Source organism: Ostrea edulis, chromosome 8, assembly GCF_947568905.1.
Source record: "Ostrea edulis chromosome 8, xbOstEdul1.1, whole genome shotgun sequence".
NCBI classification, from domain to species: Eukaryota; Metazoa; Mollusca; class Bivalvia; order Ostreida; family Ostreidae; genus Ostrea; species Ostrea edulis.
The window spans coordinates 53961580-54087088 of NC_079171.1; the positions used below are offsets into that span (position 1 = coordinate 53961580).

General features: G+C 34.7%; 3 protein-coding genes across 3 annotated transcripts; all 3 read left to right on the forward strand.

Moving 5' to 3' along the window:
* Positions 1-23978: 23978 nt before the first annotated feature.
* Positions 23979-64970, forward strand: LOC125661856 (transmembrane GTPase Marf-like). Its single transcript, XM_048893979.2, has 14 exons — positions 23979-24102; positions 31345-31411; positions 33506-33553; positions 40210-40269; positions 40359-40497; positions 44105-44163; positions 44346-44468; positions 51182-51381; positions 52590-52894; positions 52991-53131; positions 53593-53826; positions 56426-56547; positions 62813-62954; positions 63497-64970. The coding sequence occupies exons 2-14, from the start codon at positions 31359-31361 to the stop codon at positions 64262-64264; spliced, it is 2394 nt and encodes a 797-aa protein (XP_048749936.2). The 5' UTR covers positions 23979-24102; positions 31345-31358; the 3' UTR covers positions 64265-64970.
* An 8927-nt stretch (positions 64971-73897) lies between these two features.
* Positions 73898-100796, forward strand: LOC130049196 (transmembrane GTPase Marf-like). The gene is made up of 12 exons (XM_056146466.1): positions 73898-74020; positions 74353-76072; positions 76162-76300; positions 79907-79965; positions 80148-80270; positions 86984-87183; positions 88392-88696; positions 88793-88933; positions 89391-89624; positions 92224-92345; positions 98638-98779; positions 99322-100796. The coding sequence occupies exons 2-12, from the start codon at positions 76026-76028 to the stop codon at positions 99838-99840; spliced, it is 2031 nt and encodes a 676-aa protein (XP_056002441.1). The 5' UTR covers positions 73898-74020; positions 74353-76025; the 3' UTR covers positions 99841-100796.
* An 11504-nt stretch (positions 100797-112300) lies between these two features.
* On the forward strand, positions 112301-120253 carry LOC125662695 (uncharacterized). Its single transcript, XM_048895004.2, has 2 exons — positions 112301-112419; positions 117669-120253. The coding sequence occupies exon 2, from the start codon at positions 117676-117678 to the stop codon at positions 118564-118566; it is 891 nt and encodes a 296-aa protein (XP_048750961.1). The 5' UTR covers positions 112301-112419; positions 117669-117675; the 3' UTR covers positions 118567-120253.
* The last annotated feature ends 5256 nt before the right edge of the window (positions 120254-125509 follow it).

Consider the following 125509-nt stretch of genomic DNA (forward strand, 5'->3'; position numbering starts at 1 on the left):
AATACATCTTAGTAGTAGTAGTTAACATTGTGATGAGTAACACAGCTAGCATATTGGTAGAACATATACCAATGTCCATTTATTCACAATAGCAAAGACATTCTAAACATGATATATTACTTTGTTGTTCATTTTTGTAAGTTGAATAAGACAATTTGTATTTTATCCTATAGTTATTTGAAATGACAAATCCTTCGATCCGGGGTTAGTGTTGTGGCCTAGATCGAGTATTCAACGTTAGATTATGAAGTGCTGATTTATTTTTATCTTGCAAAAAGTGTTTGACGGCGTTATCAGCAAGACGTGTCTGGACGGAAAGAGAGGTTTAGAAGTAAGTAATATCTATGTAAAACTTATACGGTACAATCTATTGTATTAAAGTTCAGGAAGTAAGAAAGAAAAGAACTTTAGCAGATGGCGAGAATTTTAAGTAAAAGGAAAAACGTTCTTAGAAAAATTCGGCGTTCTAACATTCGAGAATTAACTGTATATGAATTATTGACTGTGTAAAGAATGTGTATGATAGGATTAACCCTTTCTCTACCGTATCGGTCAATATGACCGATAGCGCGTAAAAACAGGGCTACGCAAAAGGAGTGTCTATAAATCTTTGAAACTACGGACGTAATATATATGTTTTATATATCATATTTTTGGAAATTTTCTATATTTTTTAACTATGCAAAAATCAATTGAATAAATAAAGCCATTAAATTAAAAAAAGCATTTAAAATGAAAGATGACTTCGTCTAAATATGACGCAATGCTTTGTCGCAAGGCCATTTCCCCCCTCGCTATGATTTTTTTTATTTTCCCTATGAATGCAATATTTTTTATATTTTTGAGAAGCATATATTCCCTGCTTTCAGTACATATAAAAATTATTTTTAATGCCTGGCAAAGTTATAAGAAAATAGCAATTTTTTGTACATATACGTTGTTTTACGATTTTATTTCTCAATGTTTAAACAGATCGGCGTTTTATCTATATTTATATATGGAAATAGGGAAAAGTAAATACATCCTGTAAAAGTAGAGGAAATGTTCTTTTTGATGGACCCTTATTCATATTATAATTCTCGGTAGTTTTTATATTACGATAAAATGAAATTGGGACATGCTGCGCGGTTTTCTTAAAAATTAGCGACAAATCGACGTCGCTAACAGCAATCGACGCGTGTCGCACAATAAAGTGGTGAAAACTATTTGTATTGTCCTCTTTTAGTAAATTCAGTACCTGTTGATACACTAAAACACCATAAATACATGTATGAAATAATCAGCCAGGTATCTCTGCTTTTTTTAAAAAGCATAACACCAATATTGGTTTATAACAGTTACACAACCTACATGTAACTTCATAAAACACCTATTGAGAATGTTACATCGGCAGATTTAATTTTAAAAAAGATAAATAAAGTACTTCAAATTCAGATATAAACGTTATATTTGTTCGGAATAGTAATAATTTTTTTCTTTGCCAAAGAAAGAAAACAAAAAAGAAGTTCGCCTATTATATAGCCTGTATACTTTAATTTTTCCGTGATCCGGATCGCGGGCCTCGCGGGGTTTTCTGAAAGTGTGCACGGAGAACACACATGTTTTCGTTTCAACGAAAACAACACAGCTTCACCGTGACTGTCACAGCGAACGCTTGTATTTTACATCTTTAAAACGACCTGATGTCAGAAGAAGAAGATGCCCTGGATATCCTGTTGCAGGATGACCCAAACGATCATGCATTCAGTATAAATACGTACATGTAAGTTGATGTAGCCACATAGGCCGACTAAAAAGAAAAAAAAATGCGGTTTTGTCATGTTATGAAAAATTCACGATTAATTAACCGCGATTTGATGCCATGATTTGTCGTTTCATGAAAGAAAATATTTATATTTTATGATATCTAAACCAAGTGAATAACACTCTGTCCGGGTTCGGCAGTTTGATTAACACCCCCCCCTTTCCCCCCAAAATTATCTCCTTACCTGACGCGCGAGTGTAAGAAGGGGTGTATTTAGTGTATAATGGGATGGGGTGGTTTTAATCAGACTGGGCATTCACGACCGCTGGTGAGAAGGCTATATTCCAAGTTTTTTTCCATGTTTCTAAAAGAAATTATCTTTCTATGAAAAGAAAACACAATATGTTAGGAAAACACACTTTGCATTATTGTAATGATAGAATTTATTATCATAATTTGAATTATTTTCTTTATTCTGTAACAGAAATAAAAACAAAATGTGTGTTTGGGCCAAAATGGGGGTGGGTTAACATCAATCAAAGTCTGATTATGACAGGCTAATGAAAAATCATATTGATTTCTCTTTTATCCAAATGCATGTCTTTTATATACACTTAGTAGCTTATGACCATAAATTACATGTGATCCATACATGCTGGTACTTGTATGCTATGAGCTGATGAGCACGTGTCCCCTTCTTGCCGGCCTCCTCCGTGGCCGAGTGGACACGGCCTCTCACCTCTGTCGGCGCGGTTTCGAATCCCGTTCGCGCCGGTAAGTGAGAAAGTTTTCCCAGTTTACTTTCGAAAGATCGGTGGTCTCTCCCCAGGTATCTGGGTTCTCTCTTCCACCAATAAAAAAAAAAACTGGGTGCCACCAGATAACTGAAAAATTGTTGAGTTTGGCAGAAAACATCAATCAATCAATCCCCTTCTTGCCTAGATTTTCTCTAATTTCGACTAAATCCACAGCCCATCAAAGTACCATGCAAGGGGATTTAGACACTGGGTACCATTAAGAAGCAATTCAATTCAACTTTTATATCTAGGGTCATTCACTTTCCCTCAGAGTTTCAGTATTTTCGCTGGACCCTGTAGGTTTTAACCTGAATTTCTTCAGTATTTGCCCTCGTGTATAATATATGCTAGGCATAATGCAGATACCTACATGATACATATTTTTTTTTCATTACCCACTCTGCTACTCTCGCAATGTATAATAAAATATTCGATTCATTTCTAACACATGTATGCAATCCCTTACCTTATCTTTAAATAAATTTGAGTAAATAAATTTAAGTGCGAAACTGTTCCATGCTACCGTGAAACTTAGATTTTGCTTTTTAAACATAAACCAACAATTCTTAATTGTAATTTCTTTTCTTCTTTAAAAAGGGTATTGACATCCCAATATTTAGTGGGAAGTTCCCAGGTATCATCCGCTAGCGACAGTCTACTGACAAATCCAGACATGCATTGGAAGGATGCTGATGTGGAGGACACAGGAACACCTGATCCCAGAACTGTGGCATTTCATTCGGGGTGACAACCTGGCTTTCAGTTGGTATGACTCTTTGAGGTTGAATATAGGGTTAAATCAGTATAAATTTGATTAACATTCAAATAAATCCAGATAATACATTCACAATTGGAATCATGGCATTATGGTACACTGATATGTGTGTACCATTTTACTGGGTTTTTTTGGGTTTTTTTTTGCTGCATAACTAGGGATCGTATAAATACAAAATGAGACAAAACAATTTCTAATTAGTTTCTAATTATAAGGTATGACACGTTTTAAGGTATGGTGGCCAATACTGATTTTATTTGCAATTTTCTTTCAGATATGGGACCCTATTATTCGGAAAACTGCAGATTTTATGAAACTGTCTTTGACAGAAGATTTGGTTTTCTCCATCTGTTTTGCCACCAACCATTACGCTGAGATGGTCATATCTAGGGGGAAGGGTTGCCATATACTTCCCAAGGACGTTTGCAGCCTCTCACTGAAGAGGAACTGTACAGGTATTACTAGTTTTAAAAACCGATATTGTGGCAGTGATTTCCAGTTTAAAAAGAATAATAAAATGCATAGTAAAAAGATTACCTTTACCAAAATTAATCTGGCTGTGAATGTAACTCATTTATTAAATGTGTACTACAATTACCTCTGATAAAATTTCATAAGTAATTAAATGCATACTTTTCAGAGGGCCTTGATTATCGAAAACATTTACAGAGCCAATTTGAGTATTCAAAAGCTTTGACAATACATTAGTATTTAGGACTAAGTATTAAGAAATACCTTTTTTCCAGATTTTTGTGCATTATCTTATACACGCCTGCTGTGAAGTTCCAGTCGATAGACAGATATTGGTCAACGCATGCCCCTGTCGGAACATTTCATTATCAAGAATTATGTCTAGAAATAGGTTTCAAGAGGTTGAATATAAGAACATTTTTGTTAAATATGATGCAAGTACATTTAAATCTAGTGGTTGAAAGTAAGTACTTGAACATTCGTATATGTTGAACTTGGAGAGGAAAAATGGTTAGTACTTTTTGATAACATTTGATAAGGTGTTGTTGCTTAGCAACCAAATATAATTGAATAAAAAAATATATTATTTTAGATTAACAATAATTGAAAGATCTTTGTTTTAATGTTGCAATACTTATTCTATTTAATGGAACATAATGGCAAAACGTCATATTATTAGAAAATGATGGACAAGTATATAAAGTACGAAGTTTCCATTTAATGACCCTTGACCTTAATTCTCTTCATCATATTTTTTGTTAAAAACCTTTTAAAATGATTAAGATCTATTTAAAGATTATATTTTTAAAATAATGTGACATTTACTAATCATCATGGATTGTAATTACGTTTAAATTGTGTCGAATGGATGCAGAAAGGCACATTATGATCAAAATTGTACTATGAGTGTTGTTACTTAGCAACCAAAAATATTTGTTTGTCAATAAAATTGATTAGTTTGATTTTGTTCTTTTTGTAGTATATTAAAAGGCACATTAGCTCATACATTTAGAATTTCCTATTTTTGACTCTAATCTAGTGAGAGGGGTCGTAATATATATATATATATATATCAGAGAAAAAATATTGCAAAAATGTGCACTTATATGACCTTTGACCCCGTAGACCTATTTGAGGTCATGGGATACATTGACAAATTTTATAAGAAATTGTTCCCTGTCCAATTCCTAACAAAATTACATGTCATATGCCTACCCCAAATCGTGATCCATGCAGATTTAAATCGATTTAAAAATACTGTCATTTAGTCTTTAAAAACCTCTAAAATGTGCCGGTAGAGAAAGGGTTAATATGGAAAGATAATGATTTCCATGGATGTATTTATATTACAATAATGCATTTATCATTATAGTCTGAATTGTACAATTGATGAATAAACGACTATTAATTACTATGTCATAATAAGGGCGCCATTATAGTAGTTGAAATTTTAAAAACATGGAATTAATAAAAATTGAAATAAAAAGCAATGTAACTTTTAAGCTACATCTTCTATATATCAATATCACAATAAAATATGTAATGGAGATGCATTCCGTAAATACATCCCAGTACGACAACCCGCGTCCTCCACGCATTGAGATTAAAACAGTGTCGTAGTACACATCTAGACCTTTATCAGATCCTGTTGCTTATCTAAAAGGATTCTCTCATACCCAATCAATTATAACTGATCATATATACGAATATATTCTTGGTAGATAATATTTATTGGCACTTTGTCGCGTATACTTTTCAATTTATACTCCTAAATACACATGCAAATCTTCTACTTTAACTGATGACGAATCCCTGCAAATTAAGTTTCAATTTTCAATAAATGTAAAAGGTTAATCAAAAATTCTCTTTGAAAGGGCGGGTGTTGCATCCCAATTTTGTACTCTGCCTAAAAATTGGGGTTGCAGAGGCACAAATGGCAAAATAGAATTATTTTCTTTAAAAATTTCAACTAAAAAGGGTTGTTACCCCCTTATTCATGCAAGCCCCGTTGACCAATACAATGTTAAAATAGTGGGGCCGTTGTATATCAGCATGCCCATCAAGCTTCATCACATCATCTTTAGGTGTATCAGTCGCTGCCATCGAAATTGAGATTCCCCTTCATGAACACTTAGAAACACCTAGTAAATGTATTTCTCATTCCTCATTGACTTTAGTGTTCGACTAGCACCTTGAAAGTTCCGATAAAAAAGAAATAACACGTTGCTAAATTCACGTTGTTTTCTTCCGACCAAATAATAACTATGATTCAAAAGCCTATTGCAGGGATATTATCTCGTAAAGTAGCTTAGCAGTATGAGGAAAGAAATTTAAATATCGAAAGATGGCAGATATATCAATACAGACCGATAACTCTTGTCTAATATCCAGCAAAGAACGTCGGTCAACCTTAATAGCGGATAAATGACAATACCAGGAGATAGTCAAGCTGACATAGTACATCGTCAATGTCTTTTTAAACTAGTGGTTATCTCGTTTTGATAATATTTTCGATTTGTGTTCCCCCTTTACGTTACAAAGAAGTAAGAAACGATTAGATTATTTCAATTTGTACTGTCATTTCATATTCGACCCTTACATGTGTGTTTAAGATGCCAATGACTCTATACACGATTCTAAATGGTCGTCTTGTGCAGTAGTCACAATTCTAGAAATTAAGTCAAATCGATAAGAGGCGCATGTATTTCCGAATTTGTAATTGACAACAACAGGCAACCTTTGGTTACAGGCTGATATTTGCATTAAACTTCGAGACTACAACATTTCCTCACTTATGTTGAAATGCCTTCCATTTGTTCTTCACAAATATTTTCACAACATGTTGAACATGTACTTTAAGCAATTTAGAAAGAAGTACATGTACACACGCTAACTAAGCATTCCCGTCTACATGTTCAACTGGTATATTTTAAAAAGCTTTGCATTTATTGCTGATGACATTTTTACATTGCAAACTAGAATCTATTAGTAATTGATTATTAACTTTAATGCCAGTGTTGATTAATTAATTGTTCTTAATTCAAACTCTGTTTGATTACATTCAAACTCTGTTTGATTACGGGGTAGGAAAATATGTTCCTTGAAGCCGGTCTTTAAAACGTCATATATTTTAAATCCTTATTGATAAGAATAAATCACTATTTAATTTCTCAAATTACTTTATATTGCTTTGTTAAAATGGTTAATCTTCATTTCTCACACTTTAACCTCATTTGTAATTGATCATAGAGTGAACATTTCCGCTGTGTGTTTTGATCTGTAAAAATTTGCCCCCTCCCAGTGAAACATCAACAGTTTTGGTATTGATTTGCTAAATGACAGTTCATAATACCTGCGAAAAGGAATTAGCGTTCCAAAGGGGAAAAGGGTGTTTTAAAACATTTTCCTTTTTCCCATTGCTTTCTATAGTGAAAAACGTAATTTTAACCAAAATAAAACCATAATACCTGCGAAAATCCGTTGTTGTTATGTCAAATTAATCAACTTTAATGAAAATGCATACCGATATCTATATTGCATAAAACATCATTTAAATATGATAACTTTTAAATATTGACTAGAAGGTAGGCGGTGAACGAATACTATCGCTCGCAAATCTTGTAAAATGTTATGTTGAATATGTAAAACTTATACGGTACCAATTTTGATGCACCAGATGCGCATTTCGACAAATAATGTCTCTTCAGTGATGCTCAACCGAAATGTTTGAAATCCGAAATAACTATGAAGTTTTAGAGCTAAATGTAGCCAAAAACAGCGTGCCAAACAATATGTAATGAAACATCCCATGAATTAAAAAAATATCATCCTTTGATAGTTTAATTGATATTCATTTTTTTGCCATGATAACATTCACAATTATGTCACATGATTTTTAGTAAAATATAGTGGATTTTTTGCAATTCACAATGTAACAGGACTAAACATGCTTCCTAGGGTTTTCAGATTGTATGCAAGGTGAAGATAACGAACGATGATCAATCTCATAACTCCTACAAGAAATACAAAATAGATAGTTGGGCAAACACGGACCCCTGGACACACCAGAGGTGGGATCAGGTGCCTAGAAGGAGTAAGCATCCCCTGTTGACCGGTCACACCCGCCGTGAGCCCTATACCACGATCAGGTGTAAAACTTATACGGTACCAATTTTGATGCACCAGATGCGTATTTCGACAAATTATGTCTCTTCAGTGATGCTCAACCGAAATGTATGAAATCTGAAATAACAATGAAGGTATTTTAGGGAAAAACAGTGTGCAAAAAAAAAAAAAAAAAGTGGAGTCAAATTCGTCTAAGGATAAGAGCTATGTGTGAGGGAGATAATCCTTAATTTTGAAATTAATTTCTAAATTTTATAACAGCAATTAAGGTGGGTCCTTAGTCCTGGATTTTTAGGGTTTAGGTAGCATTTTTTTGTTTGGAATCAATAGATTAACATTCCGAGTAATGAGAAAAGGCAAATTAGTTAAGGATTTCCAGATTTATTTTCATTACAGACACTACTGAAGTAATGTACCCCTATGTAGATTTTTATGAAATTCATTGGAAACAGTTATCTGTTGTTATTTTAAAATAAAAACAACAACAAAAATTTTAAATTGCATTTATTTATCAGGAAACATGTCAAGAACTAAAACACATGTCATTTTCACTATGTTCATCAAGTTTTAGTATAATAAGTGCAAAATTATTGAATTAGCCTTACTCTCCAAAATGTTAAAAAACAAACAAATATGGACACAATTTCCTAAAAGCATGGTTTACATATCATTTTTTCTGGTTATATTAGTAGATGTACATCTGTTATAGTTATTTATGAAAAAAAATCCATACCTTTCCTTAATAATTTCAAATCTATAGCTTCCAGAGTATGTATACCCCCATAAAAACCCTAAGTCTGGCACCATACAACTGAGCTATTCAAAACCACTCATGGATTAAAATTTTATGTAATTTCATGAAAAGACACAGATAATAATTCCTTATCACCTTGGTAAAATGTTTGTGAAAAATATAGGAAATCTATTGCATAATGGACTTGATAAATAATTTAATGAAAACAGAGTTATTGTCCTTGGATTCAATATTTTGAAATGCATCATTGACTATTCAAATATAACTAGACTTTTGAAATATTTTATGGCTAACAAGATTTTTTACAATAACTATTGAAAAAGACTCCAACAAAATTTATGTTCCAGTCATTAAATTATTGACTTTGCACAATCTTATGACGTCACAGGAGTGTGGAACTACGTTAAGTATACATCCATATTTCAAGCTAATGACGAAGTACTTAGGTACTGGGCTGTGGTATAGTATTATATATTCATATTCTTATGGTCGACGCGGGTTTGAATCCCGCTCGCGCCGGTAAGTGAGAAAGTTTCCCAGTTTACTTTCGGAAGGTCGGTGGTCGCTTCCCAGGTACATTGTATCTGGGTTCTCACAATCCATGAAAAGTGAGAGACACGTATTTCTGTTTCGATGGTTTATGAGTTTAATCACAGTTCATTATATTCACTTTATCATGCTTTTACCAGGGAGGGCATCAGGGTAAAGAAGTTTGCTATTAAAAATGCTAAGTTAAAAAGGTGAAAATAACAGTGATCAATCTCATAAATCCTATAAACAATGCATATCTAAAAGAGAACGAACATTGACCCCCTTGAAACACCAGAATTGGGATATGTGAGAGGATTGAACATTCCTTATCATCCTGTCAAACACACCTTGTTAAATGATGTTGGTAGGTTGTATACTGTTTAAAGTCCCACTCAAGAATTTTCAGGCAGATGGAGACATCACCATTGCAATTCTGAGCAGTTTTTATTTCCACTGGTACTCTGTCATACTTATGCGTAAATACTAGTAACCAATAATCTCTAAATGACTCAGTTCTAATGACATCATTAATTTATTACTAGTAGCCAATAATCTCTAAATGATTCGGTTCTAACGATATCATTAATTTATTACTAGTAGCCAATAATCTCTAAATGATTCGGTTCTAACGATATCATTGATTTATTATTAGTAGCCAATAATCTCTAAATGACTCAGTTCTAATGATATAATTAATTTATTACTAATACCCAATAATCTCTAAATGATTCGGTTCTAATCATATCATTAATTCATTACTAGTAGCCCAATAATATCTTAATGATTTGGTTCTGATGATACTACATGTATTAACTTTTTTTCTCAATCAATTGAAAAGAACCAATAAGATAGGGTTTGACAATGTTATCTTTTACAGCATTACCATGATAAAAGAATGCCAACTGATGTTGACGGGGGTGATGTTTTCACTTTGTTATGCTGCTGATACTTATCAAGACAGCACATGCGCTTCGGAGATTCAGGGGAATGGAATGAGTTTGTTGAACAAGGGAATAAAGCTTATTGATCCAAGCATTGAAATAGCTGGGAGATTTCATGAAGCATTATGAGATCTTTACCAGAACGTCGACAAAGAGCACATCCTAAACATAACGAAAAAATATCTGAAAAATATCTCAAGGGAAGATGCAGGCAAAACGCATTATGCTGTTGATACATTTAATGAGGTGACTGGGTTTGAAGAAAGATACATTTATTTGTATACTACTTTTGCCATTTATAAAAAACTGAACTCTATTTTAAGAGAACATGACTGTACTACAAAAACGTTAACAAAGGAGGATCTCTACTATGCTCCGTACTCCGCTGTACTAATGAGTGTTCTCATGTACTGGTCAAAATTGACGGAGTTCAGAGGACTTACGTACAGACAGGCGAATTTGACAGAAACAGACATTAACAGATATACCGTCAATAAGATATTTGTCTGGACACAATTCACGTCCACGTCCACCAAAGAAAGCATGGCGTTTGATCGAAATGTTACATTCATCATCTACAACAATCAGTCCTCACCATACATGGCTCCCAAACCTGTCAATCGTTTTGCTTGGAAACCGGAACTGGATGAAGCATTCTATTGTCCCGGGGCAGAATTCCAGGTTTGAAAGTTGAAATTTTTTTCATAAATTCCGTTGGCAGGGCAACCATAACACTCAAAACCGTGACCAGCGCTACTAACTCAGTGGAGTGTAGGAGGACGGGATCCATGCTAAACATCATTGTTGTGGTTTTTTTCCTTTTATATATCTAACCTTTGAAATCGCTAACTTTTAACAAACGGATAGCTTACATTAGATCATCATTGTGACGTCATCTCTTTGTCTCTGAATCCACTGATGTGTTTGAGTGAGCTGTGTCCAACATTGTAGACAACTGTCGATTGTTTAGACATTGTTCAGAGTTAAAGCAAAAACATGACACGTTCGGAAATACACATGTTTATGTACTAATTACAAACAACTGATTATGAATCGATCCCCATGGACAATGCATAGCTATGTTTCAGAACACAACATGTCAATGACAATAGTAGGATTCGTGATGTGGATAAACGTAGATGAACAAATGAGTGGTTTCAGTGTATGAGTGTGAATTTAATCACTGACAAATGCAACAAATTATCTCAATACATCTGAGATATCTCTATTATCTAGAGGAAAATCGCCGTATTAATACTTCCTCTAAGTAATAAGGTTTGCACAGTTTTGCAACAACAGGTAATAAAATAGACAATTATGAAAGATGAAGATAACGAACAGTGATCAATCTCATAACTCCTATAAGCAATACAAATAAATAGTTGGGCAAACACGGACCCCTGGACACACCAGAGGTGGGATCAGGTGCCCAGGAGGAGTAAGCATCCCCTGTTGACCGGTCACACCCGCCGTGAGCCCTATATCCTGATCAGGCAATACTTCTTCTAAATAGTAAGGTTTGCACAGTATTGCTCTGGTCTGTCCAGGGGTCCGTGTTAGCCCAGCTATCTATTTTGTATTGTTTGTAGGAGTTATGAGATTGATCACTGTTCGTTATCTTCACCTTTCATTGCATTGGTTTCTCATATTACAAAATTTCTATTGGACGGAAAATGCATTGAAAATATTATTTCCCCTGAAAATTACTGTTATCATGCTGTTGGTGCTGATAAGTTCTGATAATTACTGATATTCTTACTATTGGTACTGATAATTTTTGTAGGTGCTCAGAATTGCTTATATTTACTGTGATTTATACTGTGGGTGCTGATTACTTAAGAAATAAGGTATCATTTTAAAATATTTATCGGGATATAAATACGGGTTGGTCACGTGATCAAATTCCATAAAGCCCGAAGGGCTTTATGGAAAATTTGATCATGTACCAACCCGTATTTATATCCCGATAAATATTTTAAAATGATACCTTATTACTTATATTTACATTTTTGGTCGGTAACATTACTGAATTGTGTTAACAACACGTTTCCATACATTTCAAATTGTTGACGTCCACAACGAAGCGTCATAGATGTTCAAAATGACGACAACACAAAACAAAGTTCTATAAAATGAAGAACTGTTTTAATTATTAAGACGCTAGAAAGCAAGTATATCAACATATACTTATACATTAACTCGGGAGTATATAATGGAAAACTCTTCCATATGTCTAATTTTAGGGGGTGGGGGAATTATGATTTAAACGGGGATGCGCAGTGTTACACTAGAGTTGTGATGCGCTTTGACTTTTGAAAAGTGAAGACGTTGAAGACCGACTTTGAAAGATATTCTGTGGATATTACGGAGTTAACAGAAGACTGAGATGGAGGAACATGAAGAACAGGGCGGCAGTCGTCAGGTGTAGGCAAATCATTTATAGACAGGACAGAGGACGCAGCTCAGATGAATCTCCGGAAAGAACTGACCATCGCAGAGAATGTGGAACTGCACGAAGGTAAGGGACGATTTGGATTTGGATATGTAATTGTTGATAAACATGAGCTCACTGAACGCTTCTTTTGACTCGATAATTTTTTGTAATAGGTTTTGAACGACGCCTCGCTTCGATGTCCCGACATAAACTTGGAAACCGACGACATCAAGCACCTATGGCTGCTGTGGCACGGAAGCAGTGTGGTGTGTAGGTCTTAAACTCTTAATGCACTTTGACGACTTATCGGCCATACATCCTGTGAATGACCTTTTTGCTAAAGCCTAATGTCATCGTCTAGCAGTAGGTACAATTCCGCATCACCGATGACCAGGGTGAAGTTGTAGCAGACGAAAGGCCTAGTAGGCTAGTAACTAAAGACATTGTTTACAGAAATGCTTTTATCAATTGTTGATGAAAGTCCACTGCTTGGAATACAAATAAAACCGTAAATACATTTTGTGATGTTGATTTCATCTATTGAAAGATTTCTGTACCAGTAAGTGAGAGCGATTGCTAGATGTGTATTGCCTTAGTAAAAGTAGTACCTGTTACCTACTTTTAACAAATGTTCATATGCACAGCCGTGACCTCTGTTGACCCCGTAGTAGATTTATCCAGAAATAAATACGTATTGCTCGTAATAGTGTTATGTAGGAGAAAACAGTTGCAAATGTAAATATTTACTGATAAGCACAGAGGAAAGCACTATCGGTACGACAAACTTTGAGTTAATTTTAGATTTCTTATATGTGGACAATTTGCAATTTGCATCCAAACTGTATCTTTGAACGCAGTATATTTTGCACAATTTTTCCATAGACCAAAAGATTAAACAGTTGGGGTGTTGGTTACAACAGTTGATGTTTTGAAATAAAATGTTATTTTTACATTTCGTGGGTTTCACTCCCGTCTCGGGCGGAAAAGACACAAACTTTGAATTTTTTTTGGATCCGTCACTGCTAAATCACTTATCCGGATCTATACTACTACATGTGTTGAATATTTCTTCAACAGCTTAACAGATACGTTTGTCTGAGATAAGCTAAGCAAAGGGCGATGGGATGGAACGCACACTGTGGTTCTCTTAGATAGAGGATCGTAACTTTTAATCCCAAATTGTGCACCAGAACAATGTCCTTTGGTAGACTATGGACTATTTAAGTGTGCTGGGATATGTGCTCTCATTATCAAACTGATTATCTCTATTGCACCAACACGGTCTTACATGCCCTGCCTGGAGGAGATTTAAATCTGCACTACCGTAAGAAAGGAAATGAATTATAAAATATAGAAATATTGTTTTACTCCAATTGAACTACCTTAAAAGTCAACAGATACACATTTCTTCATTTATCTTCTCTTACGATGCGTATCACATTTCAATTTGGAAAGAATGAATAAAGCGAATCAGTGATACATTGACGGGCTGGGTTAATATTGACAAGCTAACAATATAAAGTTACCACGTAAACAAATGTACATTTCTGATCAGGGAAATGATGGAATAACACTGACCGGATTTGCTTTGCGTACTTTTTATATGTTGCACATGTTCTTCGGTCAAGTTGCACAGAATGAATAATTATTGTTCTCGTAGGAAAGAAAGCTACCTCGAGGTATGTTTCCATGTCACTGCGCTTTGTACAGGAAATTTACAATTTGCTTTCAATCAAATTCTTTTATATAAAAAATGAACACACATTTTAAGTACATTATCAAAGGAAAATAGATATATTTTTATACACGATATGAATATATAAAGTGTTGATAAGGCGAAATTCAAATTAAGCTGGTGCGTGCGGTGGATTTCAAAAGATATAGAGTAATGATAAGGCGAAATCCAAATTAAGCTGGTGCTCAGAAAATAAAAATTAAAAAATAAAATCCTTCCACCCGCCCCATACTCTTTGGTGACCCTGGATAATAATCTACTAATTAAGTTGAATTGACCTAAGGCCCCAATACACTGCCTCCACCTGCCTCTGTCTCTGGCTACTGCCCTTGCTGACGCCCAGCTATTCCACCCCAGCTTTAACCTTAGTAGTTCTTCTCCACGTTGTTTTTGGCCGGCCTACTTTCCTCTGGGTGCCATGTCAGTGCGATGGTGCAAATCCTGTTGTTCTCCATCCTTAGTACGTGGTCAATCCAATTCCACTTCTTGATAGTTATTATTTCACTTGCTCTTCTTATGTTTAGCTCTTCTGAGCCGAAGGCTCAAAGAGCTAATCATATGGCCGTATGTGTGGCGTGCGGTGTGCGTCAACTTTTTGGAAAAAGGGCTATATCTCAAGAACCCCTTGGCCAAAAGTTGTCAAATTTGTCACAGGGTATCCTTGGGCCAAGGGCTTTTATTTGTACTAAAACTAGGGTTGTGACCCTTTAACAAGGGAAGATAATTAGGAAAATGCAAACAAAAATAGTGGTTGCTAAAAATCTTCTCAAGAACCACTGGGCAAATTATCACCAAACTTATGCATAAGGATGAGGATAGATTGTTGATAAAAAAAAAACGTTCAAGGCATCATCCTGGGGCAAAGGGTGTCGTCTCAAGGTCACTTTAAAGTTGACCTTAAATTTTGTTTTGTTAAAACTTTGATATTTTGCTTCATATAAGGACTAGGATCATCAAATTTTGTCAATTGATGCATCTTAGGACCTTATATCATGTTGTTTCAAAAGTAGGTCATGGTGGATTTCAACCATGACAAAAAGGAACCTCAGTATAAAATGACAGCGGTGTAGTTTACTGAGGTACACAGACTGTTAGAAATGAGGGTATGGATATGAACAGAGTTGTAAAAAACACATATTCCCTAATTTTTGTAGGTTGTGTGTGCATTTCAACCTCTGGCTAGGGGTGTCTCTAAAATAATATTGTAAATTGTTATATTTAGGGACAGTTCTTCAAGGCAAAAATTCATGCAAAAATAGTGAAAATTTTAGGCATCACAAATAACAATGAGTTAGGATCAAAATTTACTTTTGAAAAAAAATTAAATGCATGTATGAAAAAATTTGAAATTTGATATAACAATGCGAATATTTCCTGTAGAATTGTTTTCTCTTACAGGTCATTAGTTAGCACGCCATGAAAAATATGCTGGTGAGAAGTGTTGCTGTTCATAATCTCATATATCTTCAAAACTGAAATATATTTTGATATTCTTTATGTTTACATTTTACATTCATTTCAAATTCATGTCTGTTATCTTCGCTTCTCATCATCATCAATATCATCATCATAATCGTCGTCGTCATCATCATCATTGTTATTATCATTATTATTATTATCATAAAGTCTACATCAAGATATTTCTTGAAGTAGGTTTTGAATTAAGTATGTCTCATTAGAATTCAGGTGTAACTCAACAAGTCACGGTCCTCTTATTTCCATTAACAAGGACATTCAAAACCCAAACCAAGTATTGGTGATTCAATTACATTACTTTTTTAGCTGTTTATTTTTTTTCAAATTGGAATGAAATGTCAATCTTGCTTAGTTTTCTTTTTTTTTTTTTTTTTATACTTTAGCTGTTTGAAATGACAAATCCTTTGATCCCAGGTTAGAGATGTGGCCCAGTCCCAGGGTTTATTGTTCGATTATGAAGTGCTTAGATATTTTATCTTGTACAAAGTGTTTGTTGGCGGTATCGCCTCGAAGTGGCTAGACGGAAATAAACATGGGGAGTAACAGAAGTAAGTAGAATGTCAATATACTCTACTTTTCCTGCATCGACAGAACATTTATCTCAATTAATACTGAAGAAGTGAATTGTCAATGAAAAGAAAATCCGCTTTTTGGGGAAATGGAAATCATACCTAATATTAAACTGTGCTATATCAATTATTTACTGTGTAACGAATTTAAGTCATATGGTTTAATATTCAAGGATTCTAACGTTCAAGAATATGTATCTATTGCAATTACTCTGTCAAATCTGTGTGCAATCTAAAAAGAACCATATATGAATGAACGGTAATTTGAAATGAAAGGGACTTAAATTTCATACGATATCTTCATTTCATACGATATCTTCTTTATACATATATAGATATTAAAACAAAATATGCAGACGGAAACAGATTTTGTGATCCATCATCCCATTGAGGCAATAGAAGTCCTACACGCATTTAACTCGAAGAATTCACCATTGTAAGATACTTAGTCCAAAATGATATACTAATCAAATCGGTCTACTTTTCTAAAGAAATACCCTCAATACCCAGTCAATTCTGATTGATCACATATACGATCATATTTTTGATAGAGGAGAATATTTATTGGCTCTTCATCACGTACATTCCTTATTGAATAATACACACAAATCCAGAGGTAAATCTTCTATGATCATTTGTTATCTGATACCAAATCGATTTAACGATCGCAAACTTAATTTTACCGGCGTGGCATGCTTTAGCGCAACCAGTAAACCATGTTTTCGACAATTAAACCAACATTAACGGTTAAAGATGACAACTTTCAATTATAAGACAATTCATGAATTTGCTTGATTTTTACGTCTTATTTCGTTGAGTTTTACCTCTATTTGTATACGAAATATGGCACAAAAATTACTTTTGACGTTATTTTCTTATGTTTTGCGCTTTCTATTATGACATCACAGTAATAAACTTTCCATCTTCTTAATGCTAATTTAAGGTAACTCCATACTCGCAGATTTATCTTATACAAGTTTAAAAAGTGTATTTATTTCCATTTATTAAAGTTGAAATTAACAAATTACCAAATAGAATATATAGGTCATCACACTTTCTCAGATGTGAGAGATACATATACAGAATCATATATCATCGTCAGAAAATTACAATTTTCCTTAAAGAGCGTTATCAAAATTTCAAATTACTGGTTATGACAATATGATAACATTCATAACAATTTCATGAAACTGTTTCTTTACAAAAATATACAAAATGTCTGTAAAAAATAAAGGAAATATATGGTGTAATAGACTTGATAAAGAAATCAACGAAAACAGAGTTATTGCCCTTGGGTTCAATATTTTTAAACTTATCGTTGATTATTCATCCATAACTTAGACTTTTAAAGTAGTTTATTTTTAACAAGAATTTTTTACAATAGCTATTGGAAAAGACTCCAACAATATTTATGTTCCTATCATGCATAAATCTTAATAAATCATTGATTTTGCAAAATCTGATGATATCACAGGAGGGTGGAATTACTTTAATACCATCGTCAGTACATTAGCCAATCAAAATGTAGAATACCAAACAGTTGCATTAGAATTTCTATTAATACAGAGTTCAAAGGAGAAAGCGATGGTGACCCATATTTGTAGCTTTTCCAAAATATAAGTTTTGAAGAGGTCGAAATGTTACAAATGTACTTCTTCGGAAAAGAAGATATATCAGGGAAATTTCCGCGAGCAGGAAATGTTGACTTTTTGGTTGATAAACAATTTGCCAAAAAGTAAAAATATTAAATGAAGATGCACAATTTATTTTTAAACTTTACATAAATATACACTCATACATACATATCTATCTCGCTAAAATTGTCCTATATATCTCCGTAATCGATATAACTCCCGTAACTCCTTTAAAAACTGCGATGTTTAAATTGTTGTGGGTCAGAACAAACCCTTAATGCAAGGTGAAGATAACGAACAGTGATCAATGTCATAACTCCTACAAGCAATACAAAACAGATAGTTGGGCAAACACAGACCCCTGGACACACCAGAGGTGGGATCAGGTGCTTATGAGGAGTAAGCATCCCCTGTTGACCGGTCACACCCGCCGTGAGCCCTACATCCTGATCAGGTAAACGGAGTTATCCGCAGTCAAAATCAGTGTGCCAAGAACGGCTTAACAATCGGTATGAAACACGTCAGACAGCATTTGACCCAATGCGAGGTTGTATTGACGAACTAGATCGTTATAACGACCATAGAATTTGCGAAATGCTGACTTCAATCGAGACTGTTGAAATCCCTGTACCATCAACTTGTTTGTCAGTAGCTTACCTCGATTTAAAAACTGACTATACCCAGAACAAGCTCTTGCATATCGAATCAGTTGAGATATATAAACACCATATGCAGGTGATAATGGACTATTGCTACATAAATGTGGGAAGTTGACGATGGAGAAGCTGAAATCATCCCGTTTGTCATACAGTTGAGTTTTTAGTTTGCCGTTAATGTCTACTTTCAATAAAATATCTAAGTATGAAGCAGAAGTGGACGACTCTGTGGTGTCCTTTATTTCGAGCTCACAGGGATATATCAAATCGACATATGAATAATATAGCGCAACATAATTTACTAACAAAATGCAACTAAACAATAATATTTATCTACAATTAGTAACTGAAAAAATTGTAACTATATCAAAATACTAACTCACGGTAGTGGAACAATAAATCTAAATAGAATCTACACCCCAAAAAAATATTAGGTCTAATTCCGAAATCCTAGTTTTCAATGTAATCCAAAATGCATAGAAAATGTCTAACAAGAGTTTTCTTTCCAGTGTATTTATAATAAAAATAAATTTTCTAGTATATTCTTTAAAGACAATGATGCAACCATTACATCATCTTTCTACTAAAAATAACATGAGGTCTAGAACAATCTAGGTCCCATGTGTCAATTTACTTCAAATAGTAAAAAAAAAAACACAACACTACAATAGAGTCGTTACCAACATGTTTCATTAAATCTCTAGGCTTTTCACTTGTACCCGACAATCAATAAAATTACAACTGCTTTCTCTCCAACTGTGGGGTATGTCCCCTTAATGAATACCTAGTGAATATTGTGACATACATATAGCATAATTGTTCGTTAAGTTGACTAGCATTCTCAAAACAGAAAAAGATTATCTAATGCTAAAGGAACATAGCTATCTTCCTTTCATATAAAACAAATACATTTAAAAACCTAGTACGGGTATATCATAGGGCTAGGACGATTCAGGGTTAGCTCGGTTCGGTTCGAATTTGATTCAGAACAGCACGATTCGGTTCATTTTGGGTCCAATTTATCTAATGACAGCACAAAAATTAACAATTTTAATGAAAAGCATACTTGATTTAATTTTATTCAAGTTGTATAACTATATGTTGTCATTTGTAAACATCAGATCTATTTATAACGTCATTCTATAACTTTGATAGAATAAATAGAAAACATTGTTATATTAATGTGTTGCATAATTTTTGGATTATCAAGCAAATATATAGTCAATCTAAAATGTATATGATATTGTTTTCATTGATATGTAAAAATTCAACAATTTTATGAATTGAGTCTTTGAAAATCTCTCATTTATTCATTTACTTATCTCATATTCAAAATATTTAATCTGTGTCATTACCTAAGATGTTGATTTCACTCTAGCACTGTCATGTAAATATAAACTGCAATGATCATTTCGAGTTTCCTAATGTAACAATTATAGCAATTGAGAGTCTTTATAAATCTCTCCTTTATTGATTTACTTCTCTTTCGTATTGACTGTCAAAACATTCAATCTGTGTTATTATCTACAATCTTCATATCACCTAGCACTGACAGAAATGTTATGTCATTGTAAAGATCTGGCAATGATCTGGCGGACCATATCCTGTTGGTATCTGAGTGATGAAAATTCTAAATTTCAACACAGTAGTAATTTAAATCTCTGTTGCAGAAAAATTCACACGTTCTACACATCACTCGGATACGATATCTTCTATTTTTGGTGTATGTAAAATCTAAACCAAACCGAACCGAAATCCGGAATTTCTAATTGGTGCATCGAATCGAATGTAATAAATCGCAATGCACCGATATTTTCGGTGCACCGCATAGCCCTAGTACATTACCTAGTCAAGCGTGTTGAGTAAAGAAATTTTAGAGACTTAAACAAATGAAAAAACGTTCCTCTTTTTCAACTTGGCACACTGATTTGGATTTCAGGTCATTCCGTTTACCTGATCGAGACATAGGGATCACGGTGGGTGTGGCCGGTCGACACATGATATGCTTTATCCTCTTACACACCTGATCCCACTTCTGGTATGTTCAGGGGTCTGTAATAGTTGTATTAACTTTTCATATTTGATGTTTTCAATTAAATGAAATAGTTTTAAAAATATTTTAAGCCATCCTTTGATATTAAAACCTATCTTCAATTCATTAAACATATCCATAAAAAAATTCATCCATGTAAAATGTAAAGTTAACAGTTGTAGGGGTCATATCACAATTTTGACACATAGATATGCATTCAATAATTTTGAGTAAGAGACTACATGTCATGTTTTACTTTTGCTGAAAAATAGATTTACAAAACTTATCAAAATCTCTTAGTAAAATCCATTTTCGTCAATACAGAAAGTTAACTCAATACAAAATCACTTATTGAATTATTGAACTAGAATTTGAATAGATAATTCAGAATTCCGTCAAATGTCCAGATGACTGTACTTCCTCCCGTTAAAGGGACTGGTTCACGTTTTTCGAAAGAAATATTTTTCATTTGTGATGTTAAAAATAAAAAATATAGCTTCTTTAATGTTGACAACCAAAATTTGGACCGTCTGAATGTAAGGATAAGAGCAATATTTTAGCTTTGATTCTGTGTTATGTAAATAAAGACTGGAGTTTTTTTATGTTAACAAACAAACCAATAAAACGTTAATTTTGTAATTCAAAGCATCTTCATTTTGTACAATTACAAATTTTAACTTTTAAATAACACATTTTACCAAAAGCATACTTGCGATATGATATATATAATACACTTGGATCAATATCCATTTATTTTTGAAAACTCGTAAACAATAACACACCCCAATCTTTGCTTTCAAAACAAATAATAAACTCTCTGTGATGGGCTTCCGTCATGATGAATAACCTTAATTTTTTGTGAAACCTTCTAAAACATTTTAGACTGTAGATTTTGATTATTTAAAGTGAAAAACAAACATTTGAGGAAAATCGCTAAGGTTTATCCACAACTCCATTCTTGCATTCTGATACAGAATCTAGATTGCACGGATAAGATGACATCACAATTTTAGTGAAGCTAGCCACAGAGGCCATAATTTCATTATAGTTGACCATGTGCGTTGTGGAATGACTTACAAATGCACAACTATTTAAAAGATAAACTGAGTGTTTCAAATTCCGAATGAACAAAACTGGTCCACATTTTAACTATATATATATATATATATATATATATATATATATATATATATAGTGTTCGCTAGCATTCGTGTGACTCTATATAAACAAAACATTTCATCAAGCCCTTTCAATGTGGCCAGATCCACATTCGATTATAAAAATTAAATAGTATAATTTCGTTGGGTAATAGATGAAAAGAATAAAAACTTTGCTGTAAGATTAAACAAATGCCGGTAGCATGGCAACAAGCGGTAGCATGGCAACAAGCAGTAGCATGGCAACAAGTAGCACCTGTGCATGCATCGCACACACATGTTGTATACAGTGCGATTAATAATGACATTAACAATGATAATCATAATCATAATTTAAGAAAAACATCTAACCTCTTCCAGCCCCCATATAATTTCAAATCATAATGAAACATTGACCTATTTTGATCTAACCATCATTATGGTCAAAATCACAATTAAAAGTTTACAACGATGAAATATTTGAATATATATATATAATATTGTTTAAAATAATTTTTCCAGGCATTGAAAGTTTAATTTTTTCTTTTATATCTACTAAATTTAACTGACCAATTTCACTTTCCTTGGTATTTTCTGACATTCAGGACATCAAAAAGAAGTTACTCCTATCTAACAAGTTACATCCATAATTTTACTCGACAGCGTGTACACAGTAAACTGCGTTATTTTACTATTTTCGATATTCTCTTACCTTTTCGTGAAGCTAATGGTATTCAGAAACTAGTATAGTTAGCTGCAACCAGTACATCTTAGCATCAAACCTTCCGTTATGTCTTGAGGTTAAAACTATGAAATTATGACATAGTTCGACAAAAATGAGTAATTTTAAGAGAATGAAAGGTGATGATAACGAACAGTGATCAATATCATAACTCCTATAAGCAATACAAAATGGATAGTTGGTCAAACACGGACCGCTATCAGGTGTGGGATCAGATGCCTAGGAGGAGTAAGCATTCCCTGTCGACCGGTCACACCCGCCGTGAGCCCTATATCCTAATATTTTGGAATACTATTAGTAAAATACAATCCAGACAAGTTGTTACTTACCAGTGTCTATATATATAGACATAAATAATTGCGATTTGATTGTTATATCAATATATCTGATTGGTCGACCACGTTATCATCTCACATATACACTGTGATATAAGAATAAAATGTGAGAAATGCAAACTCTAAGCGAGATTGTATAAACCCCTGTAATATCAACTTTCATATCAATAGCCTGTTCGATTAAAACAAACCGATCACAAATATGCTCTAGCATATAGAATCAGTTTAGCGACATAAAAACTATTTGTAGTAGGCAATGGAATATTGGTATACAAATATGGGAAATTGACGATCGAGAAGCTGAAGTCATTCCATTTGTTATAAAGTTGAGTTGCTAGTTTGCTGTTAACATAGATGTTTCACGGCTGAAACGCTGATTGATTGATTGTTTTATGTCATGTTGAGAATGTTTCATTCATATTGAGACGTCACCAGTGGTAGGTGAAGTACCACAAATTTAGACATAGTGCCCAGGACCGTTGAAATGAAGGTTCTTTTTCATGCCAACGCCTGCCACGACCTGGGGTCTGTTTTTAAGGATATATCCGAAACACCCATGATTTTCACTTCTAAATGTCGAGCATTTGGCGACCTATTTTAATGTCTTAAGTTTGACGCAGCCATGGCACGAGCGCGGTTCGAACTCACGACCTCCCGGTTACAAAGCGAACGCTCTACCACTTACTTTATGGTGATCATTCATTCATCTTTAAGTTATTTTATTTCAGTCACTTTTCAGTTGTCACCCAGTCAGATTATAATTAGTGAAAAGTCACTGAAAAAAATGATAATACGGTAAAATGTTCAGTTAACTCAATCGTGATGGGAAAGTTTCGGAAATCTGGCTGAAAAGTGAGAATACAGGTATACTGCAATGATTCATTCACACTTCAGTTTACTGAATGGTGACATTTCAACTTGTGGTTTGTTTAGCATAGTAAAACAATCCTGTTAAGCAGCCTCTGTTGAGTCCATGCATGACATGCACCTTGTTTTTTTTTAAATGGACGTTATTAAATGGGTTACCTTGCCTAGGTATACCCGATCGTACCTTTTGCGCACGGTTCTAAATCTTATCCTATCAAAACATTGCAAATGCGTTACCTTGATCATGCATACTCCATGAATTCTTTTGCACACGATTCTAAATTCTATCAGATCAAAATATTGCATTGCATTGCAAGCGTGTCAAACAGTGGGTTCAATTTGCAAACTGTATGTATATTTACGTTATTTATATTATCTTATTACCGTGTGTGATATACTTAACATTATATGTATATGATGCCCCCTTACAAGCTACTGATAATGATATTCTACCTATCTGGTGTATAGTAGTATATGTAGAATGGTATTTTAGGGGCTTACTTCGCAACAATGAAGTCGGAGTTCCATTATCGTATTCAGCGATCTGTCAAAAGATAAAGATTATAAAGTTGTTGAATACTCTGCGTCCTAAAATCCTTTTCTTTGTAAGAAGGGGTGTCTTTATGCATTATATGCATTGCCAACTAAGACCCAGCTCTCTCTCTCTCTCTCTCTCTCTCTCTCTCTCTCTCTCTACGCTGCCTTCTGCAAGAACAACTATCTTCAACTTTGAAACACCTACGTACCAGCAGAGCAATTTCTAATCCCGGAGCTTTCTTTAAACAGGACATTCAATCACACTACGTTCTAGTAAATTGTGTTCGATCAATCATTAGCGGCAGCTGTTTTATAAATCAGAAGTGCATGTTTAACTGTTCTATCTAGATACATAATATGATTCTATGTTCAGATGTTGTCAGCATTGACGTTGAGTGGCGGAGTTTTGAAACTGAACAACGGGGCTACATTTTACTGTAATTGTTAATGTCCACCATGTTGATGTCCATATTCTTTCTTTTGAAGCCTTTACGAATATAGTGGACAATCACGTGACACGTAATGCATCCAATGTCTGTGCCACATTCTCGTCCAAAACAAAGTAGAATTCATAAAAAGTTGTTTCAATTTTTATATTTACTGCAAATTATACATATTGACTGTTCATTATTCATATTGGGTCTTTTTATTCACCCGTGCCTCATAATTGTTTCAAGGCGTCTTATTTATTGCGTACTTGTTGATACAAAATGATGATACCGAGCAGTTTCAGTCGTTCGTTATCCATTGAATCGATACGCTGTATGGACTTCACATGATTTGTTCAACATCTGTGGAAGATGGGTCTTTGCATGTTAATGTTATGATTAGAAAACATATATCGCAGATGTCAGACAAAAATATAATTTCAAAGTCTGCGTATTGCTTAAAACATATGACACATGGCAATGTGATGTCGTTCGAACGTTCGAACTATACTTTTTGCTAACAACCGGTACTGCAAATGATTTTTTTCTGCATGATTTCAAATTAAACTTTAATGTGTAAACCTTTCAAATTATGATGCTATGAAGTTATAAATGATGATGTGTATTTCGAGTTTTCTACTCTCAGGTTCAAGAGAAAAATTATGTCCTGTTGAGATCATATAACCAAAGTCACACATATACCTTCCTCTTTAAACAAATTTCAAAACCACTACCTTTAAACGAGTTTTTGTGCGATTTATGTTTATTTTGCTCTTTTTCTGCCTTTATTTTGTCCTAGATCTTATCCAGAGAATATATTTCAAAGCTGAATTTTTGAGATTTAGTTATTGAAGGCGTATCTTACAGTGGGTGTAGATTTGCAGTAGCTAAACGTATAGAGATTCTAACCAGATTGTGCAATCATCATGCTTCTTAAATTCAGAATTAATTTCTCTTTTGCAATCGTTTGTGTCAGTATTTAGGACATGTTTGGCTGGTGATATATATCCTGTTGGAGTCTTCTCCAATGGATATTGAACAAAATTGTGTTAAATGTATTTCAAAAGCCTAAATTTTCTATAAATAATCAATCAGATGTTTCAGAATATTGAATCGAAACCCAATAACTCTGTTTTCATTGAATCTTTTATCAAGTTCATTATGCGATAGATTTTCCTGGATACTATTATATCGTTTTAGGTAGTTTTTGTGAAATTTTAATAATGCAGATGAAGGAAAATTGCAATTTTACGATGTTGATTTATGATTTTGTATATCGTAGATTGACCAGTTTCGGTGACCTTAGTGATAAACCGCGATTCTCTCATTAATCACTTGGATTAAAAAAATAAATTACACACCTACCTTTAAAGTAATTAACTTCCTTTACTTTCATCCAAAAATTCCAAACTCATTGGTACGTTAATTGAATATATTTTCGTAACAAAAGACCTGGCACTTTGTGGTCCTAAAACGATGACATCACCTATTTTGGTGACCATGTTAATATAGGTTTGCCAACAGTTTGTAACTGTTAAAACGTATATACAGGAGGGATGTGCAACTAAACGTCAATGAATAAAATAACAGTGTAGAATTCTAGACTTTTGGTATACTTTATATTAATTTGAAAGTTTGCTTGAAAAAGTAATAAGTAAATGGGCTTATTTTTGTGGTGCTTGTGTTAATTTTTGGCATACGATCCTTCTAGTAGTTCATTTTCGGAAAAAAATTGAAGACGTACTCTATATATGTTTTCAAACACTACGGCGAAATTGATCACGAAATCAACACCCGGAAACGACAACGAGCACACGCAAACAAAAGGTCACCGATTCTGGACGGTCACCGAAATATGGTAGTCGACGATACGTATGTTCGCATCTTAAAAAGTGCGATGACCTAAGAAAGGTAAAGGTAACGAACAGTGATCAATCTCATAACTCCTATAAGCAGTACAAAATAAATAGTTGGGCGAACACGGACCCCTGGACACACCAGAGATGGGATCAGGTGCCTACACAGGCAAATGTGCCTCACGTGAATTTCACGTGAAATTCACATGAATTTCACTTGAAAATTTATATGTGAAATTCACGTTAAAAGAGCATCAAATGTGAATTCACACGAAAAAAAATCACGTGAAATTCACATAAAATTCACGTGCATTTCACGTGAAATCTTTAATATGAATTTCACATAAAATTCACGTGAATATCACATAAACTTTATAATGTTAAATCATACATGGATATTTTGATACCCTGAATCTCGGGTTCAGATGAACACAAAAAGGAGTACAAATCTGCTTCAATCTGCTGATAATTTAATTGATTGAATTTGTTTTTACATGGTTGTCTTCATTGTCTTTTTTTCTATCTTTTAATCTCTGAAAAAAAAATATTTATGTATTAGAAGGACTGTTCAATATACAAAAGGAGTCATCTTAAGCCTTATGTACACATACTGTACTATGAATGAAATTGCATGTAGATGTAGCAGAAACGAAGAAAAAAAAGTTGCAAAATTATCAATAACATTTTATATATCATCATACAGAATAGAATAGAATTATTATACAAGATACAGAAGGAAGTCATGGAATATGTTTTCAAATTGTCATGCTCTAGTCCAGAGGCGATTTGAAAATGACTTCGCATTCCTCATTATCTGGATTAAATCTATATAAATGCATTGCTTAAAATGAAATGATTGACATTGATAGAGCTTTCAAGCTTACATTCTTCTCATTTAAAACTATTGTTAAAGGGGGGAGCAACCAATATATATACATTTAATTGGCATTACGATATATATAACAATCGATGGACATTGTTACACATCACCCCCCCCCCCTTTAACGACGTGCCTGATCTTGATGATGCCTCTATGAAGGTAATAGAACGTTACTTAGCACCCCCTAATCAATATATAGATCGATTAAATTATAAGAATTATGTTCTGAATTACGATTACCATGTTCTCTGATGAATAAGGAAAGATTAACAAACCGTGTAGAGTTATGCGATTCTGCGAAACGTCCCCGAAGTGACTTCCGTATTTTCGCTGTCGTGCCTATTCGTTGACGTACCCCGTCTAAAGTACAGCCAACTGCCAAAAGTTTATAGACAAATGGCAGACGTCAATGTCTAAACGTCAACGTAATACGGATTTTCAGTGGCTATGAAATTACAAAGAGAATAAATCTTACCTCAGTATTTTGTTATATATCCCTCTGATCTGATCATTTTCAACATTCTGGAAGGTAGGGATCGATAGAGGTTCCGTATGTAAGTAACGGGTATGTTAATCCAGATGTCATTTATATTTCTCCCCAAGTCAGTGACATTGTTTATATTAGAAAGTCTGCGTTTAAGTTTATTTTTCCACAGAAACCAAATGTTTTCAATTATATTTGCATCAGGTGACTGTGCTGGCCAAAACATACCTGGAATTCTGTTTATTTGTTTATATTCTTGTACAATTCGGGCACGGTGAACCGGGGCATTGTCATCTTGAAATATGTAATCGTTAGTAGGAAAATTTGTCATTACAACCGGCCACAATTGTTCTTCAAGGATATCAATATATTTATTTGCATTAATGTTGCCATTAACCACCGTTAGTGTGCCAACTCCATTCCAGGTAATGCATCTCTACAACATTAAACTCATAGCAGGTTTCGGTGGTGCGCCGGGGCTGATGCACGCTGGTAACCATTCTTCGCCTGCCTTTCTCCAAATATAAACTCGATTGTTTTGTCCCAAAACAACTTTACATTCATCAGAGAAGATCACTTTTGACCAGTTATGGTCAACAGTTCACCGTCGTTTACCTCTCGCCCATGCCACACGGTTTTTCCTATTTTGTTCCCGAATCCTAATTTTCTTCCTGCATATACGTCGATGGTACTTATTTTTTGACAAATAACGATGAATTGATCTTTCAGACACGGGAACTTGCCTACCTTGATTAAATTGTCCTGTTATGTCTTTTAATGGAGTAGTACGGTTCAATTTACAAGCCGCAATAGTTGGCGCTCGTCTCTAACGTCCATTTTTCTGGGGCGTCCCGATTTTTTAGCATTTCCCGCAATTCCTCGAATTTCACACCGTTTTACAACAGCATACACGGTTTTCCGGTCCATTTTCAATACCCTAGCAGTTTCAGAATAATTTCCTCTTTGTCTGTAACTGTCTACGACAATTTGTTTCACAGCTGGCGATAAATTCTTAGACTTTCCCATAGCTACATTCAGAAGCTTGTATCAGACGATCATCAAATAAATACCAACATATGACGTCACATATGACGACACAAGACCCTGTACTTATATGTGGTATGCATATGGAATCCCCGTTATCTATATATAGAATTTACAAAAGAAAAAACAAGCCACTTCCGTGAAGTTGGAATTTAGATCCGCCATTTTGTGTATAAACTTTTGGCAGGTGGCTGTAATTCTCATCAGTCTGAAATAAGCGGTTGCATGAGTTCCTATGTACTTTCACATTCGCTGTCTTGCATACGTCAGACGCGTCAGACGGCTTACTCGAGTGTGACGTCACAGTCTTGTAAATATTACCGGAATCTGACTGTACATAGTGTAAAGCTTTATATATTTTTTAAAAAGCTATCTAAATATACATGGACAGTAATGTTAAGGATTATTTATGTTTTTCGCTTTCTTCCGAGTGCTAGAAATCTGTGTTTTCCTTTTGATTGACGATCTACAAATTCGGGATGGTGAATACGGCTGATAGAAAATTTTCATTTCTACATGCGTGTATCAGCAATTTCCAGTAGGTCTAACTTTATGTATACACCAGCTTCCAAGGTATCACACCGGTAATTATTCTCGATGTATCTAATAAGGAGGGGGGGTTAATTAAAATTGATGCCAAACTACCGACAGCGGAAAATAATATCATGGCATTTTTTCCCACCTGCACAATACTACCCTCAAATCACATGTATGTAAACAGCCCAAGTGCACCCCGAGAAGTAGCCTGTTACTAACATCATAAAGCAGCGAGATAAAACATTTAACTCATCTTCAGTAGTTTTACAAAACTGACCAAAACAACAATCTTTTGGAATGCATGGTTTTGAATATCTACCAGTTTGAATTTCTAAAGGGTGGGCAAATATTCTTTCTACTCTCACATGGAAATTTCAAATGGTCTTATTAGTTTTAATTCATAGTTCTTTCTGATTTTACTGTAAAATAGTAATTTTCCATGTGTTTTTGAAGTTGCATATTCTAACTCTATCAATATAGTGATTCTTCAAGTAGTTGGAAAATATACTTTCATTAATATCTATGATGATGGTAGATTTAATTATATTTTAATTCTTAAGAGAAAAAATAATGGGAAATGAGAGAAATCAGGTGTGGAAAGTACATGTAATCATACTGCGTACAGAACTACAATGCAAGTTAATAATTTCGCAAATAAACGAGGAGAAGGAGGCGTGAGCAAGATCTACTTTATTGGTCGTTTGCCAACATTTTATAAATGTACTCTAACTTTTAAATTGCCTAATCTCCATATCGTTTTATATTTTACCTTAATTTATTTATTTATTCGCTTGAATATATTAAGAAGTGTGAGTATTTCACTTTAATCGCTTTTCTTGTGAAATTTTTAACGTGAATAGCTTTTCACGTGAAATTCATGTGAAATTCACATGAAGAACTTTCACGTAAAATTCGTGTGAATCTTTTCACGTGAATCATCGTTCACATTATTTCCTTGCGAAAATCAAATCACATTAAAATTTTCGTAAGGAACTACATGTAATGTGAAAAGTTATATAATGCTTTTCACGTGAAATTCCTGTGAAAAATTTAACGTGAATTTCATGTGAATTGCTTATCACGTGAAATTCATGTGAATATTTTAACGTGAATTTCACGTGAAAAGTGATTCACGTGAAATTCATGTGGACATATTAACGTGAATTTCACGTGAATCACTTTTCACGTGAAATTCACATGAAATGTACGTGAATTTCACGTGAAAAGTTCATGTGAATTCCACGTGAACAGCATTTCACGTGAAATTCACGTGAGCCACATTTGCCTGTGTAGGAGGAGTAAGACTAGTGATCACAGCCGTTATGAGCCCTATATCTTGATAAGGTAAACAAGTTATCCATAGTCAAAATCAATGTGCCAAGAACGGTCTAGCAATCGGCATGAAACACACCAGACAGCATTTGAACCACTGATTGGTTGTAATGACGTACTAGATCGTTATAACGACCATAGAATTTGTGAAATGCTGACTTTAATAGGAAGTTAAGACTTTGGAAAAAAAAATCCCTCAACATTTCTAATTCAAGTACTTCTTCCGTTCTTACTGGCTCCATTGTTTACTTATGGATGATACTGAGTAATTTGGGATCAGGTCTAAGAGTCTGAAAATTACGATAACATTACCTTTTTGGTCGGTTGTGGTATTTTATTGCCATCAAAGTAATCCTGTTAGTTGTTATTTTCTTCGGAAACCAGTAGCTTTTAGTATCTGCATCCCCTGAATTCTATTTGAAACTTGATTTTCATCTGAATAATAGATGAGCTGAAAATGTACAGATATAACAATATCATTATCATTTATAGTAAACCTGTGCACAATGGAAGAAGACAAGCCAATGAAAGTCGGAGATATTATCAAAAAGTTTTCAAGGTTAGTGTTATTTCATTTATTGTCAATATCAAGGCGGATTCACATTTTACAGGTGAATGATCGCCAATGCATAGCGTAAAGCCACTCCGGGGAAGTGCTTGGGTTTAAGGAATCAATATGTCAGATTACAACCTACTTTGATTGCTAGTATTTAATAAGTTAGTAATATATATATGCATATATAATGAAAGTACCAAATTCAAAATCTCGCATCCCAAAGTTATCAATCAACGTACTTTTAATGTAGATTATGCCTTTTTGATTTTTCAACTTTCAATTATGCGTGAAGCATCCTCAAGCAATGTAGACTTACTTTTTCCTCAAAGCAATACATGTACTGTCTTGAAGATTTGCCAAGAAATACACAAACGTATTTGACAGCAATTCCAAGAATGGAACGATTCGGCAATTTTCATACCAACACTTGTTTCATATTGAAAAACACAGCTTACTTTACATCAACTGAAATGTCTTGAGAGTAAGTTATTCCATTACAGGGAATTTAAGATACCTTTTAATTTTCGAGAGTCTGCAATAAATTATCAGATGCGAATAGGGTCTCTTTTTTGTATCAGAAGTTCTCCCAACACTTTTCTGATAAATCAATGTAATAAGAATAAATATATAAATTTCAAAGACCACCATTCACTGTACCTCATTGAACTTTTACATTTACCGCAGCTGTTCGCAATAATTATGCACATTAAATGTAATGAGAATCGGAACCAGAAGACATAAGGGCAATTTCAAGGTAATAGTATGAATACCATATTCACGCAACCTGACCAGGATATATTTCTCACGGCGGGTGTGACCGGTCGACACGGGATGCTTACTCCTCCTAGCCACCTGATCCTACCTCTGGTGTGTCCAGGGGTCCGTGTTTGCCCAACTATCTATTTCGTATTGCTTATAGAAGTTATCTTCACCTTTCATATGATAGATAGAGAGTGATTTGATATGAAAAAGATATAATCAGTAATTATTTGACAAGCATTTGACAAGAAAAGTTTCCATGTATACAGTTTTTCACTTCATAATGGTAGTAAATAACGAAAAAGTATTATGAGATTTTTCCCACGATATAACTATAAGAATCTCTATGTCATGATGTACGTGTTTTATTGTGACGTCATATGGTGCGAAGTGCACTGAGGTACATTGATATACAGCGCTGTAATTGTTATTGGGAAGCTTTAACTGGGCCGATATAGATTTCAAACTGCTGACTTCAAAAGAAACCGTTGAAATCCTTATAACATCAACATATTTGTCAGAGACCTGCCTCAATATCAAACTTGATCATACGAAGATCATGATCCGGCGTATCGAATCAGTTAAGGAAGATAAACACCATATGTAGTGATAATGGAATACTGCTACGTTAATGTGGGAAGATGACGACAGAAAAGCTTGAGTAATCCTTTTTATTATAAATTTGAGTTTTAATATCTACGATCAACAAATAATACTTTTGAAACATATATGGAAGATACGTTCGTAGATTTTATTTCGAGTTGAATGAAAATATTGGAAGACCTGATCACCAAAGATGACGTAAATATCATCAAATAAGAATTCCAGTGTCTTTTAACATAAACTTTAGAGAAATTACTGCAATATATGAAGAAGGTGATATAATGTCCTTTTGTTCTTCATATCCCTATGGAGCATTTATTTTCTAAATGATGAATAGGAAATGTTTGTGGTCTTGGAATTCCACTTCATATACAGGACAGGTCAAGATAACGAACAGTGATCAGATTTGATTTATCATTGGTAATATCCATTAACGTCCATTACTATGTGAAACCTGGTTGTATTTTATTCACTATCAAAATGTGAAGATAGCGAACAGCTACTAATCTCACTATTCCTATAAGGAAACGAAAATGAAGAGGCAAACACGAACTCATGGATATACTAGAGGTGGGATCAGGTACCTAGAAGGAGTAAGCATTATCAATCAAATGTGTAAAATTATCACATCTTTCCAATGTACACTGTAGTTATTTAGTCAGGTTTATAAATGTGAATATTTCATTTTGTCAGTGATATGGTAAAGTTATATTGATTTTTATTGTATACATACAGGGTACAGACCGGCTCTTCCACTAACATCCGAGTACCTGACTCCCAAATGTAAGTGTAGATATGCAGGTAAAACGTTACGGGTTTATCATGACACTCATTCATATAATTTTTTATTATAAAGTCCAAATTCCTAACAATATTTGAAAGAATGAAAAGTTTAAGGATTAATTTTATATAATACTCATGATTGTAGACGTATGTAAAAGTGTTGGGGTTTTTTTGGGGGGAGGGGCACGATTTCGTGAGAATTAATTGTTGTTGTTTGTGATCCTTTAGAAATACGAAGTATGAATAATGTCACTAATCTGCGATGCTAACTTGTCTAACTACTGTTATGATACACACGCCGTTTTCATACAATTTGTTCGTTAAAACGTGTCGTCGTTAACACCTATACACAAACAAATTATTACACGGTGTTCGTCGTCAGCTTGGATGTTTAAATTACCCCTTTAAACCATTAAAATTGTTCAAGTGTTTACATTGTATTCCGTTTGTCAATACGATTCGTAAGAAAATCTGACACACCGATAAATTCAAGGTCTGTGTCATCGCACTGCTTCATGTTTATAGGGTACATCAGGACCATAATTTCATTTACTAGTAGCCTCACTAAACTTTTGTACCAAAACCTTTGAGAACATGACCTGTAGATCTTCGTCTACGCTGTTGGGTGTAACCTCTGCGTCTTCATTTATGTTGGAGAAACTACGGGTTCATTCAATAAAAGAATATTAGGACACAAATAGATGACGGTGAAGACCAACATCTCTATAAACATTTTAATTTCCTCGAACACTCCAGCCTGTCCATGAGAGTCAGGATTCTAAAAAAAAAAATACCATCATACAAGCAATCCATCTTTAAGAAACTTTTTCATAGACAATCAGAAGATTACTAAATAATGATTACATGCCCTACATTTCCATACTGATGCAATGATAATGTGTATAATGCAGGAAATTTGATTAGTTAACAAGGAAATAATCTGAATGTGGTGGTACTTTTTCCAATTACACAAAGACCTAAACAGTCATGGACCTCGTTTATATTAAAGACCAAGTATACTCAATGTCACGCTTGATTCACCTTATATCAACAGATAACTAGGTCCTCATCATATTAGCACAAAACTTTATTATCTTTCATTGACCGTTTTGAATACGTTATTCCAAGAAGCCAAAGCTAAAGCTAGTCCATACTTGGAGTTTTAATACACGAATATAGACTGAACTCGATAATTATGGATATTGTTCATTCTTCGGAAGAACCGCAAAAACCAAGGTCCCGTGTTAAAAAAAAGGTGTGGCACAATAAAGATCCTGCGTGCCGAAAGGCCGTAATCGCCGAACATATGCGTACATTTTGCAGTCATTCACCAGCAATGATTATGGTTTAGAGGGACGTTGAACAGTATACAATCAATCAATCTGTCGCAGACTCTTAAAACCAACGCGGGTTATGAATGCTATTCCATCAAAGCCATTCCGCGAGTTCCTTAAACTCAAATTTACTACCAAAATAATATATATCACAAACGCAAGGAGCATTCTTCGTCATAAAAAAGGAAGTCCAACATATTGATTTTATATACTGACGATAATGCTGTATTTTATGTTGATAGAGATCCTGGTGGCATTGCACAAAAACTAGGAAATGTTATGGAATATTGCTCTTCATGACTTGTAGATAACAAACTGTCTCTTCGCCTTGGAAAATCCTAAACCATTTTATTTGGACCACCCTAAAAATTGAAAAAATGTTTTAGAATTGTATGTAATGCTCATGAAATCAAAGCATCTGATAGTGTTAAGTATTTAGTTGTATGTATAGATAAATTTCTATCATGTGAAAATATTGTTTCAAGCAGAATTCAAAAGGTAAATGCTAGACTTAATTTTTTTGTACAGAATTGTATCTTGCCTTGCTTTACAATCAAGAAATGCCTTATGTTCTGCTTTAATACAATGCTATTTTGTTCATGCATGTTCTTCTTGGTATTGTGGTATTGGCAAACAACTTAAACAGAAATTGCAAGTAAACCAAAACAAGGTTGTCCGATTTATTTTACATCCAGGTCCTAGAACTAGCATTTCTAGTGACACTCTAGATTCTTTAGGCATGTTAAAAGTGGACGACAGAGCTACTCAACTAAGATCGAACCATGTATTTAATATATTTCATGGTACAGCCCCACATTATCTCTATCGTCAATTTGTTCTAAACAATACTAATACTAGAAGTGCTACAACAAAAAAAACAACAAAAAAAACAAAACAAAAAAACAACAATTATCATACCTAAGATAAAACGCAAAGAATCTTCTTGGTTTTTTTTTACAATGTTATCAAGGATTGGAATAATTTACATTTAGCTACCTTTAGATCCATGTGAGCTAGTAATAAAGGACACCGCCAAGTCGTCCACTTCTGCTTCATACTTAGATATTGTATTGAAAGTAGACATTAACGGGAAACTGACAGCTCAACTGTATGACAAACGGGATTGATTTCAGCTTCTCCATCGTCAACTTCCCATATTTATGTAGCAATATCCCATTATCACCTGCATATGTTCTTCGTATAGTCAGTTTTTAAATCAAGGTAAACTACTGACAAAGAAGTTGATGGTACAGGGGTTTCAACAGTGTCGATTGAAGTCAGCATGTCGCAAATTTTATACAACCTCCCATTGGGTCAAATGCTGTCTGATTGTGTCATACCGATTGTTAAACCGTTCTTAGCACACTGATTTTGACTATGGATAACTCCGTTTACCTGATCAGAATATAGGGATCACGGCGGGTGTGACCGGTCAACAGGGGGTGCGTCAGACAGAATTTGACCCAATGCGAGTTTGTACCATCAACTTGTTTGTCAGTAGCTTACCTCGATTTAAAAACTGACTATACGTAGAACAAGCGCTTGCATATCGAATCAGCTGAGATATATAAACACCATATGCAGGTGATAATGGAATATTGCTGCACAAATATGGGAAGTTGACGATAGAGAAGCTGAAATAATCCCGTTTGTCATACAGCTGAGTTGTCAGTTTGCCGTTAATGTCTACTTTCAATAATATATCTAAGTGTGAAGCAGAAGTGGACGACTCTGTGGTGTCCTTTATTTCGAGCTCACAGTAATATATCAAATTGACATATGATATAATTGAAAATGAGGACATCAAATCACTTACTTTAAAAGGTCTTAAATGAAAGGTGAAGACAACGAACAGTGATCAATCTCATAACTCTTATAAGCAATACAATATAGATAGTTGAGGAAACACGGACTCCTGGATACACCAGAGGTGGGATCAGGTGCCTAGGAGGAGTAAGCATCCCCTGTCGACCGGTCACACCCGCCAGAGAAATACGGAGAAATTCCGTCTTTCAGTTGGTGAGATATCTTTATTATGAACTCTGTTGAGTATTACACCAGATGATAGGCTAAACATGAGAAAGAAGAACTTGATACCTTGTCAGATTGGATCAAAGTATAAAAGGAAAACCTAATAAAATGTTAGATACATCTAAACAAAAGTACGTACCGTATGTGCTGTTGCATAAAGTAAACCAGAAGTGATCAAATGACATTAGGAATATTTTTTGGTTCCAGCTGACAACGTTTGTAACAACATTGTCTTTGTTTCTAAGACTCATAATTACAACTGTATCGTAAAAGGACTTGGTATCAATAAGTAATCGTACTTAAAGGGAACGTAGGGTCAAAAATCAAATTTAGATATGTGAAAACTGGTACCATGTAGACAACAAAATCTAGCATAGAAAAAATAATTGCTGCTGATAACAAGATTTAATCTGTCATTTACACTGAAAACTGAGCTGAATGGGAGAATCTCTTATCATGGCGGCTGATGACGTGTATGCGGCAATTCATTACAACTGCTGTGCCTATAGCACTAAATGGGTTACAAAGTATCTATAATCTAAATGTCGGGAGTTCAAGCGAAATTTTGCACTGTGGTCAAAGGAAAAGGAATACATGTATCTACCTTTTAGCATCCCTGATCTCCCCCCAAAACTATGAACATTGTGCAATAATTGGATACATAACCTTGGAAATGAATCTTTTGTTTTTGAACGGCATTTTGAGAAAGAGTCTTGTAAAGAGGATATCAGGGTAAGTACCAGTTATATTTGCTTTTTACTCAGTAAATACTAATAATTCTTAATGTGTATAACCAGAGTTTATTTACAACAAACTTTTACTTATATAATAACTTTCTAATTTAATCTATCCTTATCCATTGAACATTTTGTACAGGCTAAATATGAAGGGATGGGTAAACACTGCTTTTTAAATATTCAAAGTTAAATTAATATCTATTTAAGTTAAGATATTGGGATACACACCAAAACCTATTAAAAAGAAGATGCAGTAACTAAAATATTTGATGGCAGCAAGCCTAAGAAAATAAGAGAAAATAGCTCAAAAAGATGAGGAAAAGCAGGATACATGTAATACTTTCAAAAATCATCACAGCACTAGCACATTTTGTATTATACTATTGTTTTTAAAGAAATTGAAAATGTACAAGTAAACAAATGAAGTATAGTATATATGAAGTAAGTATATATAATTAATCAGTCATTATTTTTCAGCTAATCCATTTTCTTTTGAAAACTAATGAAAACTCATATGCAGAACCTATTGACCAACCTGGACTATCAGCATCTAAGGAAACAGGTAATTTGATGCACTTCTCTATTAAATGATTAACAAAGTTTTACAACCAAGGTCATTTTAATTCCCCCTGTGCAGTTAATCTTTCAAGTCTTGACATTTACGTGGCAATTACTGCAGGGGTGTAGTGATAATCAACTGATTTGTGCTGTATGCAGGTTCACATTGTAAGATTCTCTTGTAAACAGACGTACTAATAAATCAGAAAGAGAGAAAACTACTATGAAAAATAAACTCTTTGTTGTGTGAAATACATGTACATGTACATGCACTTTCATGAAAATTCATTACTAAAGTTATAAAGTAATGGTTTGATTTCATTTTTATATTTTCAGCTCAATGAAGACATAAATAGTGACAAAAATATCCCACTCTCAATCCATATTGAAGAATAAATCAACTTTGTGCAACATATACAGATAGAATTGCCCAGTCATTGTCCATCATATGTGCTAAGGAATGTTCAAGTGAAGAATGAAGAAGTGAAGATAATGAACAATCCTGTATAAAGAATACAAAATTAAAAGTTTAAGAATTAAGAGTGTCGTTTTCATCAATTTATCCCAATGCACTAGTGTTTTCATTTGAAGCTGCTAATAATTCCTCTTCATTATAATTAGGCTCATATTGATATCCTTTGCAGTCAGACATGATCAGAGGCTATTGCCCGGTATACGTCATAAACAGATGGGATTGTGGGAAATATCTTAAAGAGCGATAACTTTATCTTGCAAAATGGTAGCCTCCAGCAGATGATGTGTAGCTATATTTAATAGCCGATTTCTACACAACAGATTAAAATCGAATGGAAATAACCAGTGGACTTAATTACTAAATATTTAGTATTTGAAATGTGAAAATATTTTTTTATACCCTACGTTCCCTTTAAACAAAAACTGTCTTTTCAAAAGATGATGTTCTTCAAAATCAAGCTTCAATTCTACACACATTTATTATCCCAGTTTATGGGATGAGCGAATATGAAATACCGTATCTATACTGGATTCCTAAACATCACAAAAACCCTTACACAAAAAGATATATTGCTGGATCGAGTAAATGTTTTACAAAGCTTCTTTCTTTGTTCATCGCGAAAATATTAAGGATTGTGAAGAAATAAACTTCAAAGGCACTGTATCATAACATATATCAGATGTGGTTTAAATGAAATGTAAATTCTAAAATATTCTAAAGAACTTAAATTTGAAAACTCAAAACCTTTCTCAAATCAACGACATTAAACGTTTACCTTTTAACACCGTACACCAACGTACCTTACGATAAATTAAAGACTAGACTTTTTACATTATAAAGAGGAAATATTCGTATCTAGTAATCAGTCATTCAAAAAGTAGTTTGTTAAACACCACCCTGATTCCACGCACAAATACTCTGAAGTTGAGAAAAATTGCTGGAGTTGACAATGTCTTCGCAATCTTTGGTGATCAGGTCTTCCAACAGTTTGTCGCATGCTTATGGATTGTGCTCCTCTGTTAGCTGGTCTGTTTTTATATTCTTATGAAGCAGAGTTCATTCAAAAACTTAGACAAAAGAAGAAAAAAATCTTGCAATGGGTTTTAAGTCGACGTTGAGATACATCGACGGCGTTTAATTTATGAACAACAATCATATTTCATTCATGTGTATATTCGATAGATCCCTATACTTAGATAATTTATTGAAAATGATATTAACGACAAATTAGCAACTCAACTTTATGAAAAACGGAATGCCTTCGGCTTCCCCATCGTCAACTTCCAATTTTTATGCAGCAGTATTTCATTATCCCCTGCTTATGGTGTTTAAATTTTTCAACTGATTCAATTTGCAAGAGTTTGTTTTGCGTATGGTCAGTGTTTAAGCGAATCAGTGAAATTCAACAGCATTAAAAGTTTGAAATGTGGTATTGTGAAACTCAAAATTAAATTGATGTAATGTCCACAAACGTTTGTCGATTAGGTGTATCTGTATAAAATTGTTTTTTTCTTTTTATAGCCCATCAGAAGAGATGGGTATACCCTCCTCGGACTCTAGAAGATCTGAAGAATATAAAGTGTATGTAGCCATCTTCAAAGTGACATACCTTTATCAATATATGATTCAGTAGGAAAAATATTGTATGGTGATTAATGATATACTTTTAGGACCCGTGCACAAGTGGCAAAATTAATTGAGTCTACTTTACAACAGCAGACGTCAGTACAACCCAATACCATCAATGAAATAAAAACGAAGCTTCCTCTTCCTCCACCGAAACCACCGAAACCACTAATTGAATCAAAAGTAAGAATTATAACAAAACGTTAGAAGATGAAATATATGAACAGGTGTAATACATTGTCCAGGAAATGTTGAATGTAAAACTTATACGATACCAATTTTGATGCACCAGATGCGCATTTCGACAAATAATGTCTCTTCAGTGATGCTCAACTGATTTTTGGAAATTTGAAACAACAAAATACTAGTAAGAGCTAAAAGGAAAGCTAGATTGCCAAAAAGTGGAGCCAAATTCGTTCAAGAATAGAGCTATGCATGAGGGAGATAATCCTTAATTTTGAAATGAATTTCTAAATTTTATACCAGCAATTAAATATACATCCGTATTTTCAAGCTAGTAACGGAGTACTTAGCTACTGGGCTGTAGACACCCTCGGGGACTAACATTCCACCAGCAGAGGCAGACCCGAGGGGTCGTAATGTAAAACTTATACGGTACCAATTTTGATGCACCAATATTAAAGAATTGTTGATAATAAAAAATCTGATATCTGGTATGTTCATCCAGAGAAGGGTTGTCCCAAAAAGTCGTAGACCTTGTCCACATTTTTGTAAATATCTATTTCTAAAAAAACCGAATGTTTACAGGATGTTCACGTAATAATTTTTTGCAACTTCACTAGAAAACGGAACTAATGTAGAAATTACATAAAAGGGATTTTAGGACGGTTTGACTTTGTTACACTCCAAATCGTTGCCCCATCCCAGATCGTCGCCGGCGACGATTTGGGATAACATTTCACCCAAAATCGTTGCCGGGGCGACGATTTGGGGCAAGATTACACTGTCATTGGGGGCGACGATTTGGGATGTATTATAGTACACCCCAAATCGTTGCTCGTCCTAGATTGTCGCCTGCCAATATTTTATTGACCTTTTTATATAGATTACACAGAAGTTATTTTATTGTATCCCCTCTGATAAGGGGGAATTACATAGGTTTCACAGGGTGTGTTTGTTTGTCTTTCTGCGATTTCATATATCAGGTGTTTGTTGATTGTAATAAAAATGATTTATATAGCGCCCTATCAACATTAGTTCTCTAAATCGTTCGCTTTACAAATGTGAAAGAAAAGATAAAATAAAATCGTTGTGCACATACATGTGAATAAAATATTCATAGTGTCAGAATTAAAATGCAAAAATATTATTATTAATATATAACGCCAATGCAATGATATGACTATCCTAATAACATATGAAACAATTTATAACAACCCTTAGGAATAATTAATTACATAAAAAGGACATAGGTATAACAACAAACAGCAGGTTTTTTAGCACTGTAGGAGCTGTATGTAAAAGCACTAAGTATATAAAATAATCACAAATTAAAAGATAATCTAAAGAGATGCGTTTTGAGGTCCACTTTAAAATTAGACAATGAAGTACATTGTCTGAGTTTGAAAGGCAGAGAATTCCAGAGTCTCGATGCAGCCTTGTCCAAACGTCGATCCCCATATGTTTTCGTACGTGTCCGATGTACCTGGACAAGATGCAGAGATTTGGATCTTAGTGATCGTCTGGGATTGTAAACTGTAAGGATATCCTTTATGTAAACTGGAGATATCTTTAATGATTGCCGGTTAGACCGGAGATGTACATCTGTCAATTTCAAGTCTCTTTCATACATCGAATGCAGTGGCAGACTTATAGAGGGACTAAGGCGCCCTTTTTGAAACAAGTGTACAAATTTGTACCCATTCGACATTCCGAAGCGTTTAAATCAAAACATCAGTGAAAGTCATGCCCGGCCAGAAGAGTATTTTAGATAAAAAGAAAATCACATGCAATGCCCATGATCCATACTGTATGTACAAGAACAAAAACATGTGACTGTCGGTACATGTAGCACGCAGAAATTCGCATTTTGTTGTAGGCGATTCGATTTTTCTACCCGTCATTAATGATCATAAATCACAAAAGAAATGGCCCAAAATGGGTACTTTGAAGGTTAGCAACACGATTTACCATCAATCTGTAATATTTGCAGAAATCTTACGGGAATTACTATACGACTGTATGTTATAACGCAATGTGTATGGAGAGTTTACGACTTCGCGATGTATAATCATAAGCATTTTCTCTCCCGAGCTTTGTTTTGTATATAACCGGCTTGTTTGTAATATTGCAATTCGTATGTTGTTAATTTGTAATTATAAATTGTTGTTGTTTGCTTTAAAACAATCAATCCTAAAACGGTCTAGATTTCACCAAATGTCATCGGGTTCGTCGAATGTGTGATAACGTTCGTGACTCGTGAATACCGTTTCTAACGTTATTTGACATGGTATGGAGAATTCCCTTAAGTTTGACTTCTAAAAACCACATTTCAGGGTCATATATTCTGCAAAAGATAAAGAAATTTTAAGGGCAATATTAAATCATAATGTATAACTAAGTCTAGAGTGATTTTAACAAATGAGTGAGGCGTCACGAGAATTGTCTTACGCACAAGGGACATTACTTTGAGAATGGGAAAAGAAATCGTTTTTAGGAAACAGAAATGGTGTTTGCCATCTTTTACCAACATACTCTAATCAGCGTTAATCATATCAACAAGATTTTTAAAAAAAATATCAAACGTAAGATATTGTGCTTTACGAAAGTAAGGGAATAAATTGACCTTCAGTAAGATAAACTGAATTATTAATCACGTATATGATTTCTTGTGAGAGCACATGCAAAAATACAGCATTTCTCAAGTCTTATGGTCATCAAAACGATGAAAGGTGAGGATAAAGAACAGTGATCAATTTCATAACTCCTATAAGTAAATACAAAATAGAGAGTTGGGCAAACACGGACCCCTGATTATACGGAACCATAGGTGGGTCAGGTGCCTAGAAGGTGTAAGCTTTCCATGTCGATATAATTTATCAATAAAACATGTCATTTGCTAAAATGCTGTCTGGCATATTTCATAAAAAATGAGCCCGTTCTTAACACACCGAATTTGACAACGAATTACTCCGTTTACCTCATCGAGAAATAGGGCTCAATTCGCACGTAACCGGTTGATAGGGGATATTTCCTCTTCTTAGCACATGATTCCACCCCTGGTACATTCAATATTCCGTGTTTGCCATATTTTAAAATTGATATTCTTGATAGGAGTTATGAGATTGATCACTGCTCGTTATATTCACCTTTGCACAAATACGATAATTCGACTTTTAACTTAGAGATGTGGAGATAACGAAACAGTGATCATTTTCATAGGTCCTATAAAGAATACAAAATTAAACGAGCCTTATATCTATATCGTTTACATGGAGTAATCTGTAGTGAAATTCAGTGTGTAGAGAACGCCAAAGTGATTTGTTTTCAACACGTTAGACAACATGTGACCAAAAGGCAGATTATACTGGTTGTATTTACTATTAGACTCATACAAGCCAACGCTTACGTTATTCTGAAATGGAAATTTCCATCAGAATTGAATTTATTATATACTGCAAAATTCACGAGTTTGTGAATGTATGAAAGTTTCAATTTTCTAGTGAATTTCAACAAACAAACAAACAAACAAAATAAGTTTCCTCGAACATGTTTAAGTGTCAAATGTTTTGAAATGAAATTGTTAACAGTGTTTCTAATTCTTTCAAAGCTCTTGGGAAAATCCAACAAAGACGAATGCTCATCATCATTGGACAGGAAAAGCAATGAGTATATTTCATTACTATCATCATCATCGTTGCTGTTGTTGTCATTAGAAATACAGTTAAACCTAAGACACACAGAATGAATACGGTTAAACTATCATTTAGAGAACAGGAAAAACCACGCTTATTCTAGATCATATCAATTTTGAAACTAGGTATGTCTTTACGATGTCTTATTTCTTTAAGCTTCCCAAAACATGACAACATAGAGGAGGAATCAATATTTTGCTCTGAAGAAACTAATGAAGAGATACCCATTGCTCCATCAATTCAAAAGAAACCAATCATCGAAAACATATGGGAACCAAGGTAAAACTTGCTATTAAACAATATGATGCGGGGGGAAAATTTCCTGTACACAATACTATATATATAAAAGGCGAAGATAACGAACAGTGATCAATCTCATAACTCACATAAGCAATACAAAATAGATAGTTTTGCAAACACGGACTCTAAAGTACGATGATCACGCCAAAGTGCGATGGTCTGCGCCTAAGAGCGATGGTTTGTTAACGTTACGGACGCCAAAGTCCAATGGCAAAGTCAAAGTCCGATGGTGCTGAGCTCAGTAACGTCTGTGACGTCACGTCATTGTGACGTCATTCTTAACGTCTTTCAAAATATAGCCAAAGAAATGCAACATGAACAACAGTAACGGCATGGTTTACACTGTTGAGGATAGTGAGAATGGGAAAGTACATTTGTTGTCGAACTCTCTAATTCGCCCAAACGTTCTTTAATTCACGATCATTTCTTACGTTGACGTACATTCCTGGGGTTATGCTATAATACAAAACATTCTATACGATTTCGCGTTGGAAAAGTTTGTGTTTAATAACAACTAAATGGTAATGAAATAAATTCTTATTCTTATTTTTTGTGCATGGATTTCGCACTGATATTTTGGTGAAACAACACACGGTTGGCTCAGTCTGTACCAAGACAATGTGTCGTTTACAAGCCAATGGATTTTGGCGTGTCACACTATTGCACTTTGGCGTATCAGAGCATCGCACTTTGGCGCATGAGTGTGGACCATCGCACTTCGGCGTGACCATCGAACTTTGGAGTCCCATCACACTTTGGAGTCCTATGATCTTGTTTGCAAATACAGCCTATCATTGGCTCGAAAGTTATCAGACGTGTTGCATGAAAAGTCATATGCAATCAATCTCATAATTCTTATAAAGAATACACCAACAAGGTAGGGCAAAGATGGATCTTCTGGACATATCAGAGATGGGATCAGGTACCTAGTAGAGATCAGCATCCCCTGTCGACTGGTCACACCCGCCACAAGCCCTATATCTATATCAGGTTAACTGATTAATCTTTAGTTAAAATCAGTTTGTAAAAAACGATCTAAGAATTGGTAAGAAACACGTCATACAGTATTTCGTCCAATGAATTGTTGTGTTATTGTTAATAGAGAACATGTCGTCGATATATCTAAATGTCTGCATACTTTGATTCCTACTATTTTTGACGACGACGATATTAAAGACATATCTCACACATATTTTGATAGTAGCAGTGATTGAGTGTGAAAAAGTAGATGTAATATGTCGCTTTAAAGTTACATATTCATTCCATGTACCGACCCGCCTACTTCACGATTTGAGAAATTGAAGTCAAAAGGGGTGGGGGATTGAGGCAGTTGGAGGAAATGAAGATTCATCCCCAACACTATGGAATCCGGATAGGGCCACGTAGTTCACTATCGCACCATCGCATCATTGAGGTTTGGGTCGATGGTGCGATGCCGCGATAATGCAATGACGATGGCGCGATGGTTCAATGACGATGACGCGATGGTGCGATAGCGCGATGACGATGGTAAGATGGCGCGATAATGCGATAACGATGGTGCGATAGTGTGATGGGAGCGATACTGCGATGACGCGATGGTAAGATGGCGATGATGCGATAACGTGATACCGTTATTGTGCCATCTCGCCATCGATATCGCGTTATCGCATCATCGCCATCGTGTCATCGTAATATCGCTTTATCGCACTATCGCACAATCGTTATCGCACCATCGCGCCATCTTACCATCGTCATCGCGCTATCGCACCATCGCGTCATCGTCATCGCAATATCGCGCCATCGTCATCGCATTATCGCGCCATCGCACCATCGGCCCAAACCTCGATGGTGCGATAGTGAACTACGTGGCCCTATCCGGATTCCATACTAAAACACATATACAGGATTTAGGGTTTTTAAGTTCCGTCAAGATGAGCATTTTTGGTTGTTATTGTTTTTTTCCCTATTTATTTGCTCGTCAATAATTTTTGACAAGTTAGCATGCAACTTTAAAAGACATAAGTTAACACGAGTCTCTAAAAGTTAAATCTGCACTTTGGTCATCTCTCGTCATTCAATAGACTTTCTAAAATAAAAAAAAAACTTTATTGGGATTTCTGTATGTTAACTACTTTTAATGACGACTAATAATGAGTATTTCATACCTGGTGATGTAAAGTTATATAACTAGTGTTGAACTGTGATGAAAAATAAAATAATATGAAAGATTAGATAGAGTAATAAATCAATACAATTTGGTATTGAAGTATAGTAATAACGTTAGAAAAATGATTAAGGAACTAAGTCAGGATATTATCAATAACACTAAATCTACTAGACACAATCTCGTTGAAAACAACGAATAGGTCTTCCGTCTGATTTCTGACGAGATAAGATAAGATCTTGACTGGAATAATTCACGTCATCAGTTGCAGATCGTCACAACAAAGAATTTTGCTTCAATAATGCAGAAAGGAAGTGAATATGAAGAAAAATATATATTGCATAATGAAGTTAAAAGACCTCCAGAAACTAAATCGTATGGCCTGATACTAATTTGCTTGTTTCTACTACGATATTTGATGAATTAAACACTCTAAGTTAAAGGTTTATGGAGGTCATCTCAATTTTCCCCAACATTTAACTGTGCTCTGATGTAGATGAGGCACGTTGTTGTTGTTGACTGTGTCATTTATACTAGAGAAGAATTTTATGGATTCCTATTAGAATTGATGGATGAGGTTTTGGACTAAAATTCAATCGCAATATGTTATGAAAAAGAAGAAAGCACTCCCACAAAATATATTCAGCTCCTCGATTCAACTTCTGAACTTACTCAGAAGCACTGTATATTTCAAGATTCAAAATAAATTCATTTTATTGGATTTAAAGATATTTGGAAATAATTAAGACTGTGTCAGAAAAACGTACTGAAATATTGTCATATAATTTATATATTGATGATAGTTGATGTAGATGGACCAAAGATGAATTTTGGAGATGCAGTCTACAATTATATTATTTATTTAGACTAAAGTAAATCTTATTCAGAATCTTTATCAGAGTCTGAGGTTGCAATAAATCCTTGATAATTGCAGTGCTCATTAGGAAATGCTTCCTTCATTTCTGTCTCAGCAAATGAGGGTAAAACTACTCTGATATTCCCCCAAGAGGATGACCTCATCTGACCCAGTCTGTAGGCCTAGCATCTTGATAGCATGTCTGTAACATAATTTTACCGCATTCTATCACCTGTGTGTAATTGGAAATGTTTGTACACAAATGCCGGGTTATATTACATGTGAATACCGAAAGTATTTTCCATTTTCGTGCTTTTCTTTTGTGTTTAACAAGTTGTTATTTACGTCCTCTTGAGCTCTTCCCTTCTGGATACATAACTTTAAAGCTCCGTTTACCTGATCAGGATATGGGGCTCACGGCGGGTGTGACCGGTCAACAGGGGATGCTTACTCCTCCTAGGCACCTGATCACATCTCTGGTGTGTCCAGGAGTCCGTGTTTGCCCAACTATCTATTTTGTATTGCTTGTGGGAGTTATGAGATTGATCACTCTTCGTTATCTTCGCCTTGCATATAACAGGATTTAGACACAGTGTTAAAATATGGTTGTAGAGAACTGCACTTTATGTGCACATCTATGTCATCTGACACAAAATGTTTAAACTCATGACAACAAACACACCCCTTTCAATACAATTTCAACAAGCACATCAATCAAGGATAATTACTCTCTTATTAAAAACAACTTCTGGTGAAGAAACATTACTCTGAGACACAATTTCGCCATCTGTAACATAAATTTCAATCTGATATCCCACATCTAATTCACCTTCTGCTGATGACGCTTTGACGCTGATGCTTACAATGTGCCAAAAAGCACATTGTGTCCTACTGATGTCAGCATCAGTGCTGTCCTCTAGTGGATGCTAAGAGATAACCCAGCAGGGATGTAAATATCTTCTTCAATATGGCAGCATTCAGGGATTGAAAACATTCGTTTATCTTTATGAAATATCTGAATAAAGCTACATGTGGATGATTTTTATAATCGATTATATACATCAAAATGGCAAATTGATTTGTCACATTTTCATGCTAACGTCCTTTAACAAATTCATTTTAGTTTTTAAGATATTAAGAAAATATTTTGACACCGCTCAGCCCTTTACTTGATCAAAACATAGGGCTCACGGCGGATGTGACCGGTCAATAGGGGATGCTTACTCCTCCTAGGCACCTGATCCTACCTTTGGTGTGCCCAAGGGTCCGTGTTTGCCCAACTATCTATTTTATATTGCTTGTAGGATTTTGTGAGATTTATCAGTGTTCGTTATTTTCGCCTTTCAATTGAGAGACTCACCCCTAAAATTTGATATTGTTGAACAAGTCTTGTCAGTATGTACAACTTTTGTTTAAAAAATCTTTTCAATTTTCTGGTTATCAGATATTAAGTTCGAAGGACCATTCCCTGAATTCCTTAAAAGGGGGAATAAGACAAATTTTGAAAATGGCATATCGGTTACACTCACTTTCTGACCAATTCATGTTCTCTATCGTGTTACAAGATATTTTTCATTTAAGAGATATAAAGCATCAAAGTTCCGTATAATGTTTCCTTTGAAATCTCTTGTTACGTAATCAATTTTCATTTTGTTGATATCACCAGTTGCAAAACATAAAATCAAACAACTTTGCGTCAATGATACTTTACTAACTCTTTTTTCTTTTAGATATATAGAAATTATTTTGACCCCTTTCTGTCCTTTAGAACACGATATCATCAAATAGGTTTTTTCTTTAACTACAAATCGTGCTCTACAACTTTTAACAAACTCGTTCTGATTTTCAAAATATATCCGATATTGAATTTTAGGGGTCATACCCTGAAGTCTTTAAAGAGCGATGTGAGACAAAATTTGAAGATGACATATCATTTATAGTCACATTCTGGCCAAATCATGTCAGATAATGCTCATTAAGATATTTTTCGTTTAAGAGGGGGCTGGACCATGAAAGTTGATATCGTTGAATAGGCCTCGTCATTATCTATAAATTTTGTTCTATATCTTTTCAAACTATTTCTTCATAAAAAGATATCAAAGAAAATGTGTCCAAAATGCACGTAAAATTGTGACTATTCATAGCAAGCTCTGGCTTTTTGCGTTAAAGAAATTTGCATGGAGATGAGCACAACTTTGAAGTCTCCTCTACAATCTTTAAAATTTAAAGTTAGCATCTTCAATTATTTCCGAGAAGACTCCTAGACAAACTGACTCCCCAAATATTCACTAAAACGTTAATATCTTACATAATAATTGACGTAAACGAAATTGCGCAAAACTATCGAGTTTAGAAGAAGATATATCATCCCTGAAAATTTGAGGAAAATCGTTCCACACAGCCGAGAAAATGCGTTAACAAAGTTTGTAAGAAAAATAATGATAAGAACTGGAAGATATCTCTTTGTGAACAACGAGTAGGTCTTCCGTAAGATTCAGAGTAAATGAGATATGACGGTAAAGAACAAAATTAAAGGTTTCTTAATTCTTTAGATACAGAATCTTGTGAAATACTATTATGAAAAGATTAAGCGTCTCAATATCATAGCAATTTTCGATATGAATAAGATATACTTCAAATAATTAGACTCTTCCGCGCCCCATATTTGAAGGATCAACCCTATTTTCTTAATATCAAAAGAAGAAGTTTTATGTTTTCAAACAATGTTTGTTCAATAAGTAAGTATTCAAAAATGTCTTACTTTGATGAGTTATTTAAAAAAGTATATTCAGGGGTCGATCCCGTTACTCCCTAATAGGAATCTTTAGCGAAAAAAAAATGAAAAGTTCATATTTGTCCTTTTCAAGATATGAGAGCAACCCTTCATGATTTTGGCCACTCAAACCTATAATTACATAATGTACGACTTAAATAATGGCATGTTTAGATGAGAATAGTTAAGATGAAAAGTTTCGCTTTTATCACTTAAAACAAAATATAAATAGCTCAGGGGATATTTTAAAAGACTCTTCTGGGCTCCTTATTTGAAGGACCATTCCCTTTTCCCGAATATCGAAATACATGTGTTGTGTTTTCAAGCATTTTTGTTCAATAAGTATTCAGAAATTCTGTACCGTTTTCGAGATATTTGAATTAGTATTCTAATAGGCGCATTTAGCGAAGAATTAAAAAGTACATATTGTGTAAAACATTATTCAATAATGATTCACAAATATTTGTCCTTTTGAATATGTAAGAGATCATAATTATTGAGCCGTTCCTAGCAAAAAAGACCCTTATATTATCCAACAAAGTTTTTCAAAAAACGTCATAATGAAAAAACGCGACGTTATTTTTCCATACTTGTAAAGAAAAAAGTCACGATTGCCAATCACGAGTTAGTTGTCATCTTTGATTAACTGTAATATTTTAACGACAATCAACATTGATCTAATGTTTTTAAGGATTGATCTCTATAGTTCACACTTTAGCACTAAAATACTCAAAGACCCTTTTTGCTAGGAACGGCTCATATTATGGTTTTGGTCCTTTAACCCCTAAATATGTAATTCATGACCTAACCAATGACATGTTTAGATAAGGATTGTTAAGATGAACATTTTCTTTCCTATTTAAACAATCAATATCCATCATTTAATTGCATGTCAAAGCTTTATTATTGATTTTCAGTGAAATTAGTGTATCGCATAGAAAATCCATTGAAAGAAAATTAGTTGCCATGTTCGACGACCTTATGCTGATTCTTGAAAGTGAAGATTTCGACAAAAGCCTGAGAGATTGCCTTGAAAAAGCCGCTCCGAAGTATATGACATTTATATCAAAACGGAAAAAAGATATTCTTAAATCGGATCATGGAATTGTAATTGCAGGTAAATTACCATTCTACGTAATTCATCGAATATCGACAAAATCATCTTGACCTTTTAAAAGATTATTTGTGAATACTAAATTTGGAAGATCTAAATTCAGAGACATTGAACAGAGACGCGAAAACATACAGGGGATTCTCGATAAAACTGGAGTGGTCGAGAATTTGAGAGATCGAAGATCGAGTCCAATCCGGAAATTTAAGGTCCAACCATTATGGTTCAGATTTTATAGCAACCAGAGTGCATATGCAAGGTGAAGATAACGAACAGTGATCAATCTCATAACTCCTACAAGCAATACAAAATAGATAGTTGGGCAAACACATATTTACAACATCCAGACGTTTTTTTACACATTTTTTGGTAGCTGACTTGATTTCAATAAGACGGAATTTTATCTGGTATAGATAATAATATATTTTAAAGTTTATTATCTATTTGTTCTTTTCTCATATCAAGAAAGACGTATATAAATTTCTCGTATATATCAAAAGAGTTTTCAGTCACTGTCTACTAGCACAATCATCACAATTTTCACTCACTTTACGCAATAAAAATAACAATGTTTCGTTGGTATGTCTCTAAATAATATTTTTAGAATTACCGTCTCATGGTAAACTCTGGGACAAACAAGTCCTAAATTTTGCTATAGTCGAATTATATAATAAAAACAACGCGCAAGGGAAGGTAAACAATTAAGTATCCACCCCATTAGGAAACACAAGCGATGTGTCTCCTAAATCAACACCTAATTAACACAGCTGATCTAGCCCCAGACACTCACCGTTATACAGGTAAACATGCAAGTGGAAATGAGTATATGCTTATGTGACTGTTAAGCCTTATGAATCCTTTAGCCATTTTTATCCAAAAAGCATTACAATTTCTGAAATTTTCTTTCAAGTATTTTTGTGTAGATTGCCAGTCTGCATCAGCAATATTAAGTGTACTCTGTATATCCAGTCCTCATCCATTATCTCGTTTTTTAAAAGAAATCAGATAGGGGAAACACGTATCTGCCGAAAAGAGAATGGATATCGAATATGGGAGATATACATAGCGAGACCTGTGAGTGACATAGTGGAACACATAGAACGAATAATGAATAGGAACAGAGAAATAAGTGGGAAATATGACCACTGAAAAGTTAATGCTATTCCTTCTATGGTATGAGTATCTTTACATTTTCAATAATCGTAATTTTATAGGAGAAACAAGTGCCGGCAAGTCCACTTTAATTAACAAAATACTAGGGATGAGGATTTTCAAAGGTAGAAACAGGGAATCTACATCAACAGTTTGCAAAATACGGAACTCTGAAAACGTAATGATTAAAACAGAGGTGGAAATGGGCTCGGTGAATGAGACGGATCTTAGTGAGATAGATATAACCACAGACAAAGGCGAAAAACGTCTTCGAGATGCTTTGAAGAAATTAACTGATATGACTGTTGGCAAAGACAGTAAACGATTTAAAAGTGTGGATATTAGCATGCCTGTTCCCTTTCTAAAGGTATATATGTCACTTTCTGACTGAATGTTGTTCCCATTTTCATTTTAGGTATATTGTGTTGCAATGAATTAATATCTGGACTCTTTCTTCTTACAGGGCAACACGATAATGGTGGACACACCTGGCATTGGGGGATCAGGGAAAGTAGGTGAAAAACTAATGGAATACTTGCCAAATGCTGTTTCATTCATCTTCGTTATAAACGTAGCAAGTGCAGGCGGCATGCAACGGGATAGGGTAAACTTTTATTTTATAAAGATAATGTTTTTCTACATGATCAATTTTCATGATGGTTTAAATATTCAATCCGTAAGTGGGAATAAGCAGTCATAGAAGCCCATTTCAGATTCGTTTATCTTCCATCCGATTTATCTTTTATAAGGTATTCAATCTTAACATAAGAATATCTTCAAAGGGAATAATGGTATCTAAAAACTACTTTGAATGTCTTTCAATTGGGTTAGATGTATGGTTAATATACGTTCTTAAGATATGGAAAGAGAGACCCTCTCGTATTTTATCGAAGTATATATATATATATATATATATATATATATATATATATATATATATATATATAAGTTATATATATATATATATTAACGGCCAAGTATCAAGAAGTTACGCATTTATTTTCGTAAACATCGTTCTTTCAAAGCAATCAATGACTATTCATTGTATTTTCATTCTGATTGAAGCTTCCGGAAATTCTTAGATCAATTAGCAATCTGATAATGGAAGATGAAATGCCTTGTTTTGATCCTCGTGGAGTAATATTCATAACTAACAAATGGGACTCGATCTCAAAAGATCCAGATGACAGCAGCGAAGAGGATGAGGTGGAAAAAACATGGCAGGGCTTAGAAAGCAGCATTCACAGACTTTGGCCGTCTGTGAAAAAAGAGAACATCTTCAGAATGAATTTACAAGAAGTGATGCCTTTATCTTTTAGCAATTATTTATTGATCATATTTTTTCTTCAATTGCAATGAATTTTAACTGAATTTCATAAGTTTGTGAAGAGTGAGATCAACAATTCAATCTGTTACATTTTAGTAAACGTATATTTAGCTTATGCATTACCTTAATCTCATTATATTCCTATATCAATCAATAATACTTGAGATGGACCTAAAAAAAGTTTAAATGATTGGCCTCTTAAGGTAGTGATTGCATGGGATGGGTCATTAAAAATTAATGAGTCTATAAATATTTTTTATTTTTACATATTTTGTAGTTGACAGTATCTGTAACTCATGCTACGGTTGTCATATTAACCCCTCTAGTCGACTTTCCATAATAAAGGGTACAGGTATTTTAGATGGCGTTTAAAAATTATACAAAAGGGATAAGCGATACAAATTTTATATCAAATTGAAGTTAAAGCCTTAAATAATATATAATTTGTATTAATATGTCCGTTTATTTTCATATGAAGTATAAGTAGGGCTACTTATGAGCAATTTCGCAATTTTTAGAAGGCTGTTATTCACCAAAGCAAACATATTTTCACCCGTTGAGAAATAAATGACTAATGATTTTTTTAAAAATATATGTTTTAACATATGTTAGTAGGAATTTTTCCTGACAGTATCAATATTGGTTTTCAGGTTTACTATGGCGCTATGATCACTATAGTTACCCCCTCCCCTTACATAAATGCTGCAGATAATTACACTAAATATGCATCTTACATGCATTTATTTTAACTCATTTTAAAACTCTAAAAATGGTTTAATGTTTATTATTATTGAATTTATTCCATATAGAATGATAGTACTGTTGCTTTGGAGATGTATTTATTACTTTCTGTTTGAAATTACTTGTATATTCATGCTCTGGAAGTGTATGTTAAAACCGCGGGAAATGTAACCCATCCGATGTAAGCTGTGCATAATGACGTCGATGCCTGCAACGTCTTTACTTGTTTCCTCCTTTCAAATCAAGATATTTTTCATTTGCATTGTATTTTATTTGCATATTTCTAAACATATTTTCACTTTACCCTGTGTCTGGTTATAGCTGACAAGTCTTTGTTTTCGTGTCATTATTACTGATGCTTAAGCACTTGATGTATTCCGGAATCGGAAACGAAAATAGTTTCTTTTTAGATATTACATGAATAAACCACTTGATGCCTTGCAATCACTACCTTAAGTAATAGAAAATAAACGGAATTACACCTGTACAATGTGACATGCTTGTACGCAGATCACTGTGGTAAATTCAATGAATGGTGAAGATACCGAACAGTAATCAATCTCATACAATTGAATAATAGCATACATTCAAAATAGTTTACTCGGTTCTCTTTTGAAATCCATTTCATTTGCATTTTAATGAATAAAATACATTACATTTTATTAGTCTTGTTACATTGACGCAATCAATTGCTGTATTTTATCGTGTCTAACTTAATATAGGCAACAATGTTAAAGCAATGGTAAATTCTAGGGTAATCTTATCTAAATTTCGTAAGGATTAAAATTATTTTTTTCCTGATGTTGAGGACTATTTATATGTGATGTTTGTATATATATGGCCTGTATTCTGAATTTCATTTCCTGTTGGGTTTACTTCAAAGTAGATCCTGGAGAACAGCATACTGCACATTACATGAGTAGGCTACACTGATTTTCTGTAATGAAAATTCGTTGCAAACGTCACCTTTAATAACAACATTTAAGATTTGATAAATAAATACCACATGCTTTAAATAGTTATAAGTGGAAGTAAAGTGGTTGTCTTCACAATCAGTAGCGCGGCGAAAAGTAGTTTTTATTCATATGTGATTATTAACATGTTTATATCGTTTTATCGTTTTGAATAGATAAAAAAGTAAACATTAACGGCAAACTTACAACTCAAGTGTATGACAAACGGGATGATTTCAGCTTCTCCATCGTCAACTTCCCATATTTATGTAGCAATATTCCATTATCACCTGCATATGGTGTTTATATATCTCAAACTCATTCGATATGCAAGAGCTTGTTCTGCGTATAGTCAGTTTTTAAATCGAGGTAAGCTACTGACAAACAAGTTGATGGTACAGGGATTTTAACAGTTTCGATTGAAGTCAGCATTTCGCAAATTATATGGTCGTTATAACGATCTACTTCGTCAGTACAACCTCGCATTGGGTCAAATGCTGTCTGACGTGTTTCATAATGATTGTTAAGCCGTTTTTAGCACACTGATTTCGACTGCAGATAACTTCGTTTACCTTATCAGGATATAGGGCTCACGGCGGGTGTGACCGGTCGACAGGGGATGCTTACTTCTCCTGGGCACCTGATCCCACTTCCGGTTTGTCAAGGGGTCCGTGTTTGCCCAACTGTCTGTTTTGTATTGCTTGTGGGAGTAGTGAGATTGATCACTGTTCGTTATCTTCGCCTTGCATTCATAAAGGGTGAAATCGATTGTTGGGAATATAATGTTTATTGACATTTTTACAAACGAAGTTTGTAGATTTATCTTTTTTTAATTAGCGTACCTAGATGTAATGACACAGTATATTTTTAATTGTAGGTACCTTACGGATACAGATTTCGAGAAGAAACAGATTCAAGTAGAGAGTTTCAGAAATTTCGACATGCTTTAGAAAACGTTATAAACCAAAATGAAAATATTAGAATGAAACAGCATTTCAGGTAATTCGTTTTCTTGGGTTTTATTGGCTTCATTACACAGATTCAAAATAGATATCTCAGTCCACTGATGTTTCTTCCCCAAACACACCACAAGAGCGATGTTTCTGGTAGCTAATAGATTGATTGAATATTGTTTAACGTCCCTCTAGAGAAAATTTCACTCATATGGAAATATCACCACTGCCGGTGAAGGCCTGCCAAATTTAGGCCTATGCTCGGCGCTTATGACCTTTGAACAGGAATCGAGGGATCTTTATCGTGCCACACCTGCTGTGATAGGGGACCTCGGTTTTTGCGGTCTCGTCTGAAGGACTGCCTAATTTAATCGCCTTCTACGACAAGCAAGAGGTACTGAGGACCTATTCTGTCCCAGATCCCAACGGGAAGATAGCTAATAGAAAACTTTTTAAATACATCTTACATTTATGCAGCTACATTCCATTATCACCTGTACATGGTGTGTATATAACTCAATTGATTCGATATGCTTGAGTTTGGTCTGCGTAGGATCAGTTTTTAACAAACACGTTGATGGTGCAGGGGTTCCAACAGTCTCATATAAAGACAGAATTTTGCAAATTCTATTGTCGTTATAACAATCTAGTTTGCTAATACAACCTACCATTGGGTGAAATGCTGTCTGACGTGTTTTTTGACTTGTTTCATATCGATTGTCAGACCGTTCTTGACATACTAATTTTGACTACAGATAACTCCGTTTACCTCATGAAGATATAGGGCTCACGGTGGGTGTGACCGGTCGACAGTGGATGATTACTCCTCCTAGGTACCTGATCCCACCTCTGGTATATCAAAGGGTCCGTGTTTGCCCAGCTCCCTGTATTGTATTGCATATAGGAGTTATGAGATTGATCACTGTTACTTAAAGGTAACTAACAGTGATCAATCTCATAACCCGCACAAACAACACAAACAAGATAGTTAGGCAATCATGAACCCCTGGACACACCAGAGGTGGTACAAGGTATCCATGAGAAGCAAGCATTAACCGTTGACCGGTCACACCCGTCAAAAAGAGCAGTCGGAGTATATGTACGATTACCAAAAGTGGAATTAATGCGTTTAAAATACACGCAGCTATTTTAAGGCTTCCCGGAGTTTGAAATGCGTTCAAAACATACATTGGATTGCGAGGTCGGTTTCTGGTTTTCACTTGTAATTGATATACTTAAGTACAGACAATTTATATAGAAGGTTCTCTCGGCTATAATTAGCATATCTGTAATGTTATCACACGACTTCGTTGGTCACGTGACGGCCATTTGAAATGTTTCACATAAATCGCTTCAGCGCAGTTAATTTAACAATTATTTTTAACTTTTTGATTGATAAATGAACTCACCGTATCCTTGTGTACCCGAAATGTGCTTGGGAAAATGGTAGTATTACTTGCGTACAAAATACATGTATTTCATGAAGAGTTCAACTTACCGACACATTTACCTACACATTTGAAGGTAATCTGTATTCAAACAAAGCCATCACACATTTACCCAAGTAAGATTCGGGTAGAGAACAAACCCATCTTACGATTTTGGTAAAAGATCTCAAACGAATCCTCATAAATTACCTCATAAATTACCTTTTATAAACACATCATAAATTTACCTCTTACCACTGGTATAAAACAGAGTACATTTCAAAATAATATTTTCGACAGCAGTTTAAACACTGAATTTCAGTCAAGGGTAATGAAACAAACTATTTTAACATATAAGATATTAAAATACAATTCAGACGCGTGAATTTTGCAATAGCGTTCTGACATCTTATAGGCTGTTTGAAATAAAGTTTTTGACACTATCCACGTCATAACAGCTCACGTTTGCAGTGACTTGACGTCCTTTACCATTATGACGTCATATATTGGTAGTTCGGAGAAGTAAAGGCATAAAGTGCACTGTGATATTCTATAAGGGGATACTTAACCAACCCGCGCAGCTGTAATAATGGGCCTTACAAACAAAGACACTATTGTTACAAGTTTTGTCAGCTGGAACCAAAACATATTCCTCATGTAGCCTATCTAATTCTTTTATCACTTCTGGTTTAATAAATACGAAAGGATAAATATGTGTAACATGAAGTCTCAAGAAGGATGCACAACTACGGCAAAGACAGTCCATTTACATCCCTTCAAGATTGTCCTACTGGAAGACTGTTCTCTTCATAGTAGCCATGTTACATGAATTTAAAAAATATTTTCAAAACATTTCTGCGCTTGTGCATTTATATACTTCAATACTGAAGAATAAAACATTGATTTTTTAGCAGAATTATACATATTAAATGTAGTTTCACTTAAAGAATTATCTCGTGGGGATCCGGGTTAGAATACAATGTAGGTCCTCAGTACCTCCTTGCTTATCATAACAGACGACTAAATAGGGCGGCCCTTCAGATGAGTCCACAAAAATCGAGGTCCCGTGTCACAGCAGGTGTGACACAATGAAGATCCCTCTCTACTCAAAGGTCATAAGCGCCGAACATAGGCCTACATTTTGAAGTCCTTCACCGGCAACGGTGATGTCTGAATTAAATATTCTCTAGAGGGACGTTAAAGAATATTCAATCAATCATTTAAAGAATCTAATCTACATATCATCTTTTATGTTTGTATATTCTCTAGGCTATAATAAGTAATAAATGAATTCAAGGATTTGGTTTTATCATTTTGTGCTAATAAATCCAACAACAAAGTTCTTCCATTAGTAGTTTGATGCAATAATAAAAAGATATTTGTGGGAAATAGAAGGTGTGGACTTAAAATGATTTGACTGCGGATAACTCCGTTTACCTTATCAGGATATGGGGCTCACGGCGGGTGTGACCGGTCAACAGGAGATGATTACTCCTCCTAGGCACCTGATCCCACCTCTGGTGTGTCCAGGGGTCCGTGTTTGCCCAACTATCTATTTTGTATTGCTTGTAGGAGTTATGAGATTGATCACTGTTCGTTATCTTCACCTTGCATATAGATAACCCTGAAAGGTTTGAAGTTTGATTGTTCGAAGTATTTGATCTCAAACTAAACCATGGCCCTAATTTTTCTCATTGAAAATAAAAATATCATCTCTTGATCTCTCGCACTTCCAAATTATCAAAGTTAGTATTGTCTTCATGTAATATTTTTTCATTGCTTTTCACTTTTGATATTTCAAACCATCAGTAAAGTGTAATATGCCCATGGTGCTACCTTGCGACAAACTCAGCTAGTGTGTACATTAACATAAAGGTTTATCCATAAAAGAAAATTCTGAAGGCACCTGGACGTTATCTGAACGTGAAGACAAAGCTATCGAAATATCTTATCATCTTGCAAAACCACTTTAGACATTTGATTCGCCTATTTCTTAAACGCGGTAAACATAACACAGTTGCTGTAAACAGTGTATTGTGGTGTTTGCGATTATCAACCACAAAACACACAAGGTGTCAAACAATTTTAATGTCAAACAAAGTATATTCAAATATAAGTCATTGTGTACTGAAAAACAATCAGGAATATAGTTGTTACTATGATGTTGTCTTTCTCTTATAGCATGAATATGACTTCTTTCCAAATATAATAGTTGAAAATGATCCACTGATATCTGAATGGACGTTTTTTTTTACAAAGATGTTATGGATGGTTACATTGTTTTGTTTTTTTTTTTTTTTTTTTTTTTTTTTTTTTTTTACATCAGTTTGCATTGTTGAAAGCAAAGGAATGGCATCGCTGTCACACATGTAGTTAGAATATATATTTAAATTTGTCAAAGCACTTCCTTATATGACAGTACGAATGAAAGTGACATTCAACATGAAGTTGGTCACGTAATCCGTCTTTTCTTGCGTATAAATATAATCACCGCTTCAAAAGTCAGTCCCTGTACTTTCACCTGGCTTCTTGCTTATGCAGTGCAGTAGGGGGTTTAGACCCCCCCCCCTTTCGCCACAAATTTAAATAATAGAAATACTGTGAGTACAATTCTAGATTGGCACCCATAATGGCTGAGTATTTTGGCTAATACCTGACTTTAACACACCCCCTTTGGTAAACCCTGGATCCGCTACTGCAATGACATCATAACAAACGCAGCAGGGTATTTATATCGAGTTTATTTTGTAAACAAACAAGAATTTCATCAATTTATAAAACAGAAACATTTAACATACCGTTTTGTTGTTTCATTTTAAACAGTTTTAAATACCGTCTGCAACTATGCCTAAATTGCAACTTCTGCATGGCGAATTTATAAAATAAAGTTCTATGATAGTCGAAGTGAAAAAATGTAGGTAGAGTGATATGCCTATTTACTTTATTATGATGATAAATTGTCCTGTTGTTTCCTGGCAACTGCCATCACGGCTTTGGCTCAGCATGATCATTAGCGAGGCTGGTTCATGTCAGGGTACCGGTGCGAGTCTTCATTAAAATTCTACAACAGAAATATCTCAATTGAACCAAAACTCTGTCAGTTTTTATTTTCTCTTACACACACTGAAGGTAAATAAAAGAAGCAACCTGCCTGCAGTGCACTTTGTCCTACTGTCTCGAATCGTCTCCTGCATGGCTATAACAGCGAGTCTTTACGATTAACATGCCGTTGTTTCTTTCCAAAAACCTGACTAAGAGCTTAACGTTAACTTGACCCATCATATCCTCCATCAATTCTCTAAGATCCTTTGAATTTCTGTCGAAACACGAGTTCAATAATTGTATTTTCAACCTAGTGGGCTAGACCAAGGCCAGTTTCTTCATCACTGATCCCGACCTAATCACATCACGGATGTAGTTTACTCCGCTCTTCTTGTCGTCATTTCAGTTAACTTTATGCTCTAAATTACTTTTATTTTACACCCGTTTCGTCTTTTTTAAACTTTTAAATTATATTTCAATATTTCATATTGTCTTTGATACTGTTCTTAATTTTTTATTCGATAAAACTCTAACGAACTATATTTTGTGTTCTACGATCATTATTTCGGTCATATGCTACATAATCATCGCAGCTCGGTAAGAACACAAATCAAAATAGAAAATATAAATATAAAAAGTAGAATATGATTTTTGAGTGTTATTGGGACATGAAATGAAGTTGGTACGTGATCAAATCTACTATAACGCCCTTCGGGGGATTATGAGATTGATCACTGTTCGTTATCCTCAACTTTCTTACTAATATCAAATGTGAAAGAATTGATGCATAGTTTTTCAGATTGATATTGCTTATATTTTACTCAAGAAATAAAAAGTTAAATTGATACTGAAATATCCACGTTTTATCTTCACAGTCTATAGCATCTTGAAGTCACCTGGATATTTAACTCATTAAACAGTATGCAATTCTGTACTGTTATGTGCGTGCTGGAAAAGCCTAACTGTACCGTTTTTGAACACTAGTTGGTTGAAAACCTTAGTACTGGTTGTTCAGATGCATTTCGCAGACGTCTTGCATAAGTCGCGTAACTCGAACAAAATAAGATGAGGGTGAACAATTAGCCCAGAGTTAAATTTTTTAACTAATTCTCTTTTATGCATATGTTTGAGCTAGCTTTATGAGAGGCCACTACGCTCGCTATTATCATTTGTGTTTGATTTTTACCAGGGTGAATGCCTTTGGCTATCGTAATACCTTAATTGGGAAGACAATGAAGTGGTCAGATTTAATTCAACAATTTTAACACCGACCGTATTAGACAATACGACAATACAGAGTAATTTGTAGAAACGAAGTAAAAGTATCAAATCTGCCCCTTGATATTGCAAATATACACTGTCATCCGGTTAATATGAAATCTGATAAATGACGACCATACCTTTAATTTCCGGGTTAAACCTAAAACCTTCGACCTCTTGAACACTTGCTATCTGGAAGTATCATCAAGGTCACTTGATGAAATGTAGGACTGAACTTTTCATCACAAAAAAGGTCGATACTTCTGACGACAGGTATTCATTTGTAACTAAATCTAAGTGTACGGAACTGACAGCGTGATTATGAAGGATTATTATTCGCAATCTGCTGTCCTCTAAAGAGTCTGGGATTGAAAACATCAATAATAACACAATTTTGTCTGTGTTGAATCCAGAAATGTCTTTTTGTTTTTTTTTCAAAAAACCTACCAACATTCAGTAACAACAGGATTAACTTTTATGAAAATGTGATGTAGATCTGATTGTTTTTAACGAAAAGTAAAAGTGACTCAAATAAGACATTTCATGTATTTGAATTTACAAAATGTTGTCATTTATCTTTAGGTACCTCAAAATACTACTACAGGACATGTACACAGGAGTACTTTCACGACAAGAATTGACAAAGAAAAGCAGGAGTGAACAAGAGAGGAAAAGAAAAGATCATGAAATGAAAATTGATCAGTTGAAGAAGAAGTGCAGAGAAGTATATAATATGGTTAATGATAGTATCAATACCACTACCACCAACAATACTGATGATAGTAAAACGATTTGCCTATTACTGCGGGTTTGCTGTATCATCATATGAAAGGTGAAGATAACGAACAGTAATAAATCTCATAACTCCTATAAGCAACACAAAATAGAGAATTGGGCAAACACGGACCCCTGGATATACCAGACGTGGGATCGGGTGCCTAGGAAGAGTAAGCATCCCCTGTCGATCGGTCACACCCGCCGTGAGTCCTGTATCTTGTTCAAGTAAACGGAGTTATCTGATGTCAAAATCAGTATGCCAAGAACGGCTTAACAATCGGTATGAAACACGTCAGAGAGTATTTGATCCAATGATAGGTTGTGTTGGCAAACTAGAGTGTTATAACGACCACTTAACTTATGAAATGCTGGTTTTAACGACATAGCTATGATAGTGACATTTGGTATATGTATTTATGAATTACGTTATAAAACAAATTTTCCGTCATCATTTGTATGTATATTGTTTACTATGTTTAAACATTTTAGAATGGAGCAAAATGGCGCAATCGCATCAAAACTTTTATAGAGAAACAGGCAACGGAAAGTTTGAAATATATGTCCTCGGATCTTGGAAAGGAAAGAATATTAAATCCGAAGAACTTGCATCCAATCATGGAAGAGCAATATATACTATTGGGAGATGAAGTGATTTCAAGAGTAGAGCAATATGTCTCGAATACTGTACAATGCCCTGATGTTGTTGAAGAGTTCAATGACATCAAAGATGAAATATTGATGTTTTATACAGAGCTATCATCCGAAATAGAAAAGATGGAGAATGAATGGAAAGGGTATAGCGATCAAAATGAAAAGGGAGGTGTGTCTTACCAAGAGGAGTCGGTTGCACCTTATGTTGCTGGTGTTATTGCTACGTCCCCAATATGGTTTCCATTGTTGACGGCTGCTGTTGCCATTGGAATCGCTACATTACCTTTCATAGCGCCAGTCTTTGCCTTTTTGACAACTGATTCCAGAAAAAGGAAAAAAATAGACGAGGAGTATGAAAAATGCAAATCAACCATTCAAAGTAAAGTATGCAATGCATTAGAAAGCAATCATGGGGACGTAATGCATAAACTCATAGCAAAGGTAACAAACGATATGTTAGACAGAAGAATTAAGTTCATAGAAGATACAATCAAAGAGCTCTCTGAAAATCGTGAAAAAATTATTGCAAACCAGGAAAGTCTAAGTAGACTTGCAGAGAAGTTACAATCCGTTAAGAGGATGTCAGAGGAAATTACACGTGATTAATATTCCTGTAATATTCCTGTAGACATAGCTGATAGATATAAAAACTTATTGCATCAACATATATAGAAGAGATGCAAATATGCAGTTGTACTAATGAGGAATACAGTCGTTACTTATCTGATCATTGTATGATTCGATGGACGTGTAGGAAAACGATGTGTCTATATATACATATACATATTATGTAGAGTTAGTTATAGTGTACTTTGTTTAAATGCTTGTAAACTGTAATAACTAAGCAACACTGTTCATCTGCATCACCGTTGTCAATTTTTGCCTGGGGGCAGATAAATAATGTTTCCTTATATGCCCAAGCAAGCAAACGTATATACTGTAAATGTATGGTTTGTGTTTGAAAATATCAAACTACAGAGTTCATGATTGGAAACACCAACCAGTATCCAGATGAGAAAACCCATAACACTCATTATGTTCAACTGATTAGGTATGGAGTTTGATATTTATTCCAGGAATGCAATAAAATTATGCAGTTTTTGTAGATAGTTAAATTGGTATAGGGTTTATTTAATTGTTTAGTTTCTTTTCTACGAGTAATTAACTTCTTTTTCCTTAGAAAGAGACATTGTATTGTTTATATAGTTGGGTTATTTTATTGGTCTATGGAATCCCTATCTTGCCATTGAATTTATTTGTAAGTCTGAAATATGTAACAACATAATTGGATTATAATAAAACTAAAACATGATTATGATTTTGATCTATTGTCATTGCCAACGACTCACTTTTGATACAGCAAAGGAAAATTAAATTGATTATATGAATTAAACATATGTGACAGAAAAGTGTACTGTAGTCAACGATATATATTCATGTAATACAATCATTGACCTGTATCTATTTAGTATGACAGATGTGCCAAGTAAAAAGGTGAAAATAACGAAGAGTGGTTTATCTCATAGTTCCTTAAATCAATACAAAATAAGGTGTAAAATAAAACACGAACCTCGATACACCAGAGGTCGGAGAAGGAGTAAGCGTTCCCTATTGACATGTGATACTTATATCTATACCAGGTGAATGGAGTAATCCGTAGTCAAAATCAGTGTGCAAAGAACGACCTAACAATTGTATGATTGATTGATTGATTGAACATTGTTTAACGTCTCTCTCGAGAATATTTCACTCATATGGAGACGTCATCACTGCCGGTGAAAGACTGCATTTAGGCATATGCTCGGTGCTTATGACCTTTGAGCAGGGAGGGATCTTTATAGTGCCACACCTGCTGTGACACGGGGCCTCCATGTTTGCGGTTTCATTCGAACGACCGCCCCATTTAGTCACCTTTTACGACAGACAAGGGGGTACTGAAGACCTATTCTAACCCGGATCCCTACGGGGAGCCACAGCAAGATATTTCTTAATCGTATAAAACACACCAGACAACAGTTGATCCAATGACAAGTTGTATTGGTACATTATGTCGTTACAAAGACAATACATTTTTTGAAATGCTGACATTATGTTATAGATGGGAAGTTGACGATGGAGAAGCTGTAATAATCCGTTTGTCATACATTTGAGTTGTTAGTTTGCCGTTAATATCTACTTTCAATAAGATATCTAAGTATGATACAGAAGTGGACGACACTGTAGATTTTTTTTAAATTCGGGTTCATAGGGATATATCGAATTGAGACATGAATGAAATTTATTGTTGCTAATACATAAAACGTCGTCGATATATGTAAAATTCGACTTGAAGGCCACAGCAAGAGATTTTTTTCTTCTCACGAAGAAGTTTTTGAATACATTCTGCTTCACATTGATATAAAAACAGGTCAACTAACATGGCGCACAATTCGTACCCATGTGAATTCCAACAGAATGTTGGAAGACCTGATCACCAAAGAACACGAAGAAATTGTCAGTAAGGAACTCCAGCATATTTTTATCTCAACTTCAGAGTACTTTGGGTGGAATCAGAGTGGTGTTTAACAAAATATTTTTGGAAGACTGATCACTAGGTATGAATATTTCCATTTTCCATTCTTGTTGAAGAAACAACTGTCTATAGTAATAAGATGTATAGTCTTAAATTCATGGTGATGGATGGTTCTGTAAAGTGTTGAAAAGTCATACGTTTTAATGCTGTTGATTTGAGAAAAGTTTCTCGACTTCAAGTTTACTAAAAGTTCTTTAGAAGTTTTCATCATTCACATTTGAATGTAATCTTATTTGAATGAAAGGCGAAGATAACGAACAGTGAGCTATCTCATATTTCCGTTAAGCAATACAAAGTAGATAGTTGGGCAAACACGGACCCTGGACACACCTACCAGGAGTAAGCATCCCCTGTCGACCGGTCACACCTGCCTTGAGCCCTATATCCTGATCAGGTAAACGGAGTTATCCGTAGTCTAAATCAGTTTGCCAAGAAATGCCTAACAATCGGTATGAAACACGTCAGACAGCATGGTTGTATTAACGAACTAGATCGTTATAATGACCATATAATTTGCAAAATTTTGAATGGAGACTGTTCAAACCCCTGTACCATCAACTTGTATGTCAGTAGCTTGCCTCGATTTAAAAACTGACCATACGCAGAACAAGCTCATGTGTATAGAAAAAGTTGAGATATAAACACCATATGCAGGTATAATTAATCTACTTACTTGGTATTGTCTAACTGGTGTGATGATCTTAGGTACTCTAATGTATTGAGCTAGACAACTAGAACGGTAGTAGTTCTGAAATCTAACACATAACCTGGTGCATGGTCATAATGATCTTGATGACCTCTATCAAATAGTGTGTCCTGCATTGTACAACTTCCTTTAAAATTGTCAGATGTCTACTACATTTATATAATCTGCTTTGATGTACAGATCACTTTCAAAACTTTTGTCAGAACTTTACAATCAGCAACCCTCTAGCACAAAAAATGAATGAAATCCATGCAGGTTTTTATGTAACCACGGTCATATATAAACATACATACATAAACAATGTCACATGTACACAAACTTAATCTAATTGAAATCACTGTACCAAATACAAAATCACCTTGAACTACGAGCAATACAATTTACTATTTTAGAATCCCGAAATGATCTTGTACGTGTAAATACATGCAGTGGTGGATCCAGGATTTGTTAAAGGGGATATAGGGTTCCAGAGTTTTGAGGCTTTCTAGGTAACCTGTATGGGTTATTTTAGCCATACATGTACAACATAATAGAATTAATAACTGATAATACGTAATGAATTTGCTTATCTTCTTGTCCGTGTTTGTATATACATTTATCATGTGAAATCCTTTACCACTATTTTTTTGTCTCAGGAGCGGGGGGTGGGGTGGGGTGGGGGGGTAAATCAACCACTGGAAAGGTGAAGACAGAATTCATCAAAGTAATGGTGTGTCTACTCAGTATTGATATAAAACATGTTACATAGGATTATTTTTTGTTTACTTTTTTTTTTAAAACTAGATGAGTAGAAGATGCATTCCATGACCGACTTTCCATATGATATGGAAGATAACCCTTGTGAAAGGAAACAACTCCATCTTGACTCAGTAAAGTGGTAGTCCATTCTTCTAAGAAACAACAAGAGGGATCTGGACAAGGGCCACAGTGACTCAAGCTTTGGCGTCAGAAGACTATTTTCATTAAATTTTGATTAAACATGTTAATGTAAAACTTATACGGTACCAATTTTGATGCACCAGATGCGCATTTCGACAAATTATGTTTGAAATCCGAAATAACAATGACGTTTTAGAGCTATTATAGGCAAAAACAGTGTGCCAAAAAAGTGGAGTCAAATTCGTTCAAGTATAAGAGCTATGCGTGAGGGAGATAATCCTTAATTTTGAAATGAATTTCTAGATTTTATAACAGCAATTAAATATACATCCGTATTTTCAAGCTAGTAACGAAGTACTTAGCTACTGGGCTGTAAAGACCCTCGGGGACTAACAGTCCACCAGCAGAGGCCTCATAATGTAAAACTTATACGGTACCAATTTTGATGCACCAGATGCGCATTTCGACAAATTATGTTTGAAATCCGAAATAACAATGACGTTTTAGAGCTATTATAGGCAAAAACAGTGTGCCAAAAAAGTGGAGTCAAATTCGTTCAAGTATAAGAGCTATGCGTGAGGGAGATAATCCTTAATTTTGCATTCAATTTCTAGATTTTATAACAGCAATTAAATATACATCCGTATTTTCAAGCTAGTAACGAAGTACTTAGCTACTGGGCTGTAGAGACCCTCGGGGACTAACAGTCCACCAGCAGAGGCCTCATAATGTAAAACTTATACGGTACCAATTTTGATGCACCAGATGCACATTTGGACAAATAATGTCTCTTCAGTGATAATCAAACGAAATGTTTGAAATCCGAAATAACTATGAAGTTTTAGAGCTAAATATAGCCAAAAACAGCGTACCAAAAAAGTGGAGCCAAATTCGTCCATGGATAAGAGCTATGCGTGAGGGAGATTTTCCTTAATTTTTAAATGAATTTCTAGATTTTATAACAGCAATTAAATATACATCCGTATTTTCAAGCTAGTAACGAAGTACTTAGCTACTGGGCTGTAGAGACCCTCGGGGACTAACAGTCCACCAGCAGATGCCTCGACCCAGGAATCATAATGTAAAACTTATACGGTACCAAATTTAATGCACCAGATGCACATGTCGACAAATACTGTCTCTTGAGTGATGCTCAAGCCAAAATTTTGGAAATTCGAAATAAAAATAAATTTGTCAGAGCTAAAACGAAGACTAGAGTACCAAAAACTGGAGCCAAATTCGTCCAAGGATAGAGCTATGCATGAGGGAGACAAGTATAATCTAATAGTTGGATACATATATAAATAGCCGTTTGTCTTAAGGTATAACAAAGGTCAAGGTCATATGATCATTTCATTTGCTGAATGAGGCAATTATTTCTTAATCAAATTTTCTAAAAAGTCCAGAATATCCAAAATCCTTGGTTGATTTTTTTTTCTATTTTACAATATATAAATATACATAAATTTCTGCATTGCTTTTTTATTATGCTATTTTTTATTTGCAAAATTTGAACTATAAAAGAAGAAAGGTGAATTATACATTTCCTTTTAAAAAATCGTAACATGTAGTAGTTTTGCATTCAAGATTTCCTATTGACATGTAATGCATGTGATATTGGTACCGTATAAGTTTTACATTGTACATCGCGGTCTACACAAATAAATCAGTGGTGGGATAGATTTCTTTTATACCATACACAACACGATGTTTTGTTCCTTAGAAAAAAAAGTATTAAAGTTTTTTTTAAAACAATGAATTTGAGGGGAAAGTTTACATTTTTGTTTCTTACTACCTTAAGAGGTAGTTGTGTCTCTAAATAGAGTATGTTTTAAATTCAAGATGATTTTTAATAAATGTAGTTGTTATCGAAAAGTGGTATTTTCAGTAAAAACAAACAATAAATGTTTACTGTTACAGTTATTAAAGGTACCATGTTTTTATGAATAGAGCCTCTGTGTTTTGAACTGTACATACTGTATCATATTTCGTAACATGCTCCTAAAATTTTAGTGCTATAATTAAGATTTGAAGCAGCTACACATTTGTCAATGCCTACATTATGTATTCATTCATAGTAGGAATTATGAAAGATAAAGTATTAGGAGAACATATTTAATGCTTCTTAAATACTTGTCAGATATTCAATGGGGGATGATTAGATGACAGTGAAGCGGACATACCTAATTTGTTTGTTTGATATTCGTAGGATTTGTTAACTATATATCGTTAACCGATTGGTGACTGTATTATCTGCCATAATACTATCCATCTCATTGCGATCCAGCCTCACCCTCCAACACCTCCCAAATGCACCAACATAGTGAAGTTGAAGTGTGTTGTAGTAACATACATATGCTCCGTATGGGACGTATGGGTTGTCCCATGGTTTTAAAAATAAATAAATATAAATAAATAAGGACCATCGTGTACCAACACGTCTGATGACTGCGGTACTGTCTTTTGATGGCCGGACACATACATGTGGTCGTATGTCATAAATCATAATGAAATAAAGAAGTAACTTATATTTTACAAAACTAAATAAAAAGTAAGAAATTAATTATATTTTTTATTTATATAATAAATTTAATAATAACTTTTATTTAATTTATTCAATAAATTAGAATTTAAAAAAAAAAAATTTAAGTAAATTAAAATTAAATAATTAAAATATTTTTTATTTATAATAAATTATATTTTTTATTTATATATTTAATTTATTCAATAAGTAAATTAAAATTTAAAATTTTTGTATAAGTAAATATAAAATTAAATATTGAAAATATATTTTTTAATTTATTTGGATTCTAATAGAAGGTAATAATTAGTAATCGCACGAGTCTCCGTCCTTCGCCCAAATAAATCAAGATACACCGAAATAAATATACCAGAATTATTACATAATTAGTAATATTAGTAACAGGTAATAGTAATAGGGATGTAGGTATGTATATACATGTGAAATAACTAAAATATATACAGAAAAGAATTAGGGTAGGGTCGCCAAAGAAAATTTTGATAATAGAGTGCTACTAGTTATTAGTTATTAATTATAAATTATGCCATACAACAATTTTGAGATCGTCATTAGGCAAGAATTTTGAGGTCGTCATCAGGTGCTACACCTCATACCCTGTACCATGTTTCTGTAGCTAGATCCAGCTTATAGCACGACATGGCTCCATAATTCTTATTCGATAGTATGTATTATGTGTATAAAACTGAAGATGCATAATGTAATAATTGGTGAGTTAGTAATGTTAAAATTGTATGACAGATAAAATATTAAACATAAGAAGTGGTATACTTAATTACAAAACATATAGATTTAATTAATTAATGAAAATACAGAGTAGATGCAAAATCACAAATCGCATACATCCAACAAGCTTACATATATTAAATATAACAGTATGTAGCAGGCCTGCATACATACAAACTGCGACATTGCATCTAAATGTTTGTCATAAAAAGAGAAGTTTACAAAATACATACGTATAATAACATACCTGAATTTTATGTATATTTGCATATACATGTACTTATAATATACCTGGATTTGATGTATAGCTGCATTTATACTTTAACATACATGTTTATATAAACTAAAACGATAAAAACGCAAAGTTTATATTCCTAATATTAATATGCTACGATATTTATATATGTAATTGTTTACATACTGATAAACATATAGATATACACGATAGAAAACCCGAATTATATGCTTAGTTGTTTATATAAGTATAACACATGTAGTTGTTTATATATTAGTAAGCATATAAAAAAATTCAACAGTAGAATAATGATGCTTAGTGGTTTCCATACTTATAAACATGCGAAATTGTTTACATATTTGTAAACATGCATATAAACATACGAAATTGTTTACATATTTGTAAACATGCATGATAAAACCTTAGTTATACATATAAGTAAAACGTGAGGGAGATAATGCTTAATTTTGCATTGAATTTCTAGATTTTATAACAGCAATTAAATATACATCCGTATTTTCAAGCTAGTAACGAAATACTTAGCTACTGGGCTGTAGAGACCCTCGGGGACTAACAGTCCACCAGCAGAGGCCTCATAATGTAAAACTTATACGGTACCAATTTTGATGCACCAGATGCACATTTGGACAAATAATGTCTCTTCAGTGATGCTCAACCGAAATGTTTGAAATCCGAAATAACTATGAAGTTTTAGAGCTAAATATAGCCAAAAACAGCGTACCAAAAAAGTGGAGCCAAATTCGTCCATGGATAAGAGCTATGCATGAGGGAGACAAGTATAATCTAATATTTGGATACATATATAAATAGCCGTTTGTCTTAAGGTATAACAAAGGTCAAGGTCATATGATCATTTCATTTGCTGAATGAGGCAATTATTTCTTAATCAAATTTTCTAAAAAGTCCAGAATATCCAAAATCCTTGGTTGATTTTTTTTTTCTATTTTACAATATATAAATATACATAAATTTCTGCATTGCTTTTTTATTATGCTATTTTTTATTTGCAAAATTTGAACTATAAAAGAAGAAAGGTGAATTATACATTTCCTTTTAAAAAATCGTAACATGTAGTAGTTTTGCATTCAAGATTTCCTATTGACATGTAATGCATGTGATATTGGTACCGTATAAGTTTTACATTGTACATCGCGGTCTACACAAATAAATCAGTGGTGGGATAGATTTCTTTTATACCATACACAACACGATGTTTTGTTCCTTAGAAAAAAAAGTATTAAAGTTTTTTTTAAAACAATGAATTTGAGGGGAAAGTTTACATTTTTGTTTCTTACTACCTTAAGAGGTAGTTGTGTCTCTAAATAGAGTATGTTTTAAATTCAAGATGATTTTTAATAAATGTAGTTGTTATCGAAAAGTGGTATTTTCAGTAAAAACAAACAATAAATGTTTACTGTTACAGTTATTAAAGGTACCATGTTTTTATGAATAGAGCCTCTGTGTTTTGAACTGTACATACTGTATCATATTTCGTAACATGCTCCTAAAATTTTAGTGCTATAATTAAGATTTGAAGCAGCTACACATTTGTCAATGCCTACATTATGTATTCATTCATAGTAGGAATTATGAAAGATAAAGTATTAGGAGAACATATTTAATGCTTCTTAAATACTTGTCAGATATTCAATGGGGGATGATTAGATGACAGTGAAGCGGACATACCTAATTTGTTGCAAATCACAGTCATGTTTCCATTATTACTGTAACGATTTTCCATCATGAATATAAATGCATTGTATTTACACAATATGGTGTTATCAGAACACTAATTGAGTGATACCCAAAAAAAAGCGTGATCTACTGGAAATTGTTGCAACATTTTGTTCACTTTATTTGAAATAGAATATTTGCTATTTCTAGTGTTAAAAATGTAAATTTGTACCGGCTATGGTTTTGATAAGGTTATCAAAATGATGGAGGAGAATAACAAATACAAATATTAATAATAATAATAATAATAAGTAATAATAAATTTATTTTGTAAAGCGTAAAATCTATATTGCTCTAAACGCTATTTACAGACCCTGAAGCCCACTACTACACCTCCAACGCGTTTCGTTTCGTTCCGTGCAAACCGTTCACCGTTCCGTGCAAATCGTTTCGTGCAAGAATCGTTCCGTGCAGGATCAAGTTATGAGATTGATCACTGTTCGTTATCTTCACCTTGCATCAAGCCACGCCCATAGAAACGTGCAGATCGTTCAAACTACGCCCTTAGAAACATAGATTGTGCAAGTAATTTCGGTATAGAATGTAGGACAGTTAAACATGTTGGGAATTTGACCAATTATTTCAAAATGTCTCTAAGACGGGCTTTCAGCAGTCAAAATCTGCAAATAATCTAAAGAAAGCAGTTTATGATAAAACCACCAGGCAGAGCAAAATCCGATACCATTTTCTCACCCTTGGTAGTTTCTAGCAAGTGCAGAGACATGTATATATCTGCCCTCGTTATTTTTTAGCACATTTTGTATTATACTATTGTTTTTAAAGAAATTGAAAATGTACAAGTAAACAAATGAAGTATAGTATATATGAAGTAAGTATATATAATTAATCAGTCATTATTTTTCAGCTAATCCATTTTCTTTTGAAAACTAATGAAAACTCATATGCAGAACCTATTGACCAACCTGGACTATCAGCATCTAAGGAAACAGGTAATTTGATGCACTTCTCTATTAAATGATTAACAAAGTTTTACAACCAAGGTCATTTTAATTCCCCCTGTGCAGTTAATCTTTCAAGTCTTGACATTTACGTGGCAATTACTGCAGGGGTGTAGTGATAATCAACTGATTTGTGCTGTATACAGGTTCACATTGTAAGATTCTCTTGTAAACAGACGTACTAATAAATCAGAAAGAGAGAAAACTACTATGAAAAATAAACTCTTTGTTGTGTGAAATACATGTACATGTACATGCACTTTCATGAAAATTCATTACTAAAGTTATAAAGTAATGGTTTGATTTCATTTTTATATTTTCAGCTCAATGAAGACATAAATAGTGACAAAAATATCCCACTCTCAATCCATATTGAAGAATAAATCAACTTTGTGCAACATATACAGATAGAATTGCCCAGTCATTGTCCATCATATGTGCTAAGGAATGTTCAAGTGAAGAATGAAGAAGTGAAGATAATGAACAATCCTGTATAAAGAATACAAAATTAAAAGTTTAAGAATTAAGAGTGTCGTTTTCATCAATTTATCCCAATGCACTAGTGTTTTCATTTGAAGCTGCTAATAATTCCTCTTCATTATAATTAGGCTCATATTGATATCCTTTGCAGTCAGACATGATCAGAGGCTATTGCCCGGTATACGTCATAAACAGATGGGATTGTGGGAAATATCTTAAAGAGCGATAACTTTATCTTGCAAAATGGTAGCCTCCAGCAGATGATGTGTAGCTATATTTAATAGCCGATTTCTACACAACAGATTAAAATCGAATGGAAATAACCAGTGGACTTAATTACTAAATATTTAGTATTTGAAATGTGAAAATATTTTTTTATACCCTACGTTCCCTTTAAACAAAAACTGTCTTTTCAAAAGATGATGTTCTTCAAAATCAAGCTTCAATTCTACACACATTTATTATCCCAGTTTATGGGATGAGCGAATATGAAATACCGTATCTATACTGGATTCCTAAACATCACAAAAACCCTTACACAAAAAGATATATTGCTGGATCGAGTAAATGTTTTACAAAGCTTCTTTCTTTGTTCATCGCGAAAATATTAAGGATTGTGAAGAAATAAACTTCAAAGGCACTGTATCATAACATATACCAGATGTGGTTTAAATGAAATGTAAATTCTAAAATATTCTAAAGAACTTAAATTTGAAAACTCAAAACCTTTCTCAAATCAACGACATTAAACGTTTACCTTTTAACACCGTACACCAACGTACCTTACGATAAATTAAAGACTAGACTTTTTACATTATAAAGAGGAAATATTCGTATCTAGTAATCAGTCATTCAAAAAGTAGTTTGTTAAACACCACCCTGATTCCACGCACAAATACTCTGAAGTTGAGAAAAATTGCTGGAGTTGACAATGTCTTCGCAATCTTTGGTGATCAGGTCTTCCAACAGTTTGTCGCATGCTTATGGATTGTGCTCCTCTGTTAGCTGGTCTGTTTTTATATTCTTATGAAGCAGAGTTCATTCAAAAACTTAGACAAAAGAAGAAAAAAATCTTGCAATGGGTTTTAAGTCGACGTTGAGATACATCGACGGCGTTTAATTTATGAACAACAATCATATTTCATTCATGTGTATATTCGATAGATCCCTATACTTAGATAATTTATTGAAAATGATATTAACGACAAATTAGCAACTCAACTTTATGAAAAACGGAATGCCTTCGGCTTCCCCATCGTCAACTTCCAATTTTTATGCAGCAGTATTTCATTATCCCCTGCTTATGGTGTTTAAATTTTTCAACTGATTCAATTTGCAAGAGTTTGTTTTGCGTATGGTCAGTGTTTAAGCGAATCAGTGAAATTCAACAGCATTAAAAGTTTGAAATGTGGTATTGTGAAACTCAAAATTAAATTGATGTAATGTCCACAAACGTTTGTCGATTAGGTGTATCTGTATAAAATTGTTTTTTTCTTTTTATAGCCCATCAGAAGAGATGGGTATACCCTCCTCGGACTCTAGAAGATCTGAAGAATATAAAGTGTATGTAGCCATCTTCAAAGTGACATACCTTTATCAATATATGATTCAGTAGGAAAAATATTGTATGGTGATTAATGATATACTTTTAGGACCCGTGCACAAGTGGCAAAATTAATTGAGTCTACTTTACAACAGCAGACGTCAGTACAACCCAATACCATCAATGAAATAAAAACGAAGCTTCCTCTTCCTCCACCGAAACCACCGAAACCACTAATTGAATCAAAAGTAAGAATTATAACAAAACGTTAGAAGATGAAATATATGAACAGGTGTAATACATTGTCCAGGAAATGTTGAATGTAAAACTTATATGATACCAATTTTGATGCACCAGATGCGCATTTCGACAAATAATGTCTCTTCAGTGATGCTCAACTGATTTTTGGAAATTTGAAACAACAAAATACTAGTAAGAGCTAAAAGGAAAGCTAGATTGCCAAAAAGTGGAGCCAAATTCGTTCAAGAATAGAGCTATGCATGAGGGAGATAATCCTTAATTTTGAAATGAATTTCTAAATTTTATACCAGCAATTAAATATACATCCGTATTTTCAAGCTAGTAACGGAGTACTTAGCTACTGGGCTGTAGACACCCTCGGGGACTAACATTCCACCAGCAGAGGCAGACCCGAGGGGTCGTAATGTAAAACTTATACGGTACCAATTTTGATGCACCAATATTAAAGAATTGTTGATAATAAAAAATCTGATATCTGGTATGTTCATCCAGAGAAGGGTTGTCCCAAAAAGTCGTAGACCTTGTCCACATTTTTGTAAATATCTATTTCTAAAAAAACCGAATGTTTACAGGATGTTCACGTAATAATTTTTTGCAACTTCACTAGAAAACGGAACTAATGTAGAAATTACATAAAAGGGATTTTAGGACGGTTTGACTTTGTTACACTCCAAATCGTTGCCCCATCCCAGATCGTCGCCGGCGACGATTTGGGATAACATTTCACCCAAAATCGTTGCCGGGGCGACGATTTGGGGCAAGATTACACTGTCATTGGGGGCGACGATTTGGGATGTATTATAGTACACCCCAAATCGTTGCTCGTCCTAGATTGTCGCCTGCCAATATTTTATTGACCTTTTTATATAGATTACACAGAAGTTATTTTATTGTATCCCCTCTGATAAGGGGGAATTACATAGGTTTCACAGGGTGTGTTTGTTTGTCTTTCTGCGATTTCATATATCAGGTGTTTGTTGATTGTAATAAAAATGATTTATATAGCGCCCTATCAACATTAGTTCTCTAAATCGTTCGCTTTACAAATGTGAAAGAAAAGATAAAATAAAATCGTTGTGCACATACATGTGAATAAAATATTCATAGTGTCAGAATTAAAATGCAAAAATATTATTATTAATATATAACGCCAATGCAATGATATGACTATCCTAATAACATATGAAACAATTTATAACAACCCTTAGGAATAATTAATTACATAAAAAGGACATAGGTATAACAACAAACAGCAGGTTTTTTAGCACTGTAGGAGCTGTATGTAAAAGCACTAAGTATATAAAATAATCACAAATTAAAAGATAATCTAAAGAGATGCGTTTTGAGGTCCACTTTAAAATTAGACAATGAAGTACATTGTCTGAGTTTGAAAGGCAGAGAATTCCAGAGTCTCGATGCAGCCTTGTCCAAACGTCGATCCCCATATGTTTTCGTACGTGTCCGATGTACCTGGACAAGATGCAGAGATTTGGATCTTAGTGATCGTCTGGGATTGTAAACTGTAAGGATATCCTTTATGTAAACTGGAGATATCTTTAATGATTGCCGGTTAGACCGGAGATGTACATCTGTCAATTTCAAGTCTCTTTCATACATCGAATGCAGTGGCAGACTTATAGAGGGACTAAGGCGCCCTTTTTGAAACAAGTGTACAAATTTGTACCCATTCGACATTCCGAAGCGTTTAAATCAAAACATCAGTGAAAGTCATGCCCGGCCAGAAGAGTATTTTAGATAAAAAGAAAATCACATGCAATGCCCATGATCCATACTGTATGTACAAGAACAAAAACATGTGACTGTCGGTACATGTAGCACGCAGAAATTCGCATTTTGTTGTAGGCGATTCGATTTTTCTACCCGTCATTAATGATCATAAATCACAAAAGAAATGGCCCAAAATGGGTACTTTGAAGGTTAGCAACACGATTTACCATCAATCTGTAATATTTGCAGAAATCTTACGGGAATTACTATACGACTGTATGTTATAACGCAATGTGTATGGAGAGTTTACGACTTCGCGATGTATAATCATAAGCATTTTCTCTCCCGAGCTTTGTTTTGTATATAACCGGCTTGTTTGTAATATTGCAATTCGTATGTTGTTAATTTGTAATTATAAATTGTTGTTGTTTGCTTTAAAACAATCAATCCTAAAACGGTCTAGATTTCACCAAATGTCATCGGGTTCGTCGAATGTGTGATAACGTTCGTGACTCGTGAATACCGTTTCTAACGTTATTTGACATGGTATGGAGAATTCCCTTAAGTTTGACTTCTAAAAACCACATTTCAGGGTCATATATTCTGCAAAAGATAAAGAAATTTTAAGGGCAATATTAAATCATAATGTATAACTAAGTCTAGAGTGATTTTAACAAATGAGTGAGGCGTCACGAGAATTGTCTTACGCACAAGGGACATTACTTTGAGAATGGGAAAAGAAATCGTTTTTAGGAAACAGAAATGGTGTTTGCCATCTTTTACCAACATACTCTAATCAGCGTTAATCATATCAACAAGATTTTTAAAAAAATATCAAACGTAAGATATTGTGCTTTACGAAAGTAAGGGAATAAATTGACCTTCAGTAAGATAAACTGAATTATTAATCACGTATATGATTTCTTGTGAGAGCACATGCAAAAATACAGCATTTCTCAAGTCTTATGGTCATCAAAACGATGAAAGGTGAGGATAAAGAACAGTGATCAATTTCATAACTCCTATAAGTAAATACAAAATAGAGAGTTGGGCAAACACGGACCCCTGATTATACGGAACCATAGGTGGGTCAGGTGCCTAGAAGGTGTAAGCTTTCCATGTCGATATAATTTATCAATAAAACATGTCATTTGCTAAAATGCTGTCTGGCATATTTCATAAAAAATGAGCCCGTTCTTAACACACCGAATTTGACAACGAATTACTCCGTTTACCTCATCGAGAAATAGGGCTCAATTCGCACGTAACCGGTTGATAGGGGATATTTCCTCTTCTTAGCACATGATTCCACCCCTGGTACATTCAATATTCCGTGTTTGCCATATTTTAAAATTGATATTCTTGATAGGAGTTATGAGATTGATCACTGCTCGTTATATTCACCTTTGCACAAATACGATAATTCGACTTTTAACTTAGAGATGTGGAGATAACGAAACAGTGATCATTTTCATAGGTCCTATAAAGAATACAAAATTAAACGAGCCTTATATCTATATCGTTTACATGGAGTAATCTGTAGTGAAATTCAGTGTGTAGAGAACGCCAAAGTGATTTGTTTTCAACACGTTAGACAACATGTGACCAAAAGGCAGATTATACTGGTTGTATTTACTATTAGACTCATACAAGCCAACGCTTACGTTATTCTGAAATGGAAATTTCCATCAGAATTGAATTTATTATATACTGCAAAATTCACGAGTTTGTGAATGTATGAAAGTTTCAATTTTCTAGTGAATTTCAACAAACAAACAAACAAACAAAATAAGTTTCCTCGAACATGTTTAAGTGTCAAATGTTTTGAAATGAAATTGTTAACAGTGTTTCTAATTCTTTCAAAGCTCTTGGGAAAATCCAACAAAGACGAATGCTCATCATCATTGGACAGGAAAAGCAATGAGTATATTTCATTACTATCATCATCATCGTTGCTGTTGTTGTCATTAGAAATACAGTTAAACCTAAGACACACAGAATGAATACGGTTAAACTATCATTTAGAGAACAGGAAAAACCACGCTTATTCTAGATCATATCAATTTTGAAACTAGGTATGTCTTTACGATGTCTTATTTCTTTAAGCTTCCCAAAACATGACAACATAGAGGAGGAATCAATATTTTGCTCTGAAGAAACTAATGAAGAGATACCCATTGCTCCATCAATTCAAAAGAAACCAATCATCGAAAACATATGGGAACCAAGGTAAAACTTGCTATTAAACAATATGATGCGGGGGGAAAATTTCCTGTACACAATACTATATATATAAAAGGCGAAGATAACGAACAGTGATCAATCTCATAACTCACATAAGCAATACAAAATAGATAGTTTTGCAAACACGGACTCTAAAGTACGATGATCACGCCAAAGTGCGATGGTCTGCGCCTAAGAGCGATGGTTTGTTAACGTTACGGACGCCAAAGTCCAATGGCAAAGTCAAAGTCCGATGGTGCTGAGCTCAGTAACGTCTGTGACGTCACGTCATTGTGACGTCATTCTTAACGTCTTTCAAAATATAGCCAAAGAAATGCAACATGAACAACAGTAACGGCATGGTTTACACTGTTGAGGATAGTGAGAATGGGAAAGTACATTTGTTGTCGAACTCTCTAATTCGCCCAAACGTTCTTTAATTCACGATCATTTCTTACGTTGACGTACATTCCTGGGGTTATGCTATAATACAAAACATTCTATACGATTTCGCGTTGGAAAAGTTTGTGTTTAATAACAACTAAATGGTAATGAAATAAATTCTTATTCTTATTTTTTGTGCATGGATTTCGCACTGATATTTTGGTGAAACAACACACGGTTGGCTCAGTCTGTACCAAGACAATGTGTCGTTTACAAGCCAATGGATTTTGGCGTGTCACACTATTGCACTTTGGCGTATCAGAGCATCGCACTTTGGCGCATGAGTGTGGACCATCGCACTTCGGCGTGACCATCGAACTTTGGAGTCCCATCACACTTTGGAGTCCTATGATCTTGTTTGCAAATACAGCCTATCATTGGCTCGAAAGTTATCAGACGTGTTGCATGAAAAGTCATATGCAATCAATCTCATAATTCTTATAAAGAATACACCAACAAGGTAGGGCAAAGATGGATCTTCTGGACATATCAGAGATGGGATCAGGTACCTAGTAGAGATCAGCATCCCCTGTCGACTGGTCACACCCGCCACAAGCCCTATATCTATATCAGGTTAACTGATTAATCTTTAGTTAAAATCAGTTTGTAAAAAACGATCTAAGAATTGGTAAGAAACACGTCATACAGTATTTCGTCCAATGAATTGTTGTGTTATTGTTAATAGAGAACATGTCGTCGATATATCTAAATGTCTGCATACTTTGATTCCTACTATTTTTGACGACGACGATATTAAAGACATATCTCACACATATTTTGATAGTAGCAGTGATTGAGTGTGAAAAAGTAGATGTAATATGTCGCTTTAAAGTTACATATTCATTCCATGTACCGACCCGCCTACTTCACGATTTGAGAAATTGAAGTCAAAAGGGGTGGGGGATTGAGGCAGTTGGAGGAAATGAAGATTCATCCCCAACACTATGGAATCCGGATAGGGCCACGTAGTTCACTATCGCACCATCGCATCATTGAGGTTTGGGTCGATGGTGCGATGCCGCGATAATGCAATGACGATGGCGCGATGGTTCAATGACGATGACGCGATGGTGCGATAGCGCGATGACGATGGTAAGATGGCGCGATAATGCGATAACGATGGTGCGATAGTGTGATGGGAGCGATACTGCGATGACGCGATGGTAAGATGGCGATGATGCGATAACGTGATACCGTTATTGTGCCATCTCGCCATCGATATCGCGTTATCGCATCATCGCCATCGTGTCATCGTAATATCGCTTTATCGCACTATCGCACAATCGTTATCGCACCATCGCGCCATCTTACCATCGTCATCGCGCTATCGCACCATCGCGTCATCGTCATCGCAATATCGCGCCATCGTCATCGCATTATCGCGCCATCGCACCATCGGCCCAAACCTCGATGGTGCGATAGTGAACTACGTGGCCCTATCCGGATTCCATACTAAAACACATATACAGGATTTAGGGTTTTTAAGTTCCGTCAAGATGAGCATTTTTGGTTGTTATTGTTTTTTTCCCTATTTATTTGCTCGTCAATAATTTTTGACAAGTTAGCATGCAACTTTAAAAGACATAAGTTAACACGAGTCTCTAAAAGTTAAATCTGCACTTTGGTCATCTCTCGTCATTCAATAGACTTTCTAAAATAAAAAAAAAACTTTATTGGGATTTCTGTATGTTAACTACTTTTAATGACGACTAATAATGAGTATTTCATACCTGGTGATGTAAAGTTATATAACTAGTGTTGAACTGTGATGAAAAATAAAATAATATGAAAGATTAGATAGAGTAATAAATCAATACAATTTGGTATTGAAGTATAGTAATAACGTTAGAAAAATGATTAAGGAACTAAGTCAGGATATTATCAATAACACTAAATCTACTAGACACAATCTCGTTGAAAACAACGAATAGGTCTTCCGTCTGATTTCTGACGAGATAAGATAAGATCTTGACTGGAATAATTCACGTCATCAGTTGCAGATCGTCACAACAAAGAATTTTGCTTCAATAATGCAGAAAGGAAGTGAATATGAAGAAAAATATATATTGCATAATGAAGTTAAAAGACCTCCAGAAACTAAATCGTATGGCCTGATACTAATTTGCTTGTTTCTACTACGATATTTGATGAATTAAACACTCTAAGTTAAAGGTTTATGGAGGTCATCTCAATTTTCCCCAACATTTAACTGTGCTCTGATGTAGATGAGGCACGTTGTTGTTGTTGACTGTGTCATTTATACTAGAGAAGAATTTTATGGATTCCTATTAGAATTGATGGATGAGGTTTTGGACTAAAATTCAATCGCAATATGTTATGAAAAAGAAGAAAGCACTCCCACAAAATATATTCAGCTCCTCGATTCAACTTCTGAACTTACTCAGAAGCACTGTATATTTCAAGATTCAAAATAAATTCATTTTATTGGATTTAAAGATATTTGGAAATAATTAAGACTGTGTCAGAAAAACGTACTGAAATATTGTCATATAATTTATATATTGATGATAGTTGATGTAGATGGACCAAAGATGAATTTTGGAGATGCAGTCTACAATTATATTATTTATTTAGACTAAAGTAAATCTTATTCAGAATCTTTATCAGAGTCTGAGGTTGCAATAAATCCTTGATAATTGCAGTGCTCATTAGGAAATGCTTCCTTCATTTCTGTCTCAGCAAATGAGGGTAAAACTACTCTGATATTCCCCCAAGAGGATGACCTCATCTGACCCAGTCTGTAGGCCTAGCATCTTGATAGCATGTCTGTAACATAATTTTACCGCATTCTATCACCTGTGTGTAATTGGAAATGTTTGTACACAAATGCCGGGTTATATTACATGTGAATACCGAAAGTATTTTCCATTTTCGTGCTTTTCTTTTGTGTTTAACAAGTTGTTATTTACGTCCTCTTGAGCTCTTCCCTTCTGGATACATAACTTTAAAGCTCCGTTTACCTGATCAGGATATGGGGCTCACGGCGGGTGTGACCGGTCAACAGGGGATGCTTACTCCTCCTAGGCACCTGATCACATCTCTGGTGTGTCCAGGAGTCCGTGTTTGCCCAACTATCTATTTTGTATTGCTTGTGGGAGTTATGAGATTGATCACTCTTCGTTATCTTCGCCTTGCATATAACAGGATTTAGACACAGTGTTAAAATATGGTTGTAGAGAACTGCACTTTATGTGCACATCTATGTCATCTGACACAAAATGTTTAAACTCATGACAACAAACACACCCCTTTCAATACAATTTCAACAAGCACATCAATCAAGGATAATTACTCTCTTATTAAAAACAACTTCTGGTGAAGAAACATTACTCTGAGACACAATTTCGCCATCTGTAACATAAATTTCAATCTGATATCCCACATCTAATTCACCTTCTGCTGATGACGCTTTGACGCTGATGCTTACAATGTGCCAAAAAGCACATTGTGTCCTACTGATGTCAGCATCAGTGCTGTCCTCTAGTGGATGCTAAGAGATAACCCAGCAGGGATGTAAATATCTTCTTCAATATGGCAGCATTCAGGGATTGAAAACATTCGTTTATCTTTATGAAATATCTGAATAAAGCTACATGTGGATGATTTTTATAATCGATTATATACATCAAAATGGCAAATTGATTTGTCACATTTTCATGCTAACGTCCTTTAACAAATTCATTTTAGTTTTTAAGATATTAAGAAAATATTTTGACACCGCTCAGCCCTTTACTTGATCAAAACATAGGGCTCACGGCGGATGTGACCGGTCAATAGGGGATGCTTACTCCTCCTAGGCACCTGATCCTACCTTTGGTGTGCCCAAGGGTCCGTGTTTGCCCAACTATCTATTTTATATTGCTTGTAGGATTTTGTGAGATTTATCAGTGTTCGTTATTTTCGCCTTTCAATTGAGAGACTCACCCCTAAAATTTGATATTGTTGAACAAGTCTTGTCAGTATGTACAACTTTTGTTTAAAAAATCTTTTCAATTTTCTGGTTATCAGATATTAAGTTCGAAGGACCATTCCCTGAATTCCTTAAAAGGGGGAATAAGACAAATTTTGAAAATGGCATATCGGTTACACTCACTTTCTGACCAATTCATGTTCTCTATCGTGTTACAAGATATTTTTCATTTAAGAGATATAAAGCATCAAAGTTCCGTATAATGTTTCCTTTGAAATCTCTTGTTACGTAATCAATTTTCATTTTGTTGATATCACCAGTTGCAAAACATAAAATCAAACAACTTTGCGTCAATGATACTTTACTAACTCTTTTTTCTTTTAGATATATAGAAATTATTTTGACCCCTTTCTGTCCTTTAGAACACGATATCATCAAATAGGTTTTTTCTTTAACTACAAATCGTGCTCTACAACTTTTAACAAACTCGTTCTGATTTTCAAAATATATCCGATATTGAATTTTAGGGGTCATACCCTGAAGTCTTTAAAGAGCGATGTGAGACAAAATTTGAAGATGACATATCATTTATAGTCACATTCTGGCCAAATCATGTCAGATAATGCTCATTAAGATATTTTTCGTTTAAGAGGGGGCTGGACCATGAAAGTTGATATCGTTGAATAGGCCTCGTCATTATCTATAAATTTTGTTCTATATCTTTTCAAACTATTTCTTCATAAAAAGATATCAAAGAAAATGTGTCCAAAATGCACGTAAAATTGTGACTATTCATAGCAAGCTCTGGCTTTTTGCGTTAAAGAAATTTGCATGGAGATGAGCACAACTTTGAAGTCTCCTCTACAATCTTTAAAATTTAAAGTTAGCATCTTCAATTATTTCCGAGAAGACTCCTAGACAAACTGACTCCCCAAATATTCACTAAAACGTTAATATCTTACATAATAATTGACGTAAACGAAATTGCGCAAAACTATCGAGTTTAGAAGAAGATATATCATCCCTGAAAATTTGAGGAAAATCGTTCCACACAGCCGAGAAAATGCGTTAACAAAGTTTGTAAGAAAAATAATGATAAGAACTGGAAGATATCTCTTTGTGAACAACGAGTAGGTCTTCCGTAAGATTCAGAGTAAATGAGATATGACGGTAAAGAACAAAATTAAAGGTTTCTTAATTCTTTAGATACAGAATCTTGTGAAATACTATTATGAAAAGATTAAGCGTCTCAATATCATAGCAATTTTCGATATGAATAAGATATACTTCAAATAATTAGACTCTTCCGCGCCCCATATTTGAAGGATCAACCCTATTTTCTTAATATCAAAAGAAGAAGTTTTATGTTTTCAAACAATGTTTGTTCAATAAGTAAGTATTCAAAAATGTCTTACTTTGATGAGTTATTTAAAAAAGTATATTCAGGGGTCGATCCCGTTACTCCCTAATAGGAATCTTTAGCGAAAAAAAAATGAAAAGTTCATATTTGTCCTTTTCAAGATATGAGAGCAACCCTTCATGATTTTGGCCACTCAAACCTATAATTACATAATGTACGACTTAAATAATGGCATGTTTAGATGAGAATAGTTAAGATGAAAAGTTTCGCTTTTATCACTTAAAACAAAATATAAATAGCTCAGGGGATATTTTAAAAGACTCTTCTGGGCTCCTTATTTGAAGGACCATTCCCTTTTCCCGAATATCGAAATACATGTGTTGTGTTTTCAAGCATTTTTGTTCAATAAGTATTCAGAAATTCTGTACCGTTTTCGAGATATTTGAATTAGTATTCTAATAGGCGCATTTAGCGAAGAATTAAAAAGTACATATTGTGTAAAACATTATTCAATAATGATTCACAAATATTTGTCCTTTTGAATATGTAAGAGATCATAATTATTGAGCCGTTCCTAGCAAAAAAGACCCTTATATTATCCAACAAAGTTTTTCAAAAAACGTCATAATGAAAAAACGCGACGTTATTTTTCCATACTTGTAAAGAAAAAAGTCACGATTGCCAATCACGAGTTAGTTGTCATCTTTGATTAACTGTAATATTTTAACGACAATCAACATTGATCTAATGTTTTTAAGGATTGATCTCTATAGTTCACACTTTAGCACTAAAATACTCAAAGACCCTTTTTGCTAGGAACGGCTCATATTATGGTTTTGGTCCTTTAACCCCTAAATATGTAATTCATGACCTAACCAATGACATGTTTAGATAAGGATTGTTAAGATGAACATTTTCTTTCCTATTTAAACAATCAATATCCATCATTTAATTGCATGTCAAAGCTTTATTATTGATTTTCAGTGAAATTAGTGTATCGCATAGAAAATCCATTGAAAGAAAATTAGTTGCCATGTTCGACGACCTTATGCTGATTCTTGAAAGTGAAGATTTCGACAAAAGCCTGAGAGATTGCCTTGAAAAAGCCGCTCCGAAGTATATGACATTTATATCAAAACGGAAAAAAGATATTCTTAAATCGGATCATGGAATTGTAATTGCAGGTAAATTACCATTCTACGTAATTCATCGAATATCGACAAAATCATCTTGACCTTTTAAAAGATTATTTGTGAATACTAAATTTGGAAGATCTAAATTCAGAGACATTGAACAGAGACGCGAAAACATACAGGGGATTCTCGATAAAACTGGAGTGGTCGAGAATTTGAGAGATCGAAGATCGAGTCCAATCCGGAAATTTAAGGTCCAACCATTATGGTTCAGATTTTATAGCAACCAGAGTGCATATGCAAGGTGAAGATAACGAACAGTGATCAATCTCATAACTCCTACAAGCAATACAAAATAGATAGTTGGGCAAACACATATTTACAACATCCAGACGTTTTTTTACACATTTTTTGGTAGCTGACTTGATTTCAATAAGACGGAATTTTATCTGGTATAGATAATAATATATTTTAAAGTTTATTATCTATTTGTTCTTTTCTCATATCAAGAAAGACGTATATAAATTTCTCGTATATATCAAAAGAGTTTTCAGTCACTGTCTACTAGCACAATCATCACAATTTTCACTCACTTTACGCAATAAAAATAACAATGTTTCGTTGGTATGTCTCTAAATAATATTTTTAGAATTACCGTCTCATGGTAAACTCTGGGACAAACAAGTCCTAAATTTTGCTATAGTCGAATTATATAATAAAAACAACGCGCAAGGGAAGGTAAACAATTAAGTATCCACCCCATTAGGAAACACAAGCGATGTGTCTCCTAAATCAACACCTAATTAACACAGCTGATCTAGCCCCAGACACTCACCGTTATACAGGTAAACATGCAAGTGGAAATGAGTATATGCTTATGTGACTGTTAAGCCTTATGAATCCTTTAGCCATTTTTATCCAAAAAGCATTACAATTTCTGAAATTTTCTTTCAAGTATTTTTGTGTAGATTGCCAGTCTGCATCAGCAATATTAAGTGTACTCTGTATATCCAGTCCTCATCCATTATCTCGTTTTTTAAAAGAAATCAGATAGGGGAAACACGTATCTGCCGAAAAGAGAATGGATATCGAATATGGGAGATATACATAGCGAGACCTGTGAGTGACATAGTGGAACACATAGAACGAATAATGAATAGGAACAGAGAAATAAGTGGGAAATATGACCACTGAAAAGTTAATGCTATTCCTTCTATGGTATGAGTATCTTTACATTTTCAATAATCGTAATTTTATAGGAGAAACAAGTGCCGGCAAGTCCACTTTAATTAACAAAATACTAGGGATGAGGATTTTCAAAGGTAGAAACAGGGAATCTACATCAACAGTTTGCAAAATACGGAACTCTGAAAACGTAATGATTAAAACAGAGGTGGAAATGGGCTCGGTGAATGAGACGGATCTTAGTGAGATAGATATAACCACAGACAAAGGCGAAAAACGTCTTCGAGATGCTTTGAAGAAATTAACTGATATGACTGTTGGCAAAGACAGTAAACGATTTAAAAGTGTGGATATTAGCATGCCTGTTCCCTTTCTAAAGGTATATATGTCACTTTCTGACTGAATGTTGTTCCCATTTTCATTTTAGGTATATTGTGTTGCAATGAATTAATATCTGGACTCTTTCTTCTTGCAGGGCAACACGATAATGGTGGACACACCTGGCATTGGGGGATCAGGGAAAGTAGGTGAAAAACTAATGGAATACTTGCCAAATGCTGTTTCATTCATCTTCGTTATAAACGTAGCAAGTGCAGGCGGCATGCAACGGGATAGGGTAAACTTTTATTTTATAAAGATAATGTTTTTCTACATGATCAATTTTCATGATGGTTTAAATATTCAATCCGTAAGTGGGAATAAGCAGTCATAGAAGCCCATTTCAGATTCGTTTATCTTCCATCCGATTTATCTTTTATAAGGTATTCAATCTTAACATAAGAATATCTTCAAAGGGAATAATGGTATCTAAAAACTACTTTGAATGTCTTTCAATTGGGTTAGATGTATGGTTAATATACGTTCTTAAGATATGGAAAGAGAGACCCTCTCGTATTTTATCGAAGTATATATATATATATATATATATATATATATATATATATATATATATATAAGTTATATATATATATATATTAACGGCCAAGTATCAAGAAGTTACGCATTTATTTTCGTAAACATCGTTCTTTCAAAGCAATCAATGACTATTCATTGTATTTTCATTCTGATTGAAGCTTCCGGAAATTCTTAGATCAATTAGCAATCTGATAATGGAAGATGAAATGCCTTGTTTTGATCCTCGTGGAGTAATATTCATAACTAACAAATGGGACTCGATCTCAAAAGATCCAGATGACAGCAGCGAAGAGGATGAGGTGGAAAAAACATGGCAGGGCTTAGAAAGCAGCATTCACAGACTTTGGCCGTCTGTGAAAAAAGAGAACATCTTCAGAATGAATTTACAAGAAGTGATGCCTTTATCTTTTAGCAATTATTTATTGATCATATTTTTTCTTCAATTGCAATGAATTTTAACTGAATTTCATAAGTTTGTGAAGAGTGAGATCAACAATTCAATCTGTTACATTTTAGTAAACGTATATTTAGCTTATGCATTACCTTAATCTCATTATATTCCTATATCAATCAATAATACTTGAGATGGACCTAAAAAAAGTTTAAATGATTGGCCTCTTAAGGTAGTGATTGCATGGGATGGGTCATTAAAAATTAATGAGTCTATAAATATTTTTTATTTTTACATATTTTGTAGTTGACAGTATCTGTAACTCATGCTACGGTTGTCATATTAACCCCTCTAGTCGACTTTCCATAATAAAGGGTACAGGTATTTTAGATGGCGTTTAAAAATTATACAAAAGGGATAAGCGATACAAATTTTATATCAAATTGAAGTTAAAGCCTTAAATAATATATAATTTGTATTAATATGTCCGTTTATTTTCATATGAAGTATAAGTAGGGCTACTTATGAGCAATTTCGCAATTTTTAGAAGGCTGTTATTCACCAAAGCAAACATATTTTCACCCGTTGAGAAATAAATGACTAATGATTTTTTTAAAAATATATGTTTTAACATATGTTAGTAGGAATTTTTCCTGACAGTATCAATATTGGTTTTCAGGTTTACTATGGCGCTATGATCACTATAGTTACCCCCTCCCCTTACATAAATGCTGCAGATAATTACACTAAATATGCATCTTACATGCATTTATTTTAACTCATTTTAAAACTCTAAAAATGGTTTAATGTTTATTATTATTGAATTTATTCCATATAGAATGATAGTACTGTTGCTTTGGAGATGTATTTATTACTTTCTGTTTGAAATTACTTGTATATTCATGCTCTGGAAGTGTATGTTAAAACCGCGGGAAATGTAACCCATCCGATGTAAGCTGTGCATAATGACGTCGATGCCTGCAACGTCTTTACTTGTTTCCTCCTTTCAAATCAAGATATTTTTCATTTGCATTGTATTTTATTTGCATATTTCTAAACATATTTTCACTTTACCCTGTGTCTGGTTATAGCTGACAAGTCTTTGTTTTCGTGTCATTATTACTGATGCTTAAGCACTTGATGTATTCCGGAATCGGAAACGAAAATAGTTTCTTTTTAGATATTACATGAATAAACCACTTGATGCCTTGCAATCACTACCTTAAGTAATAGAAAATAAACGGAATTACACCTGTACAATGTGACATGCTTGTACGCAGATCACTGTGGTAAATTCAATGAATGGTGAAGATACCGAACAGTAATCAATCTCATACAATTGAATAATAGCATACATTCAAAATAGTTTACTCGGTTCTCTTTTGAAATCCATTTCATTTGCATTTTAATGAATAAAATACATTACATTTTATTAGTCTTGTTACATTGACGCAATCAATTGCTGTATTTTATCGTGTCTAACTTAATATAGGCAACAATGTTAAAGCAATGGTAAATTCTAGGGTAATCTTATCTAAATTTCGTAAGGATTAAAATTATTTTTTTCCTGATGTTGAGGACTATTTATATGTGATGTTTGTATATATATGGCCTGTATTCTGAATTTCATTTCCTGTTGGGTTTACTTCAAAGTAGATCCTGGAGAACAGCATACTGCACATTACATGAGTAGGCTACACTGATTTTCTGTAATGAAAATTCGTTGCAAACGTCACCTTTAATAACAACATTTAAGATTTGATAAATAAATACCACATGCTTTAAATAGTTATAAGTGGAAGTAAAGTGGTTGTCTTCACAATCAGTAGCGCGGCGAAAAGTAGTTTTTATTCATATGTGATTATTAACATGTTTATATCGTTTTATCGTTTTGAATAGATAAAAAAGTAAACATTAACGGCAAACTTACAACTCAAGTGTATGACAAACGGGATGATTTCAGCTTCTCCATCGTCAACTTCCCATATTTATGTAGCAATATTCCATTATCACCTGCATATGGTGTTTATATATCTCAAACTCATTCGATATGCAAGAGCTTGTTCTGCGTATAGTCAGTTTTTAAATCGAGGTAAGCTACTGACAAACAAGTTGATGGTACAGGGATTTTAACAGTTTCGATTGAAGTCAGCATTTCGCAAATTATATGGTCGTTATAACGATCTACTTCGTCAGTACAACCTCGCATTGGGTCAAATGCTGTCTGACGTGTTTCATAATGATTGTTAAGCCGTTTTTAGCACACTGATTTCGACTGCAGATAACTTCGTTTACCTTATCAGGATATAGGGCTCACGGCGGGTGTGACCGGTCGACAGGGGATGCTTACTTCTCCTGGGCACCTGATCCCACTTCCGGTTTGTCAAGGGGTCCGTGTTTGCCCAACTGTCTGTTTTGTATTGCTTGTGGGAGTTGTGAGATTGATCACTGTTCGTTATCTTCGCCTTGCATTCATAAAGGGTGAAATCGATTGTTGGGAATATAATGTTTATTGACATTTTTACAAACGAAGTTTGTAGATTTATCTTTTTTTAATTAACGTACCTAGATGTAATGACACAGTATATTTTTAATTGTAGGTACCTTACGGATACAGATTTCGAGAAGAAACAGATTCAAGTAGAGAGTTTCAGAAATTTCGACATGCTTTAGAAAACGTTATAAACCAAAATGAAAATATTAGAATGAAACAGCATTTCAGGTAATTCGTTTTCTTGGGGTTTATTGGCTTCATTACACAGATTCAAAATAGATATCTCAGTCCACTGATGTTTCTTCCCCAAACACACCACAAGAGCGATGTTTCTGGTAGCTAATAGATTGATTGAATATTGTTTAACGTCCCTCTAGAGAAAATTTCACTCATATGGAAATATCACCACTGCCGGTGAAGGCCTGCCAAATTTAGGCCTATGCTCGGCGCTTATGACCTTTGAACAGGAATCGAGGGATCTTTATCGTGCCACACCTGCTGTGATAGGGGACCTCGGTTTTTGCGGTCTCGTCTGAAGGACTGCCTAATTTAATCGCCTTCTACGACAAGCAAGGGGTACTGAGGACCTATTCTGTCCCAGATCCCAACGGGAAGATAGCTAATAGAAAACTTTTTAAATACATCTTACATTTATGCAGCTACATTCCATTATCACCTGTACATGGTGTGTATATAACTCAATTGATTCGATATGCTTGAGTTTGGTCTGCGTAGGATCAGTTTTTAACAAAAACGTTGATGGTGCAGGGGTTCCAACAGTCTCATATAAAGACAGAATTTTGCAAATTCTATTGTCGTTATAACAATCTAGTTTGCTAATACAACCTACCATTGGGTGAAATGCTGTCTGACGTGTTTTTTGACTTGTTTCATATCGATTGTCAGGCCGTTCTTGACATACTAATTTTGACTACAGATAACTCCGTTTACCTCATGAAGATATAGGGCTCACGGTGGGTGTGACCGGTCGACAGTGGATGATTACTCCTCCTAGGTACCTGATCCCACCTCTGGTATATCAAAGGGTCCGTGTTTGCCCAGCTCCCTGTATTGTATTGCATATAGGAGTTATGAGATTGATCACTGTTACTTAAAGGTAACTAACAGTGATCAATCTCATAACCCGCACAAACAACACAAACAAGATAGTTAGGCAATCATGAACCCCTGGACACACCAGAGGTGGTACAAGGTATCCATGAGAAGCAAGCATTAACCGTTGACCGGTCACACCCGTCAAAAAGAGCAGTCGGAGTATATGTACGATTACCAAAAGTGGAATTAATGCGTTTAAAATACACGCAGCTATTTTAAGGCTTCCCGGAGTTTGAAATGCGTTCAAAACATACATTGGATTGCGAGGTCGGTTTCTGGTTTTCACTTGTAATTGATATACTTAAGTACAGACAATTTATATAGAAGGTTCTCTCGGCTATAATTAGCATATCTGTAATGTTATCACACGACTTCGTTGGTCACGTGACGGCCATTTGAAATGTTTCACATAAATCGCTTCAGCGCAGTTAATTTAACAATTATTTTTAACTTTTTGATTGATAAATGAACTCACCGTATCCTTGTGTACCCGAAATGTGCTTGGGAAAATGGTAGTATTACTTGCGTACAAAATACATGTATTTCATGAAGAGTTCAACTTACCGACACATTTACCTACACATTTGAAGGTAATCTGTATTCAAACAAAGCCATCACACATTTACCCAAGTAAGATTCGGGTAGAGAACAAACCCATCTTACGATTTTGGTAAAAGATCTCAAACGAATCCTCATAAATTACCTCATAAATTACCTTTTATAAACACATCATAAATTTACCTCTTACCACTGGTATAAAACAGAGTACATTTCAAAATAATATTTTCGACAGCAGTTTAAACACTGAATTTCAGTCAAGGGTAATGAAACAAACTATTTTAACATATAAGATATTAAAATACAATTCAGACGCGTGAATTTTGCAATAGCGTTCTGACATCTTATAGGCTGTTTGAAATAAAGTTTTTGACACTATCCACGTCATAACAGCTCACGTTTGCAGTGACTTGACGTCCTTTACCATTATGACGTCATATATTGGTAGTTCGGAGAAGTAAAGGCATAACGTGCACTGTGATATTCTATAAGGGGATACTTAACCAACCCGCGCAGCTGTAATAATGAGCCTTACAAACAAAGACACTATTGTTACAAGTTTTGTCAGCTGGAACCAAAACATATTCCTCATGTAGCCTATCTAATTCTTTTATCACTTCTGGTTTAATAAATACGAAAGGATAAATATGTGTAACATGAAGTCTCAAGAAGGATGCACAACTACGGCAAAGACAGTCCATTTACATCCCTTCAAGATTGTCCTACTGGAAGACTGTTCTCTTCATAGTAGCCATGTTACATGAATTTAAAAAATATTTTCAAAACATTTCTGCGCTTGTGCATTTATATACTTCAATACTGAAGAATAAAACATTGATTTTTTAGCAGAATTATACATATTAAATGTAGTTTCACTTAAAGAATTATCTCGTGGGGATCCGGGTTAGAATACAATGTAGGTCCTCAGTACCTCCTTGCTTATCATAACAGACGACTAAATAGGGCGGCCCTTCAGATGAGTCCACAAAAATCGAGGTCCCGTGTCACAGCAGGTGTGACACAATGAAGATCCCTCTCTACTCAAAGGTCATAAGCGCCGAACATAGGCCTACATTTTGAAGTCCTTCACCGGCAACGGTGATGTCTGAATTAAATATTCTCTAGAGGGACGTTAAAGAATATTCAATCAATCATTTAAAGAATCTAATCTACATATCATCTTTTATGTTTGTATATTCTCTAGGCTATAATAAGTAATAAATGAATTCAAGGATTTGGTTTTATCATTTTGTGCTAATAAATCCAACAACAAAGTTCTTCCATTAGTAGTTTGATGCAATAATAAAAAGATATTTGTAGGAAATAGAAGGTGTGGACTTAAAATGATTTGACTGCGGATAACTCCGTTTACCTTATCAGGATATGGGGCTCACGGCGGGTGTGACCGGTCAACAGGAGATGATTACTCCTCCTAGGCACCTGATCCCACCTCTGGTGTGTCCAGGGGTCCGTGTTTGCCCAACTATCTATTTTGTATTTTTTGTAGGAGTTATGAGATTGATCACTGTTCGTTATCTTCACCTTGCATATAGATAACCCTGAAAGGTTTGAAGTTTGATTGTTCGAAGTATTTGATCTCAAACTAAACCATGGCCCTAATTTTTCTCATTGAAAATAAAAATATCATCTCTTGATCTCTCGCACTTCCAAATTATCAAAGTTAGTATTGTCTTCATGTAATATTTTTTCATTGCTTTTCACTTTTGATATTTCAAACCATCAGTAAAGTGTAATATGCCCATGGTGCTACCTTGCGACAAACTCAGCTAGTGTGTACATTAACATAAAGGTTTATCCATAAAAGAAAATTCTGAAGGCACCTGGACGTTATCTGAACGTGAAGACAAAGCTATCGAAATATCTTATCATCTTGCAAAACCACTTTAGACATTTGATTCGCCTATTTCTTAAACGCGGTAAACATAACACAGTTGCTGTAAACAGTGTATTGTGGTGTTTGCGATTATCAACCACAAAACACACAAGGTGTCAAACAATTTTAATGTCAAACAAAGTATATTCAAATATAAGTCATTGTGTACTGAAAAACAATCAGGAATATAGTTGTTACTATGATGTTGTCTTTCTCTTATAGCATGAATATGACTTCTTTCCAAATATAATAGTTGAAAATGATCCACTGATATCTGAATGGACGTTTTTTTTTTACAAAGATGTTATGGATGGTTACATTGTTTTGTTTTGTTTTTGTTGTTTTTTTTTGTTGTTTTTTTTTTTTTTTTTTTTTTTTTTTTTTTTACATCAGTTTGCATTGTTGAAAGCAAAGGAATGGCATCGCTGTCACACATGTAGTTAGAATATATATTTAAATTTGTCAAAGCACTTCCTTATATGACAGTACGAATGAAAGTGACATTCAACATGAAGTTGGTCACGTAATCCGTCTTTTCTTGCGTATAAATATAATCACCGCTTCAAAAGTCAGTCCCTGTACTTTCACCTGGCTTCTTGCTTATGCAGTGCAGTAGGGGGTTTAGACCCCCCCCCCTTTCGCCACAAATTTAAATAATAGAAATACTGTGAGTACAATTCTAGATTGGCACCCATAATGGCTGAGTATTTTGGCTAATACCTGACTTTAACACACCCCCTTTGGTAAACCCTGGATCCGCTACTGCAATGACATCATAACAAACGCAGCAGGGTATTTATATCGAGTTTATTTTGTAAACAAACAAGAATTTCATCAATTTATAAAACAGAAACATTTAACATACCGTTTTGTTGTTTCATTTTAAACAGTTTTAAATACCGTCTGCAACTATGCCTAAATTGCAACTTCTGCATGGCGAATTTATAAAATAAAGTTCTATGATAGTCGAAGTGAAAAAATGTAGGTAGAGTGATATGCCTATTTACTTTATTATGATGATAAATTGTCCTGTTGTTTCCTGGCAACTGCCATCACGGCTTTGGCTCAGCATGATCATTAGCGAGGCTGGTTCATGTCAGGGTACCGGTGCGAGTCTTCATTAAAATTCTACAACAGAAATATCTCAATTGAACCAAAACTCTGTCAGTTTTTATTTTCTCTTACACACACTGAAGGTAAATAAAAGAAGCAACCTGCCTGCAGTGCACTTTGTCCTACTGTCTCGAATCGTCTCCTACATGGCTATAACAGCGAGTCTTTACGATTAACATGCCGTTGTTTCTTTCCAAAAACCTGACTAAGAGCTTAACGTTAACTTGACCCATCATATCCTCCATCAATTCTCTAAGATCCTTTGAATTTCTGTCGAAACACGAGTTCAATAATTGTATTTTCAACCTAGTGGGCTAGACCAAGGCCAGTTTCTTCATCACTGATCCCGACCTAATCACATCACGGATGTAGTTTACTCCGCTCTTCTTGTCGTCATTTCAGTTAACTTTATGCTCTAAATTACTTTTATTTTACACCCGTTTCGTCTTTTTTAAACTTTTAAATTATATTTCAATATTTCATATTGTCTTTGATACTGTTCTTAATTTTTTATTCGATAAAACTCTAACGAACTATATTTTGTGTTCTACGATCATTATTTCGGTCATATGCTACATAATCATCGCAGCTCGGTAAGAACACAAATCAAAATAGAAAATATAAATATAAAAAATAGAATATGATTTTTGAGTGTTATTGGGACATGAAATGAAGTTGGTACGTGATCAAATCTACTATAACGCCCTTCGGGGGATTATGAGATTGATCACTGTTCGTTATCCTCAACTTTCTTACTAATATCAAATGTGAAAGAATTGATGCATAGTTTTTCAGATTGATATTGCTTATATTTTACTCAAGAAATAAAAAGTTAAATTGATACTGAAATATCCACGTTTTATCTTCACAGTCTATAGCATCTTGAAGTCACCTGGATATTTAAACTCATTAAACAGTATGCAATTCTGTACTGTTATGTGCGTGCTGGAAAAGCCTAACTGTACCGTTTTTGAACACTAGTTGGTTGAAAACCTTAGTACTGGTTGTTCAGATGCATTTCGCAGACGTCTTGCATAAGTCGCGTAACTCGAACAAAATAAGATGAGGGTGAACAATTAGCCCAGAGTTAAATTTTTTAACTAATTCTCTTTTATGCATATGTTTGAGCTAGCTTTATGAGAGGCCACTACGCTCGCTATTATCATTTGTGTTTGATTTTTACCAGGGTGAATGCATTTGGCTAGCGTAATACCTTAATTGGGAAGACAATGAAGTGGTCAGATTTAATTCAACAATTTTAACACCGACCGTATTAGACAATACGACAATACAGAGTAATTTGTAGAAACGAAGTAAAAGTATCAAATCTGCCCCTTGATATTGCAAATATACACTGTCATCCGGTTAATATGAAATCTGATAAATGACGACCATACCTTTAATTTCCGGGTTAAACCTAAAACCTTCGACCTCTTGAACACTTGCTATCTGGAAGTATCATCAAGGTCACTTGATGAAATGTAGGACTGAACTTTTCATCACAAAAAAGGTCGATACTTCTGACGACAGGTATTCATTTGTAACTAAATCTAAGTGTACGGAACTGACAGCGTGATTATGAAGGATTATTATTCGCAATCTGCTGTCCTCTAAAGAGTCTGGGATTGAAAACATCAATAATAACACAATTTTGTCTGTGTTGAATCCAGAAATGTCTTTTTGTTTTTTTTTCAAAAAACCTACCAACATTCAGTAACAACAGGATTAACTTTTATGAAAATGTGATGTAGATCTGATTGTTTTTAACGAAAAGTAAAAGTGACTCAAATAAGACATTTCATGTATTTGAATTTACAAAATGTTGTCATTTATCTTTAGGTACCTCAAAATACTACTACAGGACATGTACACAGGAGTACTTTCACGACAAGAATTGACAAAGAAAAGCAGGAGTGAACAAGAGAGGAAAAGAAAAGATCATGAAATGAAAATTGATCAGTTGAAGAAGAAGTGCAGAGAAGTATATAATATGGTTAATGATAGTATCAATACCACTACCACCAACAATACTGATGATAGTAAAACGATTTGCCTATTACTGCGGGTTTGCTGTATCATCATATGAAAGGTGAAGATAACGAACAGTAATAAATCTCATAACTCCTATAAGGAACACAAAATAGAGAATTGGGCAAACACGGACCCCTGGATATACCAGACGTGGGATCGGGTGCCTAGGAAGAGTAAGCATCCCCTGTCGATCGGTCACACCCGCCGTGAGTCCTGTATCTTGTTCAAGTAAACGGAGTTATCTGATGTCAAAATCAGTATGCCAAGAACGGCTTAACAATGGGTATGAAACACGTCAGAGAGTATTTGATCCAATGATAGGTTGTGTTGGCAAACTAGAGTGTTATAACGACCACTTAACTTATGAAATGCTGGTTTTAACGACATAGCTATGATAGTGACATTTGGTATATGTATTTATGAATTACGTTATAAAACAAATTTTCCGTCATCATTTGTATGTATATTGTTTACTATGTTTAAACATTTTAGAATGGAGCAAAATGGCGCAATCGCATCAAAACTTTTATAGAGAAACAGGCAACGGAAAGTTTGAAATATATGTCCTCGGATCTTGGAAAGGAAAGAATATTAAATCCGAAGAACTTGCATCCAATCATGGAAGAGCAATATATACTATTGGGAGATGAAGTGATTTCAAGAGTAGAGCAATATGTCTCGAATACTGTACAATGCCCTGATGTTGTTGAAGAGTTCAATGACATCAAAGATGAAATATTGATGTTTTATACAGAGCTATCATCCGAAATAGAAAAGATGGAGAATGAATGGAAAGGGTATAGCGATCAAAATGAAAAGGGAGGTGTGTCTTACCAAGAGGAGTCGGTTGCACCTTATGTTGCTGGTGTTATTGCTACGTCCCCAATATGGTTTCCATTGTTGACGGCTGCTGTTGCCATTGGAATCGCTACATTACCTTTCATAGCGCCAGTCTTTGCCTTTTTGACAACTGATTCCAGAAAAAGGAAAAAAAATAGACGAGGAGTATGAAAAATGCAAATCAACCATTCAAAGTAAAGTATGCAATGCATTAGAAAGCAATCATGGGGACGTAATGCATAAACTCATAGCAAAGGTAACAAACGATATGTTAGACAGAAGAATTAAGTTCATAGAAGATACAATCAAAGAGCTCTCTGAAAATCGTGAAAAAATTATTGCAAACCAGGAAAGTCTAAGTAGACTTGCAGAGAAGTTACAATCCGTTAAGAGGATGTCAGAGGAAATTACACGTGATTAATATTCCTGTAATATTCCTGTAGACATAGCTGATAGATATAAAAACTTATTGCATCAACATATATAGAAGAGATGCAAATATGCAGTTGTACTAATGAGGAATACAGTCGTTACTTATCTGATCATTGTATGATTCGATGGACGTGTAGGAAAACGATGTGTCTATATATACATATACATATTATGTAGAGTTAGTTATAGTGTACTTTGTTTAAATGCTTGTAAACTGTAATAACTAAGCAACACTGTTCATCTGCATCACCGTTGTCAATTTTTGCCTGGGGGCAGATAAATAATGTTTCCTTATATGCCCAAGCAAGCAAACGTATATACTGTAAATGTATGGTTTGTGTTTGAAAATATCAAACTACAGAGTTCATGATTGGAAACACCAACCAGTATCCAGATGAGAAAACCCATAACACTCATTATGTTCAACTGATTAGGTATGGAGTTTGATATTTATTCCAGGAATGCAATAAAATTATGCAGTTTTTGTAGATAGTTAAATTGGTATAGGGTTTATTTAATTGTTTAGTTTCTTTTCTACGAGTAATTAACTTCTTTTTCCTTAGAAAGAGACATTGTATTGTTTATATAGTTGGGTTATTTTATTGGTCTATGGAATCCCTATCTTGCCATTGAATTTATTTGTAAGTCTGAAATATGTAACAACATAATTGGATTATAATAAAACTAAAACATGATTATGATTTTGATCTATTGTCATTGCCAACGACTCACTTTTGATACAGCAAAGGAAAATTAAATTGATTATATGAATTAAACATATGTGACAGAAAAGTGTACTGTAGTCAACGATATATATTCATGTAATACAATCATTGACCTGTATCTATTTAGTATGACAGATGTGCCAAGTAAAAAGGTGAAAATAACGAAGAGTGGTTTATCTCATAGTTCCTTAAATCAATACAAAATAAGGTGTAAAATAAAACACGAACCTCGATACACCAGAGGTCGGATAAGGAGTAAGCGTTCCCTATTGACATGTGATACTTATATCTATACCAGGTGAATGGAGTAATCCGTAGTCAAAATCAGTGTGCAAAGAACGACCTAACAATTGTATGATTGATTGATTGATTGAACATTGTTTAACGTCTCTCTCGAGAATATTTCACTCATATGGAGACGTCATCACTGCCGGTGAAAGACTGCATTTAGGCATATGCTCGGTGCTTATGACCTTTGAGCAGGGAGGGATCTTTATAGTGCCACACCTGCTGTGACACGGGGCCTCCATGTTTGCGGTTTCATTCGAACGACCGCCCCATTTAGTCACCTTTTACGACAGACAAGGGGGTACTGAAGACCTATTCTAACCCGGATCCCTACGGGGAGCCACAGCAAGATATTTCTTAATCGTATAAAACACACCAGACAACAGTTGATCCAATGACAAGTTGTATTGGTACATTATGTCGTTACAAAGACAATACATTTTTTGAAATGCTGACATTATGTTATAGATGGGAAGTTGACGATGGAGAAGCTGTAATAATCCGTTTGTCATACATTTGAGTTGTTAGTTTGCCGTTAATATCTACTTTCAATAAGATATCTAAGTATGATACAGAAGTGGACGACACTGTAGATTTTTTTTAAATTCGGGTTCATAGGGATATATCGAATTGAGACATGAATGAAATTTATTGTTGCTAATACATAAAACGTCGTCGATATATGTAAAATTCGACTTGAAGGCCACAGCAAGAGATTTTTTTCTTCTCACGAAGAAGTTTTTGAATACATTCTGCTTCACATTGATATAAAAACAGGTCAACTAACATGGCGCACAATTCGTACCCATGTGAATTCCAACAGAATGTTGGAAGACCTGATCACCAAAGAACACGAAGAAATTGTCAGTAAGGAACTCCAGCATATTTTTATCTCAACTTCAGAGTACTTTGGGTGGAATCAGAGTGGTGTTTAACAAAATATTTTTGGAAGACTGATCACTAGGTATGAATATTTCCATTTTCCATTCTTGTTGAAGAAACAACTGTCTATAGTAATAAGATGTATAGTCTTAAATTCATGGTGATGGATGGTTCTGTAAAGTGTTGAAAAGTCATACGTTTTAATGCTGTTGATTTGAGAAAAGTTTCTCGACTTCAAGTTTACTAAAAGTTCTTTAGAAGTTTTCATCATTCACATTTGAATGTAATCTTATTTGAATGAAAGGCGAAGATAACGAACAGTGAGCTATCTCATATTTCCGTTAAGCAATACAAAGAAGATAGTTGGGCAAACACGGACCCTGGACACACCTACCAGGAGTAAGCATCCCCTGTCGACCGGTCACACCTGCCTTGAGCCCTATATCCTGATCAGGTAAACGGAGTTATCCGTAGTCTAAATCAGTTTGCCAAGAAATGCCTAACAATCGGTATGAAACACGTCAGACAGCATGGTTGTATTAACGAACTAGATCGTTATAATGACCATATAATTTGCAAAATTTTGAATGGAGACTGTTCAAACCCCTGTACCATCAACTTGTATGTCAGTAGCTTGCCTCGATTTAAAAACTGACCATACGCAGAACAAGCTCATGTGTATAGAAAAAGTTGAGATATAAACACCATATGCAGGTATAATTAATCTACTTACTTGGTATTGTCTAACTGGTGTGATGATCTTAGGTACTCTAATGTATTGAGCTAGACAACTAGAACGGTAGTAGTTCTGAAATCTAACACATAACCTGGTGCATGGTCATAATGATCTTGATGACCTCTATCAAATAGTGTGTCCTGCATTGTACAACTTCCTTTAAAATTGTCAGATGTCTACTACATTTATATAATCTGCTTTGATGTACAGATCACTTTCAAAACTTTTGTCAGAACTTTACAATCAGCAACCCTTTAGCACAAAAAATGAATGAAATCCATGCAGGTTTTTATGTAACCACGGTCATATATAAACATACATACATAAACAATGTCACATGTACACAAACTTAATCTAATTGAAATCACTGTACCAAATACAAAATCACCTTGAACTACGAGCAATACAATTTACTATTTTAGAATCCCGAAATGATCTTGTACGTGTAAATACATGCAGTGGTGGATCCAGGATTTATTAAAGGGGATATAGGGTTCCAGAGTTTTGAGGCTTTCTAGGTAACCTGTATGGGTTATTTTAGCCATACATGTACAACATAATAGAATTAATAACTGATAATACGTAATGAATTTGCTTATCTTCTTGTCCGTGTTTGTATATACATTTATCATGTGAAATCCTTTACCACTATTTTTTTGTCTCAGGAGCGGGGGGTGGGGTGGGGTGGGGTGGGGTGGGGTGGGATGGGGGGGTAAATCAACCACTGGAAAGGTGAAGACAGAATTCATCAAAGTAATGGTGTGTCTACTCAGTATTGATATAAAACATGTTACATAGGATTATTTTTTGTTTACTTTTTTTTTTAAAACTAGATGAGTAGAAGATGCATTCCATGACCGACTTTCCATATGATATGGAAGATAACCCTTGTGAAAGGAAACAACTCCATCTTGACTCAGTAAAGTGGTAGTCCATTCTTCTAAGAAACAACAAGAGGGATCTGGACAAGGGCCACAGTGACTCAAGCTTTGGCGTCAGAAGACTATTTTCATTAAATTTTGATTAAACATGTTAATGTAAAACTTATACGGTACCAATTTTGATGCACCAGATGCGCATTTCGACAAATTATGTTTGAAATCCGAAATAACAATGACGTTTTAGAGCTATTATAGGCAAAAACAGTGTGCCAAAAAAGTGGAGTCAAATTCGTTCAAGTATAAGAGCTATGCGTGAGGGAGATAATCCTTAATTTTGAAATGAATTTCTAGATTTTATAACAGCAATTAAATATACATCCGTATTTTCAAGCTAGTAACGAAGTACTTAGCTACTGGGCTGTAGAGACCCTCGGGGACTAACAGTCCACCAGCAGAGGCCTCATAATGTAAAACTTATACGGTACCAATTTTGATGCACCAGATGCGCATTTCGACAAATTATGTTTGAAATCCGAAATAACAATGACGTTTTAGAGCTATTATAGGCAAAAACAGTGTGCCAAAAAAGTGGAGTCAAATTCGTTCAAGTATAAGAGCTATGCGTGAGGGAGATAATCCTTAATTTTGCATTCAATTTCTAGATTTTATAACAGCAATTAAATATACATCCGTATTTTCAAGCTAGTAACGAAGTACTTAGCTACTGGGCTGTAGAGACCCTCGGGGACTAACAGTCCACCAGCAGAGGCCTCATAATGTAAAACTTATACGGTACCAATTTTGATGCACCAGATGCACATTTGGACAAATAATGTCTCTTCAGTGATGCTCAACCGAAATGTTTGAAATCCGAAATAACTATGAAGTTTTAGAGCTAAATATAGCCAAAAACAGCGTACCAAAAAAGTGGAGCCAAATTCGTCCATGGATAAGAGCTATGCGTGAGGGAGATTTTCCTTAATTTTGAAATGAATTTCTAGATTTTATAACAGCAATTAAATATACATCCGTATTTTCAAGCTAGTAACGAAGTACTTAGCTACTGGGCTGTAGAGACCCTCGGGGACTAACAGTCCACCAGCAGATGCCTCGACCCAGGAATCATAATGTAAAACTTATACGGTACCAAATTTAATGCACCAGATGCACATGTCGACAAATACTGTCTCTTGAATGATGCTCAAGCCAAAATTTTGGAAATTCGAAATAAAAATAAATTTGTCAGAGCTAAAACGAAGACTAGAGTACCAAAAACTGGAGCCAAATTCGTCCAAGGATAGAGCTATGCATGAGGGAGACAAGTATAATCTAATATTTGGATACATATATAAATAGCCGTTTGTCTTAAGGTATAACAAAGGTCAAGGTCATATGATCATTTCATTTGCTGAATGAGGCAATTATTTCTTAATCAAATTTTCTAAAAAGTCCAGAATATCCAAAATCCTTGGTCGATTTTTTTTTCTATTTTACAATATATAAATATACATAAATTTCTGCATTGCTTTTTTATTATGCTATTTTTTATTTGCAAAATTTGAACTATAAAAGAAGAAAGGTGAATTATACATTTCCTTTTAAAAAATCGTAACATGTATTAGTTTTGCATTCAAGATTTCCTATTGACATGTAATGCATGTGATATTGGTACCGTATAAGTTTTACATTGTACATCGCGGTCTACACAAATAAATCAGTGGTGGGATAGATTTCTTTTATACCATACACAACACGATGTTTTGTTCCTTAGAAAAAAAAGTATTAAAGTTTTTTTTAAAACAATGAATTTGAGGGGAAAGTTTACATTTTTGTTTCTTACTACCTTAAGAGGTAGTTGTGTCTCTAAATAGAGTATGTTTTAAATTCAAGATGATTTTTAATAAATGTAGTTGTTATCGAAAAGTGGTATTTTCTGTAAAAACAAACAATAAATGTTTACTGTTACAGTTATTAAAGGTACCATGTTTTTTATGAATAGAGCCTCTGTGTTTTGAACTGTACATACTGTATCATATTTCGTAACATGCTCCTAAAATTTTAGTGCTATAATTAAGATTTGAAGCAGCTACACATTTGTCAATGCCTACATTATGTATTCATTCATAGTAGGAATTATGAAAGATAAAGTATTAGGAGAACATATTTAATGCTTCTTAAATACTTGTCAGATATTCAATGGGGGATGATTAGATGACAGTGAAGCGGACATACCTAATTTGTTGCAAATCACAGTCATGTTTCCATTATTACTGTAACCCTTTTCCATCATGAATATAAATGCATTGTATTTACACAATATGGTGTTATCAGAACACTAATTGAGTGATACAAAAAAAGAGTGATCTAATGGAAATTGTTGCAACATTTTGTTCAGTTTATTTGAAATAGAATATTTGCTATTTCTAGTGTTAAAAATGTAAATTTGTACCGGGTATGGTTTTGATAAAGTTATCCAAATGATGGAGGAGAATAACAAATACAAATATTAGTAATAATAGTAATAATAAGTAATAATAAATTTATTTTGTAAAGCGTAAAATCCATATTGCTCTAAACGCTATTTACAGACAGTGAAGCGTACTACTACACCTCCAAAGTGTTTCGTTTCGTTCCGTGCCAACCATTCACCGTTCCGTGTAGACCGTTCAGCGTTTCGTGCAAACCGTTTCCCGTTCCGTGCAAACCGTTCACCGTTCCGTGCAGACCGTTCACCATTCCGTGCAGACCGTTCACCATTCCGTGCAAACCGTTCACCGTTCCGTGCAAATCGTTTTGTGCAAGAATCGTTCCGTGCAGGATCAAGCCACTCCCATAGAAACGTGCAGATCGTTCAAACCACGCCCTTAGAAACATAGACCGTGCAAGTAATTTCGGTATGGAATGTAGGACAGTTAAACATGTTGGGAATTTAACCAATTATTTCAAAATGTCTCTAAGACGGGCTTTCAGCAGTCAAAATCTGCAAATAATCTAAAGAAAACAGTTTATTATAAAACCACCAGGCAGAGCAAAATCCGATACCATTTTCTCACCCTTGGTAGTTTCTAGCAAGTGAAGAGACATGTATATATCTGCCCTCGTTATCTTTTTTAATTTTTTTTTTTTATTTGTATATAGGAATAATTTATTTGTCTTGTTACATTTCTATGATCAAGTTTCTCTTTTCAAATAAAAATATGTTCATCAAAATCGTTTATTGGAACTATCTGCATAATGCAAAGACCAATCTGTGTATAACTTGTATATTCTACGCAAATTCCAAGGTCCTTTTTTTTTTACCACAATAGAGGTAAGTTAATCCTGGTATTTGAAATTGACATTCGTACAGAAGGTGTGAAAATCGGCGGGGACAATTGAAATATGACAAAAGAAGTGTTTATATACTTTATCTCTCAAAAATGAATTCAGTTTTATGTAGATTTAAAATTGAGGCAAATGCAAAATCTAATTAAGATTGGATGCTAGATCCACTCGCATATCTGCTGATCATTACTGTAGTTAGTAATTACTTGTTTTATCTATTCATTTATATGATTTATTTCCCAATCTATTTCAATCATATTTTGATTCTTTCTTTTTGTTTTGTATCTTCCCTTCTTATCCAAGGTGACAGGTTCTTATCTAATGGCTGATTCTATGTTTAGATGAACTCCCGCCCGAGAATATGTTCCAGTCTTACGAAAAATAATTAAATCATTTTATCTGTTGTCATACACGTATGTAAAAATGTATAGGTTTATTCAAGATATGTCTTTAAGAAGAGGCCTGGAATATACAAATTGCACATGTGTTTTAACGGCACTCAGATTGAATGTATAAAAATAGCGATACATACGCGACCTTTTCAATGAATTTGATAGAGCAATGAATACATAAAGTTGAATAATAAATATTCCATGACGATACAATTTATGCATCTTTTTCCTTTATTTCCGAAGCTATTCATTTCCTTTTATTTCAACATGTTCGTATGTCATTAAACTATTCTTTGTTTAAACTAACCCCAGGACGAAACAAAAAATGGCGGGGGAATCAAAGCGTGCAGGTCATGCTTAGCGTTTCGTGCAGACCGTTCACAACCCTCTCCCCGCCCAAAAATATTTCAATCTTTCTTGACAAGAAATTTCTTTAAATCATTTTATATGTTTTCATACACGTACACATGTATATAAAATGTATAGGTTTATTCAACAGCTGTCTTTGGGAAGAGGCCTGTGATATACAAATTGCAGATGTATTTCAACGACACGCAGAATGAATGTACAAAAATAGCGAAACAAACACGACCATTTCATATTCAGTTTCAATGAATTGAATAAAGCAATGCATCAATAAAATTTGATTCATCAATATTCCGTGACGATATGGCTTTTGCATATTTTTCTTTTATTTCCGAAAAAAAAATTTGATTTCCTTCCAAAGTGCTAATTGATCTAATAAGCAAAAATGAAATTTACCGCGTCGTACATGAGCAATCATTTTAAAATGAATCATTATCATTTCTTTCTCAATCTTTTCTTAATATTTAGAATACTGCAATACTATTGAAACTATTTGAACCAAATAATATAGAAAAAATCAAAGCGTGCAGGCCACGCCTACCGTATCGAGCAGACCGTTCACAAAGCGTGCAAGCCACGCCTACAAAGTGGTCAGCGTTTCGAGCAAACCGTTCACCGTTCCGTGTAGACCGTTCAGCGTTCGTGCAAACCGTTCACCGTTCTGTGCAGATCGTTCAGCGTTTTGTGCAAACCGTTCAGCGTTCCGTGCAAAAATCGTTTCGTACCGTTCCGTGCAAGTGGTGTAGTAGTACGCTTCAGGGTCTGTAAATGACAATAAAATAAGTAAAAAGTTATATAAGAACAAATGACTAGAAGATGAAGACAAGGAGTCCATTATGATTGCACAACATAGTAATCTTGACTTAGATTTCATCTGCACAGACTTGTTGTAATGAATTGTAAACAGATGAGGCTTTGCTTTAGATTTAAAGATACACAGACTAGCAGCAGTTCTGATATCATATGGTAAAACATTTCACAGTTAGGGCCAGTCACACTGAAAGCTCGAGTTTGAATCATAGATGAGGTGGTAAATGACACTTATAGTAGGCTCTGATCAATGGACCGCAGAGTTCTGGAGGGACCAAAGGGTGTTATGAGTTTCTGCAGATAGGATGGAGCCTGATGTTGACTGTTTTGTACACAAACACCAATGTCTTGAAGATGCATCTTTGCTGAACTGGCAGTCAATGGAGGGAACGTAGTACTGGTGTAGTGCTGTCATATTTCCGGGTATCTGAGATGATTCTGGTTGCAGCGTTTTGGATGGATTGGAGCCGTTAGATCTGCTTTGATGGTAAGCCGTAGTAAAGAGAGTTGCGGTAGTCCAGCTTTGTTGTTTTGAAGGCATGGACAGCACATTCCGGCGATTCCCTGTCTAGATATCTCCTCAGCTGGCTCAGGTTCTTAAGGTGGATGAAGGCACCTCTGCACACTGATGATATATGTGCCCCCATGGTCATATGAGAGTCAATGGTTACACCAACGCCCTTGGCCTTAGTAGCAGGAGTGATTGAGTCGTCCCCTACTTGCAGTGATAGTATGTGCAGCTTAGAGTCCATTTGTTTGGAGGATATCACTAGCACATCAGTCTTGTCTGTGTTGATCTTGAGGTGATGCTGAGCCATTCAGGTGTGAACTTATCTCAAGCAGGACTCCATCTGATTGACTACAAGAGCGGCCTGTTGGACTTTAAAAGTGATATACAGTTCATTATCCTCAGCATACATGTGGTACAAGGCATTGTTCTTTCTGAGAAGGGCCCCCAGGGATGCTATGTAGATGTTGAACAGAACGACCCCGAGGACCGATCCCTGGGGAACACCGCAGCCCAACTCAGTGGCACCAGACTTCGCCCCCTTCACGTTGACAATCTGTGTTCGATTGGTAAGATAGGACGAAAACCACGTGAGCACAGTGTCCTTAATCCCAAGGTCCTTGAGTATCTGCAGGAAGTGTGAATGATCTAAAGTGTCAAAAGCAGCCGATATGTTCAATTACACTAGTAAGACAGCCTTCTCCTCTCCACAATGGCATAAACCACATCGTTGTGAACTCGCAGAAGTGCCATCTCAGTACTAGGCCCTTGACGGTAAGCACTTGGAATGGCTCCAGTAGATTGTTCTCACTGAGGTAGGTTGGCATATGTGCTGTTACAACCTTGCCAGTCAACTTGGGTATATATCCAAGGTTAGACACTGGCCGGTAGTTCTTTGGTATGTCAAGGTCCAGTGAAGCCTTTTTCAGAAGTGGTGTCACAATAGCTTCTTTGAAATATGTTGGGAAGGAACCACTCTCAAGTGACTTATTTATGATAGAAGTGGTGGCGGAAGCAAGAGCTGTGACTTCTTGCTTCACAAGGGGTGTAGGCATGGGGTCCAGTTCACAGCTCTTGTTGACAGATGACCTAATCAACTTTGTGACCTCATCCGCAGTAACATATAGGAAATGGCTAAGTTTAGTTTCATCGTCGAGTGCTGGTGGGTCAACAAGTGGATTAATATTTCTCCCAAGAAGATCAAAGACTTCAGATACTTTGTGGGGGCCTGTCCATGTTTAAAGAAAATGCAGTGCCCTTAGTTTTTTCATATCACCAGAAACAAGCAAAAGAGAGAAATCAGTTTAAAATACAGATCTATTATTTCGAATGTAAGCAATTTGCTGAATAACATGTGTATATGAATAAACACAAAGCAAATTCAATGCCGGTCAGTATATTGGTACATGCACAATGGTGATTGTAGCATCACTCGTTTCTTTTGTATAGTGTCTCACATAATATATAACTAGACAATATTGTTAATTTTGTGATGATTTCACCGAAATCACCCAATCTAACTTGCATTGTGATGTCCCTATGTTTTGGCTGCTGCTTTGGCATTAAATTTGTTTGGCACCCGATGCTTAATTTCAGAGACTTCAAATGGTGTTTGATATCTAGTACATTATCCAAGTAAAACCAACCCTTTTTCCTCCGGATATGCAACATGTGATGCACATGAACTGTCAATATAGTGCCTAACACTACATTTTTACACCGCACTGGTGAAATTAAATTGGGATCGCCGCCATTGTTACGCTTCAGCGTCCCTAATTACGGCGTACCATCTAGCGATTCCAATAAAGTTAACTATAATCTCTTTATCAAAACAAATATCGTACCATTTATAAAACCGGAATAAAAACTTTTCCACACTTTTGAGGAATGACAATGTTAATCGAAGACTTTATCTTGAAATCTGTATAAGTAGTGTTTTATTTCAGTTTTGCTTTTTTATGTATTTCCATTTGATATTGCCGACAATTTGTATCAAATAGTACACGGTAAAAACTTTTTTATTTTCTGTCGTGTAAATGATACCGAGTGATGCAAGATCAAAATAAACAGATTTTCTTGGACTATACACTCAACCGAATTTTCTCCTAAAAGTATGGCCCATTTTTGTAACATTGGATGTGCCACGGAAATTCAATGTTGCATGATTCTTACGTGGAATAGTACTTAAATACTCTAAAGTTGATAACAATAAGCTGCTGGTGATCTTCGTTGTCTTGGTGGTCACGTTTCCCAACAGTCTGTCGGAGTTTCATGGGTATGGGCTGTGTTCATTCATGAACTAAACTGTAGAATATATTCAGGAATACAAGAGAAGAAACAAAGTTATGTTGTCAAAGTTATTTAAAATTACTGGGGAAGTTTTGCTTTTGCACACCATTCATTTTCACTCAGATGTGAACTTTGAATGTACGTGTAAGAACCCACACACGATTTCATGTCTTTCACATTTGAATAACTTCTTTAAAATGGATGTTAATGGCAACCTACCGACCCAAATTCATGACAAACTAGATAAATAGCTTCTCCATCGTCAATAACACACGTTCATGTAGCAATACTCCATTATCACATTCATTTGGTGGTTACGTCACTCAGGAAAAGGTGAAGATAACTAACAGTGATCAAACTGATACATTATGGTATATACGGAAAGGTGAAGATAATGAACAATGGATTACAAAATTATGAATATGGCAGACGCGGACCCCCCGGACATACCAGAGGTGAGACAAGGTTACATGGAGCCGATCGGTCAAATTGAACATGAGCCCTGTATCTTGATCAGGTAAGCGGAATAATTCGTACTCAAAATTAATGTGCAAGAAAAAGGCCTAAAATCGGTATGAAACACGTCATTTGAAAAAAAATGGCAGGTTGTATTGATAGGTTAGATCATTCTAGCAAACATGGAATTGTGAAATGCTGATTCAAAAGAGATTGTTGAAACTTTTGTAATATCACCTTATATGTCATTAGCCTGCATCGATTAAAAAAAACTCATCCTGTACATTTTGATGAGATTGATCAATATTGACCACTATATGTTATCCCTATCATTATTTTTTTCCTTCTTACATTTTCAAGTAAAACAAATTGCATAGAAACGTATGCATTACTTATTTTTCAGTTCTGGCACTCTCATTTAATATTGTAAAATACGTCCCTATCAAGTGATCTCTTTTGAGTTCATACGTGTACAATTCAATACACCTTGTTTTTAAAAATAGAAAATATTAAATGGGTTACCTGGCTGATGCATACTTGATTGATTTCGGTCTTTTGCACACGGTCCTAAATGCTATCCACTAAAAAGTATTGAAACGAAAAAATTCACCGTTTTATTTAGTAAAGGTGTATCCAACAGGGGGAGAGATTTGCAATCGCTGTAAGTATATTGCTTTCATCTAGATTATGCTTCACTTACAACTTGGTTTCCCTATTTCAACCTTGTACTTTTTGAATTTTTTATTCTAGCTACAATGTATCCCGTCTATTGTCTGCACATGCTGCTCCCTCTTCTTGTCTCTTTATGTTATTTGTAAATACCAGTTCCTGTAGGTATCTGTAGGAAATGTCTTACTTGTAAGCTAGTGTTATAGATACTATAAGTAGAATATTATGCACCGGTTGCCATAGTCTGGTGTTTAGGGCGCTCGCTTAGCAATCCCGAGATCAGGGCAACACCATCGTGTCTTGCGCTGCATCAAATGATATAAAATAAAGAATATGTCGAATAATCTATGTATCAAATACCTTCTTTTCCTCATACTTCATATTTGAAGAATACTGTGGAACCATTGAATTTCATGTCGTCTCAATTTCGTGGATTTTGAGAGCAATTTCATCCCATAAAATTCATACCACAATTAAATGAGCAATTCATATAAATTTTGAATAAATGGTGAAGATAACGAACAGTGATCAATCTCATAACTCCTATAAGCAGTACAAAATAGATAGTTTAGCAAATACGGACCCCTGGACACACCAGAGGTGGGCTCAGATGCCTAGGAGAAGTAAGCATCCCCTGTCGACCGGCCACACCCGCCATGAGCCCTATATCTTGATCAGGTAAACGGAGTTATCCGTAGTCAAAATCAGTGTGTCAGGAACGGCGTAGCAATCGGTATGAAACACGTCAGACAGCATTTGACCCAATGATAGGTTGTAATGACGAAATAGAATTAGAACTTTATTGTTATTTCGAATTTCAAACGTTTCGGTTGAGCATCACTGAAGAGAAGTTGTTTGTCGAAATGCGCATCTGGTGCATCGAGATTGGTACCGTATAAGTTTTACATCGTTATAACGACCATAGAATTTGCGAAATGTTGACTTCAATCGAGACTGTTGAAACCCCTGTACCATCAACTTGTTTGTCAGTAGCTTGCCGCGATGTACAGAGACCACGTAATTGCATTCCATGTAAGGTATAAAGTCAACAAAATTTGATTTTCACGAATTCAAAGGACTCCACAGTCTAGAAACACTCTGATGCTATCTACACGTTGTCTGATCTTGCGTAGGTACGACTCTGAGAGGACGACCTTTGTCACCAAGCAGATAGTGTTTTTATGTCATGTGAGGATATTGAGAGTTTGGGTTATTCTTGGATGGTTAAAAAATAGACATATTTGTATATTTTCCAGCATTTCAATTTGCGAAATAGTAATTGATACCGTATATCTAGATCGGACCACTAAACTAATTACATGTGGATAAACCCCAAGAAAGCAAAGCAGATCCACTCATATATATAATTATGTAACTACAACCACCCTAATAATAGCACATATTAATATCTTATCTTACAACTACGTCCTTAACTTTTTATTGGCGTGCGCCATATCGATGTCCATGTTTTTCTTACTGACATATAGTGGACTATCACGTGACATGTCAGTCACCCGATGTCAGCGCGGCATTCTCGTCCGAGGCAAAATGATGTTTACCTAATATTGTTTGCATTCAGCAGTGTCTCACAATTGCTACTAAAAGCGTCACAAACTTTGCAGACTTGTTTATTGAAGATGACGATACAAATCAGTTGTAATCTCTCACTTACCATTGAATCATGATGTCGTGGAGAAGCTAGATATGCAATGATTTCATTAAATTAAATTGAAATACGGAAAATGGGACGTAGCAATATTTTGAGTAGAAAACATACTTTGCAGGCGCCAAGGCAATCATTAGAATTCGTGGTGGCTCATTTTTATCGTGGAATTCGGGGGTACCCCTCACCCACAAATTTACATCCTCAACGAATAAAGACAACTAGTATACAATAATCTTACAAATATATAAATCCACGAAATTACGTCCCCACGAACCTGTAAAAATTCAGCCATCCACAAAAATCCCCCCTCGAATTTAAATGATTCTACAGTATATCTACAAAGTGTTTAGAATTTCTTTTTATATTCTACTTCGAAAAAAGAGACTTGGAGTAAGTCCTCCTTAACCATGACGTCACACATGTAATAATAACCACAACCTATTCAGATTTTGTTTTACCATGTTATACAGTAAAATTATTTCCTTAGTTCGGAAATGCACGTTTAGATCTGCACCTCTTTCTGTAAAATTGAACATGTTACATCGGTTACCTGGCTGATATAATAAGTAAATGAATGATTAGTTGAATGACAAATGTGGAAATTGTCACTTTATTTCAGACTTGCTATAAGCAATAAATTCGTGAATATAAAAGGTGAAGATAACAAACAGTGATCAATCGCATAACTCCTACAAGCAATACAAAATACGGATCCCCGGACACACCAGAGATGTGCAATGGTCAATGCGAATGCTAACTTTGCTATAAAATGCACCTCCGTAAAGATTCTTATTGATGAAATGTTTGTAGGACACTGAAAAATAAACACGGATACAGATTGTATTTATTTAAGTTTTTTCTAAAAACAAAATCCACCACCTGATTGTGAAAGGAGGAAATGAGTTTAGCAAATATAAAATAATTCATTGCCATTTTGAATAATAGGAAACTTTTAAAATCCCATGTCATGTAATTTGATAACTTGCAAGTAATAAAGAATAAATATTCTGAAAAAATCCAATAAATGTTGGTTATTCTTTCCTCAAGCAAATGTATGTATACATTCATCCTTGCACAATTGAAATCTATTTTGAATTACAAATCGGAAAGGTCAAAATTTAAAGCATGCATCCAAGAGTGAAATGCACTCTTTGATATTTTTGTAAAGAAAAGAATATTAACCAGATAGGGAAGTTGCCCAAATAGGAATCGTAATATTTAAAGGCAGGCTATAGTCTGTTTCAATCATCAAACGTAACAGGTGATATGAAATTTATTCGTATCACAAATTCATTTTAATTGTCTGATATATTATGGACGCAATCCGATATGATCTACAAATCTTAAAAAGCAAATCCCGATTTAAAATTTGTTTTAACGGAATATCATGTTACTTGATAAATAATCGATAATTTCAATATGCATTTTAATCTGTGTAAAACTTATACGGTACCAATGTTGATGCACCAGATGCATATTTCGACAAATAATGTTCCTTCAGTGATGCTCAAGCCGAAAATTTTAGAAATCCGAAAAAACAATAAACTTGTAAGAACTAAATAGAAAAACAGAGTGCCAAAGACAGGCGTCGAATTCGTCTAAGGATCAGAGCTATGATATTTGATAAGAACATTTACATATAGAATCATCCAATATTTCGTTTTAATTAATCTAATGTGATTCCACTCTTATGTGACTTTGCAATGTTATGGTATCAAAGTAAAACAAATGTAATAATTTCCACTCAGTGTAGCATAATTTAATCGATAACCAGAGAAAAAAATATGGTATGTGTTTCCACATTTTTAAAGCTGTCAGACATACATAAACCGAGGTATGGGAGGGTGGATATAAGGAATGTTGATAAATCTCATAATCAGTATAAAGAATGCATAATTAAGAATGGGGCAAACACATATCTACATGGCAGTGGTGGGATCACCTGCCGAAGAGGGGGAAGTATCCACTATTGACCGGTCAAACTCACGTGAGCCGTATTGTCTTGATGAGATGAACGGAGCAATCCATAATTACAACCAGTGTGTCAAGAACTGCCTAACACTTACAGATGGAAGGACAATTACATGTTTATTGTGATACATTTATCATTTATTTCTAAGTGATTAAACAGAGAAAGTGTATTTACAGCATTTTAAGGACACTTACTAACATAATTACACGTATCCTGAAAAATGTTGAGAGATATTTCGCATAAGAAAGAACCAAAAATATAGCGAAACCTTCCGGTTGTTAAATATTTCTTAAAAATATAAAAATTCTCATTGTTGTGGTTTTATTATACTGATACTCATTTAATATAGTAAATCATATTAATGTTTGCTAAATGTGAAAAACGGATCAATAAATTCTTAGATTTGGAAGGACTGCAGCTGTGTGTAATATTGTATCTTCCTGCAGATCATTAGTGGACTTAATGTGATAGTGTACATGCGTCATCAACAGTATCTCCCTTTAATATTGTTAACCACTGAATGAGAATTGAGTTTACTTAAATTACAAAGCTAGAATAACAATAGTAATCAGAGAGATACTCATTCATGAAACCATACTTAAGTACCTCCTGTTTTTCCAAGAATATTGATTATTGATCAGGATATAAGGCTCACGGCGAATCTGCTTACTCATCCTAGTCACCTGAACCCACCTGTAGTGTGTCCAGGGGTCCGTATTTGCCCAACTATCTATTTTGTATTGCTTATAGGAGTTGTGAGATCGATCACTGTTCGTTATCTTCACCTTTCATACTTCCTGAACATTCATTTGTAAACTCAGTCTAAGAATATCAGACTATATTAGAGATTAACCACTGCTCGTTACTAGTATCTTCACTTTTCTTTGCGTTATGTCACAGTTATTGTTTGGATCGAGGCATCTGCTTGTTTTATTAAACGTTTTAAGAATTTGATCTCTCAAAATAATGTAAGTATCTTTTTTTTCAAAGTCGAATAAACAACAATGAACACTAGCTACATACTCGCTCGGGGTCATTGTGTGGGAGGAAACTGGGGTATCTGGCAGAAACTCACATGTGCAAGCGGATGACCACCATAACGTCTCACATACAACCACTGCCGATCATGGGGATCGAAATCGGTTCGTAGTGGTGAGAAACGAGTGTGTTAATCACTATGCAGCTCGAAAACCCTAATCCTATTGGTTTTTTAATGCTCCATATGATTGAATATGACAACGGCATCTCCGTAGGGTCAGACAGAACCGTACATGAAACGCATTTATAAAGGCAAATAAGTTATGACACTCGCTTTTGAAAACGTTTTATTGACTGTGATTTATTAATGACGTGTTTCATACCGATTGTTACCGGTAGGCTGTTATTGACACGCTGATTTGGACTACGGATAACTCCTGATCAAGATATAGAGCTCATCGCGGGTGTGACCGGTCGACAGGGATGCTTACTCCTCCTAGGCACCTCAAATGTGTCCAGGGGTCGGTTTTAGTCCAATTATCTCTTTTGTATTGCATATAGAATTTAGGAGATTGATCACTGTTCGTTATCTTCACCTTTCATATAGCAATGTTATCTTTTACAGAATCATCATGGTGAATCCTTGTCCTTTGATGTTGACGGGAATCATGTTCTCAGTTTGTTTTGCTGCTGACACTTATCAAGATGGCGACTGTGCTTTGAAGATTCAGAAAAACGGAATGAGTTTGTTGAACGAAGGAATGAAGCTTATTGATCCAGACATCAAAATAGCGGGGAGGTTTCATGAAGCATTAAGAGATCTTTACCAGAACGTCAACAAAGAACACACTCTTAACATAACGAAAACATATTTGCAAAATATTACAATAGAAAGTAACGGCACTACGTTCCATGCAATTGATGGGTTTAATAAGAAACGTGTGTTTGAAAAAAGGTACATTTATTTGTATACAACTATGGCCGTCTATAAAAAACTGAACTCTATTTTAAGAGAACATGACTGTACTACAAACACCTTAAGCGAGGGGGACCTCTATTATGCTCCGTACTCCGCTGTGCTAATGAGTGTTCTCATGTACTGGTCAAATTTGACAGAGTTCAGAGGACTTACGTACAGAGGGGCAGACCTACCTGAGACAGACATTAACAAATATACCGTCAATAAAAGATTTGTCTGGACACAATTCACGTCCACGTCCACGAACAAAAGCAACGCTTTTGACCGGAATGTTACATTCATCATCTACAACAATCAGTCCTCACCATATATGGCTCCCAAACCTGTCTATCTATTTGCTTGGAAACCAGAACTGGATGAAGCAATATATTGTCCCGGTGCAGAGTTCGAAGTTTTAAGAGTTGAGAAAAACATTTCAGACTCCGTTGGCAGTGCAATCATTACCCTCCAAACTGTGATCAGCACTAGTGATTCGGGGGATTGCAGAAGGCAGCCATTCATGCTAAACATAATTGCGCTTTTCATCTTTCTTTTATCTTTTTAATCTTTGAACTCAATTTTGACAAACGGATAACAAAATACTAAACGTAGCTTACATTAAATTATAGTTTTGACGTCATATATTCGTTGTCGGAATTCATATTTGACTAAAACGTATTGAAGAAATTGAACAATTGTGGATTTTTCAGCATTGCTCAAACTTTTAATTCTCGTAAAATAAGACACCGGTAGACAGAAAATGCTTCCGGGTTCGGTGTTTGCCCAATTCTCTGTTTTGAATTCCTTACAGTAGTTATGATTGATCAATCTTCATTATCTTCATCTTTTAAATACATCTGAGATGAAAGTTAGCAAAATCATCGAATAAAATGTTATCTACTTTTTGGGGTAAAAATGAAATTCATTAACAGAGATAATTTTGCATGAATTTATTGTATTACGTAATGATACATATATTTCCAGTTATTTTGTCGTTTTAGTTTAGTATTCAATGATTGCGCTGTTTTCCATTTTGTATCATTATTGGAAAATGTTTGAATGACAGTGTAGTGTCATTGCTTATTATTTCATCTTCCATTAAGGTACGTTCGAGACTCTTAGGCACCTGATCCCACCTCTGGTGTGTCCAGGGGTCCGTGTTTGCCCAGCTATCTATTTTGTATTGCTTATAAGAATTATGAGATTGATCAATGTTCGTTATCTTCACCTATCATTTGTAACAACGGTGTACTAACGTCATATTGAGGCTCCTATTTGTCAACTTGTTTAAAAGGTAAAGTAACATCTTACCTTTCCTCAGGAGAGTCTTTAAAACTGTACAATAAATGTGATCTATCATTCCGTAACATACCTATGTAATTGTGTTATTAGTATTATAGGTGGTTAAATCTTTATGGTTTCTTTACCATCATTTTAACTTGACTTTTTCAAGTGTATAATTGTATATTTATTTCAACTATTGTATTTTATAGCATTTGATTGTACGGCGTGGAACATTTTTCATGGATATCATGTTTTAGATTTTAGTAATTTTACTTCACATTATTAATGTTTTTTTAGCATTGTTTTGATATTCTCTGTCTTAGTGCTGTTATAATTTCCTTTTACTACGTTTATAACATGCTGTATCATGTTATTGTGTGTAGCGCTTTAGAGTGGTTATTTATAGTCATATAGGGCGCTATATAAATAAATATTATTATTATTATTAATATTGTAAAGCCGTTTCTTTACGTTCCGATTTTGATGACAGAATTACTTTATAAAGATGGATGGCTAACATCGGTTGCGACCAATCAACAGGAGGTGCCTACTACCTCTAGGTACCTGATCATGATCAGGAGGTGCTTACTACATCTAGGCACCTGATCCAATCTTGGTGTCTCCAGGAGTTTTTTTTTGTTCTGCCCTACTCCTGTTTGTGTATGCGACCGATAACTGTGAGTTATTCTCACCATTTCACTTATACCTTACTTTCGATTAACACTTAATAGAATTATGATTTAGTATAAATAGTGTGTAAATGTGGCGCACATATTTTCATTGGATATAACATCAAGATGGGTTGGTTATAACACATTTTGACATCGCTATAAATATGATTATTTTTGTATGTGAATTCAACTCGATGTTAAACAAAGAACTAACACTGCTTGGTGAATAATGATTACCTTTAATTTTGCATCTTTCATTGATATATTCGATTGTGAATAAATAGCTGAATCGTTGAATTGTGTTCTTAATTTTGCCGGCACTTAGGGTTACTCTGACACATCAAAATACATTGTCTTGATGCTTCTTTCATTCCAGACCTGTGTTGAGAATCCCCAATCCGACATTACTGGTTGCCACTTTTGGTACACTGATTTTGACTACGGATAACTCCGTTTATCTGATCAGGATATAGGGCTCACGGCGGGTGTGACCGGTCGACAGGGGATGCTTACTCCTCCTAGGCACTTGATCCCATTTCTGGTGTTTCCAGGGGTCCGTGTTTGCCCAACTATCTATTTGGTACTGCTTATAGGAGTTATGAGATTGATCAATATTCGTTATGTTCGTAATTCATGGTAGTGAATTGCCATTGTAAAAGTGCTTACACAAAGCAAAAATCCGGGCCATGTGAGCACGATGAGCGTATTAATACACGCAAGTACGTTTGTCTGCAAAATATATTTTCCTCTGTGTGTCTTCACCTTAACTAGAAGCCAAATAATCGCGTAGTGTTATACACTATGTCAGGGGGGATTTTATTGTTATAATCGCGTAGTGCTATAGACAATGTCGGGGGATTTTATTGTTATAATCGCATAGTGCTATAGACTATGTCGGGGGGATTTTATTGTTATAATCACGTAGTGCTATAGACTATGTCAGGTGGGATTTTATTGTTATAATCGCGTAGTGCTATAGACTATGTCAGGGGGAATTTTATTGTTATAATCGCGTAGTGCTATATACTATGTCGGGGTGGGGGTGGGGGTGGGATTTTATTGTTATAATCGCGTAGTGCTATAGCTATGTCAGGTGGGATTTTGTAGTTTTAAATTTATAATCATGACATTTTGCATGGTCGTTAACACCTGAATAAAATGAAATGACAGCTTTTCCATGTCTACGTTGTTTCTCATCATTTTGACAGGCAACGAGTGCCAATATTCACCAATTTAAGTTCAATAACCCTTTTATTATCTAGCTAAAGTATTTAGTTGTTAAATTATATCCCTTTTCACTCATAATACTCCATAATAGACGATAATTCATCAATATTGGCATCTAAGGTGAACGTGTGCAATATCAGCATCCATTTCATACATTTTTTTTAACTGTTCAATATTAAACCCATGTCATTGATGCATGAAGCAAACTGATTTTGTGAATGGGGACATCATATTCTATGTACAGTAAAACATCTTGCTTAGGTAAATGAAAATAAATATTTGTTTTAATGCAATAAATACTGAATTACGATATCAAATATGGCTCTCTCAGATTCGGAGAACCGTCGTCTGACATTTTGGCTTGTTTACGTTGTTACGGTAAGGTCAGAATGTTTGAAACATTATCTTTCAAAACGCGGTTCACAATAGCGTACTGTGTAATACTATCATATTGCATTCATATCATTAAGAAAGAGTGTGTTTATCAGAGTAATGAAAAAGCGTATCAGATTTGTTGACTGTTACAGAGGGGGCGTAGATTTAAACTTTATTACTGTCAAGTTCTATCACATTCATAAAGTTTTCCCGGCGACCGAATATTAGTGCAAGGATCATTAGCGTGGGAGAAAAGGGGCCATGTTTAAGTGCGCAGCTCTCACTTACTATCGCGGCTTATTGAATCTTATTGCAGTGGTAAGACACGACAATCACTGCGCTACCAGGCAACATATTTTTATTGTAATTTAATCTAATATTTATTTGTATGTACATGATGTATCCTTCTCAATCTGGGACGATAAAAAGCTTATAGTTTGTAATATTTGTATTGATTTCGATTTCTCCGACTTGCAATTCCATGGACTAAAATCTACACCATCACTTCAAATTGTAAACGGTGTTGGAAATTTGAGTGGAGAAAATAAAACACTACCCACGTGTATAGTATTCATCGTTATTTCAGAATTAATCATTAAGATGTTTATTTAAACCTGTTTCTACATTGTTCTAAAATATTTGAAAATAAGATTATTTACTACTAGTCGCCAAATGCTCGGTATCTAGAGGAGAGGATCACAGGTCTTTCAGATATGACATAAAAGCGTACGTATCGTGTTGCTGCAGGCGTTGGCAAGTTAAAGAACCCCCACTGTTTCGGCCCTGATCGCTAAGCATAAGTCTAAATTTATGGTACTTTACGTATAAACACCTAACCAACCAACAGGTTACCAGTATTTAAGGGGGAATCACTACCTATATTTAAGTCTGAGGAATGACACAACCATGGCACGAGCAGGGTTCACATTTACGACCACTCTGTTATATATTGAACGTTTTCACTCTGAGCAACCAATCCATAACCGGTAAATCGACTGTATTATTGTGAATTGTACAATCTTAATTGTCAACAGACATCCATTGAACAAAGCTACATACACGTCAGAAGTTACCATAAGGGGTACAATGCTGGATCAATATGTCTTGTGGTTGAAAACCTTAAGCTGCTCTAAAATCAAACTTTCAATGAATATGAACAATATTTAGTTAGCTTTTGTTGTATACACATTTTAGAAAATATTCCCATTACCTCTTCCATTCAGTTTCCGTAACATTTTAAGGCTTTCTCCAGTACAATTTTATTAGTAGTTTCTAATAATTAAATCTGCTAAATAATCATGTATGTATATGATTTAGAAAAAAAACCTACAAATATTAGGCAAGATACAGATGAAAGGTGAATATTGCGACTAGTGATCAATCTCATAACTCCTATAAGCAATACAAAATAGAGAGTTAGGCACACACAGACCCCTGGATATACCAGAGGTGGAATCAGGTACCTAGGAGGAGTAAGCATCCCCTGTCAACCGGTCACATCAGCCGTGAGTCCTGTATCATGATCATGAATCTTTATAATGTACAATTACATTTGATTAGCACCCGAGCACAAATAGCAAGATCCGGTAAATCTGCATTTCTACGAAGACGTTTACTGCAATCCCGAAATAAAACCATGAAGGTGCCTCCTCCTGTTCCACCAAAACCAAAACATGCAAGACCGTTTTCCATAGAAAACACAACGGTAAGAAGTATTTTGGGTTTTTTTTTTACGTTTTTAAATATACAGACCAGGGTTATTTTATCCAATTTTAGCTCCATATTGCCTTAAAGTAAAAAAAAAAATCAACCTGTTCGTTATGTTCACCTTTCATTAAAAGTCTCCCGAAATATGTAGATGTGTAAATTAGATAAAAAGTTCTAACGATCTAGGTCGTCAATACAACCTGTCATTCAGTTAAATGCTGTCTGATGTGTTTCATACCTATTGTTAGGCCGTACTTGGCACACCGATTTTGACTACGGATAACTCCGTTTATCTGAGCAGGATATAGGGCTCACGGCGGGTGTAACCGGTCAACAGGGGATGATTACTCACCCCTGGTGTGTCCAGTGGTACGTGATTGCCCAACTCTTAATTTCGTATTGCTTATAGGAGTTATGAGATTAATCTATGTTCGTTATCTTCGCCTTTCATATAGAAATATACCACATACTATGTTTGCAAACATAATACACATAGAATGTAAATTCATTTTGTCGAAATTCACTATCTATAGTTGTCGACAACAATGTAGTGGAATACTACGAATCTTTTCTCAAATAACACCGAAATTGCTGATCATTAACTCATTGATACCCCTCTGTATAGGCTGATTTGTACATTTATCACACCTTTGATTTTGATGTGTTGCAATATATAATAAAGTGAATAAAATTTGCCCCAAACCAACTCACATAAGGACTCTGAGAAAACTCCTTGTCTAATTTTGATTTAGTTTGCCATTTTCCATATCACTCTTTGCTCATTGCCACGAACATTAGGAAAATCGAAGAACGATAGATGGAAAGCTGACAGTAAGTATTTTCTTCTTCTTCTTTTTCTTCTTCTTCATCTTATTCTTCTTCTTCATGTATTATTTCATTTTACGAAACTGTCATTAGCACTGTGTATTGCTTGATCTACAGGCAGATAAGCTGATGTTACAGGAGTTTTAACATTCTCACTTAAAGTCAGTATTTCGCAAATTCTAGGGTCGTTATCAAGATACTATTTTCTGTTGGGTTTTTTCGTCTAGAATGCTTAACTCATATTAACACTTAGCTAACTGAAGGTGGCATGATGGTTAGCACTTACGGTCGTAGCAGTTAGGGCACTTTGATGTGCCTATGCTTGCTGCGACGCAGGATCTCCGTTTTTAAGGCAATATACGATTGACCCGTAATTCTCACTTTTAAATGCCGGGCTTTTGTTGAGGGAGCCGTGACAGCTATGTTTATGGATTAGGTTTGACGGACGGAAAACAATCAATCAAGCAGTGTTTCATACCAATTGTTAGGTCCTATTTATATACTGATTTTTACTATGGATTAATTAATCTCTTTATCTGAATAAGATTAAGGGAACACGGCAGATGTGACCGGTCGACAGGAAATGATGCTTACTCATCTCTACACCTGATCTTAATCTGTTTATCTGAATAAGATTAAGGGCTCACGGCGGATGTGACCGGTCGACAGGAAATGATGCTTACTCATCTCTGCACCTGATCTCACATCCAGGGGTTTCTGTTTGCCATTTCCTCAATTTTGTATTGCCTAGAAGATTTAGAAATTTGACCGTTCTTCGTTATCTTCATTATTTTATTCATTATTAAACGAGACAAATGAAAATGAAATGTTTATGAAATATCTCACAGAACAAGCTCCTATATCCTGATGAAGTAAACGGAGCTATCCGGGGTCAATCTCACGGGCTACTGACAAACAAGCTGATGTTGCAGGGGTTTCAACTGTCTCATTTCAAGTCAGCATTTCACAAATTCTATGATCGTTATAATGATGCAGTTTGCCAATACACCTATCATTGGGTCAAATGCTGTTTGATGTGTTTCATACAGATTGTTGGGCCGTTCTTGACACACTGATTTTGAAGATGGATAACTCCATTTACCTGATCAAGATATAGCGCTCACGGCAGGTGTGGATGGTCGACAACGGATGCTTACTCCTCCTCTGCACCCGATCCCTCCTCTTGGGTATCCAGGGGTCCGTGTTTGTCCAGCTCTCTATTTTGCATTCCTTATAGGAGTTATGCGATTGATCACTGTTCGTTATCTTCACCTTTCAAATGCAAAAACATTGGCTGATAATCACGGATGGCAGACTTGTAAAGCGAGACGTCCGGGTTTGATGAGCGATCTTTGACAATTCCCTGTTATTTCCTCCCCACCAGCTTCTTAGCTCTTAGCTTTTCAAAACATCTTCGTG

Coding starts and splice junctions, on each gene's coding strand:
- LOC130049196 (XM_056146466.1), top strand. CDS start 76,026: ATGGGTATACCCTCCTCGGACTCTAGAAGATCTGAAGAATATAAAGT. Junction 88,697..88,792: donor TGCCTGTTCCCTTTCTAAAG/GTATATATGTCA, acceptor TTCTTCTTGCAG/GGCAACACGATAATGGTGGA. Junction 89,625..92,223: donor TCAGAATGAATTTACAAGAA/GTGATGCCTTTA, acceptor TTTTAATTGTAG/GTACCTTACGGATACAGATT.
- LOC125662695 (XM_048895004.2), top strand. CDS start 117,676: ATGGTGAATCCTTGTCCTTTGATGTTGACGGGAATCATGTTCTCAGTT.
- LOC125661856 (XM_048893979.2), top strand. CDS start 31,359: ATGGAAGAAGACAAGCCAATGAAAGTCGGAGATATTATCAAAAAGTTT. Junction 31,412..33,505: donor ATTATCAAAAAGTTTTCAAG/GTTAGTGTTATT, acceptor GTATACATACAG/GGTACAGACCGGCTCTTCCA. Junction 40,498..44,104: donor AACCACTAATTGAATCAAAA/GTAAGAATTATA, acceptor ATTCTTTCAAAG/CTCTTGGGAAAATCCAACAA.